General features: G+C 43.7%; 1 protein-coding gene across 1 annotated transcript; it reads left to right on the top strand.

Moving 5' to 3' along the window:
- The first annotated feature begins 39,116 nt into the window (after positions 1–39,116).
- Positions 39,117–119,287, top strand: nup160 (nucleoporin 160). The gene is made up of 36 exons (XM_073049116.1): positions 39,117–39,247; positions 41,971–42,076; positions 43,855–44,065; positions 45,611–45,833; positions 46,319–46,397; positions 46,644–46,758; positions 47,671–47,826; positions 53,720–53,800; positions 56,476–56,573; positions 59,893–59,977; positions 62,471–62,539; positions 66,897–66,980; positions 67,402–67,572; positions 69,165–69,264; positions 71,826–71,991; positions 73,379–73,491; positions 74,527–74,687; positions 78,555–78,691; positions 80,018–80,088; positions 81,307–81,466; positions 91,888–91,957; positions 93,043–93,141; positions 94,813–94,932; positions 95,953–96,048; positions 96,475–96,569; positions 98,239–98,335; positions 98,675–98,780; positions 101,044–101,204; positions 105,333–105,393; positions 107,602–107,718; positions 109,506–109,629; positions 110,830–110,931; positions 113,355–113,496; positions 114,495–114,620; positions 117,795–117,899; positions 118,558–119,287. The coding sequence occupies exons 1-36, from the start codon at positions 39,118–39,120 to the stop codon at positions 118,648–118,650; spliced, it is 4,230 nt and encodes a 1,409-aa protein (XP_072905217.1). The 5' UTR covers position 39,117; the 3' UTR covers positions 118,651–119,287.
- The last annotated feature ends 24,892 nt before the right edge of the window (positions 119,288–144,179 follow it).

The raw sequence follows: 144,179 nt of genomic DNA, 5'->3' as shown, positions 1-144,179 counted from the left end.
GTGAGGGCTGAGGGGATAGGCTGGGGCAGTTTTTCCTGGAGTGAAGGCTGAGGGGATAGGTCAGGGCAGTTTTTCCTGGAGTGAAGGCTGAGGGGATAGGCTGGGGCAGTTTTTCCTGGAGTGAGGGAGGCTGAGGGGATAGGCTGGGGCAGTTTTTCCTGGAGTGAAGGCTGAGGGGATAGGCTGGGGCAGTTTTTCCTGGAGTGAAGGCTGAGGGGATAGGCAAGGGCAGGTTTTCCTGGAGTGGGGGAGGCTGAGGGGATAGGTCAGGGCAGTTTTTCCTGGAGTGGGGGAGGCTGAGGGGATAGGTCAGGGCAGTTTTTCCTGGAGTGAAGGCTGAGGGGATAGGCTGGGGCAGTTTTTCCTGGAGTGAGGGAGGCTGAGGGGATAGGCTGGGGCAGTTTTTCCTGGAGTGAGGGCTGAGGGGATAGGCTGGGGCAGTTTTTCCTGGAGTGAGGGAGGCTGAGGGGATAGGCTGGGGCAGTTTTTCCTGGAGTGAAGGCTGAGGGGATAGGCTGGGGCAGTTTTTCCTGGAGTGAGGGAGGCTGAGGGGATAGGCTGGGGCAGTTTTTCCTGGAGTGAAGGCTGAGGGGATAGGCTGGGGCAGTTTTTCCTGGAGTGAAGGCTGAGGGGATAGGCAAGGGCAGGTTTTCCTGGAGTGGGGGAGGCTGAGGGGATAGGTCAGGGCAGTTTTTCCTGGAGTGGGGGAGGCTGAGGGGATAGGTCAGGGCAGTTTTTCCTGGAGTGGGGGAGGCTGAGGGGATAGGCCAGGGCAGTTTTTCCTGGAGTGAGGGAGGATGAGGGGATAGGCTGGGGCAGTTTTTCCTGGAGTGAGGGAGGATGAGGGGATAGGCCAGGGCAGTTTTTCCTGGAGTGAAGGCTGAGGGGATAGGCTGGGGCAGTTTTTCCTGGAGTGAAGGCTGAGGGGATAGGCTGGGGCAGTTTTTCCTGGAGTGAGGGCTGAGGGGATAGGCTGGGGCAGTTTTTCCTGGAGTGAAGGCTGAGGGGATAGGTCAGGGCAGTTTTTCCTGGAGTGAAGGCTGAGGGGATAGGCTGGGGCAGTTTTTCCTGGAGTGAGGGAGGCTGAGGGGATAGGCTGGGGCAGTTTTTCCTGGAGTGAAGGCTGAGGGGATAGGCTGGGGCAGTTTTTCCTGGAGTGAAGGCTGAGGGGATAGGCAAGGGCAGGTTTTCCTGGAGTGGGGGAGGCTGAGGGGATAGGTCAGGGCAGTTTTTCCTGGAGTGGGGGAGGCTGAGGGGATAGGCCAGGGCAGTTTTTCCTGGAGTGAGGGAGGATGAGGGGATAGGCTGGGGCAGTTTTTCCTGGAGTGAGGGAGGATGAGGGGATAGGCCAGGGCAGTTTTTCCTGGAGTGAAGGCTGAGGGGATAGGCTGGGGCAGTTTTTCCTGGAGTGAAGGCTGAGGGGATAGGCTGGGGCAGTTTTTCCTGGAGTGAGGGCTGAGGGGATAGGCTGGGGCAGTTTTTCCTGGAGTGAAGGCTGAGGGGATAGGCTGGGGCAGTTTTTCCTGGAGTGAAGGCTGAGGGGATAGGCTGGGGCAGTTTTTCCTGGAGTGAAGGCTGAGGGGATAGGTCAGGGCAGTTTTTCCTGGAGTGAAGGCTGAGGGGATAGGCTGGGGCAGTTTTTCCTGGAGTGAGGGAGGCTGAGGGGATAGGCTGGGGCAGTTTTTCCTGGAGTGAAGGCTGAGGGGATAGGCTGGGGCAGTTTTTCCTGGAGTGAAGGCTGAGGGGATAGGCTGGGGCAGTTTTTCCTGGAGTGAAGGCTGAGGGGATAGGCTGGGGCAGTTTTTCCTGGAGTGAGGGCTGAGGGGATAGGCTGGGGCAGTTTTTCCTGGAGTGAAGGCTGAGGGGATAGGTCAGGGCAGTTTTTCCTGGAGTGAAGGCTGAGGGGATAGGCTGGGGCAGTTTTTCCTGGAGTGAGGGAGGCTGAGGGGATAGGCTGGGGCAGTTTTTCCTGGAGTGAAGGCTGAGGGGATAGGCTGGGGCAGTTTTTCCTGGAGTGAAGGCTGAGGGGATAGGCAAGGGCAGGTTTTCCTGGAGTGGGGGAGGCTGAGGGGATAGGTCAGGGCAGTTTTTCCTGGAGTGGGGGAGGCTGAGGGGATAGGTCAGGGCAGTTTTTCCTGGAGTGAAGGCTGAGGGGATAGGCTGGGGCAGTTTTTCCTGGAGTGAGGGAGGCTGAGGGGATAGGCTGGGGCAGTTTTTCCTGGAGTGAAGGCTGAGGGGATAGGCTGGGGCAGTTTTTCCTGGAGTGAAGGCTGAGGGGATAGGCAAGGGCAGGTTTTCCTGGAGTGGGGGAGGCTGAGGGGATAGGTCAGGGCAGTTTTTCCTGGAGTGGGGGAGGCTGAGGGGATAGGTCAAGGCAGTTTTTCCTGGAGTGGGGGAGGCTGAGGGGATAGGCCAGGGCAGTTTTTCCTGGAGTGAGGGAGGATGAGGGGATAGGTCAGGGCTGTTTTTCCTGGAGTGAGGGAGGCTGAGGGGATAGGTCAGGGCTGTTTTTCCTGGAGTGGGGGAGGCTGAGGGGATAGGCCAGGGCAGTTTTTCCTGGAGTGAGGGAGGATGAGGGGATAGGTCAGGGCTGTTTTTCCTGGAGTGAGGGAGGCTGAGGGGATAGGCTGGGGCAGTTTTTCCTGGAGTGAAGGCTGAGGGGATAGGCAAGGGCAGGTTTTCCTGGAGTGGGGGAGGCTGAGGGGATAGGTCAGGGCAGTTTTTCCTGGAGTGGGGGAGGCTGAGGGGATAGGTCAGGGCAGTTTTTCCTGGAGTGGGGGAGGCTGAGGGGATAGGCCAGGGCAATTTTTCCTGTATGAAGTTGTGAGGGGCATAGATAGTGTCGATAATCATGGTTGTTTTCCCAGGGTAGGAGATCCAAAAACTAGAGGTTGCAGGTTTAAGGTGAGAGGGTAGGGATTTAAAGGGGATTTTTCCACAAAGAGGGTGGTGGGTATTTGGAATGAGCTGCCAGAGGAAGTGTACAGTGAGGTACAATTATAACACTTTAAAAAAACACTTGGACAGGAACATAAAAACAACATTAACAGTAGTGAATCACAGTGACATGTTGTGAACAGCTTACAAATTGTCTAAGTATACTTATTCTGAATTACTCTCAGCCTCCTTTCAGTAACGTCCTTCTGAACTATCTTAATGAAGTAGTGACTTCACGATCTTCTGAAGGAGCCGGCAGACTTAGCTATTAAGCATCCAAGTACAACACCTTCAAGTTGGTGAAGGTTCGTCACCACGGCCGGATGAGAGAGAGGAGGGGACGGGTCCAAGCCAAACTGAAGCACAGAGCAATGAAACTCCCCCTGCCCAGTTAACAAATATAGTAACTGGTTCCTGGAGACCTGTGTCGGAGGAGAATGAAGAATTGCTGCACTCTGTGTTTTGAAGAGACATGGCTCACTCCAGACACACCGGATACATTGGTAAGACCTGAAGGCTTCTTGACACTCCAGGTGGCTGCACTGCAGGTTCGGAAAATGCTAACGGTGTGGATCTGTGTTTCACGATAAACTCCGAATGGTGGTTAGATACAACAGTCTTGGCGCACTCTTGTTTCCCAGAGCTGGAACATCCAAAGATTAAGTTCTAGCCTTTCTACTTACCAAGAGAATTCTTCTCCATGATCCTAACCACAGTTTACATACCGCCAAAGGTCAACATCAAGAAGGACCTCGATGAATTGAGTGGCACCATCAGCAAACAAGATTCAGCACCTTTGAAATCATTATCAGGGACTTCAGTCAAGCTTGTACAAAGAAATCTCTGCTGATTTCTCATCAACGTATCACCTGCAACACCAGGGCTCCCAACACTGTTATTAGCAATACCTACCATTCCATGTCTAGTCCGCATTTTGGGAGATCTGATCATCTAGCTGTCCTTCCCCTACCTGCAAACAGGCAGAGGCTAAAAAGGATGGTACCAGAGGGAAGGACAACAAAGAGGTGGTTGCAGGAGGCTGAGGAGCAGCTACAGGATTGCTTCAACTCGGTGCACTGGGCCTGTTCAAGGGCTCATTAGAAGATCTCTATGAATACAACCCAGTTGTCATGGGCTTCAGAAAAACAGTCATAGACGAGTGCATCCCCACAAAATCATTCCGAGTCTTCCCCAACCAGAAGCCCTGGATGAACTGTGAGATCCACAATCCAATGGGGGCCAGATCAGGGGCATGCTAACCAAGTAAAATAGAAGTCCAGTTGCAATCTCCGGAAAGCCTTCTCACATGCTAAGTGGCAATCCTGAACTAAACTTGAATCACTGAAGGATGCTCGACATTGTGGCAGGGACGGAGTGTTATCACCTCCTACAAAGTGAAACCAAGTGGCATAGGTGACAACGAGGCACTCCCAGATGAACTCAATGCCTTTTATGCCCACTTTGACCATCAGAACATGAAGGAGCCTTCACAAACTCCGACAGCCCCTGATGATTCTGTGATCTCAGTCTCTGAGCTGACGTGAGACCATCCTTCGGGAGGGTGAGGCCACAGAAAGCATCCAGCCCAGGCGGGGGGCCTGTAAAGACCTGTGCTGACCAGCTGGCTGCAGGGTTCACCGACATCAATAATCCTTTGCTTCGGCAGTCTGAGATACCCTCTACGTACTGCAAGCAGTGCTCTGGTGTCCATGAAGAACATGGTAATCCGCCTCAATGACCATCATCATCCGCTCTTCACCCAGCCCAGCAACATCTGGACAGCAAACATTAAAGTTCAAAGCAAATTTATTATCAAAGTACATACAGTACAGTACTGTGCAAAAGTCTTAGACTGTGTGTGTGTGAGTGTGTGTGTGTGTATGTCTGTGTGAGTGTGTGTTTGTATATGTATGTGTGTGTGTGTGTGTGTGTGTATGTCTGTGTGAGTGTGTGTTTGTATATGTATGTGTGTATGTGTGTGTGTGTGAGTGTGTGTGTGAGTGTGAGTGTGTGTTTGTATATGTATGTGTGTATGTGTGTGTGTGTGTGTGTGTGTGAGTGTGTGTTTGTATATGTATGTGTGTATGTGTGTGTGTGTGAGTGTGTGTGCATGTGTGTGTGAGTCTGTGTGTGTGTGTGGGTATATGTCTGTGTGTGTGTCTGTGTGCGTGTATTTGTGTGTGTGTACTTAGGACTTTAGCACAGTGCTGTGTATGGTGATATATGTACTTTCCTCAATCTTTTTATTATTGTTATTAATATCAACAAAATAAAATTGATACATAGATAATGGGATTACAAACATACACATTTCGACTGAACATGAAAGAATACATAAGCAATGATTACAGTATAAATGAGTATTCCCAAATCACGGACGATACAATATACAAATAAACAAGGCAAACCTAGATATATCATAGTATATATTAAAAAAAACAGAAAAAAGAAAAAGAAAAAAAATTAATTATGCAAAAGAAAACTAATCTAATAATCTAATAACTAATAAAGAAAAAAGAAACAAAAAAAGAAAAAAGAAAAAGAAAAAATGGAAAAAAAGGGCTGTTTATAATATCTCACAAAAATACAAAATCATCAGTGTCGTCAACTCCGATCCTCTCAACATATATAAAATCGAAACTGGAAAAACAAATAGGCTTGGAACAGGGTCATATTACATCATATGAAAATATTGAATAAATGGTCTCCATATATTTTCAAATTTAATACAAGTATCAAATACAACACTTCTAATTTTTTCTAAATTTAGACATAACATAGTTTGGGAAAGCCAATGAAATATGGTAGGAGGATTAATTTCTTTCCAATTCAACAAAATAGATCTTCTAGCCATTAATGTAAGAAATGCAATCATTCAACAAGGGGAAGAGGATAAATAGAGTGAGTCCATCATTGGTAAGCCAAAAATTGCAGTAATAGGATGTGGTTGTAAATCAATGTTCAATACCGCAGAAATAATATCAAAAATATCTTTCCAATATTTTTTCAAAAGCGGACACGACCAGAAAATATGAGTTAAAGACGCTATCTCAGAATGACATCTGTCACAAATAGGATTTATATAGGAATAAAAATGAGCCAATTTATCCTTGGACATATGAGCCCTGTGCACAACTTTAAACTGTATTAATGAATGTTTAGCACATATAGATGATGTATTAACTAATTGAAGAATTTTATCCCAATTCTCAATAGGGATAGTAAGGTTAAGTTCTCTTTCCCAATCATTTTTAGTCTTATAAAAGGGCTCTGAACATATCTTCATAATTATATTGTAAAGTTTTGATATTAGCCCCTTCTGAAAAGGATTTAGTTCAAACAAATTCTCCAAAATGCCTGAAGACACAAAATTTGGAAAAGTAGGAAGTACAGTATTTAAGAAATTCCTAATCTGTAAATATCTAAAAAAAAATGAAATCTAGGCAAATTATATTTATTAGATAATTGCTCAAAAGACATAAAACAATTATCCAAAAATAAATCTGAAAATTGTAGTAATCCTTTAGTCTTCCAAGCTGAATAAGCTTGGTCTATAATAGAAGGATAAAAAAAGCAATTGGATACAATAGGAATATTTAAAACAAACTGAGTCAACCCAAAAAATTTCTGAAATTGAAACCATATACGTAAAGTATGTTTAACTTTCGGGGTTGTCAGTTCGTTTCGGCAATTTAGAAAGAGCAAAGGGAAGAGAAGTCCCTAAAATAGAACCCAATGCAAATCCTTGTACAGATTTAATTTCCAGGTTCACCCAATGAGGGCTAAAAGATACATCCCAATCCTTTAACCAACATATCAAATATCGGATATTTATTGCCCAATAATAAAATCTAAAATTAGGCAATGCCAATCCACCTTCCTTCCTTGCCTTCTGTAAATAAATTTTACCTAACCTAGGATTTTTATTCTGCCATATATATGAGGAAATTTTTGAATCAACATCAGCAAAAAAAGATTTCGGAATAAAAATAGGTACCATTTGAACTATATATAAAAACTTGGGTAAAATAACCATCTTAATAGCATTAATCCGACCTATCAGAGATAAAGATAGTGGTGACCACTTAGTAAACAAACATTTAATCTGATCGATAAGGGTAAAAAATTAACCTTAAATAAGTCTTTATAGTTTTTTGTGATTTTAATCCCTAAATAAATAAAAGAGTCATTAACTAATTTAAAAGGTAAATTTCCATAAATTGGAACCTGTCTATTTAAAGGAAACAATTCACTCTTATTAAGATTTAATTTATACCCGGAAAAATCACTAAATTGAGCCAACAATGATAAATCTGCAGGAATGGATTTCTCAGGATCAGAAATAAATAATAATAAATCATCTGCATATAATGATAACTTATGTATATCTGTCCCACGATTAATGCCAAAAATGTTCTGTGATTCTCTGATAGCAATTGCCAAGGGTTCTAAAGCAATATCAAATAATAATGGACTAAGAGGACAGCCTTGTCTAGTACCCCGAAATAAACGAAAAAAGGGAGATCTTTGATTGTTAGTAAGCACCGAGGCGACTGGAGTATGATATATCAGTTTAATCCAAGAAATGAATGTCGGACTAAAATTAAACTTCTCAAGCACATTAAATTAGTATGGCCATTCAACTCTATCAAATGCTTTCTCCGCATCTAATGAAATGACACATTCTGAGGTGCTATGTGAAGGAGTATAAACAATATTCAATAATCTCCTAACATTGAAAAAAGAATAACGATTTTTAATAAAACCGGTTTGTTCTTCCAAAATAATCTGGGGTAATACCTTCTCCAGCCTGGATGCCAGTAACTTGGAAAAGATCTTGAAATCTACATTCAATAAAGATATTGGTCTATAGGATGCACAGTCAGTAGGGTCTTTATCTTTCTTCAATATTAAAGAAATGGAAGCTCTATAAAAAGATTGTGGCAAATTGCCCAATCTAATTGCTTCTTCAAAAACCTTGCATAACCAAGGAGAAAGAGTAGCAGAAAAACATTTTAAAAATTCTACTGTATACCCAGCTGGACCTGGTGCTTTCCCAGAATTCATAGAGGAAATAAACCCTTTAATTTCTGAATCCATAATAGGAGTTTCTAATATTGAAAGATCATCTGATGATAATTTTGAAAATTCAATTTCCCAAGAAAATCACGCATGGTATTACGATCATGGGGGAATTCGGAATGATACAGGGAGGTATAAAAATCTTGAAATGATTTATTTATCTCATCATGGTTAACTGTCAGATCCCCATTCTGCTGACGGATCTTAGTAATTTGACGTTTAACCAAAGCATTCTTCAATTGACTAGCTAACAGTTTACCCGATTTATCACTATGTATATAAAAATCAGATCTGGTTTTCATTAATTGATTTTCAATCAAAGATGTAAGTAATAAACTATGTTCCGTTTGAAGTTCAACCCTTTGTTTGTAAAGCTCCTTACTAGGAGTAATCGAATATTTCTTGTCAATCTCTTTAATTTTATCAACCAATAAAAGAGTTTCCTTCTTGATGCGTTTTCTCAGACCAACAGAGTAGGAGATAATCTGCCCACGTATATACGCTTTAAAAGTGTCCCAAAGTGTTCCGCAAGAAATATCATCCATGGAATTAGTTGAAAAGAAGAAATTGATCTGTTCCTTCATAAATTTAATAAAATCCAGATCTTGCAGTAAGGTAGAATCAAATCGCCATTGTTCAGTACTAGAAGCTGTATCCGTAAATTTAATAGAAAGTTTTAATGGAGCATGGTCAGAGATGGCTATAATATCATAATTACAACCGATTACTGATGGAATAAAACAAGAGTCAATAAAAAAATAATCAATTCTCGATTAGGAATGATAAACATGTGAGAAAAATGAAATATCAAAAATTCCATTATCAGTCAAAAAAGAGTTAATACAAGTGGCCGACTTATTAGGTAAAGTCTGAGTAGATAAAGATTTGTCCATCAAAGGATTTAAACAACAATTAAAGTCACCACACATTATTAACATATTCATTTAGATTAGGTAGAGAAGTAAATAAGGACTTTAAAAAATCGGGACAATCCACATTTGGAGCATAAACATTAACCATAGCAACCTTTTTGTTAAAAAGTAAGCCAATAATTAACATAAATCTACCATTCGAATCCAAAAAGATATCATGTTGGACAAATGTAATAGAGGAGTCAATAAAAACTGAAACTCCCTTTACTTTAGCATTCGAATTTGAATGGTACTGTTGATCCCTCCAAAACCTAAAAAAGCGATAATTGCCCTCTTTCCTCACATGAGTTTCTTGTACAAAAATAATATGAGCATTAAGTCTTTGGAATACTTTGAAAATCTTTTTCCGTTTAATCAGATGGTTTAAGCCATTAGTATTCCAAGAGACAAAATTAATGGTCTGAGCCATATTTCTGAAATCAACCCTTTGGTATATAAAGGGTTAACCAAATTATGAACTCCTGCACCCAGAAGAGGAACAAAAATAAGGGGCGGACCTAGAAGTGACGACATCGCGGACATTTTTGTAGTTTAAAATCAGCCCAAATGAAAAAACTTTAAAAAACTGATAAAAGAAACATAAGATTTAGAAAAAGACCTCCCACCCCCCACCCAAGAGAAAAAAAAAAGACCACCCCAGCCAGGGATAGGCTGGGAAAAAGAAAAGATGAAACTAAATCTACCCCCATATCAGCAGAAGACAACTCCGTATATAAAGGATAAAAAAAAGATCCACCCAAACTCTAAAGAAATAATAATCACTATACTAAAACCAAACTACTTAATATAATTGGTAGTAAAAAAAACAAAAAGAGTATAATCACTAGTAACTTATAAATCAGGTTAAAACCCAAACAAATCAAAAAGAATTTAAACTGTGATAAGAGATGCATTATAGGAAGAAGACGAGAGAAAATAAAATGGCGAAATCAAAAAAAAAGCCAAAAAAATTTCAAAGAAACCGCCATCTTAGTAAAAATAAATTCACCTTCGAAGGATTAATAATAATGACCAAAGATAAAGTACAGTGGTTGAAGTAAGTAAAATAAAAAGATTAGCATGTCGAGAAAAAAAAACTTAAACTAGAGTATAAAATATAGAGTAAACCTACACCAATAGCCAGAAACAAAATCTGGTTTTGGAAATAAAAACCATCTTGCATGATCAAAATCACTCATTTATTTGAAATGAGTGTCCGTAGCAGTAGGGAAGTTCTCATTCAGAAAACTTCTCACTTCAGATGTAGAAAGGAAAACACGCCTTGGTGCATTCGGAGGCGATATTCTGAACTTCGCTGGGTATAAGAGCGCAGGTTTTAGATTTTTCTCATAGCATTCAGACATCAGAGGTTTAAAAAGAAGCCTTGCCTTTATTACTTCTGGACTAAAATCTTCTACTAAACGAAAATTGTGATCTTGAAATTTGACCATCCCTACACGCCGAGCCACACAAATAAGTTGCTCTTTAACATGCACATAGTGAAATCGGACAATTACAACCGGGGGTTTAGCTGAAGCACTTGGTGATCGACGCATAATTCTGTGAGCGCGATCGAGTAACAGAGGATTGTCTGGGAATACAGAAGGGAACGCATCCTTTAAAAGTTGAGCAAAGTACTTCGAGGGGTCCCCTTGTTCAATACCTTCTGGGAGACCAAGTATGTGTAGGTTCTGTCTTCTGGACCGATTCTCAAAGTCGACACTCTTGGCTTTAAGTGTTTCCACCTGTTTAATTGTCGAAAGTAAGTTCTGCTCCAATTTTTCAATTATCAAATCTCACTTCCGAGCGTCTTCTTGCAGAGTTGCGATTAGAACTTGCTGCTGGTTAACTACTGAATCCGTCTTATCCATATAATCTCGAAAAGCCTTTATATCTTGTTTAAAAATTTGTCGTTGTTCTTCAAGTTTTTGATTTAAAACCTCCAATAACATTTCATAAGTCAATTCAGTGCCCTTAGGATCAGTAGTCTTCTTCTTCCCGTTCCCGTTAGGATCCTTCCCGAGTTCTCGCCCTTTAGATCTAAGAGCCATTTCTGTATTCCTTTCTTCAAAAATTCACAATAAACTCTTAAAGATAAGTCCAAAAAAGTAACAAGAATCTTTTGGTGTAGGTAAAAATAAGTTAAATAAGGGTGATCATAGGTTAAAAAAAGTAAAGGTTATGGAGCGAATCTGAAACAGTGCTCACTCCATGAGCGTCTCCTGCTGACCTCGATATATGTACTTTGATAATAAATTTACTTTGAAATTTGAAATAGAAGGATATGGGCAAATGTACACAAATGGGACCAGTGTAGATAGGCATCCTAATTGGCATGGACAAGTGTACACTGTACAACTCTATCAATCTATTTTCTTTTGCTTCATTGCTACTTTTGTTGCCACTAACTAATGTTCTTTAGCATGTTTAATTTATGACCCTCCAGGATAAAAACTGTTCCTGCAACATGATGAATCTGTATTTGTAAACCTCCCACTGATTTCCTTCCCATTAACAGTACACTGTGGATGATATCTGAACTGGAGGATGAATTCTGTGTCTCCTCCACTCGATTCTCTCTTATCATTGAACTAATTCCTTAATCAACGGAGCTTATTGGTGGAAACAGCAACAGATTGATTAAGCTACTTGCAAACTGATTACCTGAGGTTGAAAGTTCAAAGTACATTTATTATCAAATTATGTATAAATTATCCAACTTTGAGATTTATTTGTTTGTTTACGGGCAGTCACAAAACAAGAGACCTGAAAGAACCCAATTTAAGAGAGAGAGAGAGAGAGAGAGGGGGGAGAGGAAGAGAGAGAGAGGGAGAGAGGAAGAGGGAGAGGGGGGAGAGAGAGAGATTTCTTTGTTTTGTGGCTGTCTGTTAGGAGATGAAGCTCAAGGTGAGTCTGACCTCAGTGGTTGGGAAGATGTTGGAGTCGAGTATCAAGGAGAATCCGTTGGTTGTATACTTGGAATTTCAGAAGGCCTTTGACAAGGTGCCACATATGGGGCTGCTTAGCAAGCTATGAGCCTATGCTATTACAGGGAAGATTCTAGCATGGATAAAGCAGTGGCTGATTGGCAGGAGACAGAGAGTGGGAATAAAGGGAGCCTTTTCTGGCTGGCTGCTGGTGGCTAGTGGTGTTCCACAGGGGGCTGTGTTGGGACCGATTCTTTTTACATCAATGATTTGGATGATGGAATTGATGGCTTTGTTGCAAAGTTTGTAGACAATATGAAGATAGGAGGGGCATGTAGTTTTGAGGAAATTGGGAAGCTACAGAAGGATTTAGACAGATTGGGAGAATGGACAATGAAGAGACAGATGGAATACAGTGTTGGTAAGTGTATGGTCATGCACTTTGGTAGGAGAATTGAAAGGATTGACTATTTTTTTAAATGGAGAGAATATACAAAATCTGAGGTGCAGAGGGACTTGAGAGTCGTTGTGCAGGATTCCCTAAAAGTTAATTTGCAGGTTGAGTTGGTGGTGAGGAAGGCAAATGCAATGTTGGCATTCATTTCAAGAGGATTAGAATATAAAAGGAAGGATGTAATGTTGAGACTTTATAAAGCACTGGTGAGGCCTCACTTGGAGTATTGTGAGCAGCTCTAGGCTCCCTTTTCTTGGAAAGGCTGTACTGAAACTGGAGATGGTTCAGGAAAATGATTCCAGGATTGAATGGCTTGTCATATGAAGAACATTTGTTGGTTCTGAGCCTGTATTCACTAGAACTTAGAGGAATGAGGGGTGACCTTATTGAAACCTATCGAATGGTGAAAGGCCTTGATAGAGTGGATGTGGAGAGGATGTTTCCCATGGTGGGAGAGTCTAAGACCATAGGACACAGCCTCAAAGTAGAGGGGTACCCTATAAGAACAGAGTTGAGGAGGATTTTTTTAATCCATAGAGTGGTCAATCTATAGAAACTGTTGCCACAGGCAGCTGTGGAGGCCAAGTCTTGATGTATATTTAAGGCAGAGTTTGATAGATTCTTGATTGGTCAGGGCACGAAGGGATATGGTGGGGGTGGAGGTCAGGCAGAGGATTGGGGCTGAGAGGAAAAATGGATCAGCCATGATGAAGTGGTAGAGCATACTCGATGGGCCAAATGGCCTAATTCTTGCCCAAGCCCAAGCTTGTTCAACCTGTCTTCATAAGGAATGTCCTCTCGTCGAGATAACAACTTGATAAATCTCCTTTGCAACTTCTCTGAACTTTCTATATCTTTCCTACAATGAGGAGACCAGAATTGAACACAATATTCTAAGTGTGGTCTAACCAGGGGTTTATAGAGCTGCAACATTACCTCGTGGCTCTTGAGTTCAAGTCCCTGACTAACAAAATCCAATACACCATACGCCTTCTTAACAACCCTATCATCTTGCATGTCAACTTTAAGGGATCTTCAGACCTGGACCCCAAGATCTATCTGTTCCTCCACAATGCCAAGCTCTGTATTTGCTCTTCAAATTTGACCTTCCAAACTGAATCACCACATTTTTCCAGGTTGAATTCCATCTGCCACTTCTGAGCACAGCTCTGCATCCTGTTAGTTATATCTGAATTTACTTAAATATTTTTGTATTATCAAGTAGTTTGTACTTTAGCTTTATGGAATATTTTTATTAATGACAAAAGCTGCCTGGCATTTTGAATCTTCCTCCCCCCATTCTCATTACATGGATCACTGGATACAACAGATTGCCGTATACACCAGAGCACAATAAAATTCCTTGCACAAGAGATTCTGCAGATGCTGGAAATCATGAGCAACACATACAAAATGCTGGAGGATATCAGCAGATCAGAGAGCATCAATGGAGGGGAATAAGCACTCGGTGTTTCAAGTGAAGACCTTTCATCAGGACTGGAAAGGAAGGGGGCAGAAGAAAGAATAAGAAGGGGGGTGTGAGGAGGAGGAGGAGGTTCACAGAGTAATCAATATACATGGTACATATGGTAATCATGAATCTAACAACACAGTGACAAGTGTAAAACAACAGAACGGTACAAAGATTGTAGTGCAATCTGAAGTATGCCAAAGTCACAATAACGAAAAGGGGGAGTTGCATCTGGGAACCTGGTAGGACCACCGTAAGGGGATGGGTCAGAGATCCGACAGCAGTGGGAGGAAGCTGTTCTTGCGTCTAGATGTCTGGGCTTTCAAGCTCTGGGTTAAATTTATTGTTGCCATATGCGTACATAAACGGGATAAATCCAAGGAAAATCAGCTTTCTGCAGCAGCAGCAGCACAGTACATTACAAACATAACACACATAAGAACATAAATTATACATAACCTACATTTATGCAAAAATAAATGATGAAGTAAACACAATAACCCTAGTGGATGATTCAGAGAGAGAAACAAATATGGTCCGAAGTAGTATCAGGGTTTTCAGGTCGGATCGAGAACCCGATGGAAGTGGGGAGGAAGCTGTTGTTGAACGTTTGGGCACCTGCATGGTGGGGGTACCTGGGCACTAGTGTCACCCTCCTGAGATGTCACCCCTTGTAGATGTCCTTGATGGGGGGTGGGGGTTGGGGAGAGCTGTATCCAAGATGAAGCTGTCTGAGTCCAACAATGTAGCCTCTTATGTTCCTGTAAATTGGAGCTTCTGTCCCAGCCTGTGATGCCAGTCAGAATGCTCCCACCATATATCTGTCTCAATCTGTGATGCCAGTCAGAATGCTCCCACCATATATCTGTCTCAATCTGTGATGCCAGTCAGAATGTTCCCACCATATATCTGTCTCAATCTGTGATGCCAGTCAGAATGTTCCCCACCATACATCTGAACCAGTCTATTCAATGTATCTTCTGTACATAGCTTCTTGTAAAAAAAAGTAGGAAAGGGACAGCCGGGGGTTAGGAATCCTTAACATTACTTTTTGCCTTCTGAATGCAACAAACTATGCATCAGAGTGGAAGTAAATGATGAGCTTGTGATGGACCAGTTAGTGTTTACTATAGCAAAAGCTATGATCATCAGCAGTTTCCTGACGTATTCCAATACACCCACAACACTGATTCAATGATGTGGAACATTACCCGGGTACCTTTGCTCCACGAAAAGCAGTAGCAAGCTAACCTGAATACTTCTGGACTTCACTCATTAGGCGATGAAAGGTGGCATTGGATAACAAGGCCATCAAGCAACATTTTGCAATAACCAGTTGCCAATGATCAGATTGATTCTGGCTCCAAACTTCATCACAGCCTGGTCTAAGGATGGTCAGGAGTTACTGCCACTCTGTCAGTGATAAGGTGAGAATGCTACCCTTTGCATCAAGAAGTCTTGTTGAACCTGTCCACCTTGAGATTAGATGGAAACTAAACTCTTGGTGGAAACAGAACCCAGAAGAGTGCTTATGGTTGTGGGGAAGTCTCAGGATGTTAGTCATGACAGAGTCCTTTCCCCAGCCATCGCTGGCTGCTTCACCCACCACTCCTGTGGGCAGATTTCCGACCCCACCACTCATTCATCTTCCCAGCAGCAGGTACAGCCACAGACCGTGGAGGCGTGCAGTCCCCCTTGTGTGGAACTCTGCGCAGTACATCCCATCAGAAGCTATGCAATCCATCTTTATACAGGAAAAATGAGAAATTCTTCAGATGCTGGAGATCCAAAACAACACACACAAAATGCTGGAGGAACACAGCAGGTTAGGCAGCATCTACGGGAATGAATAAACAGCTAAGTCCCTTCTTCAGGACTGTAAAGGAAGGGGGAAGATGCGCCAATGATAAATAAATTATTATTTTCTACTGACAACGCAAGAGTCAATTGCAATATTAAAGTATCTTCACATTAAAAATTGCAAAAAGATGTATCATTTCTCATCAATAATGTATTAAATTAAACAAAAATTATCATTAAAGTCTAGGAGGTTAATCTTTTGCACAGCGCTGCATATTGGTTAAAATAGGAAGGTGGTAGGGAAACAGAAATAAGAGTGCTCAGTAATATGAAGCGTTATTTGGTAACTGGAAAGGCGTAATATAGAGTTCTGTGCAAAAATCTTGAGCACACTGTCTGTAAATATGTGCCTAAGACTTTTGCACAGTCCTGTACATAATTGACTAGCAGTTATGAATATTGACATTTAGTGAATTGTATGTTTGAATTCCTTGATCAATCACCATTCACAATAAATGCGTTAAAAGTCAATAGAAACTACAAGCTGGCAACCGCTGATACTTTGGAAAATAATTGTCCCATAGTTGGTGTGTGTGTGTTTCAAATCCTTTCTTTATATTCTCGTCTCTCATCTCCCATGAGTGAAAATGGCTCCGGGAATCTACTCCGGAAAGGGAATCTATGCTCTTCAAAGGCCTTTCTTGCCCGGCCTTTCTTCATCTGTTTGCAATCTATCCTTGCTGGCTATTGTGCATTACCACAACTTTCACATACCCTCTAATCTAGGCAGCATCCTGGTAAACCTCTTCTGCATCCTCTCCTGAACCTCCATCTCGGCCGTTGCTCATTTTTGATACACAGAATAAGGTAGATGAACTTGTAGCACAGTTAGAGATTGGCGAGTATGACATTGTGGGCATCACTGGATCATGGCTGAAAGAAGATTATAGCGGGGAGCTTAATGTCCAAGAATACATTGTATCAAAGAACAGGCAGGTAGGCAGAGGGGTGGCTCTGTTGGTAAAAATTTAAATCAAATCATTAGAAAGAGGTGACATAGGACAGAAGGTATAGAATCCTTGTGGATAGAGCTAAGAAACTGCAAGGGTAAAAAGACCCTGATGGGAGTTTACATACAGACCTCTGAATAGTAGCAAAGATGTGGTCTACAAATTGCAATGGGAGATAGAAAATGCATATCAAAAGGGCAGTGTAACAACCGTCACGGGGGATTTCAATATCCAGGTAGATGTGGAAAGTCAGGTTGGTGCTGGGTTCCAAGAGGGGGGATTTGTAGAATTTGGAGCAGCTCGTCATTGAGCTCACTAGGGGATCAGCTATTCTGGATTCAGTGCTGTACAATGAATTGGAATTGATTAGAGAGCTTAAGATAAAAGAACCCTTAGGGACAAGTGATCATAATATGATAGAATTCACCCTGCAATTTGAGAAGGGGAAGCTAAAGTCAGATGTATCAGTATTACAGTGGAGTAATGAGAATTACAGAGGCATGAGAGAGGAGCCGGCCAAAATTGATTGGAATGGAACACTAGCAGGGACGATGGCAGAGCAGCAATGGCTGGAGTTTCTGGGAGAAATTCCAAAGGTGCAAGATAGATACATCACAAAGACAAAGTAGAATTCTAATGGCAGGATGATTCAACCAGGGCTATCAAGAGAAGTCAACATAAAAACCAAAGAGAGGGCATATAACAGGGCAAAAATTTGTGGGAAGTTAGAGGATTTGGAAACTTTTAAAAGCCAACAGGAGGCCTCTAAAACAGGAAAAGATGGAATATGAGGGTAAGCTAGCCAATAATATTAAAGAGGATACCAAATGTTTCTTCAGATATACAAAGTGTAAAAGAGAGGCAAGGTTGGACATTAGACCACCGTAAAATGATGCAAGAGCGGTAGAAATGGGGGATGAACTGAATAAGTGTTTTGCATCAGTATTCACTGTGGAAGACGCTAGTATTCAGGAAGTTGTCAGGGGACAGAAGTGAATGTAGTTGCCATTAGTAGGGAGAAGGCTCTTGGAAAAACTCAAAGGTCTGAAGGTAGATAAGTCACCTGGACAGAATGGGTTACACCCCAGGTGTAAGGAGAGTCCTTGATGAGGATGGTTTGGACCCAAATGCTGGAGTATCCGAGGCTGGGATTGAAACACAGAATAAAACTGGATCGAGAACTGAGCACAAAACAAAACACTGGACGATATCTCTGGTTGGGCTTATGATTGAGTACTGAGACTCCATTCAACTGCTCTTTAAATACTCAGTTCTTGATGTCCAAAACATGACTGCCAATTAGCGGGACAGTCCTGAACCCTTAAAGGGACCGCACCAGCTGTCCATACTCCAGAGAGTCAGAGTATCTAAACCCCAGAAGCTGGCACAGTTAGTTCGGTGCATCTCGTAACACCAGGGCTCTGAAGGAGGTGGCTGAAGAGATGGTGGAGGCATTAGTAATGATCTTTCATGAATCAATGGATCCTGGCATGGTTCCTGAGGATTGGGAAAATTCAAACTGTCACTCTGTCTCTTCAAACTGTCAAACTGTCTCTTCAAGAAGGAAGAGAGGCAGAAGAAAGAAAATTGTAGGCCAGTTAGTCTGACCTCAGTGGTTGGGAAGGAGTTGGAGTCGATCGTTAAAGGTGTGGCTTTGGAGTACTTGGAGGCACGCAATAAAATAGATCATAGTCAGCTTGGTTTCCTGAAGTGAAAATCTTGTCTGACAAATCTGTTGGAATTCTTTGAAGAAATAACTATCTGGATAGAGAAAGGAGATTGGTGGATGTTGTGTACTTGGATTTTCAGAAGGCCTTGGCCAAGGTGCCACACTGAGGTTGCTTAACAAGTTAAGAGACTATGGTATTATGGGAAAGATATTGGCATGGATAGTGCATTAGCTGATTGGCAGGAGGCAAAGAGTGGGAATAAAGGGAGCCTTTTCTGGTTGGCCGCTGGTGACTAGCGGTGTTCCACGGGAATCTTTGTTGGGACCGCTTCTTTTTATGTTATATGTCAATGATTTGCGTGACAGAATTGATGGCTTTGTGGCCAAGTTTGTGGATGATACAAAGATAGGTGAAGGGGCAGGTAGTGTTGAGGAAGCAGAAGGACTTAAACATTTTAGGAAAATGGTCATGCACTTGGTAGACGAGATAGAAGTACAGATCATTTTCTAAAAGCTGAGAAAATTATGAAATCTGAGGTGCAAAACTACTTGGGTGTTCTCATGTAGGATTCACTAAAGATTCATATGCAGGTTGAGTTTGTGGTGAGGAAGGCGAATGTGATGTTAGCATTCATTTCAAGAGGACTAGAATATAAAAGCAAGGATGTAATGTTGAGTATTTAAAAATGCTCTGTGAGGCCTCACTTGAAGTATTGTGAACAGTTTTTGGCCCCTTACCTCAGAAAGGATGTGCTGACATTGGAGAGAGTTCAAAGGAGGCTCAGAAAAATGATTCCAGGATTGAAGAGTGAGGAGTGAGGAGTTGGCTTGTGCTCACTGGAATTCAGAAGAGCAAGGGGGGAAATATCATTGAAACCCATCAAATGTTGAAAGGCCTTGATAGAATGGATGTGGAGAGGATGTTTCCAATGGTCTTAGACCAGAGGAGACAGCCTCAGAATAGAGCAACATTCATTTAGAACAGAGATGAGGAGGAATTTCTTTAGCCAGAGGGTGATGAATCTGTGAAATTCGTTGTCACGGGCAGCTGTGGGTATATTTAAAGCAGAGGTTGATAGATTCTTGATTCATCAGGGATAAGGGAACTGGGGCTAAGAGGGAAATGGATCAGCCAGGATGAAATGGTGGAGCAGACTCGATGAGCCAAATGGCCTAATTCTGCCCCTATATCTTATGGTCTTTGTTATCATGGCATCCACCTAGTGACAAGTTGCAAGATAGAAGTGCTTATTCCAAATGGGGCCTTGGCAGAGTCTGGACAGGCTGGGGCTGTTTTCTCTCCAACAAAGAAGGCTAAATGGTGACCTTATAAAGGTTTATAAGACCATGAAAGAGATGGATAGTGTCTTTTTTTCCCAGGGGAAGGGAGTCTAGATTTAAGGTGAGAGGGGAAGGTATTAAAGGGGATCTAAGTGACAAGTTTTTCAGATGAAGGGTGGTGGGTGTACGAAACAGTGGAAGTAGTAGAGGTGGAGACAATTACATTTAAGAGACGCTAGTGAATATTCATGAACAGGACACAGATGGAGGTCTGTTGATCAAACATAGGCAAATGAAAGTAGGCACCTTGGGTGGCTTCAACACGTTGGGCTGAAGGACCAGTTTCTGAGCTGTAGAGCTCGAGGGCTCTGTACTGAAGCTGTTTTCCAATCACTGACAGGCAACATTGGAACTTTACATAACCTGCTGTTTTTACTCCTTTTAGATGCCATTAAAGTGTTTAATCTCTGCTCACTCCCACACAGTCTGTGGAAAAGCCGGGCTCAGCGTGATTAATAAGTGGATGGCAGAGAGGCAAGAATCCACATATCAGTGAAAAACCGTGGCAATGTTTGTGTTAATCTTGTGTGGGTGATGGTGGAGGACCGGGTATCGAGGCTCAATCGTGATCTCCCCCCAACCACCTTGCTGTCTCTGTGGGGTCTGCATGTTCTCTGTGGACCATGTGCAATTCCTATAGGTACTCTGGCTTCCTTTCAGGGTAATTGGCTGCTGCAGATTGCCCCAGGTGGGCAGGTGAGTGGTCAGATCTGAAGAAAACTGATAGCAAAATGGGGAGAACGGGGTCTCAGGGGGCCGAAGGAATTCCTACAGGCTGGTATGTCTCTGTTCTTCTGTGGCCTATAAGGCCCAAATGACAAGCATGGCCTAACACTCTCCACTTGCCGGCTTGAACACAGTTCCTACAACTTTCCTAAAGTTTAAGGTCAGAATCAGCATCGGAATCCAGTGTATTGTCACTGTCTTATATAACATGAAACTTGTTGTTTACCGGAAGCAGAACAGTGCAAAGATGTAAAATTACACAATGCAAGATAAGGAATAATGAGGTATTGTTCATGGACTGTTCAGAAATCTGATGGTGAGCAGAAGAAGCTGTATTTGAATTGCCGATTGTGGGTCTTCAAGCTCTTGTACCATCTCCCTGATGGTAGTAACCAGAAGGAGGCATGTACTGGATGTTGAGGGTTCTTAATTATGGATGATTTCCATGGTGGGGGAGGAGGGTTGTGCCTGTGATGGATCTGACTGAACTTACTCCCTTATACAGCATCTTCTGGTCCTGTGTAATAGAACGTACAAACCAGACTGCTTTCCGACATACATCTGTAGAAACCTGCAAGTCTTCAGTGACGTACCAAATCTCCTCATACTCCTAACAAAATGGAGCTGCTGGTGTGGCTTCTTCATGGTTGTGTCGATGTGTTCTGTCTAGGATGGATCCTGCGAGGTATTCACACCCACGTTCCCAGTACTGTCGGTCAGGGGTTTGTACGCTGTCCCTGTGACCGCGTGGTTTCTCTGGGTGCTCCGCTTTTCTCCCACATTCCGAAGGCGTATGGGTTAGTTGTTCATTGGTCACATGGGGGTGATGGGACAGCGTGGGCTCATTGGGTCAGAGGAACCTGCCACTGCGCTGTATCTCCAAACAAAAATAAAATGAAGCTGCTCACTCTTCAATGAGGACTGGTACGTGTTCTTCCTCAGGCCCTCAGTAGTTTCCTTGGTCTTGCTGTTGATGAGTGCAAGGCTGTTGTGACACTACTCAACAAGCCAATCTATCTGACCAGCCATGACGGACTTAAAATACGGAAAACAATGTCGAACTCGAATGGGTCAAGGGCAGTATGAGTAGACCAAGAAATTTTCTTTGTTCTTACCATGTGATTGAAGGAGATGGAGATGTTTATTCTGTGAGACTGTCCTTGCAGTTCTATTCCCCACCGCCCCCGTTCTGTGGACTCTGAACTGATTCTTGCTCTGGGATAATCTAATCAGAGCAGTTGAACGTGGACACAAGTAATGACCTGCTAGACCTGAGAGCATCCTCAGTCGCGTAGCCACTTATCATGCAAGGTGGAAATCCTACCGGAGAAGCAGTCTGTCATCTCATTAGACTGGGTGTCTGGCTCACCTAGTTTCACTGGTTTCAACCAGTCAGAGTTGAAAGAAACAAAGGCACGAGACCGGGGGACAGAAACCACGGAACAATGTTAGTTGTGGCCCTGGACCAGAGCCAATGAAAAAGTGGTAAGGTCAGTCAGGTGACGTATATCCAAAGGCACTGGAATGCTACATTTGAATTGGGAAGGTGAAAGTGGACCTTCGAGTACACTATCAGTGATGACTTTGGAGAATCACCGTCGTGAGGAAGAACCCCCGCTCCAGGGGCTGGTCAAAGAAAGGATCGATCATCTGACCAGCGGAGATCCCCTATTTCAGTGATATAAATGGGAAAAGTGGTCTGAGTGAGTGTCGGTACAGAGGGAATTCATGTCTAAGCTGTTGGCCCATGGTCAACATAGTTAAGTTATTCTGTGTGCAGAGACAACAAAGCGTGAGCTTTGATTAATTTAAAAGTTGCTTAGTGAGTTTCCTAACCTAGTTCCATTGGTAAACAATCAACAACTCATGTGTGCCTCCTAGGATACTGCTAACAGCAAGCGGTATCATTGGTGAATTATAGATGTTGTTTGAGCTGAGCTTGGCACCATCATTACAATACGGTAAGCACACATCCTTGAGGTTCACCTGTGCTGATTGTCAGCGAGGAGGAGATGTCATGATCAATTCACACTGACTTTGGTCCCTCAATCAGGAAGTCAAAGATGCAGTTGCAGAAGGAGGTACAGTGGCTCAGGTTTGGGAGTTCAGATTTATTCTGAAGGGACGATGAGTGTAATTGATAAACAACGGTCTGACAAAGGTATTGCTGTTCTCCACATGGCCCAAGGCTGAGTGCCAGTGAGATTGTGCCCCCTGTAGACCTACAGTGACAGTAGGCAAATTACTGTGGGTTCAGGTCCTTGCTCAGAGAAGTGTTAATTCTAGCCATAACAAACCTCTTCATCACAGTAGATGTGAGTGCTACCAGGTGATAGTCATTGAAGAAGCTCACCCTGCTCCTCTGGTATGATTGTTGCCAGTGAGAGATTGAAAACATCCTCAAACACTCCAGCCAGTTGGTTAGCACGGGTTTTTAGGACCCTGTCAGGCACACCATCGGGGCTTGGTGCCTTGTGAGAGTTCAACCTCTTGGCGGATGTTTTGATGAGATGGAGATGAAAGATTTTCCGGCCTCCCCGATGACACACGAGTCTCCTGCCGTAACACTGACCCTCGATCTGCCCATCTCCAGAGCCCCGAGACATTAGGCTTCCAAATACGAGCCGGACTCTCAGGCCGAGTCCTTGGCATGCCAAACAACAATGGCCGGCCTGAAACCCCGAGAACAGATCCCATTCCTGCAAAGAACCGAAGTCTGCATGTAACTCCAGGTCAGGGTCTTCAAAAGAACCTTGAAAGGCTGATGAACCAATGGTAGACCCTAATCACTACAGTATGACAACTTTGATCACTTTACACTAAAATTTACTGTTTTTGTTCTAATAGTTTTCTTGTAGAGGTGTTGTTTCCTATACATGTAATATTGTATCCGTAGTGGTGTTCTCTCCCATACATGCTATGTATTTCTATTTATGTTTATTGTGTGAAAGTTGATGCCACGTGCCTGTGACAGGCAGCAAGTAAAGTAAGTTTTTAATGGCACCATGCACACATGTAACAATAAACTTGACTTTGACTTAACTTCGGGAGCCACGGAGTTTAAAATCAGAGATGTAGGTTTAAAGTGAGTGGGCAAAGTTTTGACAGAGCAGGTATATGGAACGAGCTGCCACAGAACATCATAAACATAGGTACTATTACTACTACAACAGTTAAAGGACATTTGTACAGTTATTGTAGTTTACAAACATTAGAATAATCTGGGCCAAATGGACACAAGTGGGATTAGCATCTTGGTCTACAAGGAAGAGTTGGACCCAAGGGCCTATCTCAGATTCAGATTCAGATTCAGGTTCAGTTTATTGTCATTTATAAACCACAAATACAATGCAGTTAAAAAATGAGACAACATTCTCCGGAATGATATCATGAAAAAGCACAAAACAGACCACACAAGACAAACCACATAACGTTTGGTAATCTCCAATCCAGATTCCGGAGAGGCTGCTGCGTATCAATATCGCACTACCGTCTTAGCACGTTCCCCGGAAAGGAACTACAAACCCATCAGACAAAACTAAAGCTACAAGACCTACACAAAACCATATAGATTACATATAGTTATAGTTAACATATAGTTTCAACAGTGCAGACAATACCATAATTGATAAAAGACTAACTGACAAAGACCACATAATTATAACACATAGTTTCAACAGTGCAAAGCAATACCGTAATCTGATAAAGAGCAGTCCATGGCATGGTTTAAAAGAAAGTTCAAAGTCCTGACAGCCCATCATTTCACACAGCCGGTAGAAGGAAGAAAAACTCTTCCTGCCATGAACCTCCAGTGCCGCAGCTTGCCGATGCAGCACTTTGGGAGCCCCGACCACAGCCAACTTCGAGCCTCCGATCAGCCCTCCGACACCGAGCACCGAGCACCATCTCTGCCGAGCGCTTCGACCCCGGCACCAGCCGCCAAGCAACAGGCAAAGCTGAGGATTCGGGGCCTTCCTCCCGGAGATTTTTCCGATCACACAGTAGCAGTGGCAGTGAAACAGGCATTTCAAAATTTTCACCAGATGTTCCTCCGTGCTTCACACGTCCATCTCCATCAAATCAGGACTGTACACGGCATCCTACATGACAGATTACAGATATTCATGTGGTTTATAACTCTAAGAACGTATGACATCACTGTAGGGTCTGAAGCTGCTTCACTTAAACACACATGGCCTGTGACATGCTCCAGGAAAAGCCCTGTGTGAGGCATTCATTCATCAATTCATTCTTAACAGTGCCACCCACACAACACCTGGTAATATCCTCTCTAGCCCAGAAAGTGTCATTTTGTAGAGTTGTGGAGTTTTTGAGTAACACAGCACAGAACCAGGCTCTACAGCCCACCAACTCCGGTCCTTTTTAGTAAAGTACCCTTTCACCTTAAACCAATACCCTATAGTTTTTGAGTGTCTGGGAGAGACTGTGTGCATTTACCCTACATATATCCCTAAAGATTTTGTGTGCTTCCATAATGTCAGTCTCCTGTACTCAAAGGAATAAAGTGCTAATCTGCACAACTGTAAAGTCCCAGTCACCCCACAACCCAGGCCCTCACAACCTGGCAATGTTCTTCTTCATGGTCTTTCCAGCTTAGTAACACTTTTCCTATAACAGGTATATAAGGTACATATATAATCTCATTGTTATATTACTAAGTTTTGTAGATCTAGCAAAAATACTTTTTGACTCCTTTTCTTTCAAGAGTAGGGATCTAACAGAGACCTCCGAACATGAAGACTGATTGTGATGAAATCCTCTGAGATGCAGTAATGAGATCAAAGAGGCTGTCATGAATTACCAGTTCAATGTGCAATTGTGCCTTTATGTTCTTATTGGTAGAGGAATGATATAGAAGAATGGGCAAATCACTCAATTCCATAAAGGATGAAATACTTTCAGATAAGTTATGCAAAACCTTATCGGTAAGATGGTGGCTCGCTCAGGCTCAGCAGCCTCTTTGCGCCCGATCTAAGGTGTATTGGTTCACTCGAGATGTCTCTTGTATAATTGCAAGTCATTGCTGGATACTAAGACATCAAGTACTGCAAGAATATCCCATCAGCACATTGTTCAATGGCAATGAAGCTGGACTTATTGCACATCGTTTCTGTGTTGTTGCCTAGACTTGTTGCGTACCATTGTGCCAAGAAGGTGCACGGTCCAAAAAAAGGTGTAAGTAATTGTCTTAGACATTTTTATTGTGATTGCAAGACCTTGTTGGACATTGGTAACATTCACTGGTTCACTGGAAAGACCAAAGACGGAGGAGTTGTGTTGCCTCGGTTGCTGCACAGACAAACCCTTCATATCTCAGAGTCACCTTTTGTGGTTGCTGGTGTAACTGGCTGTGTGTTGTTGGATTCATACTAGGTTGGGGGTTGGCCCCTCCTGACAGTGCTGCTCTCCAGAGTTTGCTCCGTACTGCCCTTCAATGCTCTCTCATTACTGCTCTCCAGTGTTCACTCAGTGAAACAACAAAGCTGGACCAGGACAACTCAGGGTATTGGGTTATATTACTTTTTTGCTCTTTGTGTCTGTATGTTTTTCTGAAATCGTACCCATATGTGCTTTGTGCAGTGTGCTGTTAGTAATGCCTTTTTTCACCCTGGTCCTGGAGGAATGTTGTTTTGCTTGGCTATATTCATGTATGGTTGATTGATAATTAAACTTGAAATTTAGTCACTGGGTTGGATGACACTCAATTCTGACGTTAGCCCAAGGCCACCTGATGGGACTCCACTTGCTGCTTGTAACAGGAGAAGGTTGGGGTATAATGGTGCAGAACATCAGCCATCTTGTCTGCCTGTATAAATGTCTGTATTGGAAACACACATAAATTGCTGGAGGAACTCAGTAGGTCAGGCAGCTTCTATGCAGAGAGATAAACAGTTGACATTTTGGGCCAAAACCCTTCATCACTATTTTGGTCCAAATCATCGGCCGGTCATTTCCCTCCATAGATGATGCTGACCTGCTGAGTTCTTCCAGCACCTTGTGTGTGTCTTGCTCAATATTTACAGCGTTTGCAGAATCTGTTTGTATTGGAAGCTTCTTCAGGCAGCTTCCACTCTCACGGACGAGGAAGGAGAGTTATAATTGGGAGCAGGACTGGGAAACCTCTTGCATAGAGCAATGTTCCAGCTGGAATCATGTTTTGCTTTTAATGTAGAAACGACTACAGCCACTGGTTCAGCCTGATCTCGAGCTTCCATGGTAACAGAACAACAACAGCTTGCATTTTACGTTTAACAGAAGAGTTCACTTCAAAACATGCCGGCTAATGATACAGGGCCTCTAATATGCAAGCTCTTCCTCAAAATCATTGTAGGATCAATTAACAGAATTCAGCAAAGGGCCCCTCTCCCATTCTCTTTATTTTCACTCCTTTTATATCCCCATCCTACCCTTCCTTCACCTCTCCTCCTTTCTCCTTCTCCACCTATTCGCTCTCCCCTCTCTCCTAATCCCTTCCTCATGCCATCCCACTGCTCTCCACTTCCCATGCATTCCTCCTCTCTCCTACCTTCTCATCCTCACTTCTGTTCCCTGTTTCCTCCAAATCCCTCCCCCAGCCTCCCTCACACTCACCTTTCCTCAGGGTTAAGTGAAGCATAGAGAGGTGACAGATAATCTAACAGCATCACATAATGAGAACATGCATTCAGCGGCTTCAAATACTGAACTAAGATGAGTAATAATAATTCCCTTACAAACATAACATATGGTTCGACAATCCCATGTTTATAGTTACATATTTTCACTGTTAATAAATTTATTATACCACGCATCATTATTCTCAAAGAACAGCTACCTCCCTTTAACCATTCTGTCCTTGAACCAACTTGCTCAACCCTAATCATTACCTCAGTAGAGCACCACTTTGCACTGCAATAGACTTGGTTCAATTGTGTTCTTTCTTTCACAGTTTTGCATAATTTGTTTATATTTTTCCTATAAATGGTGTGTCTCTAATGTGCCTGTGACACTGCTGAAAATGTTTTTCATGTAGCTGTAAGTAGATGTCACTTGTCCGTATGGCGATAAGCTTGACGTTGACCTTGAAAGAGCCAGCAGATTTGTTTAGCAGAAAGGGCATTTCTAAACACAGTCATCCTCCAAAGCTCATTTCTCAGCAGAGAAGAGAGGCAAGGGACCAGATGCCAACAAAATAAAGCAGCTGGCCATTGACTTGAGGAAGCAGATGGAGCCAAGTCTGTATCAATCTTGTCTGTATCAGTGATGCTGAGGTGGAGATGGTTGAGAGCTTCAAATTCCTTGGTGTAAATATCATCAACAATTTGCCAACAGCCAAGAAAGCTGCCTGGGAATGCTGAGGATGTTAGCATGTCCCTGATGGCCTCACCAGCTTTTAGAGCTACACCATTATAGCCATCCGGATACATCACAACTGGGTCTAGCAATTGCTTTGCCAAAGTCCGCAAGAAATTACAAAGAGTTGTGAACGTATAAACCAACCTTCCCTCCGTTGACTCAATCGAGACTTCCCGCTGCCTCAGGGAAGAGCCAACATAATCTAGGCCACTTCTCACCCCTGTCCTTCCATCTTCTCCCCTCTCCTGTCAAGCAGAAGATATAAAAGCTTGAAATTATGTATCACAAGACTCAAGGACAGCTTCTATCCCATTCTCAATCGCCAATTTTGTTGTGTCTGTGCAATTGCATATCGATTAAATAAAAGCCCTCACATGGGCAATGATTTTAACGGCTGTATTTGCTTTATTCACATTGCAGAGAGAGAGAGAGGGAGAGAGAGATGGGGGTGGGAGGGAGGGAGGGAAGGGGAGAGAGAGAGGTGGGGTGGGCGGGAGGGAGGGAAGGGGAGAGAGAGAGGTGGGGTGGATGGGAGGGAGGGAAGGGGAGAGAGAGAGAGAGGTGGGGTGGGAGGGAGGGAGGGAAGGGGAGAGAGAGAGAGGGGGAGAGAGAGACGGGGTGGGAGGGAGGGAGGGAAGGGGAGAGAGAGAGACAGAGAGAGAGAAAGGGAGAGAGAGGGGGGTGGGAGAGAGGGAGGGGAGAGAGAGAGAGAGAGAGAGACAGCGAGGGTGGGAGGGAGGGAGGGAAGGGGAGAGACAGAGAGAGAGAGGGAGGGAGGGAGGGAAGGGGAGAGAGAGAGGGGGATGGGAGGGAGGGAAGGGGGAGAGAGAGAGAGAAGGAGTGGGAGGGAGGGAAGGGGAGAGAGCAAGAGAGATGGGGGTGGGAGGGAGGGAAGGGGAGAGAGAGAGAGAGAGAGAGATCAATGTGCATGCGTAGACGACTGATCAATGTGCATATGTAAGTTATCAGTCTACACATAGGCTAAGGGGAGTCATTGCTCTAAAAGAAATGGATCCATACATTGCACATCCTTCCCCTTTAGACTGATGTAACACGAAGTTGTTCAAATAATTTCAAATCAACATACTTTCACAATAATGGTCCATAACTAACTTCACTATACTAAAGATGCATTCTTTTGAGTGGTGCTCACTCCTTGCGGAATAACGCCTCTGGACCTGTGGAGTGGCATCAGGTTTGACAGGCATCTTTTCAAAATCAACGTTCTCGGTTTCCAGTGTCACATTGCTGTCGGACATGATCATCACTGAGAGGTAAGTCCGGTGGCTGTAATGTGTCCATCTTGTTGGATACAGTCGACTCAGGTGTGTTCTTTGGCTGAGTGTCCAGTGTCTCCATGTCTAAGTACATTTAGGTTAAAGGTTTGCTTCAAAGTTTGACTCCATGTATGATCTCCAACATCCACTGTATATATCAGTGGTCCAGTTCTTGTAACATTCCTACAGGGTGTCCGCTTGTCTTTTCAGTAATCATTCACGAGGACTTCCTGTCCAATCTTCAAACTCCTTGTTGATTCACTTGGCAACTGGCTGAACTGTTTATTCTGCACTTCCTTCAGTAGATTTGTTTCAGGAGTTCTATGTGAGATCTCAGATTCTTGTTCATAAACAGCATTGCAGGCGTTTGATTTGTTGTCACATGGAGAGGGTTCAGACACACAAAAAGGAATTTGTCCACCTTGTGCTGTAGAGAAATGTTCTCCTTGTCTATCACTTTATTTCATTGTTACGAGTGTCATTCCCTCAGGAGTTACCTGTTCTCCAGCATCAGAAACACTGTTCCAGCTCATTTTATGGACGGACAGAAACAGCTGAACCAATGTCCAATTCTATTTTAATTCATCTGCCATTCGCTTCTGACACAAGCCATATTGCTGTCTGTTGCTAATTTTCACATTGTAAATCTCAATCCTGTGTCAATCTTATCATTATCAGATTTTGCATCAACAGCATGCAGATTAATGCTCTTTTAGAAACTACAATTTGAAATATGAGCATTTTCTCTTCCCTGTGCAGTCCATTTATTTTTGTCTGCCGGATATGCGCTTTGTTGCATTTTCTGCAAGTTTTGCTTTTAACTTGCATTTATTTGGTGTTTGTGAGCCCCTGCCACAACAGTAACTCAGCTTGTTCAGTGAGGCCTGTTTCTGTTGAGATGATGCAACTTTGTTCACATTTACTTTCATTCCTGACTTCAACCGAAATGCACTCAGCAAAATTGGCACTTGCTTCTTGTTGACTATTTCATCTACTTCAATATACTGTTCCAACAGCTCAGTATACATGAGCCAATTATCTGTTGTGTTATCAAGCTCGTCAATCTTTCCAATGCAGCCAACCATTTCTGATTTTTTTCTTAATGATTAGTATCACCTGGTACCCACTCTACAAACCCCGAATTCTTCCATTAAAACACTCGGTCATGTCCTCCCCTCCAAAGAACTTAAGCTGCTGCTTTTGTTTTGAGTTTGACCTTCTCTGCACATGCTGGCTGCCCTTTTCATTCGCCGATGCTCCCACTGCGTTTTATTTTATTTCAAACGTCTCACTGCGCTTAATGGGTCAGTAGCCATCTCAGGTTTGTTTTATAATACCTCATCGCCAATGTTAAGTTGTGTAACTTCCAAAGCATTAAACTAATTCTAAGAAACTCACAGGTGTCGTTCGAATTCACATGGTAGAGTGATGATGTATAAAATTAACGTATATTTACATATAACAAATGTAAACAAATACCTTACATATTTAAACAAACCTGAATACTTAATCAACATATATATATAAAGATTGCTAAATCTTACTGTAATATTAGATACACAACAGTCTGCCTGGGGATTGTTACTCCAACAGACTAGTTTGCTGCCTTCACAATGAATGGCAGGAGGGACGTCCCACCACCCTCCCCCACTCTTACCCCGTTCCCTCCACAGTCTCCCAGACGTCCCACCACCCTCCCCCACTCTTACCCTGTTCCCTCCACAGTCTCCCAGACGTCCCACCACCCTCCCCCACTCTTACCCCGTTCCCTCCACAGTCTCCCAGACGTCCCACCACCCTCCCCCACACTTACCCTGTTCCCTCCACAGTCTCCCAGACGTCCCACCACCCTCCCCCACTCTTACCCCGTTCCCTCCACAGTCTCCCAGACGTCCCACCACCCTCCCCCACTCTTACCCCGTTCCCTCCACAGTCTCCCAGACGTCCCACCACCCTCCCCCACTCTTACCCCGTTCCCTCCACAGTCTCCCAGACGTCCCACCACCCTCCCCCACTCTTACCCCGTTCCCTCCACAGTCTCCCAGACGTCCCACCACCCTCCCCCACTCTTACCCCGTTCCCTCCACAGTCTCCCAGACGTCCCACCACCCTCCCCCACTCTTACCCTGTTCCCTCCACAGTCTCCCACAGCCTCACACTGCCTATCAGAACCTACCCCTCTCTCATCCCACATTACTTTAGGTCTCCCAGTTCCCCATGGCTGCAGCTAATCCCTTCCAGACATCAGGGCCACGGGCTCTATTACAGATGCGTAGGATACAAGAGTAAGGCAGTCTTGTATTTCAATCATTGGTTGAATAGATAGAGAAAACCGTAGGTGGTGGAATGGTTCAGAAGGTAGAGCCACTACATTGGAGTGCCAAAGACCTGGGTTCAATCCTGATCTCGGGTGTTGTCTGTATGGAGTTTGCACGTTTTGCCTGTGATCACACGGTCTCTTCCAGGAGCTCCAGTTCCCTTGCACATTCTGAGGAGGTGTGCGTTAATTGACTGCTGTAAATTATATGTAATGTGTGGGTGAGAGTTAGAATCTGGGGGAGTTGATAGGAATATGGGGAGAATAAAATGGAATCAGTATAAATGATCAGCACAGATTTGATGGGCTGAAAGGCCTGTTTCTGTCCTGTATCTCTCACTCTGATTACACCTGCTCTTACCTGGAGGCAATCTGGACATGGCAAACTGAATTGTCTACCACCGTACTGTAACCATTCAGTAATTCTGTAATGAAACCTAGGCCCACACCGGGGAGACTGCCACTACAATAGTGTCCATCAGCCACCAGCTCCAGTCAGACCGGCTACCCAGTGCACTGACTGCATATGTGAACTCTGATCTTTCAACTTAGCCCGCCATAGCCTTGCACGTTAAGGATCATACAGTGATACAGCATGAACAGGCCTTTCAGCCCAACTGAATCATGCTAGCTGTGTTGCCCGTGAGATAGTCCCATCTGCCTGCATTTGGTCTATTGTTCTCTAAACTTCTCCAACTGCGGATTTTAAATGTTGCTGATGTGCCCCCCCCCCCCCCCACCCTGACCACGACTTGGGCAGCTCATCCAAATGAATACCACCCTTTACGTGAAGAAGCTGCCCTCGATGTCCTTTTTAAATCCCTCACCTCTGATCTTAAACCTTGACCTCTTGTCTACCTGTGCTGTACTTTCTCTGTAACCATAACGGTATATTCTCATGATTTGCTTTCCCTTTGAACTGGCAAGGTTATTATTGTTATGGAATAATCTGTCCGATTCATGAACAACTGTCTGTTTTTAACAACTGTAGAGAGTTGAGGGTGCAGCTCAGCGCATACAGAAACCAGCCTCTCATCCATGGACTTTGTCTCTTCTCTCCGCTGCCGCAATAGCATCCATTCTCTCTTCTCCCTCCCAAAGGGCAGGAGATGCAGAAGTCTGAAAGCATATACCAGCAGGCTCAAAGACAGCTTCTAACACCCTATTATAAGGCTGTTGTTCCTGAAGACAATAAGATAGAGTCTTGACCACATCACCTACTTCATTCTGCTCTTGTCCACCTGAACTACACTTTCTCTGTAGCTGTTACACTTTACTCTGCGTTGTTATTGTTTTACCCTGTTCTACCTCAGTGCACTGGGTAATGATTTGATCTGCAAGACACGTTTTTCACTGTGCCTGGGTACAAGTGACAATAATCAAGCAATTACTGATTGCCATTGAGCATACCACTAACAGGAAAAGGAGTGAGATTAGAGGGATGAAGCTGGGAGGAAGTCCATGTTAAATACAGACATACAGACAAGGAGCAGAGGGATGGTACCGTACATTTCTTTTCTATTGTATCTGCTTGGTGTCTAAGACAACAGCTGGGTTCGAGAGGTTAAGTGTGATGTTGCCATATGACAGCTCATGGGAAACGTGGAGAGGCATAGTGATCTCAGAGACACAAGGGATTCTACAGATGCTGGAAATCTGGAGCGACACCCACAAAATGCTGGAGGATCTCGGCAAGTCAGGCAGCGTCTATGGAGGAAAAGGAAAGGTGGATGCTTCAGACTGAGACCCTGATGGCCCGCAGCAACAAAGCTCTGAAGGATAGAGGAACCTGGGACCTGTGTGTGCCTTAAAGCTTGGAAGTGACACGACATGCTGGGAGGTTGGTGAGTGGTTTGTGGGCGACCTGAATGGAGGCCTAGAGTACATTAGCAAGTGAGCATTGTTAATCCCCGTACAGCACTGAGTCATAGCCAGAGTGTCCGTTCCAGTCCTGGTCACCACACTTCAGGAAGGATGTGACCATTCCAGGGGTAACACAATAAGTAGGAGCAGAAGGCCATTTGGCCCCTTGCACCTGGTCTATTTCTTTGTTTGTCTCAGCTCCACTCCCCTGCACTAACTCTGGGTGTACAAGTGATCTATGAGAATGGCTTCAAGAACCAGGGGTTTCCTCTACAAGGTGAGAGAACCAGGGATTGTCTGTACTCAGTAAAGTAGCCAGCATAATCAAAGACCTCACCCCTCCCCCGGACATTCTCTATGCTCACCCCTTCCTCTTCCATCGGGTAGCAGATATAAAACTCTGAAAGCATGTACCACCAGGTTCTAGAACAGTTCAAAGGTCCAATTAATTGTCAGAGAAATGTATACAATATACATCCTGAAATGCTTTTTCTTAGCAACCATCCATGAAAACAGAGGAGTGCCCCAAAGGATGAATGACAGTTAAATGTTAGCACCCCGAAGTCCCCCCCAGCTCCCCCCTCCCCTCACCGGCAAAAAGAAGCATCGGCACCAGCCACCAAGGACTCAAGCGTGAGCAAAGACACAGACTAGCAGTTACCCTAAAGACTTCGCGTCTCGCCCGGTATATGACATACCACATACCACAGGCTCGCTCTCTCTCTCCCCCAACAGGGGAGAAAGAGATTTCTCCATTTTCCCAGCGAGCAGGGAGACATAACAGACAACTCGCTGGTTTATGATGTTAAAATTCTGTTATGCTGCTTTTTCTGAGCTCTATGCCCAGAGATCGCAAAGATCTCGGTTCTCCGGGCACACAGCCATGGATATTTCGACTCCGCCAACGACACACGGGTCTCCTGCTGTGACACCGACCCTTGACCCGCCCGTCTCCACAGCCACGAAATCTTAGGCCTCCAAATCCGAGCCGGACTCTTAGGCCGAGTCTTTGGTGTGCTGATCAATGGCCAGTTACAAAACCCTGAGAGCAGGTCCCATTCCCACAAAGAACTGAAGTCAGCGTATAACTCCAGCTCAGGGTCTTCAAAAGAACCCTGAAAGGGAAAGGGAAAGAAATTAAATGGAAATAGAGCTGTTTCCAAAGATGCAAGCAAAGGAGTCACCGCTTAGTGCCATCATTACTCCATTCCACCTGCGCCTTCCTACCCCATTGGAATAAGACTAAAAAGTGATTCACTAATAAGGTGTAAGATCATTACACGGTAGATTGTGAGGTAAATAGACCATCATATTGTACTAGGGAACCATTCTGGTGGAATTGGGAGGAGGGATCAAATGGAATATAGATCCAATGAGTTATACAACTCATCCATACCAACCTTAGCTGGTCCCATTTGAAATATATCCTTCTGAACCAATTGAATATAGATCCAATGGAATGTAGGTGCAACGGAATGTAGAACCAATGGAATGTAGGTCCAATGGAATGTACATCCAATGGAATGTAGGTCCAATGGAATATAGGTCCAATGGAATGTACATCCAATGGAATATAGGTCCAATGGAATGTAGGTCCAATGGAATGTACATCCAATGGAATATAGGTCCAATGGAATGTAGAACCAATGGAATGTACATCCAATGGAATGTACATCCAATGGAATGTAGGTCCAATGGAATATAGGTCCAATGGAATGTACATCCAATGGAATGTAGGTCCAATGGAATATAGGTCCAATGGAATGTACATCCAATGGAATGTAGGTCCAATGGAATGTACATCCAATGGAATATAGGTCCAATGGAATGTACATCCAATGGAATGTACATCCAATGGAATATAGGTCCAATGGAATGTAGGTCCAATGGAATGTACATCCAATGGAATATAGGTCCAATGGAATGTACATCCAATGGAATGTACATCCAATGGAATATAGGTCCAATGGAATGTAGGTCCAATGGAATGTACATCCAATGGAATATAGGTCCAATGGAATGTAGGTGCAACAGAATGTACATCCAATGGAATATAGGTCCAATGGAATGTACATCCAATGGAATGTAGGTCCAATGGAATGTAGGTCCAATGGAATGTACATCCAATGGAATGTACATCCAATGGAATATAGGTCCAATGGAATGTACATCCAATGGAATATAGGTCCAATGGAATGTACATCCAATGGAATATAGGTCCAATGGAATGTAGGTGCAACGGAATGTACATCCAATGGAATATAGGTCCAATGGAATGTACATCCAATGGAATGTAGGTCCAATGGAATATAGGTAATACAGAGTCTGAGGTCACAAACCAGGCACGCCCAGGATCCTCTTCAGTTTGCCTATAAGGAGAAGGTGGGAGTGGAGGATGCTATCACGTATTTGCTGCACAAATCACTCTCTCACCTAGAGGGGGTCAGTTGTGCTGTGAGGATTACATTCCTTGACTTCTCTAGTGCCTTTAACACCATCCAGCCCAAGATCTTAAGGCACAAACTAACGGAGATGGGAGTAGACTCTCACATGGTGGATTGGATAGTGGACTACTTGACAGATAGACCTCAGTATGTGCGGTTGGGAGACTGTAGGTCTGACACGGTGGTCAGCAGCACAGGGGCGCCGCAGGGAACCGTACTCTCTCCGGTCCTGTTCACCCTGTACACATCAGACTTCCAATATAACTCGGAGTCCTGCCATGTGCAGAAGTTCGCTGATGACACGGCCATAGTGGGATGTGTCAGGAATGGACAGGAGGAGGAGTATAGGAAACTGATACAGGACTTTGTGATATGGTGCAACTCAAACTACCTGTGTCTCAATATCACCAAGACCAAGTAGATGGTGGTGGACTTTAGGAGATCTAGGCCTCATATGGAGCCAGTGATCATTAATGGAGAATGTGTGGAGCAGGTTAAGACCTACAAGTATCTGGGAGTACAGTTAGACGAGAAGCTAGACTGGACTGCCAACACAGATGCCTTGTGCAGGAAGGCACAGAGTCGACTGTACTTCCTAAGAAGGTTGGCGTCATTCAATGTCTGTAGTGAGATGCTGAAGATGTTCTATAGGTCAGTTGTGGAGAGCGCCCTCTTCTTTGTGGTGGCGTGTTGGGGAGGAAGCATTAAGAAGAGGGACGCCTCACGTCTTAATAAGCTGGTAAGGAAGGCGGGCTCTGTCGTGGGCAAAGTACTCGAGAGTTTAACATCGGTAGCTGAGCGAAGGGCGCTGAGTAGGCTACGGTCAATTATGGATAACTCTGAACATCCTCTACATAGCACCATCCAGAGACAGAGAAGCAGTTTCAGCGACAGGTTACTATCGATGCAATGCTCCTCAGACAGGATGAAGAGGTCAATACTCCCCAATGCCATTAGGCTTTACAATTCTACCGCCAGGACTTAAGAACTTTTTATAAGCTATTATTAATGCTTTTTGAGATAGTGATTTAGATGCATATCATATTTTTTACTGAGTTAAGTATTGTATGTAATTAGTTTTGCTACAACAAGTGTATGGGACATTGGAAAAAAAGTTGAATTTCCCCATGGGGATGAATAAAGTATCTATCTATCTATCTATCTATCTATCTATCTAGGTCCAATGGAATGTACATCCAATGGAATATAGGTCCAATGGAATGTACATCCAATGGAATATAGGTCCAATGGAATGTAGGTCCAATGGAATGTACATCCAATGGAATATAGGTCCAATGGAATGTAGGTGCAACGGAATGTAGAACCAATGGAATGTAGGTCCAATGGAATGTACATCCAATGGAATGTAGGTCCAATGGAATATAGGTCCAATGGAATGTACATCCAATGGAATATAGGTCCAATGGAATGTAGGTCCAATGGAATGTACATCCAATGGAATGTAGGTCCAATGGAATATAGGTCCAATGGAATGTAGGTCCAATGGAATATAGGTCCAATGGAATGTACATCCAATGGAATATAGGTCCAATGGAATGTACATCCAATGGAATGTAGGTCCAATGGAATGTACATCCAATGGAATGTAGGTCCAATGGAATATAGGTCCAGTAGAATATAGGTCCAATGGAATGTACATCCAATGGAATGTAGGTCCAATGGAATGTAGATGCAATTGAATGTACATCCAATGGAATGTACATCCATTGGAATGTAGGTCCAATGGAATGTACATCCAATGGAATATAGGTCCAATGGAATGTACATCCAATGAAATATAGGTCCAATGGAATGTAGATCTAATGGAATTTAGGTCCAATGGAATGTAGATCTAATAGAATTTAGGTCCAATGGAATGTAGGTCCAATGGAATGTAGATCCAATGGAATGTAAATCCAATGGAATATAGATCCCGTAGAATGTAGATCGAATGGAATGTAGGTCCAATGAAATATAGGTCCAATGGAATGTAGGTCCAATGGAATGTAGATCCAATGGAATGTAGATGCAATTGAATGTAGATCCAATGAGTTGTATGACTCATCCATACCAACCTAAGCAGGTCCCATTTATCCTTCTGAACCAATTGAATATAGATCCCATGGAATGTAGATCCAATGGAATATAGATCCATTGAGTTGTACGACTCATCCCTACCAACCTAAGCAGGTCCCAATTGTCTGCATTTGACACATATCCTTCTGAACCTTTTCTACCCATGTACTTGCCCAAGTGCTTTTTAAATATTGTGACTATACCACCTCTGCTACTTCCTCTGGAGCTTGTTCCATATACTCACCACCTCCTGTCTAAAACAGTTGCCCCTCAAGTCCTTTTCAATCCTCCCCTCTCACCTCAAACACATGTTCTCCCATTTTAGATAGCACTGACAATTCATCTTACCTAGGGAAAACAGTCCCATCTGATCCAGTCCCTCCTGATAACTAAAGCTATCCCAGGAACTAGTAAAACCTTTATGAATCTTTTCAACACATCTTTCTACTCGGGTGGTGACCAGAAATCATGCAGTATTCCAAATGCAGCCTAACCAAAGGTTTGTACAAATGGAACATGGCTTCCCATCTTTGGTACTCGTAGTCTGAATCTAATTCACCTTGGGCAAAGATTGAAGTCAAGTGTAGTTTTACTCTCAATCAATTTCTACATAACAGGCCAGATTGTATTAACAATAAACAATATTTTCACTTACATATCCATTTACAAGATATGGGTCCATATATATTGTCCGTTCTAAACCTCTGGTGGGTGTCAATATGATACAGAAAGAGGAGTACAACGAAGGGATACAAAATGGGATTTATAAAGAGAAAGATGTCAAAGAAAATATTTCACAAATAAGTCTGGTATTCATCAAGAATTCATCATTGTCTCACTTTGCAGATGAAACAGGATTATTCATACTTTTTTGCTGGTAAGTTCAGTATATATTTTACAGGAAATCTCTTGCAGATTCACAGAGTCTGTGCATGCTTGTTTTTTTTTATGGATATGGGAATGCTGGAAGAAATAGTGCTGGGGTCAAAGATCAGCCACCATCTTGTTGCATGGTCCAGTTAGCACAAAGTTGAAGTTGAGTTTATTGTCAATGCAAAAGGACAAGTTTGCATAGATGCAATGAGAAACCTACTTGTAGCAGCATCACGGGCACCTAGCATCCTATAAGCAGCATTCACAAGACAAACATAAATTAAGCAAAATGATACAAGAGACAAATGTTCTGCTCCTGCTCCGCACGTAATTTTCTCACACGTTTGGATGCAGAATCTCCAGATAGTGAAGATCAACAGGTAGTGCAAATTATTGGATCTCAAGAGCAACTGAAGCAGGGTCGTTAGAACTCACAACCAAACACTCTCAAACTGCTATAGACTGTGTTTTTCAAATCGAGGGGACAATATTATTTCCACCGTTATCGCTTTAAGAGCATTATAGTTGTGCAGTAGTAAATCGGCGGGCGGGTGCCCCTTTAAGAATTCGAAACAGGCGGGAGATGGCGGCGCTCTTTCCTAGAGTGCATTGCGGCGACATGGCGGCGGCGGCGGTGTGGGAGCGGAGCCTTTTAGAGATCGGCGGCGCCGAGCGGGACTTCCCGGCCTGGCGTGAAGTGAGGGCCGACCTGGGTGAGCACGGAGCAGGCACCGGGGCTGTGGGGCGGTGGGGTCGTCCGGAGCCCAGGCCCGCGGTCCATGTGGTTCGCGCTATTAACCGCCGCACGGTCCCGCGTCCCGTCAAATCAAACCGCGAGGCCTCGGTATTCTCCTCTGTGTGTTTCTCCCGTCAAAATTAACCTCCGACTGGAGGCCTCGGTATTCTCCTCTCCCCCCGCTGTGTTCCTCTCGTCAAAACACCCCCACCCCCGTCTGGAGGCCTCGGTATTCGCCTCTCTCCCCCTCCCCACACCGCCGTCTTCCTCCAGTCACCGGCCCGCGAGGCCTCGGTATTCTTTCTTCCATCTCCTCAGCTCCACGGCTGGTTACCTTCCGTCAAACACCCCCCCCCCCCCCGTCTGTGAGGCCCCCCCCACCTCCACTGTTCCTCCCGTTCATCCTCCCGCCTTCTGTCATTCCGCCCCCATACAACTGTGTTCCTCCCGTTCATCCATCCCGCCTTCTGTCCTCTTTCCAACACCCCCCACCACCACCACTGTTCCTCCCGTTCATCCTCCCGCCTTCTGTCATTCCGCCCCCCTACAACTGTGTTCCTCCCGTTCATCCATCCCGCCTTCTGTCCTCTTTCCAACACCCCCCACCACCACCACTGTTCCTCCCGTTCATCCTCCCGCCTTCTGTCATTCCGCCCCCCTACAACTGTGTTCCTCCCGTTCATCCATCCCGCCTTCTGTCCTCTTTCCAACACCCCCCACCACCACCACTGTTCCGCCCGTTCATCCTCCCGCCTTCTGTCCTCTTAACAACACCCCCCCCACCACCACTGTTCCTCCCGTTCATCCTCCCGCCTTCTGTCATTCCGCCCCCATACAACTGTGTTCCTCCCGTTCATCCATCCCGCCTTCTGTCCTCTTTCCAACACCCCCCACCACCACCACTGTTCCTCCCGTTCATCCTCCCGCCTTCTGTCATTCCGCCCCCATACAACTGTGTTCCTCCCGTTCATCCATCCCGCCTTCTGTCCTCTTTCCAACACCCCCCACCACCACCACTGTTCCGCCCGTTCATCCTCCCGCCTTCTGTCCTCTTAACAACACCCCCCCCCACCACCACTGTTCCTCCCGTTCATCCTCCCGCCTTCTGTCATTCCGCCCCCCTACAACTGTGTTCCTCCCGTTCATCCATCCCGCCTTCTGTCCTCTTTCCAACACCCCCCCCCCACCACCACTGTTCCTCCCGTTCATCCTCCCGCCTTCTGTCATTCCGCCCCCCTACAACTGTGTTCCTCCCGTTCATCCATCCCGCCTTCTGTCCTCTTTCCAACACCCCCCCCCCCACCACCACTGTTCCTCCCGTTCATCCTCCCGCCTTCTGTCATTCCGCCCCCATACAACTGTGTTCCTCCCGTTCATCCATCCCGCCTTCTGTCCTCTTTCCAACACCCCCCCCCCCACCACCACTGTTCCTCCCGTTCATCCTCCCGCCTTCTGTCATTCCGCCCCCCTACAACTGTGTTCCTCCCGTTCATCCATCCCGCCTTCTGTCCTCTTAACAACACCCCCCACCACCACCACTGTTCCGCCCGTTCATCCTCCCGCCTTCTGTCATTCCGCCCCCCTACAACTGTGTTCCTCCCGTTCATCCATCCCGCCTTCTGTCCTCTTTCCAACACCCCCCCCCACCACCACTGTTCCTCCCGTTCATCCTCCCGCCTTCTGTCGTTCCGCCCCCATACAACTGTGTTCCTCCCGTTCATCCATCCCGCCTTCTGTCCTCTTTCCAACACCCCCCACCACCACCACTGTTCCTCCCGTTCATCCTCCCGCCCTCTGTCATTCCGCCTGTGTTCCTCCCGTTCATCCTCCCGCCCTCTGTCATTCCGCCCCCCTACAACTGTGTTCCTCCCGTTCATCCATCCCGCCTTCTGTCCTCTTTCCAACACCCCCCACCACCACCACTGTTCCTCCCGTTCATCCTCCCGCCCTGTCATTCCGCCTGTGTTCCTCCCGTTCATCCATCCCGCCTTCTGTCCTCTTTCCAACACCCCCACCAACACTCTGTTCCTCCCGTTTAACCATCCCCGTCCCCCCCCCAACTGCAGACATTCATTCCCCTTTTCATTTATTTAATTGAAGAGGTGACTGACGAGGAGAACTTTAACATGCGTCCTTTATTGCTCTTGAAAATTATGTGGTGCGTTGAATCGAGCTACCGCAGTTATTGTGAAGGCAATTATTGTGCACTGTTTAGTAATAAATTCTGTAATTTTGAATTAATGGTGGTGTGTAAGCTTTGGAGATGGGAGCAGCTGTTAGTGTTGAATATCTGTGTTGTCATAATCTCAGGATGAAGGTCAAAAGATCGTTCGGAAAAGACTCGGAATATTATGTATTTCCTTACAACATAATATTTCAACCCATTGAGTCTGTGCTGGGTCACAGCGATCCCTATCCCATTCTTCCACATTTCCAACTTGTTGCAAATTTATGCCTGGTGGAATATAATACATTCTTTGTTGGAAAAGTTTGTAACAGTCACTCAATATCTCTCTCAAATGCTTCTTCTCCGTAACTAACTGCTTCACCAAGTGGCCTTTATGAATCACAGCATTTTTTCTCTCCATACAGTTGATCTACTTCATAGTCCTTGTTTAGGACTATGCATGTCCTACTTCAGACTTCATAAAGTCTGTGTGTGAGCCAATGAATGGCTGATGACTTGTGTCTCTTCTGCAGGTGTGAATGCAATCCCGGGAGTGAAGTATTCTGATAGTGCCGGCGGATTTTTCTATGAAGAAAGCGGGAAACTCCAGTCTGTCACCAGAAATCGGTTCATACACTGGTAGGCATTTCTTGCAGAGGGAATCCCTGTAGATTGTCTGTAGCTGTTGGGGACTGGTGGTGAGTAGTTTGACAACAGAGGCACAGCTACATTTATCATCACTCCTAGTAGGAACAGCAGTATATATCAAAGTTTTGGGTGCTGATTCCTTGGCTGCTTAGTGATACACAATTGAAGTACAATTTGCTGTAGGCCAGTGCTGTTTGGCGCTGAACTTGGTGTTTTACTTACAAGGGAGGGATTGCCTTAATGGATCAGGACAAATTTTGTTGCCATGTTACTGAAACATTGAACTGAATTTAAAGAAAATCTCCAAAATGCTTTTATAGCTGGTCATCCACCGGATTGGAATACACTGTGTAGTGCTTTGCACTTCTCTCCAGCTACTTTGAACCTTGGTGTATTCCAGAGCTCCTGTATGCAGGACATCTATGGTGCCATGAATGCTAAATGACTCTACATGTAGCTGCTCTAGATTTTGCCTTAATGCGGCAAAGTCAGCCGAGCTTATTGTCATGTGCATAAGTACATGTATGCTCATGCTCAGGTGCATTTAAAAAACACTGGCAGCAGCGTCATGGGCACACACTGTAGCGTCAGAAATGCAACATTTGCAAGAAAAGGTATAGACCATTGTTACAGGAAAGAACGCTTTAAAATAAAATGAAGTCCATTTATTGCAAAGTGAACAAAGTGGTCGCACTGTTGCTATACTGAGGTAACAATTAGGGTTGTGCTTGTGGTTCAGGAACTGAATAGTTGTAGCTGTACTTGAACCTAATCAATACTTGCTGTCTAGTGGTTGCTGTGAGATGACGGCGTGGCCTGAATGGTAGGGATCTTTGATGGATGTTGCCTTCTTGAAGCAGCTCTTCCTTGTAGGTTCTATCTGGCATAGTCAACTGTCAACCTTGGCCTAATGACCCATCATCCTTTCTGTATCTGATTATTCACTTTCAGTTAGTACACGTGTGCGGGTCTTCCTTGGACAAGAAAGTTAAGTTGAGAAAACTAAATTAAAAAACCATACTGAGTCTTCTAGAGAAAACTGCTGACAAAATGGCTCAACCAGTTTAAAATCGGGGCAATTTAATGTTAATCAGGGTGCTTTGGAAAGATTACAATATCGTGTGGATAGTCAGAGGCTCTTATTCAAGACTGAAATGGCTAGCACGAGAGGGCACAGTTCTAAGGTGCTTGGAAGTAGGTAAAGAGGAAATGTCAGGGTTAAGTTTTTACGTAGATAGTGCGTGGAATGGGCTGCCAGCGATGGTGATGGAGGCAGATCCGATAGGGACTTTTAAGAGATTCCTGGATAGTTACATGGAGCTTAGAAAAATAGGGGGCTAAGGGTAAGCCTAGGTAATTTCTAAGGTTAGGACATGTTTGGCACAGCTTTGTGGGCCGAAGGCCCTGTATTGTGCTGTAGGTTTTCTATGTTTCTAATAGGCAGCAATCACTCTTTGTAAGAGGCTGTGGGCGCTCTAGATTTGTACTGTTTTAATGGAAGGGAGATGCTGATTGATTCAGAACACTTTCTTCCCCTCGGCCATCTGATTTCTGAATGGACATTGAATCCATGAACGCTTCTTGTCTACTTTTTTAGTTATATTTTTGCACAATTTATTTAACTGTTTTATATATATTTACTGTAATTCATGTTTTTTCTAATATGTTTCTCAATGTGCTGCTGCAAAGACAAATTTCACGATATATGCCGATGATAGCAAATCTGATTCTGGTTTCAAGTACTAATGCCCCATGTCTGATATCCTCAGGACAAGTTCTGGTGACACCCTGCAGATGATAGAACAGTCTTTGGATACAAACCTCCTCAACAATACAGTATGCCTTAAGTTTGTGAACTGTCATGTACTGCCGGGTGGTGTTCATGTGCACGAGACTCACGACCGTGTGACATTACTCATTGCCACCAACCAGACTGTGCACCGGATTGTACTTCCCCACCCCTCCCGCATGTACCGAAGTGTAAGTAGTCCTTTTGTACGACTTTTGGGATCAGGTCAGCATATCATTCACAGGCTGGGGATTGTTAGCTGGACCTTGGGTCGTCTGTAAGTTCTGGCACTGTAGAGATGTTATAATATGGTGTCCTCACGACCAAAGTGACTAAGCATAAGCGTGAGACTTTAAATACCTGGGGTTGTCATTTTTATTTGGCATTACTGGCTCTCTTAAAATTTAATTTTGTGCACTTCCATGCAGAGTATTCTGTACACTGAGCTGGTCTCCAAAATCAGGTTTTGTTTTCATTCAGTTCTTTCGGAACACTGTAACTTGTTTTGAAGTTTATTCTCCTTGCAGGGTGTGTTTCTTTGTGGGTGAGTATATTCAGTGCTACGGTACTGAGTAGCATGACTAGAATGATGAAACATGGTTTGTTTGGTCATCTCCAGTGATGTCTTGGGGGGGGGGGGCGGGGGAAAGAATCAGAATGTCAAATGGCTGATTGTACTTGTCGGGTGTTTGCAGTCAACTAGGTGCAAATTACTCTTGATTTGGAGGAACTACAGTTGTCACAGGTTAAGGCAGGAGGGATAGCTGAAGCAAGTGAGGAAACTCCCTTCCTAACCACTTCATTGGAAAGGTAGTGCCAGCATTAAAATTGCAGTCGAGCTCTGCAGTAGGGTGTGAACTCGCAGACAGATTGAATGACTGTAGATAACTGCTTTACCTTCAGCTGCATTACAGGTTTTTTTGTAGGACATGATTCAGGAGTTCTAGGCACTGGTCATATTTTTGTTTATTAGTGAGGACAATCATCCAAGGGAAAAGCATTGAACTTGAGTACAGAATGGTTTCCAATCTCCATCTTCATCACATGAAGGAGAATGGAGCATATAAAGGGAGCTTGTGAGAATGCACTGAGCAATTTGGAAAGGAATAAAATTAATTTATCAAAACTTTAAAGATTTGTAAAGGACCAGGTTGGGGTTACATTGCCCAAATTAATAGCAGAATAAGAGGGAGTCAAGCTTCTGGTCAGAAATGATGAGTGAGGAGAACAATCTTATATAATGCACCCTAGTCAGGTGCTTTGTGGTTGCACCACGGTAAATGTTTTGACAATATTCTTGGCTCTAATCCCTAACACTCTGCTTTTCCTTCATCTGTTGTTGACTGATGTGAGATTTTTTTTTTATTGCTTAAAAAAGTATAAGCTGAATTAAGTTTTGCGATGTTCTTCAAGTCAGAATCTGACTGAACTCATTCAATATTCAGATTTATTTATCACGAGTACATTGAGACATACAGTGAAATGAGTAGTTTGTGTTAACAACCAACACACCCAGGCATCTGCTAGGAACAGCCTTTAAGTGTCGTCCAGTGCCAGCATAGCATGCCTGCAATGCTCGGCAAAACATCCTCATTCACTCACTCACTCACTCACAGTCCTCTTCTGTCATCTTCAGTCACTATTACACTGAAACCAAATTTATAACTGATGGTTGCCTGCTTTATTGGTTTCCCAGACTGTGTTGATGTGCCTCAGTCCTGTCACTCTCTCTGCAGGAGCTGATCAGTGAAGGTCATATCCAGTCCGTTTTTACTGACATTGGGAAGCTGAACCTGCGTGATCCAGTGCATAGTTTTTTGATTCCTGGTGTCCATGGCCAAGCTATTAACTCAACAGCATCAGCGACCTGGCTAAATAGTGATGGAGCAGCACTGTTTGCACTGGCTTCTGCAACTGGTGGGATTCTGATAATCCAACTTCCTGAGCATCATACCGGAGGTAATGTAGGTTTTATCATCAGGTAGAGTAACAACTGATTGTCTAATGCTGGTTTGTGTGAGCTCTGTGATCTATTTACATCATTGACTATTATATAATACACTCCTTTATCAGAGTACGTCTCATGGGCCAAGCTAGCTGAGACTGAGTTTAATAAAGCAGCAGAATCTGTTCTTATGGATGAAGGCAGGAAGAAACTGAAAAGAGCAAAATTACAGTTCAAAGCATCCTAGTGCATCTGTTTATTAAAGCGCTAGTGGGTTTGGATTTATGGCATTTAAGGTCCTTTAACTTGATTTCAGCCTGTGACTAATGTCTTCGAATCTATTCTGTACATAGACAACTCAAACCCTCTCTAATGTGAGTTTCATCCTTGAAATCACTCTTGTGTATCTGTTCATTGTGCTTTCCCAACCAAGATTCAATAAAATAATGTTTTGCTGGAGAATTGAGCATTGAATGCAGTGGATGTTTTGTTGTCACAGGCTCTGTATCTGTACTGGAATTGAAGCAAAGCTCTGTCATGCAAAGGCTGCTCACAGGATGGATGTCAACTGCTATCAGGTCAGTGTGAGCAAACCCTTTTTCCTTTGGTTGCTGTGAGAGCAGCTTATCCGTTTGTACTTGGAGTAGTGAGGCTGGGGCAGCAGTTGTGTCGTTTATTCTACTGTAAATTAAAAAGGTAAGGGGAGTTAGTTGCCTTCCCGTTCTGCGTAATAGAAATGAATGGCAGAGGGGTTTGAGTACTTGTGGCTAAAGAAGCTGAGTAGTACTGATAAAAGATAACCAGAAGTTTTCTGTGCTCTGCAGAGGTGAGCAAGGTCCCTCAGATCTACCTGTCAGCCTTGCGGTTCAGCTCTTGGAACATGATGCATTTATCTTTGCTCTGTGTCAGGACCATAAACTGCGACTCTGGTCATATAAGGTATGTATCGTGGGTTTTGGTAGCTTAAACTGTTATAGGGAAAGCATTGAACATTTCTGCAACAACTTTATATCTGCAGTTGGCAGTGGCTAGGTCATTAGGTAAGAGTTGTGCTTTTTTTAAAACATTTAAATTACATGGACAATATTGTGTGTGGAGAATAATTCACAGAATGTGAATACACAAGGTGGTATTGAGTGTCTGATTATCATGGCGGATAATAGATTTAATATCATGTAAAATCTTTCTCTGGGTGCTCTCTTCACGAAGATAAACATACCTCACTGTGTGAAGTGTTGTGCCTCAGCTGTGATTGCAGCAATTGTTCCCGTCAGGGACCCAGGTTTTCATGTATCTGGGATCTAATATGTCCCTATAATTGTTGTAATGGTTGATATGAGACCATCTGTAAATATCACCTAGTCCCGGGCTACAGTCCCAAATCTTTCAATGCATACTGTATATGATGATTTATTAATATTTACTAAAATAAATAACATTGCATCAAACGGTTTGTGAATGTCAGAGGTTGGGAAGAGAAAGAAATAAGACGTACAAGCTTATTGTGTCCTTCAGTAAGATCATTGTGGATTCTCTTGATTAACAATGGAACAGCGTGTATTTCCTGATGCAACTTGAAGCCATGAAGTGCCAGATCTAACTTGTGTGGTACTTTTAATTAGCATCTAATGTCCTAACTTCATCAAACCCCTGGAAGCGGGTTTGAAAGAACAGTGCAAATTGGTGAGCAAAGTGGTGCCTTGTGATTTATGATTTTTTTTCTTTTTCAAAGCTGAAGGTTGTGGGATGATTTTTGCATTAATAATATTGACCACATTGAAATCCATGATAGCTGGCTGCGGTAGTCTTTTAGCTAGCTTGCCAGCACTAACTCCTGTGTATTTTGTTCAGGATCAGATATGCCTGATGGTTGCGGATATGCTGGCATTCATACCTGCCAGTAAGGAGCTGAGACACACCGGTAGTCTGGGTCACAAGCTGCGTCTGGCATACTCCTCTTCCGGCTTCTTCCTAGGGGTCTACCTACACTGCCCCAAACGTGGACAGGTACTGCAAGATGAGCATTCAACATTTCTAGCTGTATTCACTTCCATAAAATGTTTCAATATTGACTTGCCCCACCTCATTATCACTAAAATTTAGTATTTTCTGCTCCTGTATGACATGGGTGTTTCCAGACTTTAATATCCATCTAGAATTCAATTGAAGATTATCAATTAGTAGCAATCCTTGTCGTAACTTTTCCACATTCTGTTAGCCACAGAGTTCCAGCTTGGTGATGAACAAAGGTAATGCATTTCCAAGTCAAGGCATTGTCTGATTTGGATGGGATCTTGTGCTTGAAATGTCACCACTGTCATTCTTGCAGTTCAAAGGTTTTGGAGATGCTGTTGATGTTGGCTGTAGTGTATTTTGTAGATCATTGGCGCTGCAGAGTATAAGCTTTGAAGGAGGGAACAAATGTTTTGACTGCTAAATTGTCTCAGTCAAGTAGGCTACACTTTTTTGCTCTGGTATGTTCTGATTTTTATTGTGTTGTGACATGTTGAGGCTATAATCTTCACTGTTGGATGAACTGAATTGGCTGAAGACTTGTTTCCATCATGCTGGGACTTGACAGCCTTGGAAGGTTGAGCTGGATGAGCACAGTTGCCCTTTGCTGGGGTTCTCTAGTGTTGAAGAACCATCGAACACTACGGCACAGTACAGGCCCTTCAGCCCTCCATGTTGTGCCGACCCATATAATCCTTAAAAAAAGTACTAAACCCACACTACTCCATAACCCTCCATTTTTCTTTCATCCATGTGCCTGTCCAAGAGGCTCTTAAATACCCCTAATGTTTTGGCCTCCACCACCACCCCTGGCAAGTCATTCCAGGCACTCACAACCAAACAACAAACAAACCAAAAAAAACCACTTGCCCCTGATGTCTCCCCTAAACTTCCCTCCCTTAATTTTGTACATATGCCCTCTGGTGTTTGCTATTGGTGCCCTGGGAAACAGGTACTGGCTATCCACCCTATCTATGCCTCTCATAATCTTGTAGATTGTAGATCTGTCAAGTCCCCTCTCATTGAAGAATGTACATGTACATGGAGCTGTCCTTCATGTTTTAATTGTCCTCCGGGGTTACAGAAGTGCTGCAAAGTTTGATCTGTTGGTGAGATCGCGTTCCTCTATCTAGCATGACGTGTAGTAATACATGAGGGGTGATTGATAAGTTCATGGCCTAAGGTAGAAGGAGTCAATTTTTGAAAACCTAGCACATTTATTTTTCAACATAGTCCCCTCCTATATGTGCACACTTTGTCCAGCGGTCGTGGAGCATACGGATCCCTTCTTTGTAGGAGTGGTCCACAGCAGGGGTGATTGATAAGTTTTGTGGCAGAAGGAGATGAGTTATTAACTTCAAACTTTCTGCATAATCACTCAAAGAGTTGAACTGCACGTGCATGTAACGAGAGTGTCTTGGACCTCCAGGTTGTCCACAGCAGGGGTGATTAATAGGTTCATGGCCTAAGGTAGAAGGAGATAAGTTATACAGCTCTTGTTACATGTTCAACTCTTTGAGTGAAAATGCAGAAAGTTTGAAGTTAATAACTCATCTCCTTCTGCCTTAGGCCACAAACTTATCAATCACCCCTGCTGTGGACCATTTCTGGAGGTCCAAGTCACTGATTTCTGCAAAGAAGTGATCCGTATGCTCCACAACCACTGGACTAAGTGTGCAAATGTAGGAAAAATAAATGTGCTGGGTTTTCTAAAACTGACTTCTTCTACCTTAGGCCACGTACTTATCAATCACCCCTCGTATAGCAGGTTAGCCTGGTTGTCACCTCATTTTTATGTTGAATCTACCCTCCTCTTTGAGCCAATGTTATTCTTCAGGCTTGCTGACAATGATAAAGTGAAGGATATCAGATGACTTCAGGTTTCAGTTTACGGGTTATCGTGCACTGCAGCTTTGCTGATGGATTGATGCATCTCCAAGATGCCTAGATCGAGCAGATTTATTGTGAATATATTGCATTTAACATGGTTATAGTGCTACATATTAAAGAAAATTCTTAGAGGTTCTTGAAGAACAGTAATTGATATTGTGGTAGACCTGTTGCAGAAAGATTGGTTCGAATGGGGTCAAGTAGGATCATAGGGTTTTAGTCAGACAGCTTGGAAACTGATCCATGCTGACCAAGATGCTGTCCAAGCTAGTTTGGCCCATAACCTTTTAAACCTTTCCAATACATGTTCCAACTGTCTTTTAAATGTTGTAACTGCTTCAGCTGTTTTCTCATTTCACATAGCTTTAAAATAAAGTTCCCTCTTAAGTTCCTATTAAATCATTCTCACATTGCACCTATGGCATATAGTTCCTGATTCCCCAATGATGGGGGAAAGAGACTAAGCATGCTCACCATATCTATGCCTATCATGATTTTATACACCTCTGCAAAATAACTTTTCAGTCTCCTGTTCCTTGTCAGTTGTAGTCTGACAAACCTCTTGCTAAAACTCAATCCTTCACGTTCTGGCTGTATCTTTAGAAATATTTTCAATGGTTCAATTTAATATCAGAGAATGTGTACAGTTTAAAACCAGAGAAATCCTTACTCTTCGCAGACATCCAAGAAACAGAATAATATACCCCAAAGAAAGAATGACAGAAAACGTTAGAACCCCAAAGTCCCCCTCACCTCACTTGCTCCAGCAAAAGCATTGGACCCCCCACTGGCCATGCAAGCAATAGCAAACATGATCTAGTCCATCAAAAACTACTGCCCACCCCAACACTTCGACATCACAGGCTCTCTGTCTTACTAACAAGGGAGAAGGAGATATTGTTCCTGCCACATCGAGAACAATCTGCCACGTTGTTTGTCCGAGCCCCCTGTTCAAAGACCACCAGACTCTCACCATCGAGAGAGAGAGATCACTTGAGTGCAGAGGCTTTCCAAAAGCTGCGCACGTCACCCGCTGCATCAATGTTTCAATCCCCTGTGATGCTTCAGTTGGCAGTATCGACGAGGAATCCACAGTGTCATACCCCGAAGGTGCACGTCTTCCAGGCCACACAGGGATATCGAAACACCACGAGTTCTGAGAGCGAGAACCCACGGCCTGTGAAGAACTGTAGTTTCAGCTGCAGTTGTAGATCATGGACTCCGACAGAACCCTAGCCGCGTTAAAATAGAAAAGAGACACAAGAAGAGAAGAATTAAACAGTTTCACGAAGAACTGGAAGAAGTCGCCCAGGTCTGCAAAAACCTCGGGCGCCATTTTTAGCTCCTTCCGTTCCCGCATTCTTTCCGGCTTATTGATATCTTTCCTTTCACGGTGACAAAATCTGAACACAGTACTCCAAGTGCAGCCTGACCAGCACACTCTGCAACTGCACCGTGCCCTCCAATTTTATACTCATGCCCCGAATTATGAAAGCTACTGTGCCAAAAGTTTTTCACCACTCTATTTACTGAGTTCACTTTCAGTGAATGATGTTCTTGAACCCCAAAAGTCCCTCTGTTCTACAGCACACCTTAGGCCCCTGCCATTCACTGCAGTCCTACCTGGATTTGACTTTCCAAAATACAACACCTCACATTTATCCAAATGCCATTTACTTGCCATTCCTTGGCCCACTTACTCAACTGATCAAGATCCCCTGTAACTTTTGATAACTTTCATTGCCTGTTATTATATCTATTGACCTGAAGAAGGGTCTCGGCCTGAAATGTTGACTGTTTGCTTATTTCTGTAGATGCTGCCTGACCTGAGTTGCTCCGGCATTTTGTGTGTGTTGCACTTATTCCATTGTAATGTTATCTACGTACTTACTAACCATGCCTGTACATTCTTATCAAAATCACTCGGCCACTTTATTAGGTACAGGAGTGGATCCAGGTGTGGTCTTCTGCTGAAGTGGAACCATTCCAAGGTTCAGTGTGTTGTGCGTTCAGATATGCTCTTCTACACACCACTGTATAATGCAAGGTTATTTGAGTTACAGTTGCCTTTCTGTCAGCTTGAGCCAGTCTGGCCATTCTGCTATGATCTCTCTGTTAAAAAGGCATTATCCCCCACAGAACTTCTACTCACTGAATGATTACTGTTTTTTGCATCATTCTCTAAACTGTAAAGACAGTTTGTGTGTGAAAGTCTCAGGAGATCAGCAGTTTCTGAACTACTCAAACTACCCAGTCTGGCACCAGTAATCATTCCACAGTCAAAGTCACTTAGATCACATTCCTTCTCCATTCTGATGTTTGGGCGAACAGGAACTGAACCTCTTGACCATGTCTGCATGCTTTTATTTATTGAGTTGCTGCCACATGATTGGCTGATTTGGTATTTGCATTAACAAACAGAGGTACACTTATACCTAATAAAGTGGCCACTGAGTATAGTTGACAGGCAACAATGGGCTCAGCACCAACCCCAAGGCACACTACTAGTCATAGGCCTCCAGTCCGAGAAACAGCGTTCTACCTTCACCCTCTGCTTTTTGCTGTCAGACCAATTGGGTATCCAATTAGCCAATCCTCCTTGGATCCTGTGTGCTATAACCTTTCAGGTCTGTTTCCTGTGTAGATGTTAGCAAAGGCCTTATCCAAGTCCATGTATACCACTCTGCCCCTGTGAGCTTTCTTAGTCACATCATCAAAATACCTGTTTGTAAGACATGATCTCCCACACACAAAGCTGTGGTGACTACCTGTAATTGACCACTCTTTCCAGATGTATTTGTATTTTATCCTTCAGAACCCTTCCTACTAAATTACTACCTCAGATGTTAGACTTATTGGCCTAAGTTTTTCTTTAATAAAGGCGCAGCATTCACTGCCCTCCAGTGAATGCTGAACAAGTTTTAGTTGTGCCTGATATTGATTCTTTGTTGGATGCTGGGGGGGGGGGGGGGGGGTTATTTATTCAAGCAGCTGTGTTCCATGAGTTAATGTACTGACTATTTCAGAGGCCAATTAAAAGTAAGCTGGTTGATCTGAAGTTAATACAGGCTGGTTGATATTGTTAGATCTAGAGATATTGTCAAGAATGACATGTAAATTTATGGTTGTAAATATTGGTAAATAAAGGTCAGCCTGACCAGCAAACAAGGCAAGTAAAGAATCAGAATCAGGTTTATTATCACCGGCATGCTTCGTGAAATTTGTTAACTTAGCAGCAGCAGTTCAATGCAATACATAATAATATAGAAGAAGAAAAAATAAATTATAATAAATAAATAAGTAAATCAATTACAGTATACGTATATCGAATAGATTAAAAATCGTGCAAAAAACTGAAATAATATATATTTAAAAAGTGAGGTAGTGTTCGTGGGTTCAATGTCCATTTAGGAACTGGATGGTAGAGGGGAAGAAGCTGTCCTGAATCACTGAGTGTGTGCCTTCAGGCTTCTGTACCTCCTACTTGATGGTAACAGTGAGAAAGGGGCATGCCTTGGGTGCTGGAGGTCCTTAATAATGGACACTGCCTCTCTGAGACACTGCTTCAAAAAGGAACTTGACCACAGGCTCTCCCTTTATAATGTAAACCAATCCAACTTGATCAGATAAACCCTGAGCAGGTACTATCTTGAGTCACACTCAGACAATGAACTACAGAACTATAGAACTAAATAGAATGCACATTGCTGAAGGTTTATAGACAAGCGTTTAACCAAGTAAAAGGAAACCAACAACTAAAAGGGAAAACAAAAACAACAATCTAGACCCAAATCCAGTAATTTCCCTGCCTTAAGAAATCAGCCATTATTCCTGATTATTAACTGGATTTAAATTCTGATTTCCCCGGTGCTTTTTAAACTACAGCAACTAGAGCACTGATTTATTCTGTTGAGATTTTAGTCACGTATTAGAATCACTATCCTATTGCTTAAAGATCAGGAAGAGGACTTCACTCATCTTCAGTATTGTTCTCCAGTTTTGTGTCTTCCAGCTGGTGTGCTGCATGGAGAGTAACCGCTACAGTCTGGATCACATCTCAACTCTCTTCTCCACACAGGTATGTCATCTTTCCTGAGCCCATGAACAATTTTGTTGTGAAACTGTAGCTAACTGTTATCACAGTTGGGGCATCTATGGATCATTCAGTCATCAAAGAACACAAAAATTAAAACCTTCAGCCATCCAGCACCCATCTGTATTAATCCTATGTATTGGCACTTGGTCCATAATAAGACCATAAGATATAGGAACAGAATTAGGCCATTTGGCCCATCAAGTCTGCTCTGCCATTTCATTATGGCTGATCTAATTTTCCTCTGAACCCCAGTCTCCTACCTCCCCTGCCCCTTGCCTTATATCCTTTCATGCCCTGACCAATTAAGAATCGATCAACCTCTGCCTTAAATATAATAAAGACTTGACCTCCACAGTTGCCTGTGGCAAACAATTCCACAAGAGAAGACAGTCTATCCAGATTTTCCTTCTAACTGAAACATTCCGCCCCAGGCAGCATCCTGTCTGTTTACCTCTGCATCTCTCCAGTGTAGTCGCCTTCTTCCTGTAGTGTGGCAACCACAACCTGCACACAGCATTCCTGGAAGGTCTAACCAATGCTCTTATGCTGTGCTCTGTCAACCAAAGGCAGATATCTCATACATCTTTTTCAGTCATGTTATCTACTTGTACTGCCACTTTGAGGATCTTTGGATTCACAAGCCAAGGTCTCTTTGTCCTCGATATTATTTACTGCTCAACCTTCCATCTGCCACTGCCTTACCCAGCTTAGCCAATTATTATTTTGTTACCTACAGCTGTTCTGTCATTATCAACACCACCATTTTTGTATTGTTTGCAAACTTCCAAATCATACCTCCTACATTCACATCTAATTTGTAAATATATATATCACCCAGCACTGATCTCTGTGATCACAAACTTCCAATCACATAGGAACCCTCCACTATAACCCGTGTATTCTATTACATCTAGTTCCTCTAGAATTTTGTCTGTGTTGCTGCAGATTTCCAACAGGTGCAGTCTTGTATTTCCTATTACCAAATCAGTTTTTGGGCAGGTTTGCCAACTTGCCTTGGATTCTGTTGGCTCTGAACTTAGGACATGTCTTTCACTTGGGATCATGTCCTTTCTGAAGGTGAGGTAAATCACATCAACCACACTTCCCGCATCAGTATACTTACACTGGCACTATCTCCCACCAACAACTCCATGCGGACTAACTCTGATTAATCCCTGCCTTTCCAACTAATTCTGTCCCTAGTGATTTGTACACTGCTGTCGGATAAGCAGGTGTATCATTGTCTGGCTTATCCCTACTGACCCTGCTGTCATCTGGCTTTTCACCCATAGCCAGTGAACGTTTAAAATCAACATCAATGCTCCAGCAGTTTCTTGCTTGCACCTCCTTCTCCTTCCCCAACCCACTATCATAGCAACTGGAGTACAATCTCATCAGACCTCAAGGATTTAACCAGTTTTTGTGCCTACTATAGAATTTTCCTATCACAACCGGAACCTCCAACTGCAGTATCTCTCTTGGTGAATGTAGATGAGGTGTATTTATTTGAGACCTTGGCCATGTTGTGTGGCTCCAAGCACAGACTGCCTCTGGATCCTAATGGGTAACCTGCCCACCCACCCCCCCACTTTCCCTGCTTACCTTATTGTACTTATAAAATGCGTTTGGATTTTCATTAATTCTGTGGCCCATCTTTGCTCTTGTTTTATATATACTATTCCTACACTCTATGCTTATGGAGGACCTTTCCTGTATTCTTTGTATTTTATCTTCCAAATGCTTTTTTTCTCTCAATCTAACCACAATATCCAAGTTTCCCTGGACTTGCCATCCTTGCCCTTCAAGGGAGCATGTTGTCACAAGTTCTCTCTTTAAATGACTTCCACTTGGTAAGTGTGTATTTACCTAGTAGTATCTCCTTAATGGTCAACATTTGCTAAGTCCAGTCTAAAGAAATAAAAATCACTTTCAGACGCTTAATTTCCAGACAAATTCATCCTGTCCCATAACGTTGAAACTTAGTGTTATGGTCATTATCACTAAAGGGCTTGTCCACTGACACATCAGTGCCTTGGACAGGTTCATTCTCTAGGCTTGGGTATCAGTGTTCCATTCCCAGCAGGATTGTATATGTGCTGCTTAAAAACAACTTCAGGCTGCTCTGGAAACATATCACATAAAGGTGATTTCAGTTATTATTGGGGCTGTTGAAATCCCTTACTACTCAACATTATTTCTCTTGCACCTCCTCGTACTCCTTTTTTATTACTAAGCTCCAACCATACGGCCTCATCTGAAAAGCTTCTGACATTTGTTCATTATGAGAAGAAGGATACTGAGACCATCTTCAAACTCCAGTTCTCTGCCAGGGTAGTTTGCTCTGCCCACTTTAAATCTGACACAAGTTTGTAAGTGCAGCTGTGATTTGAGCTGTTGTTTATCTGTTTAGTGTAGCCTGCTGGCTGTGTTTGAATTGTATATTACTTTGTTGGACTTGGTTATTTTCTCCTTGGCTGCTCTTTCCATTATGAAACATGACAACTGCCTTTCATGGGGATAGTAATTTAAGATCTTCCACCTACAGTTTTCTTTTCAGTGGACCAAAACTAGGTAAGAGAATAGCACTGGCTAAGGTTGATGTAATGTGATTCTGGCTGGTGTGGCTGTTTTACACCTATATTCTGTTCTCTCCATAGGAAACACTGGTGGATTTTGCCCTCACTCCCACCGATATCTGGGCCTTGTGGCAGGATGAGGAGAACCAGACCAATGTTAGATATATTAACTTTGAGCAGTAAGTTCTCAGTGAAGCTGAAGTAAGTCAGCAACAAGAATTTTTAACCAATTTCTAAAATAAAATTAACTTCAAAAGTAGCATTTGGGAAACTTTCCATTGTTACTGTTGACGTTAATCCGTAAGTTGTGCCCATTAATAATAGTCCTGTAGGATTTTTTTCAGTGATGGGATGGAGATGTGTCTCTCCAAAGGAGGTCCTTCCCTCCACTAGCCTACAGTTGATCCTTGGTCAAGATGTATTTCGTGGGGATTTCCTGTGGTGGAGGTATCCAGATCTAGAAGGCACAGCCTCCAAATTGAGGGTGATCTTTTAGGACAGTGGTAAGGAGGACATTTTGTAGCTAGAGAGTAGTGAATCTGTGGAATGCTGTGCCACAGACTGCAGTGGAGTCCAAGTCCGTGGTATATTTAAGGTGGCAGTTAATTGTTTCCTGATGGGTCAGGGCATCAAGGATTTGGTGAGAAGGCAGGTGTATGGGGTTGAATGGGATTTGGGATCAGCCATGATGGAATGGTGGAGCAGACTCAATAGGCTGAGGGGTCTAATTCTGCTCCTATGTCTTGTGGTCTTGTGTAGGTCCTATTTAGCCCACCAAGCAGTGTCACATGAAGCCATGGGAACAGGTGGTGGATAGTTGTATGAGCAGCTGGTGCATATAACAAGTCCTGGTTATGCGACCACTGATGCCAGGCACACAGTCTCGGAAGGGTATTGATAATGGCTGGGGTGTTCCGTCTTGTAAAGACACTGCCCAGAAAGCAGCAATGACAAACCACTTCTGTACAAAAATTTGTCAAGAACAGTCATGGTCAAAAGATCGTGATCACCTACGTTATATGACAAGGCACATAATAATGTGGGAGTTTAGTTAAGGACTTCGTAGTTTTGTGCATCATTGGCCAATGGTTGTATACTTCTGCCTGGAATTTTGTAATGGTCCTTTGACTTGGAACAAGGGATGAATGGGAAGATGGGGTCTGTGATTCTTTGGTGTGTTACACTATAATTGCTTAGACTAGGTGTTCCCAGCCTGGGGTCCATGGACTCCAGTTAATAGTAGGGGTGCATGTCATAAAAAAGGGTGGTAACACCTGGCTTAGACAAATGAAATGATCTGGTGGGGAAATGGGGGAGGGGTGGCCTGCTGTTTCCCAAAGAGGGTAAGGAAATGTATAGAATAAAAGATTAGAATGTAATTTGCACCCACTGTGGTGTTGCACTTAGTAAGTTCTAGCTTAGTATAACCAGATTACTGTGGGTGAAGGTATCTCATCTGGCCACCTTGATGTTCTTTTAGAAGAGTTTACATTTGATTCCTCTCAGCAGCCAGTTTCCTGTTTTTGTGTTTTCATTTCCTGACCTTTCTGTGATTCTTGTTCATCCAGTTTACACCTTTGGCCTGTTATTCTCGTATCACAACTTAAAGTAACATTCAAATGTAAGGTTACGTTAGCTATACTATTTAGCTTCACTTCACTGGCCTTGTGTGATTTAATAATTCTAATAGCTTGATTGTAAATCGTAATAAATAATTAACCATTTGTAGCACCTTAAACATGAAAAGTAGTCTTTTCTAATCTGTAGTCGTCAAGCAATCGTTTTACAACTACCGTAGATTCCGTACTACAGAGCGCACCTGATTAAAAGCCGCAGGCTCTAATTTTAGAAAGAAAATCAATTTTGTACTTGTACAAGCCGCACCGGATTTTAGGCCGCAGGTGTCCCACGTTGTAATATGAGATATTTACACAGAAAGATATTACACGTGAGGATTTTTTAACTTTTAGTTAAATCCGTATGGTAACATAAACAAATACATATTGCAAATGCTTTTTTTCGAACCGTGCCTGTAACACGGCTACTTTTAAATATACATACGTATCGGTAACACACAAATTACGTTGCGTATACTTTTTTACTGAACAGTGCACGAACAACATTCCAATATCTCCTAACGACTGGTAAAAAAATATATACTGCAGCCTACCAGGAAAAGTTATTGATCGCCTTTAACTTAAAAGCAGCGTTTTCGCTCGGGTCTAATGCCGCTCGCCCCCACCTTCCCGTTTATCGCAAACCGGTATTTCCCACAAGACGCGGCGAAACCGGATGTGACGTCATAGCATCCCGGGATGTAGTACAGAAAACAAATATAGTTAAAACACTTCTAACTTTAACTAGAAAATACTAACAAATGAATTACTAAGCGAAAATATTATAAACTAAATAACTGCCATAAAGGCAGCACAATGCTTTTCTTCGAGTGTTTTCCATGTTGATGAGGGTGAGTACAAATGACTGATTTACAATAATTTAATTGTGAAAGTGCGCTTGATTTATCATACAATTTCATTGGACCTCTGTGAACTACTCATCAATTTTATTGGTCTACTGTTACGAGGCAAAATGTTTTTGGCGGCATGAAAAAAAAACATGCATTAGCCGCACCGTAGTAAAAGCCACAGTGTTCAAAGCTGTTCAAAGCGTGGGAAAAAAGTAGCGGCTTATAATCCGGCATCTACGGTAATCCCACCCATCTCACACTTCCATCAATGTCCCCCAGTTCTACTATTGACCTATTTTCTAGGGGCATTTTACAGTGGCCTGTTAATCCACTGCTTTGCACATCTTTGCAATATGGGGGGAAACTGGGACACTGGGGAAATCCATGCAGTTTCTGCAGGAATATGGAAACACTGTACATAGTGCCTGAGGTCAGGATTGAACCTGGTTCACAGCTCCACTCTTTTGTCTAACTGAAGAAAGTCTTGGATGGGTATGTGGTTTCAATGATGGTTTGTCTTCAATTCAAAATACCAATGCAGTTCTTGGCAGTATAATTTTGAATTTCAACATTGGACTGATGAGATCTCCGCTTCCTCCTTCCACCGTTGATTTAATTCAGTGGATCAGATTGTGTAGGAATGTTAGGGAAGACCCAGATCCTAGTGTGTACCAGATTAGCTGATGATTGTCAGGTGACGTGTCCAGTTTGTTCACGTTTTGCCTGAGAAGTGAAGAAATGGTCTGTATTCTCTCTCCTTCAATCTTACTCCTGGACAAAGCGGACTGCGGATGAAAGAAGAGTATGACTTACTTTGTAGCATTTATTTATCAAATACTGCATACCATAATCCTCCTCCGATGTAAGAGTGTGCTTGGGATACAGAGAGTGGCTAAGTGGCTATTGTTTGCCATGGGCTTGTATGCCTGGTCTTGTGACTGAATATGTTGGTGTTTTCAGAGGAATTGGTGAGGGAACTGGCCAAACTTTTATTCTTACGACTTGCCGTTAATAACGGTCTTTTGTTGCAGTAACCATGCTGGCCAGTGGAACCAGGTCTTCATACAGCCTGTTGCTGATGATGAATTGCGTGTGCCGGAGGATCAGGACCCCAAGGTGAGCAGCCATTACTTGTCAGTAGTTTCTTTCAGCTTGCTGCACTGTCCTCTCTTTCAGACATGTTAAAGTGTACTTGGTGTCATTTGCCCTGTTTGGCTTCAGATGGCATCTTGCAGATGGTGTACACTGCAGCTGATGTGCAGTGATATTGAGGAGATGATGTTTGAGACGTGCTAGCAGGCAGTCGATTGGGATGACGCTTCCTGTAAGGTGTTTGAGTCAGAGAAAAGTACGGCACCTCTAACAGTTTGTTTCATGCACCCACTACCCTCTGTGTGTATTAAAAAAACAACTTTCCTCCCTCCTCTTGAACACTGAGGTCACCCCTCAACCTCTGACATTCCAGTGAGAATAAATCTAGCCTATCCAATCTTTCCTTATAAGTAAAGCCCTCCATTCCAAGCAGCATCTTGGTGAATTCTGAATATTTGTCACACCATTCCTGTAGTGTGGGAACTAGAAATGCACACAATACTCTACAAGTGTGGTATAACCAATGTTTTGCACAAGTTGTAATATGACATCCCAACTAATACTCATGGCTTATGAACGTAAGTATATCAAATGCCCTTTTCATTATCCCATTCACCTGTGTCACCACCTTCAGGAAGCTATAGACTTGCAGACCAAGGAATCTCTGTACAGAGAAGGTCCCTGTTATTTATTATATATGTTACACCAGAATTTGACTTCCCAAAGTGCATTACTTGTTTGGATTAAATTCCATCTGCTACTGCAACTTCTGGTTGAATGTTGAAGCTTACCTGGGTGTGTGGAGCTTATTCCGTCACTCCTGATGTGCCTGTAGATGGTGGGAAAGCTGCGTGAAGTGGTAGAATGGTACCACAAAATATTCAGTCCCTTACTTGATTAAAGTAGGTGTTAACTGAGTTGGTCCACTATTCTGGTCAGTAATGGCTTTTCTGAGGTGTGGAGGGTATGGCCATGTATATTAAGGGGAAGTAATTAGATTCCTGTTGCTTTAAGAGAGTTATTATCCAGTAGGCATTCAGTCTGTACATTCCTTGCCACTGACCAATTCAACTCAAAGCATTGTTAAGTCCTTGCTACCTCAGGTGCGGGCTGTATCATTATCTGACAAGTTGAGAATAGAACCGATTACCATGCAATCATCAGCTAACATATCTGATTCTGATTTTTCTCTCATTGCCAGTGTTGAGTACTACTGGAACACTGACTACAGGCAGATCTCATCCTGAAGGATGAATCTTTGGAGCAAATCAGGGATGTGTTGGAACCTGTGGACTTGGACCATATGATATAGGAGCTGAGTTAGGCCATTAAGCCCATCAAATCTGCTCTGCTATTCAATCATTACTAATTTTAACCCCATTTTCCCTTTAACCCCTTTACTAGTCAAGAACTTATAAATTTCTGCCTTAAGTATATCCAATGACTTGTCCTCCACTGCAACATATTCCAAAGATTTACCATCCTCTGGCTGAAGAAATTCTCCATCATCTGAGTTTTAAAGGGACATCCTTTCATTCTGAGGCTGTGCCCTTGTATCCTAGACACTTTTAATTGAAGCATCTACTCCATGTCCACTATATCCACGCCTTTCAGTATCTAGTAGGTTTCAATAAAGTCCACCTCATCCTTCTGAAGTCAGAGTAGAGACCCAGAGCCTCAGTTGTGTATCCATGCCCAGATGATAAATGGTAAATGGTAGGACATTGAAGAATGCAGTGGAACAGAGTGATCTAGGAATAATGGTGCATAGTTCCCTGAAGGTGGAATCTCATGTGGATAGGGTGGTGAAGAAAGCTTTTGGTATGCTGGCCTTTATAAATCAGAGCATTGAGTTATAGGAGTTGGGATGTAATGTTAAAATTGTACAAGGCATTGGTAAGGCCAAATTTGGAGTATTGTGTACAGTTCTGGTCACCGAATTATAGGAAAGATGTGAACAAAATAGAGAGAGTACAGAGAAGATTTACTAGAATGTTACCTGGGTTTCAGCACCTAAGTTACAGGGAAAGGTTGAACAAGCTAGGTCTTTATTCTTTGGAGCGTAGAAGGTTGAGGGAGGACTTGATAGAGGTATTTAAAATTATGAGGGGGATAGATAGAGTTGACGTGGATAGGCTTTTTCCATTGAGCGTAGGGGAGATTCAAACAAGAGGACATGAGTTGAGAGTAACACGTTTAAGGGTAACACGAGGGGGAATTTCTTTGCTCAGAGAGTGGTAGCTGTGTGGAACGAGCTTACAGTAGAAGTGGTAGAGGCAGGTTCGGTATTGTCATTTAAAGTAAAATTGGATAGGTATATGGACTGGAAAGGAATGGAGGGTTATGGGCTGAGTGCGGGCCAGTGGGACTAGGTGAGAGTAAGCGTTCAGCACAGACTAGAAGGGCCGAGATGGCCTGTTTCCGTGCTGTAATTGTTATATGGTTGTATGATTTGTGAAGAGACTTCAAAAATGACTACGTGTTTGTTAAATAATATGTGTCCTGGTTGCTCCACAGGAAACCTATCTGGAATACCTCTTTACTCCAGGTCGTTTTACACCTCAGGCTCTGCTAAAAGCTCTGCAGGTAATTGTTGGATTTGTGCCATTCATGTAAAATAAGTTCTATTTATTCACTGCCATTCTGGCAGGACTCCCCACTCAGTGTTCAGAAGGTGACTGAGTTGATATGTCCTGTGTTAAGGCAGTTCTGATTATGGAAAGTTAGCTTTGTGGAAATCACAAATCATTATCAAGCATTTGAATTACAGAGTAAAAATGAACTTTTACGAAATCTATGTAACAAAATAATGTGGGGGAGATTACACTGTATCAAAATTCCTTCAGTAATTTAAAAAACGAATTGAAAACCTGTTAATAGAACAACAAATATTTTAAATACCAAAATACAAATATTTAATCTTGCTGGTCTGACCAGCATAGGGTGGAGAAATGAATTCCCAGTGTAGTGCTACACTATGTAATCCCAGCCAGGGGCTCTGCATGGACTCCAGCAATGGAACAAAGTGTGCAGGCATCCTTTAGATAGATAGATAGATACTTTATTCATCCCCATGGGGAAATTTACAACTAATCCCAGGCTTGAAGCAGCTCCCTATACTTTCAGGGTTTACTTATCGAAAACCTTCTGAGTGCCAATTGTTCACATGATCAGGCAGGTGCCACTGTGCAGGTTTCTAGCATCTGTGTCATCTGCTTGATAATTTTGGCAATGTAATGGACATTGTTCTTCAAAGTGACTCATGAAACTAGAATCATTGATAGAAGTGATAAGGTGCCACATAAATGTAAATCTTTATGTTAAGCTCAAAAAGGAATGATCATACATGAGCAGCTATCAGCAACATCCCGATTGGTTGGGTGTTGAACCCATACTCCAATGTTAGAAGTATTGCAAGATATTCTGTACTGAGTTTTCTTGGATCAAAATGATAGTAGTGATAGCACGGTTTAGGAATGCACCTACATTTATAATATGGGATTCATGGCCGGGTTGGGGGTGCGCATAGGGAAAGAAATAGTTTGTTGTGGGAAAATTGTGATATGGGAGCAGGGTTATAGTGTAATATGCCAAAATGTGGAGGGAGAAGCTGCAGTTTTCTAAGGGGGCTGTTCCTTCTGCTATAGAAACACAAGTGTGTAAAGCACAGTCCTTATGTTTCAACAGCAGTCGTCACTAGAGGTCAGCATTTAGATCCCTCGGTAATGGCGTTGTAATGTCTTAAGCAACACACGCAATGCTATAGGAACTCAGCAGGTCAGGCAGCATCTATGGAATTGAGTAAACAGTCGTTGTTGAGACCCTTCATCAGTACTAGAGAGCAAGGGCAGAAATCAGACTAAGAAGGTGGTGTGATGGGGGGAAGAAGTACAAGCTGGCAGGTGATATGTGAAACCAGGAGAGCGGGAGGAGCTGAAGTAAAGAGCTGGGAAATTGATTGGTAATAGAGATAGAGGACTGGAAAAAAGAGAACCTGATAGCAGAGGACAGAAAATCAGGAAGAAAAGGAAAGTGGAGGAGCTCCTGAGGGAGGTGATGGGCTGGTAAGGAAATGAAGTGAGAGAGGGAAACTGGGATGAGGAATGGTGAAGGAATTTGGGGGTGTGTGACAATTACAGAAAATTCAAGAAATCGATGTTCATGCCATCAGGTAGGAGGCTACCCAGATGGAATATAAGGTGTTGCTCCTCCAACCCAAGTGTGACCTCAGCATGGTAGTAGAGGAGGGAATGGGAAGTAGAATTGAAATGGGTGGCTCGGGAAAATCCTGTTCTTTTGTGGCAGATGGAGCAAAAATGCTCAATGAAGCAGTCTCCCAATCTATGTTAGGTCTCACCAATGTACAGGAAGCCACAGGAATGGTAGTAACACAACCTTCACTTGCATCTCCTCCATTTCGTGCACATCTGCCCTCGTCCTGTCCTTCCACAGCCACACCAAGGATAGGGTTCCTCTTGTTCTCATCTACCACCCCACCAGCCTCTGCATTCAGCACATAATTCTCCATAACTTCCGCCTGCCATCTCAAGTGGGATCCCACCACCAAGCACATCTCTTCCTTCCACCCCTCCCCTTCCACTTTTTGCAGGGATCGCTCCCTTGTCCACTCATCCCTCACCACTGATCTCCCTCCTGGTACTTATCTTTGCAAGAGGAAGAAGTGCCACACTTGCCCGTACATCACCATCCTCACTAACATTCAGGGCCCCAAATAGTCCTTCCAGGTAGGCAAAACTTCACCTGAGAGTCTGAGGGCTGCTTCTCTATCAGTGAAACCAGATGTAGATTGGGAGACTACTTCGTCAAGCACCTTCGCTCCATACGCCACAAAAAGCGGATCTCCCAGTGGCCACCCATTTCAATTCTTTTTCCCATTCCTACATGTCAGTCCATGGATGGCCTCATGCACTGCCACATTGAGGCCACTGTCAGGTTGGGGGAGCAACAACCTCCAACCTGATTGTAGGATCATCGATTTCTCAAACTTATGGTAATTGCCTGCTCCTCCCCATTTTCCTTCACCATTCCCCATATCTGTTTCCCTCTCTCACTTATCTCCTTACCTGCCCATCACCTCCCTCTGGTGCTCCTCACGCTTCCCTTATAACCATGGTGTTCTGTCCTCTCCTATCAGATTCTCCTTCTCCAGCCCTTTATCTCTCACCTACCAGCTTCCCAGCTCTTTACTTCAACCCCTCCCCCAGTTTCACCAATCACCTGACACCTTCCTCCCCTCCCGCCACCTTCTTATGCTGACATTCTCCCTGTCCTTTCCAATCCTGATGAAGGGTCACAGCACAAAATGTCAGCTGTTTACTTTTTTGTAAATGCTGAACGATCGGCTGAGTTCCTCTAGTGATTTGCGTGTGTTGCTTTGGATTTCCAGCATCTGCAGATTTTCTCTGTTGTAATGTCTTAAAGCTGTTGGACGAATGATTTAATAACTTGGGCACCAGAGGGAGCTCACACTGCTCTTTAGAAATATGTTAATCTGAGAGCACAAATGTCTTTTTCCAAGTGCCTGGAGGATTTGCCTTGATTCTGTTACTGCATCCCAGGAACAATGAATCTCCTAGTTACTTATCCCAGCTCCCTCCCTGCTTAAACTTCTGAACCAATCTTCTCTTTGTGAGCCTGTGAAAACTCTTCACTGTCCATTCTGTTCTCCACTGAATTGCTCCTTATTTCATTTCTTTCACAGTACCCGGTGTGCAAGTGGAAGAGGCTAGTTTCACTGCTTGTGGAAGTTGCAGGGTTGTACACATTAAGGATATTGAGGTCACTTCAGTGAGTTAGTCTCAAAGTTATAGCAGGCCCGGCTAGAAGCTTGCTAGTGTAAAATTCACGAGAATGTGAACAACTTGCAGTCTTTTTAACTGGGTCCAGGTTTGAGCCAACTAAGCTAGTGCTAATGCCTAGAAACTGCTAGTTGTGGTTGTTCATTTCTGAGAATGATTACCCAAACCTTCAAACTAAAAACATGACTTTCATGCCGATTTTGTTTTGGATATGTCAATAATACTCCATGCCAAAAGTCATTTGAGCTGTCTATCTTATTTACATATTTGAGACGTTTGTGTTACTGGTGAGATGAGCAGATCTTGTGTCACCCATGTGCTGCCGTTTTACTTGCTCCATATCTAAGCGAACAGTGTAAGGAGGCTTCACATTATGGAAATCTGTTTATAGTCTCTGTCAGACTATAAACTATGCATTAATTTCCATCCAGTGAATAAATGAGCAACATTCATTTTTAAAACCCTGGGAGAAGTATGTCCTGTCATTCCCTCATATCAAAAATTTTTCAGAGTTATTGGCCATGTGGTGAAATTATGACTTGTGCACTGAACTGGTAGAGGTGGCCTGACTATCGGTCATAGGGGTCTGGAAAATCACACAGGCTGCATTCCCATCTCCTACTACTCTGGCCATTGGTTTGGTTTCCTCTCAGATTAATCAGGATGTCATATTGCTAACTGAATAAAATGGTCAGATTTATGGAATTATTCAAATGTACTAAAACAATATTCTTTCTCATTATTATGTTAAATTCTGCTGTCTGATCCCTAATACCAACAGCACATCTGTGTAGGAAAAGGATCTAGTGCTTTCCTGGTGTATATGGCAAATAAACTTTCTTCAGGCTTCCAACTGGGTGCAGGTATCCCTGATGAAGATGGCAGAGTTTGTCATCGAAATGCTGGTTACTATCGATAACTGCACCCAACTGGAAGCCTGGGAAGAATTTATACATTTCTGTAAGCTCTCATTTTCCTTCTGTGCAGTGTCTTTGTACCTTGATGCTGTTGTCAGTAGAAGCTGGTATAAACCCTGTTTGTGTGCCATGAGCTAAAACAAATGTGACGAGCTTGCATCAGTTTGTGACTGAGGTTTTGACTTCCGTTGTTAATCTTTAATTCAGATATACTGCCGAGGGGCAGACAGAATCCTGGACCCGTCAATGGAGGGACTGAAGAAAGAAGTGACATTAGCTGTGGAAAATGCGGTAATGTTAGAAATGGTGGGGGGGCATGTCAGGGTAATATCAGAATGAATTGCTCCTTTCGTAGTTTCAGATCAGTCTGCAGGAGCTTAATTTGTAATAACTGGGGTGTGGCTATGTCACACAGTCAGTTCCCCTTCTTATTGCTGCATTCCTCCACCTTCCTGTAAAACAAAGCTGTCTTTCTCTAACTTAAACAGTTTAGTGACTCCTAGCTAATCAATAGAGTTTCCTTGAACTAGGAACAAGTTAACCTTGCATGTTCATGTCATTGTGCATTCAGAGAAATGCAGAGAGTTTTCCATGCATGGGGATGGGATTATTTCCTTTGAAGCATCTAGGTACATCAACTTGAGATTGGTTCTCTTTTGACTTCAAGGTCCAAGTGGGTTGTTTTATTCTAAATTGTTCTTGTTGTGTTCAGATTCAGAACAGTGTGACGGAGTACGAGTTCTCACAGGAGGTGTACCGTCAACTGCAAGTGGAGTTCTGGTCCAAGTTCTACGCCTGCTGCTTGCAGTACCAAGAGGCCTTAGCACGTCCCTTAGCATTGCTTGTCAACGATCGTACAAATATGGTGTGTCTGCTTAAAAAGGTGAGGGCTTGGTGATGGCTAGGAGCTGATTGGGTTCATAAACTTCTGTCCCAACCTCCACCATTAACAAGAGTCCATGGTTTAGTAGAGGCACTTAAAGGGTAATTAATTTTAAATCATATTGTGTGTTGTTACTATTAAGTAGTAATGTATCCAGTCAAAAAGTTGTAATGTTTCAACATCAAGCTTATTGTATGTACAAGTATGCACATGCACAGGTACAGTGGGAAAACTCGCAATAATATCAGCGTTCACAAGAAAAATATAAAATAAATATAAGTTACACACAATTTGCAGAACAAAGAGCACAATTTGGAAAAATAAACTAAGTCCATCTTTGTGCAATGATCAAAATGGTCAATGTGTTGCTAAACTGCAGTGTTTATGGGTTGTGCTGATTCATTCAAGAACCAAATGGTTGGAGGGAAATAGCTGTACTTGAATCTGGTGATGTGGGACTTGAGGTTTCTGAATCTGCTGCCAAATGGTAGTTGTGAGAAGATGGAGTCGAGTCCTATTCCAGTAACTTGAGCAGAAATGTGGTATTGTATTAATGTGGCTTTTGCACTAATACCTCATTTGACTCCTCAGCTAAATAAGTAAAGATTTCATAGCAATATTCTGAAGAAACGCAGGACATTTTCATTGAGCCGTTTTTTTTAATCCTTCAGCATAAACCATCAAATCGGCTGATCTGGTTATTAATTTGCTGTTTATGGAGCTTGAATATGCAAATTGAATGTTGTAATGTGACACTTCAAAAATATTTAAACTAATCATCAAGCATACATAAAATAAGGTTCTTTATACCTATTAACTGTATTAATGAAGTGTGTGAATTTTGGCAAAGAAAAAAGCAATTCTGCTTTCTCCAATTAACCAAAGTATAGCTAGCCCTTGATCAGTGAGTCCTCTTGAGGCAATTTCTGCTTTGGAAAACTATGGATGGCTGTGGCACTAGTTCTGAAGTCAGTGAGTGCTGGCATCTGCCTCAGAAGTCAATCACAGGGCCTGGGTGTTGAGGGTACTCCTCACAGTTTAAAACTTTACAGTATTTTTTCCACTCGGACCACACATCTTGACGATATAAATCACTTATGAGTAATTATGGACATTGCAATTAATGGGAATTCAGGCATCAGTTGATCACATTTGATGCATCTGAGGTCATTGCGCATGTTTTTAGTGGATGAATGTAACAGTCCCAATAACAGTTTCTTCCATTAAAAGCTTTGGTTGCCAGGTTTTGGTTTTTAAAGCTTCAACATAAAAAAAGCCTTCAAAAACAATAATAAATGGGGCTTAAATGTGGAGCCATACTTGTACCCCAGCTGAGAAGTGTAAATGTTGATGAGAATGGTCTGAATCTTATAGGCAGTAATTGTGACTGTTACTGATAAACTGTAGACCAGTAATTGAAGATGTTACTAAGGTTGATTCCTTGACCTGTAATCATCACTTCGGGCGAGCATGAGCTGAATAGTCTGGGCCAATACTAGTAGGCATTGATGAGGATGCCATTGGTGCTCTAGACCAGTAAATGAGAGTGCTGGAGCATGGTATTGAAGATCTGACTGTTCCTTCTTTTGCAGGGGTTTATGTCTTTCATGTTCCCCTGCCTCGCTATAGATCACCTCTACATGTCTTCTGATGAGGGACTTTTTCTAGAAGATGAGTGCTCCCTCACTGATGGTGAGTAGTAACACTGATGGTAGCCAGTTTTATTGACAATTCAAATAGTCCTTTAGATGCCACCCATCCATTCCCCTGTATGTTTACTTGCTCTGTGACTCTGGCTGCAGTCTACTCAATCCTGAAGGTTTTCTTCAAGTCTTTGCATTTCGCTGCATTTTCATCTATCATGAGATATCTAGCAAGCTTATGCCAATGCCTCCACCTTCCAGTTTCCCTCTCTCACACCATCCTAACTTGAAAATAAGTTGCTAATCCTTCAGCATTGGACACAATTCCTAAAGCTCCCTATACATAACACTTCCACTGCTTCCTTCCTTCCTGCTTAACACACAAATGGCTCATTTTAGACTGACAACCTTTTTCTGTGCTAAGTTGTGTATGGTCACTCCTTCCTGTACCTTTTTTTGAATCTGCAAAGCTGTTCTTCTATGAGGGTCAATTTAAGTTGATTTATTTGATTTAAAACTTAATCTCTCTGATTTAAAAAGATCAAGCCAGCTATAAACTGCTCCAAAGAGGGACTTTGTACAATGCTGAATAATTGGCAGTAATTACTACAAGTGGGTGAAGATGTGAGTAATGCAATCTAGGCAGCAAAGTGGTTACTTTAGTATGAAATAAAGATTGTAGTTACCATTGATAACCCAGTGTCATTTAACACTGTAATGGACACCCTACCATATTAAAGAGCTAGTCAGATGCCTTTTTAGTCTACTCTTTGGTAATCCAGAGATGCTGGTTCAAATTGCACCATGTCTAGAGTGAAATTTAAGTATAGTTCATTAAGAAAAACCAGAATTAAATAACGAAAGCAGTCTGATTCATAGTGATGGCCTTCAGATTTGTGCTTCAAATTCGGCTGCATTTCTCACCAAGCTGTTCCAGTATGGTTACCACTGACAGCATGGGCTTTTTGCCCAGAACAGAGTGAATAGGACACATCCAATCCTCAATCTTCAAGCAAGTGTCATCAGTAGAGATATCAGGCTGTACCTGTTCACAGGCACCTGAGGACCACTCAGTCCCAGAGCTCATTGCAACCTTTCATTGGATTGCCAGATAAATAATTTTTTTTAAAACTATGGATTTCAGGAATCTGAAGTATAAACAAATGCTAGAAACACTTGTCAGGATTCCAGAAGGGAGGTGAGTGAGACTGGCCCTGATAGTAAGACAGCACTTGACCAAGTATGGCTTAAAGAGGCCCTGGTAATCTGGTCATTGAGCATCAAGAGGAAAGTATTCCAGTGATTGGTGATGCGCACCATTAAAAGCAGGTGTTTGTTAGGTCAATTGTCCAAGCCCAGAGAGTTCCTCAGTGACTGAGACCCAGCTATCTTTGGCTACTTCTCAATGACCTTCCATTCATTCGGTCCGAAGAAAGGATTGCTGCTGATGATTGCATTCTTTCTTTCCATTCACCTCTAGTGAACTGTAGAGTGAGACATCATTTGGATCTGGGCTGATGAGTGACAAATAATATGTGTGCCACACATATCAGTCAATAACCATATCCAGCAAGAAAGTCATCTGTGCCTTTCAGTTGTCAATTCTCCATCATCAACATTAAGTATTACCATTGGCCAGGAATTTAGCTGCCTTTACGAGCAGGTCAGAGGCTGAGGATTCTGAGATGAGTGATTTTTTGTTTAACCTGCTGATGCCAAAAGCCAGTGTTGCACCTGAAGCTACAAGCCAGTGTGTGATAGAATATCATCTTCTTGTTCAAGTGAGAGTTGCTGTAGCTGCACTCGAGCTGGTCGTGGTCGAAGATGCAGCAGTTTGGTTGGCACCCAGTCTAAATGTTGATTCCCTTGCTATCGGTGCATAGGGTACCTGCAGTGGGTACAAGTTGGTTACTTGCCTGCATGACTCCGTCAGCACTTGCCAGATCTGCGACCCCTACCTCCTAGAAGGGCAAGGGCAGCAGGCACATGTGACCACCACTTCTACGAGCTCCCCCTCTGAGTGGATCTTGGGTGGGAGGTAGAAAGGAGCAGTGTGAAGTAAGGGAGACATGAATTTAGTAACAGTGGATGGGAGTTCTCAGAGTTGATAAGGTCACTGATGGTTTGGAGACAGTTTCCATGTCAGGCAGCTCACCACTACCTCCAAGGAGGTTAATGATAATCAATGTTTGCCTAATGATGTTGTGGTTCTGTAACTGTCATGAATCAACTTGGATAATTGCAGGTAACTGGATGGAATTGTGACCTGCTGAATAACTGACTCACTAGGCGTTTAAGTAAAGGTGCCAGTGGCTTTCATAACAACACTGTCCTTGGAGTGAGTTGGTATCCAGCTCAAGTAAACTGGCTTGGAGATTAACAAGAATGTTATCTTGGGCCTTGGGCCTGGAAATGAAAGCACAGTTTATCCGTGTTTATCCCAGTGTTTTGTGCAGTTCATATCTGAGAATTCTAAACAGTAACTGGTGTTTCACCTCTGTTGGTTTTAAGGTCTATGTTTCACTTCCATGTGTGTCTAGGCCTTTTGTACACCTTAATGAGGTTAAAGTAAGGGCTGCTATCTGCAATACTTAAAAATTGTTCCCTTAGATCCAGATGTAGCACGGGACCTGCTTCAATTAGTGCAGTGCCTTCGACTGGTTGGAGACTCTATCACTATGGAAATGGCCTCTTTAATGGACACGGCAGTGAGCCACCTACAGCCCCCTGAGAAAGCAGCAGAGCAGATTCTGGAGCACCTTCTGGCCAGAGACACGTAAGTAAGACCGGATGTCAGCATTGTACGGAATTCAGTAATACCCTTCAGAGGAAAAAGGTAAATTCTTGGAGAAAAGCTTTGTGGAATGTAGGGAACAGGTGAGTGGTGAGGGTAAGATTGCTCTTCAAAATGGCCATCTCTATAATTTAATATTGAATTGTCTGATGAAAGGTTGAAACTCGTTCTTTGATGGTAAAAAGGTGCTGATTGTAGTCTGGTTAGGGATTTGTGAGGGACAGGTTGTAAATCATGAGCCTGATTGAATTCTTTACAGAAGTAACGAAGCAAGTAGATGAAGGTAGAGTAGTGGATATGATGCATATGGATTTTAGTAATGTGTTTGACAAGGTTTCCCATGTTGGCTCACTCAAATTCAGAAGCTGTGGGGTCCATGAAAATCTGGCTACATGGATTCAGAACTGGTTTTTCCACAGAAGGCAGAAGGTAAGTTCAGATGGAACGTATTCTGCCTGGAGGACCTGTGGTGTTCTGCAGGTAAGTGTTCTGGAAGCTTGCTTTTTGTGATTAGTAAGTTTGCATATGACCATGAAGGTTGGTGTTGGTGTATAAGGTTGTCATAGGTCACAGTGGGATAAAGAGCTAGGCTGAAAAGTGGCGAGTGGTGTTCAAAATGGAGAAGTGTGTACCACTTCTCTTTGGAAGGTCAAATTGAAGGCAGTACACAAGATTAATGGCTGCATTCTTAACAGTATGGAGGAACAGTGATATCAGGATGCATAGATTCCTCAAAGTTGCCATCCAAGTTGATAGGATCATTAAGAAGGCATGGAGTGTTGACCTTCACTAGTTGGAGGATTGAATTCAAGAGCCACATGGTAATGGTGCAGCTCTGGTTAGACCATGCTTGGAGTGTTGTGTTCAGTTCCAGACACCTCATTAAAATAATGTGGAAGCTTTAGAGAGGGTGCGGAGGAATTTGCCTGGATGCTGTCTGAATCATAGAACATGTTTTATGAGGAAAGGTTGAAAGGGCTAGGGAGGATGAGAGGTGACGATGGAAGTACACAAGGTGATAAGAGGCATGGATAGAGTGGGCAATCAGCACCTTTTTCCCCAGGACAGCAGTGGCATATCGAGAAGGTGTAATTCTAAGATGATTGGAGGAAACTGTAGGGGGCATGTCAGAGGTAAGTTCTTTACACAGAGTGCTGGGTGCATGGAGCTTCCTGCCAGAGGTGGTGGTAGCATAGTCGTTAGTGACACTTCAGAGGTTCTTATGTAAGCACATGGATGAAAGAAAAATGGAGGATAATATGGGAGCAGGGTTAGATTGATCTTGGAGTAGGTTAAAAGGTTGGCACCACGTGGGTCGAAGGGCCTGTACTATTCTATATTCTAATCGTATTTCTCTCATTTTTCGTAGAGAGACACATCTGGAGCTGCAAAGTAAGCTGCAGGATATCCATAACCCAGGGAACATAATCCAGCTGCTGCTGCGGGAAATGGACCTAGAGGGCGATCTGGAGCCAAGCACTGGTAGGGTGAAATTCAGAAGATCAGTGGATTCTGATCTGTGCCTGGCCATCTAGCAGTGCCTTTTCAGCCGGCATTTTTGGGGATGCTTTTGGCATTGTGTGTGCTGTCCACTGGCTGACCAAAATTCGGCTTTGGGATTGGACAATCTCTTTATTTAAACTATATATAAACCAGTACACGTCCTTTCTGGGTTACAAATGATTGATTATTGGAGACTGGCAGAATGGATGGGGTGGATTTGCCAGTAACTGCAGATTGCAGACCTCTTTTTCTGAGTGGAAGTAGGCAATTTCTGCATACTTTTCCCCTCCAATTCCCCCATCTCCCCATCTCACTCCAACCAACTCATTGGGCCTTGGGCCACTGCCCATGCCTGCTCCCCCCCCATCACTGCTGTTTCTGTGACCTCTCCTACACACTGTGCTCATTTCTGGGTTACAACAGTTCTCAAAAATGCAATCCTATCATAATCACAGGACTGCCTATGAAAGTGTTAATGATAGAGGTTTCCCATTGTGCTATCAAGTGTCACTGACGCTGCATGTTCAGATTTCATATTTCACTGTAAAAGACAATTTGTCTACAGTTCTCAACCTCTGAAGTTAGAGCAGGAAGTGTGAAGCCCGAGTGACTCTCCAGGTAACTGGATACTTGTTGCTTTGATCTGGCCTGGTGGTTCTGATGTTAGCTTGCTGCTGTTGTTGAAATAACTAGAAACCTCCCTTTCCCATGTGAAGATGCTGCTTGTATATTTGTTTCATGTCCTGGGCCAAGCTACTGTTTTATTCCTTTCCCTCAAAGGAACTTGAATAGTTTACCATTTGACTGCTGTGAGTCAGCTAAGGAATGTGTGTGTACTAGCTAGTCTATTTGGTATGTCTTTTATTTGCACAGTGCTGATTTTTAACTGGGGTCCTTTTATGCAGACTTCTGTAGTCCTTGACACTGTTGAATTACATTAACTTGTGCTACTTACCCATTGTGCTCTGTCTTAGAACTGAAACGTTTCTGATTTTGTTTGTTCTGATCTTCCAGACCAGTCCTTACGGATCCGAATGAACGTGGCCCAGTTTTATGGCAGCAATGTTGCCATTAATGTCATGTGCCAGTCTGCATACCACATATCCTTGACCCGTTTCCTTATCTGTCGTGACCTGCTGATTCTGCAGCAGCTAATGCTGCACCTTGGAGACAGTGTAAGTGTTCTTCCAGCTGCAGAATATAAATCGAGCCTTTCAGACAGCTCTGTTTAAACCTTGAAATGATTCTTCCTTCGGTTTTTAATGTTCAGATACGAAAGTTCTGCTGCAGTTGTATTTCAGAATCAGAAACCAACATCAGCTTTATTATCACTGACATGTTGTGAAATTAGCTGAAAGTAAATTTATTATCAAAGTACATATATGTCACCATATGCAATCCTGAGATTCATGTTCTTGCAGGCATTCATAGTAAATACCAGAAGCACAATAGAATGAATGAAAGATCATACCCAATAGGATAAGACAAGCAACCAATGTGCAAAAGACAAAAAGAACAAAATAAATGAGCAATAGGTATCAAGAATGAGATAAGAAACCTTGAAAGTGAGTCCATAGGTTGTGGGAACAGTGCGAGGGGGGAGAAATGAATGAAGTTATTCCCTCTGGTTCAAGAGCCTGGTGGTTGAGGGGAGGGGTTGTTCTTGAACCTGGTGGTGGATCCTGAGGTTCCTCTACTACCTTCCTGATTACAGCAGTGAAAAGAGAGCATGGCCTGGATGGTCAGGGTCCTCTGATGGATGTTGCTTTCCTAGAAAGCACTCCATGTAAATGTGCTCAGTGTTGAGGAGGGCTTTACCCATGATGGATTGGGCTGTTTGCTTTTGTAGGCTTTTCTATTCAAAGGCATTGGTGTTTCAATAGATAATAGGTGCAGGAGTAGGCCATTCGGTCCTTTGAGCCAGCGCTGCCAGTCAATATACTCTCCATTATGCATCTATAGAAGTTTGTCGAAGTTTTAAATGACGTGCAGAATCGTCACAAACCTGTAAGTAGGTAGCAGCGCAGCTGTGCTTTCTTCATCATGGCACTTGCGTGCTGGACTCAATACAGATCCTCTGAGTTGGTAACATCACTCTCCACTTCTGATCACCAGAAGAAAACTGGCTCATGGACATTTGGTTTCCTCTAGAAATCAATAATCACCTCCTTGGTCTTGCTGGCATTGAGTCGGAGGTTGTTGTGGCACCACTCTGCCAGATTTACAGCCTCCCTCCTATATGCTGATGCATTACCACCTTTGATTCTGCCAATGACAGTAATGTTGTCAGTAAACTTAAATGTGGCATTAGAGCCATGGTTAGCCTCATCCTCCTGCTCTTCCGCTTTTCACTAAGCGCACAGCCTTGTGGTGCACCTGTACTGATGGAGATTGTGGAGGAGATACTATTGCCAATCTGGATGGGGTCTGTAAGTGAGGCAATTGAGGATCCAGTTATCAAGGCCTGGGTCTTAAACCTTATTGATTGTTGACAGGATGATGATAGTATTGAATGCCGAGCTGTAGCTAAAAGAGCATCCTGATGCCTGCTTTGCTCTCCAGGTGTTTCACGGTTGAGTGAAGAGCCAGTGAAATGACATCTACTGTGAACCTGTTGTACTGGTAGGCAAAGTGGAATGGATGGAAGATGGTGTTGATATGTTTCATCACCAAACTCTCAAAAGTACTTTGTCACAGTAGATGTCAGTGATACTGGGTGATATTCATTGAGGCAAGTTACCATGTTCTTCTTGGACACTGGTATAATTAAAGCCTACTTGTAGCAGGTGGGTACTTAGACTGCCGAAGTGAGAGGTTAAAGATCTCAGTGAATGTTCCGGCCAGTTGGTCAGCACAGGTCTTCAGTAGTCAGCCAGGTACCCCATCTGGGCCATTGCATTCTGGTGGGTTCACCCTCCTGAAGGATGCTCTCACATCAATGTTTCAATAGTTCTATTTAATATCAGAAAACAGATACAATATACAACCTGAAATTCTTGTTCTTTGTAGACATCCACAAAAACATGTTGCCCCAAAGAATGAATAACACTAAAAATGTTCAACTCCCAAATTCCCCACTCCTGCGCAGAAGCAGCAGCAAATCATCAAACCTCCCCTACCCCCACTGACTTCTGCAAAAAGCATCAGCACCCTCCACCCACCAAGCAAGCAAGAGCCAAGCCATGATATGCAGTACAACAAAAACTAATTATTCACCCAACCATTTGACATACCACATGCTCTTTCTCTCCTTAATAAAGTAGAAGAGAGGTCACTTCTCTCTAGACTAACATGATAATCAGCTAGATGTTTTTTCTTTAAATCTGCACCATCACTTTTTTTTCCTGGGTTCTCTGACTCATGAATCAGCAACAAACTCTCCCCCACCATTGAGAGAGAGCAGTCAGAGCACAGAGGCCTCCAACAGCTGATCCGCTGTTCCATTTTCTCCTACGATACTTCAATCCGTGACACCATCCAAGAACCGGCTCACCTCTGGGGCCACAGAGCCTCAGCACCCTGAGGGCATGCTTGTCTTCCAGGCTCTGCCCTTGGGATATTGAAAAATGGGTGGTTGGTGAGCTCTGGGAGCGGGAATTCGCTGTAAAGAATGAAGTTTGAGTACGGCTCTAGGTCAAGGACTTAAGCAGGACCCCATCCACCTTAAAAATGAAAAGGACGTTAAAGGTAGAAATCAAGCTGTTTCCCAGATGAGCTCAAAGAAGCCGCTCTCTAGCACCATTGTAGCTCTGCTTCAGAGACTGAAATTACAGGGTCATCGAGTTCATGAAACTCCCACAGCCCTTGTCATGAAAGTGTCTCCATGTTTTGATGGTCAGAGTGAGCCACCTATGCCATCTGGTTTTACTTTGTAGAAGGTGATGGTATTCAAACCCTGCCACAGATGTCAAGCATCCTTCAGTGATTCAGGTTTGGTCTGGAATTGCCACTTCACATGTGAGATAGCTTTCCAGAGATTGTACCTGGACCTCTTGCATTTTACTTAGTCGTCAGACCTGAACACAACTGATGTGACTCTCAGCAGAGTCCAGATCTCATGGTTCATGCAGGGCTTGTGGTTGGGGAAGACTCCTATTTTGTGGGTACACATTCATCTCCAACAGTTTTTATAAAGTAATCTGTGGTGTATTTGTTTAGATCCACTGAGCCTTTGAACACAGTCCAGGCCACCCAACTGAAAGCAATCCCGTAGCTGGTCCTCCGCCTGTATGCAGATAGGAGGACAGCCAAAAGAACAGATCTCCTAAAACATAGTCTAGGGATCGAATGGTAGGCATTTTTTGCGGTAGTGTAGCAATTGTCGAGTGCATTGTGACCCCTGGTACTGCAGGTGATATGTTGATAATTGAGCAGAGACTTCTTCAAACAAGCCTGATTGAAGTCCCCAACAATGATTTAAAAGGCATTGGTGTAGGCTGTTAAATGTTTGCTGATGGCAACACCCAGTACCTTGAGTGTCTGCTTAACATTGGCCTTTGGCAGTACATAAACTGCAGTCAGGATCACGGAGGAGAACACTCTGCTTTAAATCAGTTACCTTTTGGAAGCAGTGCAGTGCAAGAACTAAGTTACAACAACAAAAATAGTTCAGATGAGGAACAACAAGGTAGTGTTCATGGACTATTCAGAAATCTCATGAAGAAGAGAAGCTGTTTCAAAACATTGAGATTGAGTCTTCAGCCTCCTAAACTTCCTCCGCAATGGTAGTAATGAGAAGAGGGCATGTCCTCATGATATCTCCAAAGTGACTGACTTTTCAAAGTATTTACTTGTTGTTTTCTGGGTTTGCATACTAGGCTCTTTGGATTTTTATCTGTTGTTTGCATTTATCCAGGATTTTTAAAAATGGGATTAAAGTTGGAGGAAATTCCTTTCCAAAGATGCTCCAACCTCAATGACTAAATTAGAGCAATATTACTGTAGTTTGGTAACTCTGGGAGTTTGTAACTTTAGAATTTGTGTCTATAGTGAACCTGCAGAGAACATTTCATTGACAGCTCTTCTTGTGTGCTGCTCTACAGGTGAGTTTGGGAGCTGGTGGATACCTCTTGCAGCTCCAACAGGAACTTATTCCTCGGACATCACTCCTCGTGTGCTCCTACTTTGTAATGAGATGGGCTTGTCAGTCCTTGGCATCAGCAGTGCCTGGTGACACTTTGTAAGTAATCTAAGATCTGAGGAAAGAAATATTTTGATATAACATCTAGTTCCTCTAGTGAAATACAACCATAAAAGGTACTTAAGTTTAACTTGATATTAAGACAGAAAAAAAGCTGGAGAAACTCGATGGTTGGGCGGTATGTATGGAGGGAATTAGACAGATAATATTTCAGATTGAGACCCTTCACCTTGCAGTCCTGGTGAATGGTCTTGACCCAAAATATGAACTATTTCCCTCCGTAGATGCTGACAGGCCCGCTGGATTTTTCCAGCTTTTTGTCTGTTGCCCCATATTTCAGTGTCTGCAGACTCTTGTATCTCTGTCTTACTATAAATGCTATTGTTTACCAATAGCCAAGCATCAAAAGGGGGAATAGTTCAAATATGGTAGTGCAAAAACAGGGGAAAGTTTGTAAGGAAGTGTTCATGGATTCACTGTCTATTCAGAAATTTGATGGTGAAGGGGAAGAAGCTGTTCAAAATGTGTGTATGTCTTCAGGCTCCTGTAGCCCTTCCTTACTGGTAGTAGTGAGAAAAGGGCATGTCCTGGGTGATGGGGTCCTTTATAATGGATGCTGCCTTTTCGAGGCACCGTGTTTGAAGGTGCTCTGGATGCTGGATAGTGCCCATGATGTAGCTGGCTGAGTTTACAACTTTATGCAGTTTTTTCCGATCCTCTGCCCCTCCATACCAGATGGTGATGCAGCCAGTTAGATTGCTCTCCATGGAAACTTGCAAGTGCCTTTGGTGACCTACCAATTCTTCTCAAACTCCTAATGAAATACAGCCGCTGTTGTGCCATTTTGTAATTGCATCAAAATAATGAGGCAAGGATAGATTTTTCAGAGATGCTGACACCCATGAGCTTTAACCTGCTCACTCTTTCCACTTCTGATTCCTTGATGAGGACTGGTGTGTGTCCCCTGGACTTGCCCTTCCTGAAGTCCCGCTGTCTGATTGGTGTTGAACACTGAACTGTAGTGAATAAACAGTCACCTGTCCAGGTGATCAAAGGCCGAGTGGACATCCACAGCAGGTCTAGGTCCTTGCTTAAGCAGGAGTTGATCCTAGCCATGACTAACTTCTCAAAGCACTTCATTGCAGTAGACATGGATGCCCCTGGGTGATCATTGTTGAGGCAGCTCACCCTGTTCTTGGGCACTGTAATGATTGCCACCCATTTGAAGCAGGTAGGAACGCCTGACTGCAGCATTGACAGATTGATGATGGTAGTGGTTAAGGAGCGTCTGAACCTGGAGTTCTATAAGAGACATAACAAGGTGAATAATTAGAAAAGCAGCTTACGATTTTTTTCTGGTTTCAGGGAATCGAACCTGCGACAGTTGTCAGTGTTAGAGCTGTCAGATTCCAATGCCCTAACGTCACAGCGTGCAGGTAGGTACATTTGTCAGATCTCTGACCATGGGGTAGGTTGGGCAAGGGATTGGTGTACGGCAAAATGAAAAGATCTCTTGACAGCCCATGTTGACAGGTATTTGAAACCCAAAGTTGAAGGTCTGTGAAATTATAGATCAATGTTCATAGGATGAAGGTAGAATCAAAATCAGATTTATTATCACTGTCTTATGATGTGAAATTTATTTTGCTGTAGTAGTAAAATGCAAAGACTTAAAATTACTATAAATTACAAAATAAATGGTGCAAAGAAAAGGGAATGACGAGATTGGCTTCATTTTCTGTTCAAGTAGCTGTTTCTGAGTTGTCGAAAGAGAGTCTTCAGGCTCCTCTACCTCCTCCTCAATGGCTGTAATAAGAAGAGGGTATGTCCTAGAGAATCCTGCCATTCCTTTTCATTCTTTACATTCGTAGTCAATGCTCTCAGTATTTTCTTATTACATTCCTATGCATCAATAGCACTACTGCCACTCGTGGCCACTAACGCCCTTATAAAGCCTCAGTAGTGCATCCTTGCTTTTACATTTTAGTCCTCTCACAATGAATGCTAACATTGCATCTGCCTTTCCTACTACCAATTTAACCTGCAAGTTAATCTTACGGGAATCTTGAATTAGGGCTCCTAAGCCCCTCCCATTTCTGAATTCTCTTCCCATGCAGAAAATTGTGCATTTATTCTTCCTTCAACATGCATAGTCAAGTGTCCCCTGTATTATAAGCATGAGAAAGACTGCAGGTGCTAGAAATCCAAAGCAACACACACAAAATGCCGGAGGAACTCCCAACTCAGGCAACATTTATGGAAATGAATGAACAGTTGATGTTTCGGGCTGAGACTCTTCTTCAGGACTGTAAAGGAAGGAAGGAAGATGTCAAAATGGAGGTGGCAGAGGAGAAGGAGAATAGTTAGGTGATGGATGAAGCCAAGTGGAAAGATAAAGGGCTGGAGAAGAAGGAATCTATCATTTTATCAATATGTTTTTCCATTCTTAGCTTGGTATCTCATTGTATGTTCCCTTGTTTGGACTGTTAATACATTGAGATGAACTTTTTACAATGGCTGGTACCATTTCTGATTCTGTCTTTCAGTTGCTAGCTAACTGTTGGCAGATATGAATGGATGCAATTCTTTATCTTTGTGTTCAAGGCATTCGTTTCTAATCCTGATTAAGGTAACACTGACAAATTATTTTCTAGCCAGCAGTCAACGTACGGTGGTAGAGCTATTCTACCAGCAGGTGGCCAGAAAACAAATCCTTTCCCGGTTGTTATCCCAAGAAAATAGCCCTTTAAATCAGTCGACAATCAACTGGGGACAAACTGGCATTGCCATTACAAACTACCTCCTCCAATATTTGTATCCTTTACAATGGTGCTTCATATAGCAAAATAATTATCTCTTTGTAACTTGCATGATCTACATAGATCATCAGAGACAGACAGAAGCTAAGGGAATAGCTGAGAGACAGGATGTTGAGATTGTGAGCAGGTAAATTGATAATGTTTTTTACCAATACTTACAGGTCACTTGAAGAAACTAGATGTTTCAGGATAGTAAGCTGTCATTAGAATTTTGACCCATGTAATCTGTTAAATACACATTATACTATGAGTTCAGCTGTGGGTGTTAAAGGCCACTCACTGCCATTTGATAAATTGAGTTAATAATTTAAAAGTAAAACGTGGTTTGGAAATGATCACAAGGCCACTGGATTGTCATCCATCTGGTTCACCAATACACCTTGGAGTTGAAGTCTGTTTTTTCCCATTCTTGCCAAATTATGACTCCATATCCATGGTAACAAGTTTATCACTAACTCTGATGTGAACTTGGCAGTTCTTAAACATTGTTAAACCAAGGAATAAAGAAACTGACCACCTGGCACCAGGACAGGCTCTGAGATTGGACTGCAGAGTTGCTTCCAAACATAATCCATCTCCTCACGAGTACTTGGGAGCTTTCCCACAACCCATTCAAGCAACAACCTTGCGTACTTCTCCTGTTGACAGTATTCTTGGTTGCTCCATTTGTGCCAAACCAGCTAAAAAGTAAATCAACCCCCCTCCCCGAATTAATCCCCCCTACCTACAGTATGTCCATATCCCTCCATCTTCCTCACATTCATGTGCCTATCTAAACAGCTATTAAAAGCCTCTAATCTATTTGTATCTATCACCATACAAGACAGCTCTATCCAGGCATCCACCATTCTGAATTAATAAAAACTTACCTCTCACATCCCCTTTGATCTTATCCCCCTCACCTTCAATGCATGCCCTCTGATATTAGACATTTCAACCCTGGGGTAAAGACACTCTCTGTCCACTCTGTCTATGCCTCTCATAATCTTAAAAACCTCTTAACAACTCTCCTCTCAGCTTCTGCTGTTCATGAGAAAACAATCCAAGTTTGTCCAGCCTCTCATGATAGCACGTGCCCTCTAAACCAGGCAGCATCCTGGAAAACCTCCTCTGCACCCTCTTCAAAGCCTCAACATTCTTCCTATAGTGGGGGCGACCAGAACTGTATGCAATACTTCAAATGTGGCCTAATCAGAGTTCTATAAAGTTGCAACATTACCTCTTAACTTTTGAACTCAGTGCCTCACCTAAAACAGCAAGCATTCCATAAGCCTTCTTAATCACCCGATCAACCTGTGTAGCCACTTTCAAGGAGCTGTGAACTTGGATCCCAAGATTTCTCTGCTCAGCAACACTGTTAAGCATCTTCCCCTTAACAATGTACTGTCTTTTTGCATTTGCCGTACTAAGGTGCAACACCTCTCATTTATCTTGATTAAACTCCATTGTCATTTCTGTGCGCCCATATTTGCAACGGATCTATATCATGCTTTTTTTTTGCTAGTCTTATACACTATCTATGACTCCACCAATCTTGGTATCATCTGCAAACTTACTCACCCACCCATCTACATTTTCATCCAGGTCATTTATATACATCCCAAACAGCAGAGGTCCTAGCACAGATCCCTGTGGAACACCACTAATTACAGAACTCCAGCTCAAATAAGTCCCCTTGACCACTACCCTCTGTCAAACCAGTTTTGAATCCAAACTGCCAATTCACCATGGACTCCTTCAATCTTAATCTTCTGGATTAGCCTCCCATAAGGAACTTAGTCAGATGCCTTACTAAACTCCATGTAGACACATCCACTGTCCTTCCTTCATCAGTCTCTCTCTCGTCACCCTGTCAAAAAACTCAATTGGTAAGACACAACGTGCCAAGCACAAGGCCATGCAATGCAAACATAATGCTGACATAATGCAAACTCAGCAGGCCAGGCAGTATCTATGGAAAAGAGTAAACAGGCTACTTTTCGGGCTGAGACCTTTTTGTCAGGACTGTCAGAGTAAGGAAGTGGGAGAGGGGAGGAAGTAGTAGAACAAGATGGTGGGTGATCAGTGCAACAGGGAGAGGGAGGAGGGGTGAAGAGCTGGGAAGTTGATTGATGAGAGACATAAAGGGCTGGAGAGCGGGGTATCTGATAGTGCAGAAGACCATGGAAGAAAGGGAAGGGGAGGAGCACCAGAGGTGAGTGAGGGAAATGGGAATGGTAAAAGGGGTTGCAATTAGTGGAAGTTAAAGAAATCGGTATTCATTATCAGGTTGGAGGCTGCCCAGGCAGAATATAAGGTGTTGCTCCTCCAATGTGAATGTGGCCTCATTGCGAGAGTAGAGGAGGCCATGGACTGATGTGTCGGAATGGGAAGTAGAATTGAGAACCAGCGTGGCTCTCCCGAATTAAGCCATGGGTCTCCAAATGCTTGTATACCCTCTCTAAGACTCTTCCCCAGTATTTTTCCTCCTTAAATAGAAGGACAACATTAGCCGCTCGGCAGTCTTCTGGGACCCTGCCTGTGCCTAGAGAGGACACGAAGATACTTATCAAGGTCCAGCAATCTCATCTCTTGCCTCCTTCTATAACCTGAGCTAAATCCCATCAGGCCCTGGGGTCTTATCCACGTTAATACTCATTAAGAGGCCCAACAGTCTCCTCCTTGAACTCTAAAAGCCCAAACACATTTATACACTCAGCAATGATCTTCTGTTCCTCCGTATCCTCTTCCTTGGTAATTACTGAAGCAAAGTATTCTAAGTACTTCACTCACATTTCCCACATCCAGGCAAATGTTTCTATCTCCCCACCACTCATCCCTTGAATGGTCCCACCCTCTCCCTAGTTATCCTCTACTCTTAGTGTATGCATAAAATGCCTTGGGATTTACCTTAATCCTACCATGGCCCCTCCTGGCTTTCCTAATTCCCTTCTTGAGGTTTTTTTCTGACTTATTTAAACTCCTTGTGTCCTTTGTATGGTCCTAACTTCTGAAGTTTTACCTACTTTTCCTTCTTGACTAAAATCATCACCTCTCTGGGCATCCAAGGTTCTCTTACCTTTTAATCTCCATCCGTCCTTCGAACAGGAATGTACCTTTCCTGTACTTTGCGCAACTGATCTTTAAACATCCTCCACTGTCTAATATGGACTTGCTAGAGAAAAGGGATTCCCAGTTAACACTTAATTCCTGCCTAATGCCCTCATAATTTGCCCTATTTCAAATTAAGACTCTACTGCAAGGACCATACCCATCCTTATCTATAGCTATTCTGAGCGTTAAAGGAGTTGTGCTCACTGTTCCCCCACCGGAAAGTCAGTCACCTGGCCAGGCTCATTACCCAACACCAGATCTAGTATGTCCCCTCTCCACATTGGACCAACCCCATATATGCTTAAGAAACCTTCCTGGATACACTTGACAAATTCTGCCCCATCTAAACCCCTTGCACTAAGAAGGTCCTTGTTTATATTGGGGAAGTTGAAATCCCCTTATGACAACAGCCATATTAGTTTTACATGTTTCCCTAATCTGATTACATATCTGTTCCTCAGTATCCTGGTGGCTATTGAGGTGGGGGGGGGGGGGTTCTTCCTATTCCTGAGTTTTACCCAAATGGACTCGGGGTCTGGCCCCTGAGTGCAGCTGTGATATTATCCCTGATTAGTAGTGCAACCCCCTCCCCCTTTACCACCTCCTCTATCTTTTCTAAAACTTTGAAAACCTGGTGTATTAATCATTCCTGCCACTCTCAACCAAGTTTCAGTAATGGCCACATCATATTCCACGTACTGATCCATGCTCTTAAGTTCATCACCTTTACCCATAATACTTAGACCATAAGACAAAGGAGCAGAAGTCGGCCATTTGGCCCATCGAGTCTGCTCTGCCATTTTATCATGAGAATCATTTTATCATTCTCCCATTTAGTCCCACTCCCCCGCCTTTTCACCATAACCTTTGATGCCCTGACTACTCAGATACCTATCAATCTCTGCCTTAAATACACCCAATGACTTGGCCTCCACTGCCGCCCGTGGCAACAAATTCCACAGATTCACCACCCTCTGGCTAAAAAAATTTCATCACATCTCTGTTCTGAATGGGCGCCCTTCAATCCTTAAGTCATGTCATCTCGTACTAGACTCCCCCACCATGGGAAACAACTGCCACATCCACTCTGTCCATGCCTTTCAACATTCAAAATGTTTCTGAGGTCCCCCCTCATTCTTCTAAACTCCAAGGAGTTTAGTCCAAGAGCAGTCAAACGTTCCTCATATGTTAACCCCCTCATTCCTGGAATCATTCCAGTGAATCTTCTCTGAACCCTCTCCAATGTCAGCACATCCTTTCTAAATAAGGAGCCCAAAACTGCACACAGTACTCCAAGTGAGGTCTTACCAGTGCTTTATAGAGCCTCATCATCACATCCCTGCTCCTATACTCTATTCCTCTAGAAATGAATGCCAACATTGCATTCGCCTTTTTCACCACCGACTCAACCTGGAGGTTAACCTTAAGGGTATCCTGCGCAAGGACTCCCAAGTCCCGTTGCATCTCAGAACTTTGAATTTTCTCCCTATTTAAATAATAGTCTGCCCATTTATTTCTTCTACCAAAGTGCATGACCATACACTTTCCAACATTGTATTTCATTTGCCACTTCTTTGCCCATTCTCCCAATCTATCCAAGTCTCTCTGCAGACTGTTTCCTCAGCACTACCAGCCCTTCCACCTATTTTTGTATCTTCAGCAAACTTAGCCACAAAGCTATCTATTTCATAATCTAAATCGTTGATATACAACGTGTAAAGAAGCGGCCCTAAGACGGACCCCTGTGGAACACCACTGGTAACCGGCAGCCAACCAGAATGGGATCCCTTTATTCCCACTTTCTGTTTCCTGCTGATCAGCCAACACTTTATCCACGTAAAAAACTTTCCCATAATTCCATGGGCTCTTACCTTGTTTAGCAGCCTCATGTGCGGCACCTTGTCAAAGGCCTTCTGAAAATCCAAATACACAACATCCACTGCATCTCCCTTGTCTAGCCTACTTGTAATTTCCTCAAAAAATTGCAATAGGTTTGTCAGGCAGGGTTCTCCTTTAAGGAAACCATGCTGAGTTCTCCCTATCTTGTCATATGCCTCCAGGTACTCCGTAACCTCATCCTTGACAATCGACTCCCAACAACTTCCCAACCACCGATGTCAAGCTAACAAGTCTATAATTTCCTTTTTGCTTCCTTGCCCCCTTCTTAAATAACGGAGTGACATTTGCAATCTTCCAAACCTCCGGAACTATGCCAGAATCTATTGCCTTTAAATCATTGCTAATGCTTCCGCAATCTCCACAGCTACTTCCTCTGTTGTAATTGTGACTGCGCACACTTCTCTTCCCTGACACCCTTCGGTATACTGCTGATGTCTTCCTCAGTGAAGACTGATGCAAAATACTTATTCAGTTCCTCCGCCATCTTATCTCCAGCATCAATTTCTATCGGTCCTATATCTACTCTCACCTGTCTTTTACTCTTTATATACTTGAAAAAGCTTTTAGTATCCTCTTTGATATTATTTGCTAGCTTCCTTTCATAGTTCATCTTTTCCCTCTTAGTGACCTTCTTAAGTTTCCTTTCATAAGCTTTTAAAAACTTCCCAATCCTCTGTCTTCCCACTAATTTTTGCTTCCTTGTATACCCTCTGCTTTTACTTTGGCTTTGACTTCTCTTGTTAGCCACGGTTGCATCCCTTTTCCATTTGAAAATTTCTTCTTTTTTGGAATATATCTATCTTGCACCTTCCTCACTTCTCGCATAAACTCCAGCCACTGCTGCTCTGCCGTCCTTCCCGCTAGTGTCCCTTTCCAGTCAACTTTGGCTAGTTCCTCTCTCATGCCACTGTAATTTCCTTTACTCCACTGAAATACCGACACATCGGATTTGGGCTTCTCTTTCTCAAATTTCACAGTGAACTCACCATGTTATGATCGCTGCCTCCTAAGGGTTCCTTCACCTCAATCTCTCTAATCACCTCTGGTTCATTACACAATACCCAATCCAGTACAGCCGATTCCCTAGTTGGCTCAAAAACAAGCTGTTCTAAAAAGCCATCTCGCAGACTTTCAACAAATCCTCTCTCTTGAGATCCAGTGCCGACCTGATTTTCCCAATCCTCTCGCATGTTAAAATCCCCTACAATTACCATAACACTGCCCTTCTGGCAAGCCTTTTCTATTTCCTGTTTTAATTTGTAGTCCACATCACTGCAACTGTTAGGAAGCCTGTATATAACTGCCATCAGGGTCCTTTTACCTCTGCTATTTCTTAGCTCAACCCATAAAGATTCAACACCTTCCGATCCTATGTCACCTCTTTCTAATGATTTAATATCATTTCTTACCAGTAAAGCCACGCCACCCCCTCTGCCTACCTACCTATCCTTCTGACACACCGTGTATCCTTGGATGTTCAGCTCCCAGAGACATGCATCCCTAATATGGTCTCTGAGGAGCTGCATCTCGGTGCACCTGACGCAGATGTGGCCATCAGGGAGGCTGGAGGTCTCCCAGGATTCCCACATCTGACACCCTGAACAAAGCAATAACCCTGCAGACATGCTACCTAATTCTACAGGAATGAAACAAGGAAAAATGTCTACTCACCCACTTACCTCACCAAACACACAAATTTTTTAAACCGTTAGCTCATATGGTTAGCTGTGTGAGCCCTGCTGTTCCTCTGTCTGACCGAGTTGGTGCCTCACTCTCACCTCTTCCCGTTACTGTCTAAGCCCGTTGAGCCAAAGCCCTACACCCTGCTGCCACTTACTCCACTGCCCGCTGTATAGGGTGGTCTTCTTTTTAAACTCTCCGCGCTGTCCTGTCTACGTCACGCACCTGTGCAGTCTCGCCCTTCTTGTACTCGAAGTTTTTTTAAAAGTTGCCTTCCTTCAGAATTTAGCTCTCATGCCGCCCTTCTTGTCCCGATCCAAAAAACAACTGTTGGAAGTCCCCTTCCTTTTTAAACTCTCTGCCTTTTAGCATTAAAGTACACACACTTCAAACTATCTGACCCATCATACCTATTACTTTGATTTTTGCCTTTCAATACTTTCCCTAAAATCTACCTTCTGGTCCGATCCTTCCCTTACTGACTTCGGGCTCCTGTTCCCAGCACCCTGCAAAACTAGTTTAAACTCCAAAGTAGTATCAACAAATCTCCTGGCCAGGATATTGGTTTTCCTCCCGTTCAGGTGCCACCTGTCCCTCTTGTACTGATCACCTCTCCCTCAGAAAATGATCCAAGAACTTGAAACCCTGTCCACTGCACCACCTTCTTCATCTGTACTGTCACCTCATTCCTACCTGCCCTAGCCCATGGCACAGGGAGTAATCTGGAGAAGAGGTCCTTCTCTTCAGCCTCTTTCCAACTCTTAAATACTCAGTGCATAGGACCTCTTCCCCTTCCATTGGTGCCAATATGCACCATGGCCCCTAGCAGTTCACCCTCCTCTTTGTGAATATCTAGCACCTGGGAGGCAACGCACCATCCTGGTGTCTCTTGTGGCCATATAATCTCCTTTCTGAAGTGCTAACTATAGAATCCCCTGTAACTACTGCGCTGCCTGGCTTTACCCTTCCCTGTCGAGCCTCAGAGCCAGCCACAGTACCGCTAGCCTGGCTGCTGCTGTTGTGATCTGATGGGTCATCCCCTCCCAGCAGTATCCATAGGGGTATACTTGTTGCTGAGGGAAATGGCCACAGGGTAACCTTGCACTGACTTCTTAATCCCCTTACCTCTCTAGGTGGTCACCCGTCTACTGTCCAAAGCCTGTACTCTGGGTGTGACCACCTCTTCAAAAGTCTCGTCTATAATATTTTCAGCCTCTCAAATGATCCTAAGTACAACTCCTTGACCCGGTCTGTCAGTTCCCGCAGATGATGTCATCAGGGAAACCATCAGGTATCCCAACTTTTCTGATAAGAGGAGCGTTTCATCCTGACTATGTACTAAGGGGGGGAAAAAAGGCCTGTCACTTCTAAACTGTACCCCTGCCTGTTGAGCCAAAGCCTTCATATTCAGTCACTGGCACACTCAAACAATGACCACTCTGTTTGACCCCACCTACCTTTTATTTGCAGCTGAGTTTAGGCCTCTGACATAAACGTTTACTGTGTCTTACCGGCTCCTGCACAGACCGGCCTTGCCCAAATCTGCTCCTCTCTCTTCCAACTCTAACACTGACACTCTCACTCCCCATGCCTGTGCCACCAGAAAGGATCAGATTTCATCACGTCTGCTTTTTTGTATATACACACTCACACTCCAAACTTGGGTAGGGCTGATAATATGTTGTGAATATTTTTGTTAAAGCAGCAGTACGGTGCAAGGCGTAAAATTACCATAAGCTACAAAAATAAATCATTCAAAAGATAAATAATGAGGCAATGTTCATGGACCGTTCATAAATCTGATGCATACATTGTTGTTGTCATCTATTTCAACTATCTGGATGATCATATGGTTAACTGAATAAGCAAATTTGCAAAACACACTAAGGTTGGGGGTGTAGCGGACAGGGAAGAAGTCTGTCAGAGCTTGCAGCGAGATCTGGACCACCTAGGGAAAAAGGCTGGAAAAATGGCAGGTGGAATTTAATATAGAAAGGTGTGAGGTGTTGGGCTTCGGTAAGGAATGCTGTAGAATAAAAGGATACTGGTTCATAATTTACTGAAAGCCGTGTCACAGGTAGAGAAGATCATAAAGAAAGCTTTTGGCACATTGATCTTCATAGATGAAGTATTAAGCACAGGAGTTGGGATGTTGTGTTGAAGTTGTATAAGATGTTAGTGAGGCCTTATTTAGAGTATTGATGCAGTTTTGGTCAGGTGTAAATAAGGTTGAAGAGTACAGAGAAAATTTACAAGGGCGTTAAAAGGAAAGATTGAATGAGTTGGGACTTTATTCCTTGGAAACTAAAAGATTGCAGAGAGATTTGATGGAGGTATACAAAATTGAGGGGTATAGGTAAGGTAAATGTAATCATCTTTTTCCACAGTTGGGTAAGACTACAACCAGAGGTCATGGGTTAAGATTGAAAGGTGAAATGTTTAAGAGGAACTTGAAGTGAAACTTCACTCGGGGTTGTAAAGAGTGGAATGAGCTGCCAGTGCAAATGTCACATGCGAGCTTGATTTCAACATTTAAGAGAAGTTTGGGTAAGTACATAGATGGGAGAGAGGGGTATGTAAGGCTATGGTCCAGTTACAGATTGATGGGACTAAGCAGTTTAAATGGTTTGGCGTGGAGTAGACTGACTGAAAGGCCTGTTACTGTGCTGTACTTTTTTATGACTCTATGGAGGAAGAGTTGTTGTTCCTGGATCATTGAGTGTGTGTCTTCAGTGTGCTGTAGCTCCTCCCTGATGATAGTAAGGCAATGCAGGCATATCCCAGATGGTAAAGGTCTTTACTGATGAAAATCGCCTTCTTGAGAGTGCATCTCTTAAAGATGTCCTTGATGGCCAGGAGGGTTGTGCCCGTGATGGAGTTGGCTGAATCTCAACACTTTGCGGCCTTTTGCATTTCCGTGCATTAGAGGCACCATACCAAGCCATGATGTAACCAGTCAGAATACTTTCCACTGTTTATCTGTAGAAATCTGCAAGAGTCACCTCAAACTCTTGATGAAGTACACCACTGGTGTTTTTTTTGTGATTGCATTCATTTGTTGGGCCCAGGATATGCAAATCCTCAGAGGCTGACCAGGAGCTTAAAGATGCTCACCGTTTCCACCAATGTGTGTCCTCCAAACTTCCCCTTCCTGAAGTCCACAATCAATTCCTTGGTCTCACTAACACTGCGTGATACTATTGTTGTGATACCACTCACCCTCACTCCTGTTGTCTCACTCATCTATGCCCCTTGTTGCCATCTGAAATTCGGCCAACAAAAGCTGTTGTTGGTTAATTTGTATATGGCATTTGAGCTGTGCCTAGCCACATAGACATATAAGTGTAAAGAGAGCAGAGCAGGAGCCTACGTATGCATCCTTCAGGTGCATCTGTGTTGCTTGTCTGAGGAAGAAAATCATTGGCTGTAATTATTGCATTCTCTGAATATGGTAATAAATCAACTTTTTGTCTTCATACCGATTTGTCCTTTCCCTTTCTAAGTTCTACCTCACTGGTCTTGTTTGCTCCCCTGGAAGCTTCAAGGACGTACGTGTGCTGGTTTGTTCACCTGATAGAGAAACCATTGGGAAGAGGAGCTGACAAGGTCAAACACCTCACCTGCTCCATTGAACCGTCTTTCTGTGACTGCACGTTTTGTCCCTAGTGTGTAGCTCATGTCAGTTGTCTTTTGACCCTCTTCAGTGGTCTTGGGCATCCCTGTTCTTCCTTAACTCTGATTCAGATGGCCAAATAACACCAGTTTCCTGTTTCCTGAGTTTCTCATGGGACACTGTCAGTATGTACAGCTTCAGGTACGTGGTTTAACTTTTCTATTCATTACCTCTTAAAGTAATGAAACTTGAAATCTCAGTCTGAAGGTGTGATCTGTTGGTATTGTGAGCAGCTTGATTTTGCTGCTATGAGGGAGACATGGAACATAGAATAGTACAGCACCTCTGAATATTTCTGGCATTCCCCACTAGATTCCCATGCATTTTGATTACTTGTATGCAGCTGCTCGTAACTGTCTCCCACCCAACTTAAAGAATAAAAACGCCAGTGTGGGGGTGGGAGATGGTTGTGAACCAGGTTTCCCTATTATTTGGCTAAAAAAACAATAAAAGGACTAAAATCCAGGGCTAGGAGTGATTTTCCTTGACACGGCAACATCTGAACAAGTGCAGCATCCAACAGCCCAATAAAATTGCCATTGTTGGTGCTGGTGCCATACCTAGAGCAGAGCAAGGTGAATGTTTGGATGTCGGTTGTCTTCAATTATGTGTTTGATCTTTCTGAGAAGAACCCAGGAGAGGATCTTTGCACTGTATTTTACTGTGTTTACAGCTCACCTAATGGAGTCCCAATTGCAGGATGTGGATCACGGGAATGTGGATACATTTGTGGGGTGGAGGGGCAGCAGAGGCCAGATTAGTTTTGATGGGTCATATTTTTTTCCTCTGCAATCATTTGCAGATGATTGCATTCACTTTCCTTGTCGTGTCTTCATAGCATTTCCCCGCTGGCAGCAGCCTACTATTACAAAGTAACTTGTTTAAATGTGTATAATGCGCTGCCCACATGTAACAGTACAGAAATTTTTTCTTCTCCCTCCTTGCATCATTCTATGTTTCATGGGCAAACTAAGTCTTGTTTACTGTGAAATAATCTGAACTTGTTAACACAATTTTGATAAACTGTGACTGAATTGAATTAATGTTACGTGCTGGGCTTGTGTAGCTGTACCCCTGTTTCTGCCAGCTAATGAGAAAAGCTGAGGGAAGGCTGCATGTAAGAACATGTCTGTATTGTGATTGTGTGCTCTAAGCTGTGAATTCTCACTGTTGAGATACTTCGTTGTGTTTAGTAAATGCCACTAACCATTTACATGTTTTTAAAGGAATATGTGCGTCTATTACAACCCTGGTGTGAAGTTAATGTTGGCTCACGGCGGTTTGTCCTGGGGCAGTGTTACCTGGCCACAGGTGAAGGGTACAAGGTAAGACTCTGGTGAGAGTGAAGGATAAAGAATGTTGGTGAGGGAATTTGTGTTGTTGCTTTCAGCACTAGCAATAGACATGGGTGAAAATTATACATTACTTCCCTTCACAAATGAGAAAATCTGCAGATGCTGTAAATCCAAGCTATGCACACAAAAGGCTGGAGGAACTCAGCAGACTAGATAGCACCTATGTCGACATTTTGGGCCAAGTACTGTCAAAGGGTCTCAGCCCGAAACATCGACTGTACTCTTTTCCACAGATGTTGCCTGGCTTGCTGAGTTCCTCTAGCATTTTGTGTGGACATTACTTCCTTTACTCATGTTTGATTTTCAAAGCAAATTCCTTGTTTAACGGAGTCCAAAAACAGATGAACAGCTCTCAATAATGATGTTGTAATTTCAGCTTATTAGCTTGATGAGTGAGTAGGTAGATAGTGGGTGAGAGCCTGTTCTGAATCTGGGAGTAGGTTGTGGAATGGAGATTAATTCAAATCTCATTCCAATACAATGCAGCACTGCTTATTTTACTGCCTCAGTACAGAAGTATTTATGAGCTAATTGACTAACTACATCCTATGTGATCCAGTTAGATCTGAGGGTACTTGTGACAAGGGATAGCCAATAAAAAGGTTCCTCTTTCCATGCGAGTTTAGTTATTCCTGCTGTCTGACAGTAATCTAGTCCATACTTCCATTTTCTCATCTACATAATACCCCTTGGCAGTAATACGAAGACCACGTCAATTTCTAGCTGAATGCTGTAGTGTCCAGATGGAGTTTGCTGTCTCCTTTCCCAGTCCTTGCCTCCCCCATTCATTCTACATTGAATATGTGCACTGCTTGAACAAATAAATTCCTCCCAGTCTCATGGAGGGAGACCATGGCCTTTTCCTGTCACAATCTGTGTTCCTAGCTCGTGCCTTCATTCCTATTCCTTTACAGCTATTTAAATCTAGGCTGCATTTGACCTCACTGCAGATTTCTACATCATTAGCCTGTGCCTGAAGCCCTAATTCACTCCTTTTGTTTCCGCTGGATAAAACTACTCAGATGAACTTCTGGCCGGGTTTCCTATTTAAAGCTGCTGTACTCCGTCCCATTCACACATCATCCCCACCCCCTCTCCTCACTGGCCTGCACTGACTTCATCTTAAACAATATCTCTATTACACATCCTGCACTTCAAACTCCTTTATGGTTGTGGTGGTCATTTGTCATCTTCCCCATCTCTATAACCCTTCAAGTTGTCTCTACTCCAAATTTATCTTTTCTGAGGTTACCCTTTCCAGCGTCATCAATCTTTCCTTTGACTGCCAAAATTAAGTTCTAGCATCCTTTCCTGAAGCCTCTTAATGCCTCCCCCCCCCCCCCACCCCAGTCTCTTGACCATGCCTTTACCATGATTGGTATAGCATTATTTGTTTGATGCATCTTCTGTGCAGCACCATGATACTTCTAGTGAAGTAGTGGTACATCTAGAATTTGCCACTGTCCACTTGAGGAGAGGCCAATGAACAGACGCATGAGATCACGATCTGTCCTGTTTTTCCTCTTCAGCCCATTCCGGTAGGTACAAGGTGATGAGAACTGGTTCAGATCTCTGTCCTCCCAGTCAGGTGTTGTATATTCCTTGGATTTGCAACCTGAGAGTGCCACTATTTCCTTCCAGGCTCTGGAGTGTTTCTGTGATGGTGCTGCAGCAGTGGGGAGGGAAGAGTTCCTGGACAGACTGATCCGCGTGGAGGATGAGGAAGCTGCCTCTAATCCCAGGGTGCAGTATTACAACAAGGTGTGTATTGAACTGTACTTTGGGTTCTCTTGAGTCTTGCACCAGTGGCAGGGTTGCTTGGGTACTGAGGATAAGTGGGCTGGAGTCTGACTTTAAGCACAGGATAGATGTGAGCCTTTGTTTATCAATGGGATGACTTGAGATTTTCAGTTGCTTTTGATCAGCAGTCATTATTTTCTGTCTCCATTTTGATTTTACATTTCTTGCTCCCTCCTCCTATAATTTCAATACCACTCTTTCCCATGTGGTTTTGTGGTGCATCTGATGGGCCTAGTGTACCAAGAGTTACTGAAAGCAGAATGGAAGATTGCTTTCTCTTACTAGTTCCTTTGGGACTCTAACTGGGAATCCTCCATCCTCTGCTATCGTGTCCCTCTTCACCAGCAGCCTGCTTCAGCAGAATGTCAGCTGATTTTTATTTCTCTTCGAGTTTTTCAGGGAACTGGTAAGAGCAGTTTCTGTTGAGTGAAGAAATAAAAATGTTGCTGAATATCATGGGAAGGCTGAAATGTAGAAAGCACCTTTCATGAATGATTGGATAAAGCACAGATCTAATTGAGCTGTGACCATGTAAAATCAATTGAATAGGTCAATGAAAACAAAATTCAAATTCCATCTAGCGCACCTTTAGTCTTGCTGATCTTTTGGTTTAGTTTTCAAAATAAAAACATTGCAATAGTAAATATAATCCTCCAACTCCCATCAAGGTCCCATTTTTAGGTGCAAATGTTAGTCTTTAATGAAAATACAAAATCTTTGCCTCTAAACTGGGCTTGTGCAGGATCTGAGGTACCACTCTGCTTAGACTTGGTACCCTCTCCTCCAATGGTTATGTTTCGCAAACTGCAAGCACTTGTTCCTAAATATTAACCACTCATTTCAGATGGCATCTTCACAAACTGTTTCCTTCTGTTGCCATGAGTGCTGCGGTAGTGAACCATACTGCTGCATTCAGTTGGATATGTATTCAATTAACCACATTTAACTTTGAGCCCAATCTTGTATGCTGCTTATTCTTAGGTGCTGCGTTTACTGGAAGACATGGGGTTACCAGAGCTTGTTCTGCAGCTAGCGACAATTGCAGTGACTGAAGCCAGGGATGACTGGAAGATACTGGTGTGTGACTTTTTTGTTTCATTTCTAATTTGTTTGAAAGTATTGCACTACTATTTCAACATGTGGTGGGATACAGCTCCAGCAAGGATTTATTTCTGAGTCTCTGGTGTTTCACGTTCCCCCTGCCAGGGTAGAAATGTAGAAATGTCAAGAACTAGTGAACATGTAAAGTGAGGGGGAAGATCAGAGGAGATGGTGTGGGGCAGGTTATTTTATACAGAAATGGTAGGTGCCAGGGGCTAGGAGCAGGTAAATGGTGTTTAAGAAGGGCATAAAATGAATATGCATAAAATGGAGGGATATGGACCATGTACAGGCAGAAGAGGTGCAGTTTAATTCAGCATCGTGTTCAGCACAGACATTGTGGGCAGAAGGACCTTTTCTTGTGCTGCATTCTATTTCTGTATGTTCTATTTTTCCACACAGGCCATGCTGTGGACAAAGATTTTCAAGCATCATTTGGACCTAGGTCACAATCATCAGGCTTATGAGTCACTAACTCAGAATCCGGATAACAGCAGGTGAGAGATTGTGCCATGAGATGTCACCATTGTTCTGCCCCTCTGGCCCCCATCCCCTTCAGAGTGGCAAACTGGCACGCTGTGGTGTGATGTTGAGTTCAGTGTTGTGCGCATTGTTAGAGGGGGTGATTAGCAGGCTGGCCCATGAGCTCACCCTGGATCCGTTCCAGCACAGCTGTGTTGTACTGGGTGGTGCCCTGTGTTGGCATGCACGGCCAGAAATTAGAACAGGAATGACAGATGTGGTAGCTGCAGAGTCTTCGCAGGGAGGAATAGCCTCTTGTTCCTATGCTGTTCAGATGGGGTGAGGGGGAGTGGTTTAAAGTGCTGGTGACCTCATCTTTTGTTACAGTGGGGCTCTTTTTTCCTGTGTTCCCACTGGTCAATCCCCTAACTAATGTGAGCTTGTCCTGTGCATGGTACGTCGCTGCATTTAGGTCTGTGCAGTGTTTTCCAAGGTTCAGAACTATAGCACCCTGTGCAATGAGTTTTTTAAATAACCCAGACCACTGCTGCTTTGTAGCAGAACAGGCAGCTGACAATGTTCACATTTCCTTTGAAAGTTCTTGTATTTCCCCCTTGGGTATATCTTTGCCTCCAGCAGCTTTACAGGATACAGGAGTTCATTTGGAAAAATTCTGCTAATCTCTTCCACTTGTAGTGATGATGTTGTGTGCCACTTGATCTGGTTAGAATGGAGTCGATTTATTTAGTGTCCGAACGCCCATTTAAATTATCTGTTTGAATATTTTTGTCCCACATTTAAGAAACAGGCTAAAATAGTTGGATAAAATACTTATCAGTCCAGGCTGGACCTTGACCTGTCACCTAATATGCCGACAATGTCAAATTTATCACTAAACGCCTGTCTCTCTTGTCTTTCCCTGTTTATGTCAGTCTCTCATTTGAGTCTCACTTGTCCAGTTTATTTTGAAAGGTGCAGTGCCCATGGGCTGAACCTACCAAACTGATGTCTGAAGCAGAAGTTCCTGGACTTTTCTGCATTGTACTTCAGAGATTTGTTTCTTTGCCAGCCCCTCTGCCATTCTCTTTCAGTGCCTTGGCCCCTGTTCAAACCCAGGCCTTTTAAAGAGAATGGCCCAGTTACTTGCAGCCATAGGCTTCACACTGATGATTAATGTTGATAAAAGGAACTGCAGAGGCGGGAATCCGGAGGAACAGCAATCTGCTGGAAGAACTCAGTGGGCCAAACAATGTCTGTGGAGATTCAAGGAATTATTAACATTTTGAGTTGAAACCATGCATCAGGACAACATTGATATTTTTAATCTCATCTGCACCCCCCACTCTCACACTTCCCCAACAGATGCTGCTTGGCCTTTTGAGTTCCTCCAGCAAATCGTTTGTTGATCATTAATGATATAACCCCATCTTCCTAGTTAGAAAATTAGCAGAGGAAAATTTCAATATATCCAAGTGTCTTGTAAGTTTATGTTGCAATGACTTAATTTAGAAAATACTAATGGTATTATGAACACATTGGTAACTGGAAAACGTTAAGTGTATGGAGGATGTAACTGCAGCACGGAAAAGTTTAGGAAGGGGACTGAATTGTTATTATAACATTGTGATTGCGTGTGTAATGCCTCTCTCATTTTCTCTTTTGTTCTTACTCCCTCTCTTCCCCCCCCTCTCCCCCGCCCCCCAGACAGCTTGACTGCCTGCGCCAGTTGGTGGTGGTTCTGTGTGAGCGCTCTGAACTTCAGGATCTGGTGGAATTTCCTTACATCAACCTTCACGATGAGGTATGTAACACCCATGGAGGGTGGGGAGGAATTCTGCACGTGGCAAATTACTCCACACTCATCCCGATCGTTCAGTCACTGCACTGAAAAATCCATGTGAAGGTAGTCATCTTAGTGTTGGTACATGTTAGTTTTGTATGCAGAGGTTACTTGGTTAAAAACATTTGATTTGATGGGACCAATGCTACATGCATCCAATATTCAGAGGGTTCAATAGATGAACTCTTTTGGCCTGAAGTATGAATGGGAGGGTGGCTCGAGGATTGAAAGTAACCACTTTTGTACTCCAGCTGTGGCTTTGGTTCCAGATTTCATGCTGCCTCTGCTCCTGTGTTTCAGGTGGTTGGAATCATCGAATCTCGTGCCCGAGCTGTGGACCTTATGACCCACAACTATTATGAGCTATTGTACGCATTCCATGTCCAGCGGCACAATTTCAGGAAAGGTAAAGTCTGGGCCTGCTTTCTCGGTTCCTGATTCCACAGCACCAGAGTACCAGATGTTACTGGCAATGCTATCAATCTGAGGGATTAGCATTGGTGGGTCATTACACTACAATGCGCTTGTAGCGCCCAGTCAATCATTACACTCTAATACACATAGGTGTAGTTTGTCAATTGTAGAACAAATGTTTGCCCATTCCTCTACTTGATGTCATAGTGCAATAGGATACACCATGTGCTCTCAACTGTATACTTTGGTATTGCTATAGGCTTTTGAGTCTTGTTCCAAAGGTTTGCAGATGTTGATAGCTACCCCGGCATGCCTGTTCTTTTGTATAATCCTGCTACAGCTGGTCTCTGTGTCGTTCTCTTCCCAGCAGCTCGGACATCAGACCAGTTCATGCCTTCCCATCCCTGTCAGCTGACGAGCAACCCGAGATCTTTCCTTGCCTTTGTCGTGTTGTGTAGCTGATTGGTCACGTCCTCATTCAGTCTGGATTCACCCAAGGCTGCTTTCCCTAACATCGATTCTGTCCCTCACTGTCTACTCTCTCTGGGCTTTGGCATCCTACTTAAAGTTGGCTGGTCATCCACCCCAAATCCTTTCTCCCTGTTCCCACTCACCATCTTGCTCCCCCAAAATACTGCTTGCTTCAGTCTCAGCAATAGGGTCCTATATCCTGCATTATTCAAAGTTGAGCTTTTTGTCATATGAACAAGTGGTCCCTGCCATCTGTCCAACAGTCTCTTTGACCCTGTACCGTAAGGCAAGAGGTACCATAGTATTAGGACAAGGACTGTTAGGATGGGAAACGGCTTCTGACCCCAGGCCGTGAGACTACTGAACTTCCTGCCACCACCCAGGTATCACCACATATGAAGCTCCTGTAGTATTATACTGTTAACTTATGGCATTAGTGCACCTTTTGTTTGTGATGATATTACTCTGTGACACACAGACTCCCACTGATTTTGCACCATTCATTGGTTCTCTAGTTTGAAGTAATAGCAGCCATGAGCTTACACATTGCGACAGAACACAGCACCTCGTGGTTCTGCATTTTATTCCTTCTAACATGCTGATGGTGATAGTGCAATGAAGCATGTCCACATTGTGAAAAAGAACTTCACTTCCACAAGTACTGCATGTTTTTGTTCCTGTCAGTACAGTTGAGGCTTTCTGTGTCATGTTTAAGATTATTTCTTCACCTTTCCTTAACGGACCAGCAGCCAAATTGGTCACATTACCTAAGCCAGTCTTGTCAATGAACATTGAAGTTTTCCAACCAGACTGTTTTGTTTGCTCGTGATATTTCTTCCAATTTGTTTGGCATGAAGTAGAACTTGCTCATCAGCTTTGGTGCTGGCCTGTTTCTCTGTCTTACCTGTGACTGATGCCATGTGGTGGGTGATTCAGGTATGTCGAGTGAAAGGGTACAACACACAGGCTGTAAATTGACCAGTCTGCGGTGTGACTCCCCATTATGACAGAGGGATCTTCCAACTATAGAAATGGTGAATTTTGAAGAATTGATTGTACTTGGTGTGCCTTTGTCTAGTCTGAGTCAATGTAAGTTGGATGTTTTTGAAACTTTGATTAGCCCTGGCTTGCTAGAGTTATTTTCAAATCCATGGTAGTGTGGCAGTTAGTGCAACTCTAGCAGCTTTGGGTGTTGGAGTTTGGAGTTCAATTCTGGCATCTTCTATGAGGAGACTTTGTACAGTATATCTTCCCCACAAAATGCGTGAGTTCCCAGGTGTTCTAGTTTCCTTCTACAGTTCAGAGTTATTGGGTAGGTTAATTGGTCATTGTAAATTGTCCCATGATTAGGCTAAGGTTAATCAGGGGTGCTGGGGCAGCACAAAATGGCCTATACCATTTTGTATTTCTAAACAAATAAGTCATTTTAAAGTAACAAGATTGTCCTCTGTGGAATACTGCCTCTTTACCCAGGCAGAATGATTGGTGCACAGTCTGGGTTTGAATAACAGAATTCCAGAACATTAGAGATGCCCTCTCCTTCAAAGAACTAAGTTTCCCTCCTCTCTTATGTCCATTCAAGGCCCCAAAGTCCTTCCAGGTGAGGCAACACTTCACTTGCAAATCTGTTGGGGTGATCTACTGTATCCAGTGCTCCTAATGTCTAACATGGTAATTTTCCCCCATCCCCTTCCCTCTTCTTCCTTTGCCCACTGTGGGTCCTCTCTTACCGCTCTGACCTTGTCAGGCAATTGGTGATAATTATTTTTCTTCTTATCTCCCAGCTGGGACAGTGATGTTCGAATATGGAATGCGTCTTGGCCGAGAAGTCCGCTCTCTCCAAGGTCTTCAGAAGCAAGTGCACTGTTACTTGGTGGGGATAAACTGTTTGCGGCAAATCCAACCAGAGTACGCCTGGATTGTGCGGCCAGCTTCTGGAGCCATGGTATAAGAATGTTCTTCCAACATGCTACTTATAATTGGGGCTCTGTCCAGTGCCCCTCAATCAGCTATTGAGAACGTGACTTCACTCATCATCTGGAAGTGCTGACAGCTGGAATACTTGTGCCAGGTGAATTGAGCAGATATGCCTGCTCCCTGGAGTTGAGATAAAATGAGTGGCCCATTGAGACATAGATCCATACTTGATGGATGATCTTAAAAATTCTGGGCTTTGTTAGAGGCATGAGCTATAAAGTGAGGAAATTCATAGTGAACTTTGTAAACAAAGTGCTGGATACTCCTTGGCTGAGAGGCTATAGGGTTGGTATGCTTGATCTGCTGAACCTTGTGCTATCTTTAAGACTGCACTTAATCTCTTGTGGCTCCATGAGTCCATATGTCCTTCAAGCACCTCTCCCTCAGCTGCCTACAAACCATAAATAAGCTTTGGGTAGGAGGTTCTCTGGTCCTCATCCTGGCAGGCTTTTGACAGCTCCCTGCCATCACTGATCTGCTTTTAAATGCCTCTGAAGAATGGATGTCACAACCTTGCTCTGTGGCATGCTCAAAGGTTAAGTGGAGGTTGCATGTCTTCCAAGGTGTTCCTAATGTACAGGCTCCAATCTGGGACTGCATTTTAGTGAAGTGCTCACTCCCTGCTTGCAGTCGTCTACAGAACCACCAGCAACATATTGGTGCATCTCAGCCCATTGCTTACAACTCAGCAATGTTCAGGATCAGAATAAGAGTCGAGTTTAATATCTCTGGCATATGTCTTGAAATTTGTTCTTGCATGACAGTAGTACATTGTAATCCATTATACAAATTGTAAATTACAATAAGAAATATATTAAAAATTAAATAGGAGATACAAAAAGAGCAAAAAAGTAAAATATTGAGGCAATGTACATGGGTTCATTGTCCATTCAGGAATCTGATGGTGGAGGGGAAATAAGGACATTTTTAAATGACAAATTTATACTAAGGACATCAATTTTAGAATGAGATTTATGTGCTTGGTATGAATTTATCACTTAAAAATGTCTATTTCTTAGCTACAATCAAATTTGAGCTGTCAGGTATGTTATCCCTTTTTGTTCTTGCACTGTGACCAGTTCTGCTACACTGTCAGAATAAAACAAATTCACAGAGTCATGGCTGAAAGAAAATCAAAGCTCAGACTTTAAGGTCTGAGGATACACATCCTATTAAAAGGACAGGCAGGTGGGCAGAGGGGTGGGGTAGCTTAGTTCACTTAAAAAAAATTCTTAAAAAGAAGTGATGTACTGTTGGATCAGAAGATGTAGAATTGTGATTAGACTTAAGAAACTGCAAGGTAAATACATTTCTGATTGGAGTTCCATACAGGCCTCTGAACAGTAGCCAGGATGTGGGATACAAATTATTATGAGAGATAGAAATGGCATGTAAAAAGGGCAATGTTACGATGGTCATGGGGGATTTCAATGTGGATGTTGATTAGGGAAAATCAGGTTGATGCTGAATCCCAAGAAAAGGAATTTACAGAATGCCTACAAGATGGTTTTTTAGAGCAGGTTGTGTTGAATGCAGTAAGAAAAAGGTATTTCCAGACCTGTGTTGGGTAATGAGTCTGATTTGATTAGGGATCTTAAGGTAAAGAACCTTCAGGAGACAGTGGTCATAATGTGATGGAATTTACCCAGCAGTTTGAGAGGAAGCTAAAATCAGTTGTATCAGTATTACAGTGGAGTAAAGGGAACTACAGAGGCATGAAGGATGAACTGTTCAAAATTGATTGGAAGGGGACATGAGCAAGGATGATAGTAGAGCAACAATGGCTTGAGTTTTTGGAGAGTACAAGAACAGTTTGTACCAAATCTAAAGAGGGGGAATGAGGCAACTGTGGCTGACAAGGGAAGTCAAGACAGCGTAAAAGCAGAAGAGAATTAATTATAAATTTATATTTTGCTATATAAATTATAGCAAAAATTAGTGGGAAGCTGGAAGACTGGAAAGCTTTTATATTTAAAAAAATTCAATAGGCAATTAAGGAGAGCAAATATGAAACATGAAGGTGGGCTAGATGATAATATTAAAGAGAATACCAATAGTTTGTTTCAGGTACATAGAGTAAAAGAGGCAAGAATGAACATTGGAAAGTGCAGCTGGAAAGGTAGTAATTGGGCACCGGAAACGGAAGAGGATCTCTAAATATTTTGTGTCAGGCTTCACTGTGGAATACATGAGTAATATGCCAGAAATTGAAGAGTGTCAGGGACAGAAGTGAGCGTAATTGCTATTACTAAGAAGATGCTTGGGAAGCTGAACGATCTGAAGGGAGATAAGTCACCCAGTCCAGATTATCTGCTCCACAGCATTCTGAAAGTGGTAGTTGAAGAGATTGTGGAGGCATTCGTGATTTTTGAAAGATCATTGCTAGACTCTGGAATGGTTCCGGAGGGCTGGAAAATTGCAAATGCCACTCCACTCTTTAAGAAGGGAGGGAAGCAGAGGAAGGAAAATTATGCGCCTTTAGAGGCTGGGCAAATGTTGGAGCCCGTTGTTAAGGATTTGCAAATATGTGGCAGATGGAATATAGTGTCGGGAAATGTGTAATCATGCATTTTGATAGAAGGAATAATTGAACAGGAACAAATTCAGAAATCGAAGGGCAAAGGCAGTCCTTGTGAGAGATTCTGTAAAGGCTAATTTGCAGATTGAGTTAGTGCTAAGGAAGGCAGGTGCATGTTAGCATTCAATTTTGAGAGCAAATTTGAAATATTGTGATTATTTTGGGCCCTTAACTAAGAGAGGATGTTTGGCAATGGAGAGGATCTAGAGGAGGTTCACAAGAATAATCCCAAGTATGAAAGGGTTTGTATATGAAGAGCATTTGATGACTCTGGGCCTGTACTCTCCTGTTTAGAAAAATGAGGGGTGGGGATCTCATTGAAATCTGTTGAATATTGAAAGGCTGGGATAGAGAGGATGGTTCCTACAGTGGGGTAGTAAATCAGTGATCGAATGACGAAGCAGACTCAGGTGAATGGCCTAATTCTGCTCCTGTGTCTTATGGTCAGACTAATCTGTTGACAGTAATTCCATAAGAACTCGCCGCTAAGTAGTGTGTCAGCTTGTCTGTGCCTCCTGATGTACAGTTTACAATGCAGAATGAGAACAGGCTGCACTTGCCACTAAGAATGGAATGCAAATGTGCAGGTTGAGAGGCCAGATGCATATTTTATCTGATCTCACAGCTTTAAACTGGCTTTTGTGCTTGCTGACCAGTATGGCAAAATTTTTTATCTTGATGTTTTCAATTAACTTCTAACACTCAAGTATATTTTAGTGCATTTAGTAATCAACAATGTTCTCCTCTGTTTAAATAATTTTAAAATCCTCAAGACATTTTAAAGGATATGCAAAATGCCAGGAACCTGTTAAAATTGTTGTTACTTAGTGGTTGCGATCATCAGCTGAACGCTGGACCCCTGAGATTCCAAAGTTTTAAATGTGGTTGTGCAAGCTGTATTGAGCCCCCCTCATTTGTGGTGTTTAATATATTGCCACTTCATCCTCATCCCATGTGTTGAAAGAGCATCAGACTCCTTTAAATAGATTTAAGAACATGAACAATCCCATTTTGGTTCACCCCAGACTTGTAATTTTAAAAGAATATGCTAATACTATTATCTTCAATCCAGTTAATCTTGCTGGTATTAAATGTTGGTTTGCCCTTCTCTCAATACTCTATCCAAACATTCCTAAAAGGATTTGCTTCTCAGGTTGGCTTCCAGTATAATGTTAGTAGTCAACCCAGTCGCTCTGTTTTATTGATGAAAAGGGGCACTTCATTGAGAGCTAAATTAAAATAGATCTTTGATTATACCTTCTGCACGCTCTTCGTGACATTAATCTCTGTAGTATCGGGGCAGTGGGCAAAATGTTTCAACCAACTTGGTGGATCACATTCCCTGTCATAAAATGCATTTAAATGTGAATTGTGGTAGGCTGTTTGTTAATTGCACTGGTAATCTGGGATTGGGCTAGATGACATTGTGGTCAACACACTGCATTCCTTGGGGACAGGGTAACTGTGAAGCATTTTGGAGCTAAGGCCTTCAGTTTAAAATTTTCTTCTTACCAACAGTACGAGCGTCCTGGGGCATCGCCAAAGAGGAGCCATGATGGAGAATACACTGCCACACAAGGTGAGTCATGCTACGTTCTTGTTTTCTTTTCACTGCTGTTAATGATAAAAAGCTGCTAGAACTCATTAAGATTTACTTTTTGAATATTTCTAAGTGCAAGTGTTTCAGCTTTTGAACATTGATGTGGTAGATGGCTGCTTCATGTGCAATGAATGTGTTTGGCCATTCTGTATAATATCTGCAATATATTGATTGCTATGTTATTGAAATATTGAGGTTCTAACACTGGTTATTGAGTTCTAATTGAGGTTCTAATTTACTGGTTCTAATATTGAGGTTCTAATTTACCTCTAATATTCTAATATTAGAGGTTCTAATTTACCTCTAATATTCTAATATTAGAGGTTCTAATTTACCTCTAATATTCTAATATTGAGGTTCTAATTTACTGGTGGTCCAGTAAATTGTTCTCCCTGGAACTAATGGGAGGGTTATCTACTGCATTGATTTGGTCCTTTTTCTTCGTGTTTGACAAAGTTGAGCAGAGTTTTGGTTTATTGCAGGCTTCCTTCCTGGAGGCCTTGGAGAACTGCGTCAGCACAGAATTATACATCTTTCATCTTCTAGGCCTTTGCAATCCATCTACCTGTCCAGCTCTCTGTTGTAATGGCCTCAACCACTTCCACATAGCTATCATCCTTCATGTGAAACAAAAAGTTGTCTGCCAAGTTTTTATTAGATCAGTGCTTCAATTACTGCCACTTTAAAACCTTGGGATGCAGGTTACCAGGTGCTGAGAAATTTTATTTCATATTGGTCCCATAAGTTTCTCAAAACTTTTTTTTGTAATGAGTGCTAATTATATCCATTCACTCCAGGCCTGCCATTCTCTACTGGGATGATCTAGTGTGTTTTTCTTGTCCTCTCTAATTTCCAAATCTTCCCCTGCAGCAATCTGAGAGCCCAGATGCATTCTTGTCACTGGAGCCCTGTGTGATATCAGGGCTGATTAGGCCAGTGTGCAGTTGGTGACTTGTAGTCACTCATGTGAATCTTTCTGCCTCCACACTTCCAATTCCCACAGGATTCCAAGGACGCTTCAGCCATTGGTTTGCTAGTGAGGTGCTCTTTCCCATGGCAAATTCAGATATGCAAATAACATGGAAACTGAGTGGCACAGTCAGAGCTGCCAGGAGCCACATCCTGAATGAGAGAGATTCCATGGCCCCAACACCCATAATCTCTAATTGTGGCAAAGTGATGTACAGTGAAGGGTTGATCTTCGGCTAAAAGCACATTTGAGTCATACAGCATGGAAACAAGCCTGTAGCCTTGACAACCTTTCCTCTCTGAGGAAATTATTGAGGGAAGTACATTTTTAAAAGTAGTTATTACAGTGCCTTGTAAAAGTACTGTAGCCCTTTGTTCACATAATGAGTACTACAAGAAGGATTGTGATACATTTAACTGAGAATTTTAATTGTGAATCACATGCTCTCTCTTTTCCACAGTAGAGGCCAAAAAAAGGGGAAATTGAAAAGCATGAAAAACTAAAAATTCAAAAACTGAAATGCCAGCAGTTCAAAAGTATTCAACCCCCAATTACTCAGTACTTAGTTGAACCTCCTCTCACAGCTATTACAGCCAGTAGTTCTTTTGAATAAGTCTTTATTAACTTTGTACAATGATGGACCATTCCTCCTTGCAAAATTGCTCAAGCTGTGCGAGGTTGGTTGGGGAGTAGCAACCTTGAGTTCTTGCCAGAGATGTTTGATAGGGTTAAGATCAAGACTGTGACTGAGCCAACTTCATCTGGCAGTGTGCTTTGGGTCGTTGTCCTGCTGAAAGATTCCTTACCATTTTAAGCTTTCTGGCAGAGGCTAATAGATATTTATCTTCCCTGTGGCTGTGGTTTCATATTTTCACAACTTCTCTCTATAATTCATTCTCTCGAGTCCTGGCAAAATTAAATCTTTTGTGCTGTCTTTCTAGTTTAGTAACATCTTTCCCATAGCAAAACTGGACACAATCCTCCAAGTGCAGCCCCTTTGCCTACACTGTTGTGTGCTGTGTTTGCAGCTGAGGAAATTGGTTCATAAGTACTGAGTGGGCATGTTCTGTTCTGTGTACTGAAGGATATTTACATAGATGTGGACTGTGTACATGGTGAGACGGAGGAACAGTGGGGGATGGGTACTGTGTATACTGAAGTGACAGCGTGCATGGAGTTGCCTGTGACATTGTTTAACAGACAGATCTGACCTGTAGTTGCAGTGTGCCGTCAGATTGACATTGTGGAGTTGAAGGACTTGGAAAAAGAGTACATGTTGGCCCGTACTCGACTGGACCTCGTGAAGCATGACCCGTCATCTGCAGCAGTAGCTGGTAAGACCAGGCACCCTGCCCAGTAGCTTCATATGATTTCTGCTGTGCAATACACTTTGTATTTTGGGACGGCAATAATTTTTAACTAATTCTGCAAATAAGTCGGTTTATTATTGTCACGTACTGAAGTCAAGTGAAAAACTTGTGTGCCATCCATATTGACATGGTACAAGGGAAAACAATAACAGACTGTAGAATAAAATTAGTTACAGTGTGCAGTATAGACAGACAAAACCATAATGAGGACAAGAGCTTATGTTATTGTATTATAGTCTCATAACTGGAATGGAAGCTGTCCTTGAGCCTGGTGGTAGGTGCTTTTAGGCTATTGTATCTTTGTCCTGATCGGGGGTTGGGGGGGGGGGTGTGGTTGGAGGAGAAACAGTGTCTGTGCTGAGTGGGTCTTTGACTATGTTACCTGTCACATGCAGCAGATAAACAGTTTGATATTTTAGTTGTTCTATTATGCAGAATTGTTCTTTAATATTCAAGTCTGTCAGTAACAAAACAATGAATTGTTTTTTTTAAGATATTTCTGAGTGTGATGAATCCGATCATTCAACAGGAGTGTGATCTTGTCATTTCTTTGCCCAATCCCCATTTTCCATTTATTTTGTTAACACCTAGAATCATACTGATCTGATGCAGCATTTCAATGAAATGTGAACAATTCTTTTCCCCACAGAAGAGGTGACCTGCTGGGTCCTCCAGATTGTGTTTTGCTCCAGATTCCATCATCTGTATTAGATAGAATGAAGATGGTGTTTAAGACTAAAAAGCCACACAACTTTGTATCCCACCCAGGCATCCATGAATGTGAATTAAAACTTCCTTAAAATTTTAAAGCAGTGAAGGTAACTATTATGTTACTGAATTGGTGCTATCAGGAAAGAAACCTGACATCCTCACCCCAATTTACCCTGTAAGTGATTCCAAAACCACCTACACTGTCGGACTCTAAGTGTGCTCACTAGTGACCAAACAAGGAAGACGAGTACACACCAGTCAAGAGGTGGGCCAGTCAGTGCCACCTTTCCAGCGATGCGCACGGAGTCTGGCCATTGTCAATATTGTGATAGAACACGGCTAAATGACGCTCCACCCGTGCTAAGTTCACAGCCTCAACCAGAGCAGCATTCAGATGGTTAAGACACCTCTGTTGCTTTGGCAAAAGGGGAAGGAAACTGCACTGAAACATGATGATGCAAGGGCTGATCTTTGACTTTATCAGAATAAGCTTTAAATGAGCTCATTGCTATTGGGAAGGCAGTCATGATTCGACTGGTACATTAGCTTTCATTGATGAGGATCTAAATACAAGGGTAAAGATGTCTTCCTACAATTATATAGAGCCTTACTGAGAGTAACTCCATGTTAAGATGGACATACTTGTTGTCCAGCACTAGCTCCAGTGCCTACTAGATTGGAAGCTATTCTCTAGAATTCAGTCAAACAAAAATTAACTTCATTGTGCCCTACTATATTTTAGAGGTCTCCACAGGGTAGATACAGACAGCATGATGTCCCGGTTGAAGAGTCTCAAAACAAGGTATTACCATTTAACACAGATGAGAAGAAACCTCTTCACCCAGAGAGTGGCAAATCTTACCCAGGGAGCAGTGGAGGTTCAATCATTGACTACGTTTGAAACAGAGATCAATAGGTGTCACGAGAATAAGATTCCTCTGCAGCCTGTGTAATGTTACTCAAATCCACAAATTGTAAATCAATCTATGTAGTTTCTTGCTTGATGGATCCTCACTCTTTAACCCTTTGTTTTACCACAGGGAATGCCTCAGCAGAGGAAATTGTGGCTTTGCTTGTCCAAGTGGGGCTCTTTGATACAGCAATCTCCCTGTGTCAAACATTCAAACTCTCACTCACCCCCATCTTCGAAGCACTTGCCTTCAAGTAAGTGTGAAAATAATTGATCGCCAATCTGTGCAGACTCTTCCTCTCGGTGCCTCATGTTGACCGGTGGCAATAGGTTTTCTAGAGCAATGATGTGAGCAATGCTACTCAGAGCATAGAAACCTGGTGGGTGCAGTCTTTTCTACATGTTAATGGGTTCTCATCAGTCAAAGGTTAGTTGAGGAGAACTGCTCCCTCTCCGACTCGAGGGCTGGTTCTTCCGATGGCTGACTTTAGTTAGTATGTTCAGTGAAAGGTCCCCATCGCACTTGCAGCTTTCTTTTTACAAAAGGTGCCATTCATTGAATCACTGAGTTTATGCATTTAGCATATTCAAAGTATAGTCCAAGAAACGATACAGTGAGGCATCAATTACTGCTGCAAGACAGGCAGCATCTACGGAAAAGAGTAAACAGTCAACGTTTTGGGTGGAGACCCTTCATCAGACCAGTTACTGCCGCTGCCTCACAGCTAGAGTAAACCAAGTACAATCCTGACTTTGGTGCTGTCTTTATGAAGCTTGTACGTAGCCCTCATGAGGGTGGATTTCCACCAGGAGCTTTGGTTCTTATCCACAGCTCAAAACTGTGCAGGTAGGTAACTGTTGGCAGTAGGTTACTGCTTTGTATGAGCAAGTGACAAAGGTGTTGGGAGAGTTGATGGACATGTGAGGGGAAAAACTGGAGCTGCAGAGAAATGAGAAGGGGGGGAATAGGGCTGATGGGGCACTCTGTGAGAGCTGTCATAGATCTGACAGGCCAAATGGCCTGGCGTAATAAGTAAATATGGTTGTGAGTATGGGGCTGTGTATGGCAGAATCTCTATTACAGGTAGGAGACTGTGCAAGCTGAAAATGGTGGTTGTGGAGATGCATATAACATGATGTATGCAGCGAGATCTGATTTATTGCGGGAAAGTGGAACTGAACTGGCGATTCCATCAGTACAGTGCAGGGGACAGCCTGAATAAGGTACTGTCCTGATCTGTTATTGTATTGAGCTTCTCATGTCATTATTTATATATACAATCTGGGTCAGCTGTAGGCTGTTGATTGTTTAAAGTGTTTGTGGCTGAATGAATTGATGTCATTTGAGAAAGCCTTATCTGATTACCATTGCATGTCTCGAGACAACAGTGGGAATTATTTTTGGCATTTCCACGTGTAAATCTGTTTGTTGTACCATGTGCATTCTCTTTCAGATGTATTAAACTGCAGTTCAGCGGCGAAGCAGCACAGTCTGCTGCCTGGGACTGGCTGAAGACAAACCAAATGCCTTCTGTGATTGCAACAAAGGAATCCAGGTATAATAGAAGGGATGAAGTTCATCTCTGGGGAAGGGAGTTGCTACTGGTGGCATGCCATTTGAGTGAAGTTCTCAATGAGTCAGTGCTCCTGATATCAGAATCGGGTTTATTTATCGTGAAATTTGTTAACTTAGCAGCAGTTCAAAGCAATACATAATATAGAAGAAGAAAAAATAAATAAACTGCAGTATACATATATTAAATAGATTAAAATCATGCAAAAACAAAAAGATATATATTTAAATATGAGTGCATTTATGGCATTTAGAATAGCTGGCAAGATGAATTATTACTGATTGTCTCTAATAGCCATGACAGTAGGCTGTAATATCTGTACAGTGAGATGTACCAATGGTGTGTTTCTAATTGCAAAGGACATGAAAGTCAACTACATTCCTGTGGATCTGAAGTCAATCAGCTGGATTGGGTAATCTGCAAAGGAAAATTAAATAAAAATGAAAATCAACAAACTAAAGTGCATAAAATGTTGGAAATACTGATTGGATCAGTCTACATCTATGGGGGGGGAAATAGTTAAAGTTCCAGGTCAGAGACTGTTCATCAGAACTGAAGCATTGACTCTGCCTCTCTTCCCTGGCCTGCTGAGTGTTCCCACCATTTTTGCTTTCACCAACTCTAACTTTCCCATTGAAGATAATTCCATGCACAAAGATGTCTGCATTGAATGTCTTTAGGTGATTCATCCCTGAATGTATCGTCAAGACTGAATAGTTAAGATCAGGTTCTAAAGGAAAATCCCACGAAATCTGCCACTAGCTCAGTGATGTGTTTTTTTTTTGGAATAATTGTAATTAAAAATGGTCAAAGTCAGGTGTACTGTCATTGTCATACTTGCACAGGTCCATTGAAAAACATACTTGTAGAAACATAGGCATAATGTTCACAAGAAAAACATAAATCATACAAAATTTACAGCAAAGAGCACAGGTAGAACTAAAAATAATCCACTGTTGTGTTAAGTCCTCAGGATACAGCAGTGTCCAGTGCATGGGTCAACATGTAAATGGCAGGTGTTTTAGAGAACCCTGTGACCCATGTCTCTGCTTGAACTAGTGGGGTGCAAACCATCATTAGTTGTTTTCCAATTCTATTCCCAAGCTGCTGTTCACACACTCGCTGGCATCTGTCTGAATATGAAATGGAGTGTAAAGGCCCCCTGATACCTTGGAGCATATGGACATCTTCATCCATGTCTGCTCCATGTAGACTTCATTATTCTGACACAGGAATGCCTGGCCTGTTCCATTAGCTTGAAGTCGTTTAATACATATCTGGATCTTAACTCCTACAATGTCCCAATCTCTCAATGCCCCTGTGCTGTTTTGACTGGCACCATCTCCTCACTAATGATGATCTTTAATGTAAAGGTTTTCATTGGCACCAACAATGTTAGCTGCCTAAGCTCTGGAATTCCATTTCTTAATCCACCTGCCCAGTTTCAAACCTACCTCCTTTGCCTATCTTTTTGTCATTTGTGCTACTGTTTCCCAATGTGGCACATAGTGTCAGATTCCAGTGATGTACTTTGGAATATATTGATGCATGATAAAGGTCCAATAAACGGTTGAATGGACTTCTTCAGTGCATCCACCTCCCTAGGTTTGAGGTCTATGTGAATTTCCGGATAAAACTACAGCCACATCTAACATTTGGATTTTCAAAAGGCCTTTGACAGGATGGAGGATTGGCTGACTGGCAGAAGGCAGAGGGTACCAATAAAGCGGGCATTTAAAAATGAGATGAGAAGGACTTTCTTTAGCTAGAGTGGAGTGAATCTGTGGGATTTATTGCAACAGGTGGCTGTGGAGGCCAAGTCATTTGGTATATTTAAAGCAGAGGTTGATCAAAGGTTCTTGGTTAGTAAGGGTGTCAAAGTTTACAAGGAGAAGGGGGAGAATGGGGTTGTGTGAGTAAATAAATCATGATCGAATGGCGTAGCGGACTCGATGGGCCAAATGGCATTATTCTGCTCCTTTGTTTTTTTTCTGGTTGGCTACCGGTGACCGATGAAACAGAAGAGTGCAGTTGGAAACACTGAACAGGCTAGGCAATGTCTGTGGAGAAAAAACCAGAATTAACAAGTCCAGCACCCTTTGTCTGACCGGAATCCATTAACCCAGTATCTCTCACCACAGTTGCTGCCTGACCTGCTAATTATGATAACCATCTTGTAGCAAAAGCATTATTAGTTGGAGAGGGTTATTGCCTAAGACACTGGAAGAAATCTATTCTCTGGGATCTTTCAAGTTGCTTGATTAATGTAGCCCTGGTTTTGTTGTTTGCGGTAATTGAGTTCAATCATGTGTTGATCTCTGGGAGGGAAACCTGTGGCAAAGTTGATTCCTCTCTTTAACAAGGCATTTTCCTGATAAAACTCCACCTGTTTTGTCTCCATTCAGTGCCACAAATGAAGCCTGGAGGTTGCTGTCCTCTTACCTTGACCGCTTCCAGTCTAGCAGTTCACAGTACCATCGCTGTGTAATTAATAAACTACTGTCGCATGGAGTGCCACTTCCAAACTGGCTTATTAACAGCTACAAGGTAAAATTGCTGCTCACTTCTCACTTTGTCTCAGGTGACTTAATGAGAGTTACTTCCTTGCTGGAAGGTAGAGGATGGATTGTGAGACTCTGGTCATTTCTAATATCTGTATATCAATGGAAAAGGTTCAAATGTAATGTTTAAGAGAAATTTGCATAGATACATGAACGAGAGGGGTATAGGACTATGTTCCAGGTGCAGGTAGATGGAACTAGGCCGAAGACTGGGTCAGCATGGCTAGATGGACCAAAGGGTTTGTTTCTATCTTGTTGTGCTCTGTGACTCTTAAGATTTCCCTTTACAGCTGATTAATCTGTATCTATCTTGTATTTGTAAATTTAAGATAATGGCATGATATAATTGTAGGGAATGGGATTTATAATCTCTAAAATAATGTACTTGTGGATGCAAGAAAGTAGAAATGGGAGTAGGTCATTCAGCCCTCATGTCTGCCCAGTGCTAGCCTCAGCTCCTCTTTGCTATTTCTCTATACTTCTCTGTTCATCAATCTGTCTGCACCTTAAATGCTTCTAATGGTTCTGTTTCTACTGTATACCAGTGCAAAAAATTCCAGAGATTTACCATACTCAGCTAGAAGAAATTTGGACATACCAGTTCTAAATCTTTTAATCATGTCCCTTGTTATTGAAAACATTCCAACATTACCCTGCAAAACTTTGCATTATTTTTGTTTGAATAAAGTTATCCCTCATTCTTCTAAGCTCCATAGAACACAAGTCGAAACTATTTGATTTCTTGTAATAGGACAACTCTCACCCTAGGAATTACCTTGGTAATTCACAATCACAATTCAAAAGATTTTCCTTGGCTGGGAAGACTTTGGGCGGTCATGAGAAGTACCGTTGAACTCCATATCTGTTTTAATTCTAATGTTCAGCATGTAGTAGATTAACTACAGACAGAGTTATCTGTACTTTAGGTGCTTGTGATCAAGTGTAAACAAATGTACCAATTTAAAGGAGTTTTTTTTAAACCAGAAAGAGGATATGGCTGGACTCCTGCGTCTATACCTGAACTACGACCTATTGGAGGAAGCAGTGGACCTGGTGCTGGAGTACATCGATGCATTAATGGGGAAGGGGCACCAGTACTTTGGCATTGAGGTGAGAGTGGCGTATGCCCATGGGGTTGTCTGTGTGGCAACTCTGGGGAATTTCCTTTGGGTGCCAAGATTGCATGTAGCAGATAAATCCAAGCTGATCACCCTCTCTGTAAATGAGTAATCTCGTCTCTGGATTTACTGCTAGTCCCCTGCCCATTATTAACCCAACATTGCTAGGGATTACTGCATTCATAATAGCAGGCTCACTGTGTAGGTCTTTAGAAAGTTGTTGCTGACAACCTTTCAGACAACTCATTCCCAATGAGAGCAGCTGTTCCCTGTTGACCAGTGTTTAAACTGCCACCAGTGAGTCAGGCAGTTCTTCCATCTACTTTCCATTTCACCTCTTCCATTTAGGATTCTCTTTACCATTGCCTTGAGGCAACAGCCAGTTTGAGCTGACAGTTCTTTTTCAGTTGCTATTCTACTGTTTTAGGTATAATTTGATATAATCAGGTATAAAACTGAGATAGCTACACTGACACACATGTTTTGGTCTTGTTCTATACTGGAACAGTTCTGGAAGTCAGTTTTTTTCTACAGTTTCTAAAGCACTTAAAATTAATTTACAACCTAACAAATTAACTGCTTTTTGGAATAATTCCTCAAAATATCCACGGTATTTCTTTGTCTGACCAACATGTTATTGCGTTTGTTACATTGATAGCTAGGAGAGCCATTCTGTTGAAGTGGAAGGATATGTCGGCTCCCATTCTGTCACAGTGGTTCTCTCAAGTGATGCTATGTCTTAGTTTGGAGAAAATTAGAAGTCAAACCTTTGAACCTAAGTTTGATTTTGAGAAAAGATGGGGTTCATTTGCTCGTTACTACCATTTGAGTTAATTGATAGATTTCCTCCACGATCTAATTGTAAATTTTGAGGTTTTTTTGCTGGCGGTTTGATGTTTATCTTTAGATGCTTTTCATCTGACACATGGCTCCGGGTTGAACACCTAATGGGGTTTTTTTCTCACTTTGCTTTAGTAGGGTTTTTTTTCCTTTTTTTTGTCACCAAAATTTTTCAGTCTTTAAAACAATGTTTTTTTCCCTTGAGACAGTGTGTTACCTACTTTGATGTATTCTTGTTAATTTTGGATAATAATAATAAAAAGATTTGAAGAAGAAAATATATAATTTGGGCCATAAAATGTCATTGTCCTCTCTTCTCTTCCTCCACCCTCACAACCTGCCCATCACTTCCCTTAGGGTCCCCCCTTCTTTCCTTTATTCCATGGTCCTCTATCCTCTCCTATTAATTTCCTTTTTCTTCAACTCTTTACCTCTTCCATTTATCACCCCCACCAACGTCTTGCTTCACCCCCCCCGCCCCAATCACCTGGTTTCATTTAACACATGCCGGCTTGTACTCTTTCCACCCCCCACCCACCCCCAACCACCTTATTCTGGCTTCTGTCCCCTTCCTGTCCATTTCTCATGAAGGATCTCAGTCCAAAACATCAACTGTTTATTTCCCTCCATGGATGCTTCCTGATCTGCTGCATTCCTCCAGCATTTTGTGTGTGTTGCTCAATCCACAGAATCACTTGGTCTCATAGTCAATCTAACTCTGACTCTACAGTGTGCCAAACATAACCAGTTTCATCCGATGCCAACCCCCCCTTAGATTGTATGTTTCAGCATGTTCCTTTAGTTGAGTGAAAGTACTCAGTTGACCAGATATTGTAAAAGCCCTTTTTAATTTCCCCTCCCCACGGCATCTTCCATCGCACTGATTGGGGCCATGATACTGGAGATGGAGCATGTACTGATAACTCAATGTCTTGAGGCATCTGATGCGCTCCAAACCGCAGTCATCCACAGCAGAGAATAGGCGGACAGATCAGAGCACAGGAGCCATCCACAATCTCACTACTCAAACCTGGAGCACATCCACCGGGCCTGTGGTCTTAGCTGAAGCTAGTAGTTAACTTAGAGCTTTGGCCATTTGGTTTACGTGCAGGAGCAGTTCGTCTAATGTGTCATGCACATCCTCTCCCTTTCCCCCCAGTTTCACAGTACTGTGGGTTTTGGACAGAGGTGGAAGAGAAAGCTACTTCAGTGGCTTGTCAGAAATGGAAGTCTCAAGTAAGTAGGGTGTTATTAATGAACATTCTGAACGAAGGGTCTTGAACACAGCTGACTGTGTTTCCCTCCAGATTCCAGCATCTGTGATCCCTTTTGTCGTCATTTCAATTAGTCTGATAGTGTGCTGAGAATATAAAGCAGACACCCAGGTGTCAAAGACTCACTGGAGATTCCGGAGCCGCCCTTGTGCAATACTTTCCACGCACATTATGGTTTCAAGAACTACAACCCACCCTTCATTGATTGAAACTTGCACTTTCACGTAAATTAAAATCGGGTCGCAAGACAGCAAGATTGTATAATAGTCAGGACATTAGCAGTAACTGCATGGAGCACATGGTTTGATCCACTCAGTTTCTGAATGGAGGCAGATTATTTTTAGCACATGAAGCTAATGGTTGCTGTGGATGTAATATTCATTGGTTTCTACAGGATATCACTGCTGCACTCTGCTTTATTTCAATACTGGTTTGTCAGATTGCACCAGTGTTGTGTGCAATTGTTCTTTTCTGTGGAGCAGCAGAGGCTGAGGAGTTTATAAAATTGAGAACCATAAATGGGGTTCACAAAATCTTCTTCCCAGATTTCCCAGTACTGTCAAGGACATGGATTTAAGGTATATATTATGGCTTTTAGATGGGCACAGGATATGCAGGGAATGGAAGGATATGGATCACATGCAGGCAGAAGAGATTTAGTTTAATTTGGCATTGTGTTTGTCACAGACCTCTTGGGCCAGAGGGCCTTTTCCAGTGCTGTACTGCTGTATGTCCTAAGTAACCCTCCTTCGGCTGGCACCATTTTCCTTCACCAAGTCCTCTTCCTTCATCCCATGAACTTTATCAGTGTACTGTCTCTTTTACTCTGAATACTGACTGCTTATTGCTATTTTTCCCACCATAATGATACTTTTATCGATGGAGCATGAGGAATAGAAACCATTTAGGCCCCACAGTCCCTTCCCCAAACGATGAGCAAGACTAACTATCACTGATGTTCAGAAGCAAACATTCTGTTCCCCTAACACCAGTTTGCACTGGAAATGACTTGGATTTTGAGTAAGGATTAATGAACTGAACTGTGTTTGCAGAGACCACTATCGGCAACAGCCCCACTCATCTGGCTCCCTTACACTGCCATCGACCAGCTGCTACAAGCACTCGGAGAGAACACAGGCAACCTGAGCAACATGAGGGTGAGTGTGAATCAGACCGCCTACTGGAATTGACCAGTGGTGTGATCAGTAGAGCTGGTCAGGGAAATGGCAACCCAGGCATTCTCCTGGATTTACCAGCCTTGCTCTCGGCCGTAGACAAGGGGAAGTATTGTCATACGCAACAAGATTCAGTGAAGGCCTTTGTTTTGCCTGCCCTCCATACATCACAACATTGAGGTAGTACAAAAGGGAGAAACAGTAACAGATTACAGAATATAGTATTAACAGAAAAAAGTACATGTGCAGGTAGATAATAAGGTGAAGGAGCAAAACTTCATCTTTATTGTACAAGTGGTCCTTTTATAACAGTGGGATTGAAGTTGTCCTTGAGCCTGGTAGTATGTATTATCAAGCTTTTCTATCTTCAGTCTGATGGAAGAGAGAATCTCTGGGGTTTGGAGGGGTCCTTAATTATGTTGGTTGCTTTCCTGAGGCAGGGTCCATGAAGGGGAGGCTAGTTTCTATGATGGGAAACGTGTGCACAGCTCTGCAATTTTTTTGTGGCCATCTAAGTAAAGATGCCATGCTGTTAAAGTCCATGAGTGAATGTGTCCAGTATTTACCCTAGCACATTAATGATATGCTGAGCCACACTAATATCGGGCAGTGTAACAGGCCTTTCCCTTTGTTTCCTCAGTTGTGTGAAAAGCTACAGATTAAGCTGGAGGATTACCATCAGAAAGTGGACCAGGCGACCCGCGACATGAACACCTACCGCAGGCAGCAGTAGCTGTGAGGGACAGGCATCCCCTGAGTGATCGCCAAGGCTGCATGATGAGCGATGGCAATGGGTACCTCGGGATGCTCCCCTGTGCAGAATCTCAATCAACAGAAGTGTCTCACCCTGCCATTACGCCATAAATCGCTGCTTTTAAAATGTCCTGATGGCCAGCCTGTGTTTTCTGACCACCTGACGGGAGGGGAGTATTCACACAGAAGGGCTCCTCGAGACAGTGTAACTGCAGCTTGGACTCTAACTCAGCTTAGAGCTTTGGATTCCCTAGAGCTGTCTGGGTGGCCTGACCAGTAGAAGGCGAGTGTCCAGAAGTCCCTTCTCTATGACGTAGGGAAGGCAGTTTTCAAGAGAACACTAGGGGTGGAGGGGTTAGATGGGAATTGGGAGGGTTTCCAGGTCACACATGCCCTCTGAATATCTCTGAACCAGAAGTGCTCTGGGTAACAGGAGCTGCTCTCCTGTTTCTTTTTTTGTACCGAGGATGGGAGGTTAGCACAGAGTTGGTCTCCAGTGCTCTCTCGATAGGGAGTGACTTTTTCTACTGTACATGATGGCTAAAGATTTGCCTTTTTGAGGTTTTTATTTATTGGATTTTTTCCAATCACATTTAATAAAATAACATTCTAATTTGTTTCTCATTATTTGTCGCATGGAAAAACAGCTGACTAAACCACAGTGTACAGCACAAACAGGCCCTTTGGCCCATCTACTCCATGCTGAGCCATTTAAACTGACTACTCCCATCAATCTGCAATGGGACCTTAGCCCTCCACATACCAATCCATACTTAAACATTGAAAGCAAACTCATACGCACTATTCCACACTCTCATGACCCTCTGAATGAAGAAGTTCCCCTCACTTTTCACCCTTAACCCATGACTTTGACTGTATTCTCACCCAACTTCAATGGAAAAATCTTGATTGCATTTACCCCATCTACACCCCTCACAATTATACCTCTATCAAATCTCCTCTCATAAAGTCCTAACCTACTTATTCAATCTTTCCTTATGACCCAGGTCCTCCCGTCCCAGCAACATACTTGCAAATTTTCTCTGTACTCTTTCAACCTTATTTATATCTTTCCTGTAGGTAGGTGACCAAAACTGCACACAATACTCCAAAATAGGCCTCACCAATGTCTTACAACTTCAACTCAACATCCATCTCCTGTACTCAATACTTTGCTCTATGAAGGTCAATGCGTCAAAAGCTTCTTATGATCCTATCAACCTGTGGCATCACTTTCAATGAATTGTGGACCTTTATTCCCAAATCCTTTTGTTCCGCAGTACCCTGCCATTCGCTATGTTAGACCTACCCTGATGGTCCTACCGAGGTGCAACACACCTTGCACTTGTCTGTATTAAATTCCATCTGCCAATTTTCCAGCTGGTCCAGATCCCACTGCAAGCTTTGATAATCTTCCTTGCTGTCAACAACAATGGACCCTGCGGCACTCTACTAGACACAGGCCTCCAGCCAGAGAGGCAGCCATCTGCTACCACTCTGGCTTCTCCCACAAAGCCAATGACTAAGTCAATTTAACCATCTCATCTTGAATGTCAAGCAATTCAACCTTCTTGACCAACCTTGTCAAATGCCTTCAAGTCCATGCAGACAACATGCACTGCCTTGCTTTCATCAACTTTTCTTGTAATTTCTTCAAAAAAAAAACTCAGTAAGATTGGTTAGTAATGACCAATCACAGAGTCATGCTGACTATCCCTAATCCATATCCTTATCTATCCAAATACTTGTATATCCAGTCCCTTAGAATACCTTCCAATAACATTCCCACTACTTGGGTCAGGCTCATGGGTCTATAATTTATTTTTAGTCTGTCTCAAACAACATTAGCTATCCTCCAGTACCTCACCTGTTGCTATGGATGATTTAAACACCAGCTTGGGCTCCTGTAATTTCTGCACTTGCCTCCCACAGGGTCTGATGATTTATCAACCCTGATTTGTCTCAAGCCAGCGAACGCCACCTCCTCTAATCTGTATCGGGTCCATAAAGTTGATGCCGCTTTGCCTCACTTATATTGACTGTCCACCTCCTGAGAGATGAAAAAAAATCAAGATCTCCCCATCTTTTTGACTCCACAAATGAATACCATTCTGGTCTTCCAAAGAACCAATTTTGCCCCTTTCAATCCTTTTGTTCTTAACATAACTCTAGAATCCTTTGGGATTCTCCTTCACCTTGTCTGCTAGGGCAACCTTGTGCCTTCTTTTAACCCTCCTGTTTTCTTAAGTGTTCTCGTGCATTTCATATACTTCATAAGCACCTCATTTGTTCCTACCTGCCGATACTTGCTATGCACCTCCTATTTTTTTCTTAACCAGGGTCTCAATATAGAAAACTAAGGTTCCCTGAAACTGTTATCTTTACCTTTTATTCTCACAGTTACATACAAGCTTTCTACTCGTAAATTTCACTTTTGAAGGCCTCCCACTTACCAAGTGCATCTTTGCCAGAAAACAACTTGTTCCAATCCACACTTGCCAGATCCTTTCTAATACCATCTAACTTTCTCCAAGTTAGAATCTCAACCTGTGGACCAGACCTATCTTTTTCCATATTTACTTTCAAACTAATGGCATTATGATCATTAGATATGAAGTGTTTCTCTGCACAAATTTTTGTCACTTGCCCTGTCTCATTCCCTAGTTGCAGATCAAGTATCACACACTCTCCTTGTACTGATTAAAGAAACTTACTAAACACATTTGATTAACTCTATCCCATCTAGACCTTTTAAAGTACTGGAGTCCCAGTCAATATGAGGAAAGTTAAAATCACCTACTATAACAACCATATGTATCTTGTAACCATCTTTGATTACCGTGAGCTCATCTGCCTTTTCTCTGAAACTTCTTGCATTGAAATACACAGCTCAGGACATTAGCTGCACCATGCTCAACGTTTTGATTCCTGACTTTGTCTGAGGGCTTAACATTTCTCCACAACCTCTTCCCAGACTGTTAATGGCATTCTGGTTCCCATCCCCAGCAATTCTAGGCACGTTTCTCTAGACTGGGATCTGTGGAGGAAGGAATTAAGTGCTAGAAGATACTCCACCAACGTTGCTCCAGGGTTTAAGGGGGCTTGTGTGGTGAGGAGTTTTGCCAGAACCTATGATGGACCAGATATTTGCAGGGACAACTGTTGAAAATGCTAATTCCCTTGGATCCTTTTTAATTCTTTCCCTTCTCACTATAAATCTCTGCCTTCTAGTTGTAATCTCCCCACCGCAGGGAAGTGTGTGAACGTTTACCTTACCTAAACCCATCATGATTTTATAAACCTATCAGGTCACCCGACAACCTTCTGCACTCCAGGAAACAAAGTACCAGCCTCTCATAATTCCAGTCCCAGTAACAACCTTGTGAATCTTTTTTGCACTTTTCCTACCTTAATGGCATCCTTCCTATAGCTGGGTGACCAGAACTATGCACAATAGTCCAAGTACTGTCTCCCAATGTCTTATACAGTTGCAACATGACACCCAAGCCTATACTTGATGTCCTGACTGATGAGGGCAAGATACCATATACCATCTACACCCAGTCAGTGTGAGGAGGTAAAAATGTAAGAGCTGAGCCTTGGGCTTGAAGATTATTAGATGTACTGGAGAGACAGGATATTGCTTATCTATGAGAAGTCTAATGATCAACTTTGCTGAATTTGCTTTTATCTGTTTGAGATCAGAATTCCAAAAACATGTCCAGGTCGTATTAGTAACAGACACCTCTATTGTGGTCTATAGCATTCTACGTAACATAGAAAACCTACAGCACAATACAGGCCCTTTGGGCCACAAAGCTGTGCCAAACATGTCTTTTGCTTAGAACTTCCAAGGCTTACCCATAGCCCTCTATTTTTCTCATCTCCATGTACCTATCCAGGAGTCTCTTAAAAGACCCTATCTGATATTTATTTAGTTTGAGTTTCGGTTTTATCCCTTCAATATCACCTAGTAAAAATAATATTGGATTATGAGGAAGTTGTATTCCCGTAATTTGTTCCAGTAAAAGTCTTAAATTTGTCCAAAAAGGTTGAATTTTAGAACAAGACCATGTAGAATGTAAAAATGTACCAGTTTCTTGGTTACATCGGAAACACTGATCAGATAAACTTGGATTTAATTTACTCAAACTAAATAAATATCAGAAAGAATTCATAAAAATTGCACTGGCAGTAGCCAAAAAGGCTATTGCAGTTACTTGGAAATCAGATACATATTTAAGTATAGATTGTTGGAAGAAAGAAATCTATGGCTGTATTCCATTAGAAAAAATTACTTATAATTTAAGAGATAAATATGAAGCATTTTTGAAAATTTGGTGCCCTTATTTACAAAAGACAGGATTAAATATATAGGTGCTCTGAAGATGAAACAATTGGTTACTTGGGGAAAGAAATAAATATATATACTAAAGTTATTAAGAACTCCATGGAGCATGTGGAGACCTTCCAACAACCAGGCACTCTCTTTCTTTTTTTTTCTTAATTTCTTTTTTTATATAGGGAAGCTAGGGGGGAGGGGGGAGGGGGGAAGGGACATATACTTTTTTTTCCACACTTGTAATTACTTAAAAATGCAATTAAATAAAAAAAAATTTTTTTAAAGACCCTATCGTTTCCACCTCCACCACCATCGCAGGCAGCCCATACCACGCACTCACTACTCTCTGCATAACAAATTCACCCCGACATCTCTGTACCTACTACCAAACACCTTAAAACTGCCCTCTCATGCTAGCCATTTCAGCTGTGGGAAAAAGCCTCTGACTATCCACATGATCAATGCCTCTCATTATCTTGTACACCTCCATCAGGTCACCTCTCATCCTCCATCACTCCAAGGAGAAAAGGCCGAGTTCACTCAACCTATTCTCATAAGGCATGCTCCCCAATCCAAGCAACATCCTTGTAAATCTCCTCTGCACCCTTTCTGTAGTTTCCACATCCTTCCTATAGTGAGGCGACCAGAATTAATCACAGTACTCCAAGTGGGGTCTGACCGGGACCCTATACAGCAGTTACATTACCTCTCAACTCTTAAACTCAGTCCCACAGTTGGTGAAGGCCAAGGCACTGTATGCCTTCTTAACCACAGAGTCAACCTATATAGCAGCTTTGAGTGCCCTATGGACTCGGACCCCAAGATTCCTCTGATCCTCCACTCTGCCAAGAGTCTTACCATTAATACTATATTCTGCCATCATATTTGACCTACCAAAATTAATCACCTCACACTTATCTGGGTTGAACTCCATCTGCCACTTCTCGGCCCAGTTTTGCATCCTATCAATGTCCCACTGTAATCTCTGATCGCTGGCCTCCATGCAGAATATGACCCATCTACAACCACTCTTTGCCTTCTGTGGGCAAGCCAATTCTGGATCCACGAAGCAATATCCCCTTGGATCCCATGTCTCCTTACTTTCTCAATAAGCCTTGCATGGGGTACCTTGTCAAATGCCTTGCTGAAATCCATATACACTACATCTACTGCTCTTCCTTCATCAATGTGTTTAGTCACATCCTCAAAAACTTCATTCAAGCTCATAAGGCACGACCTGCCCTTGACAAAGCCATGTTGACTATTCCTAATCATATTCTGCTTCCCCAAATGTTCATAAATCCTGCCTCTCATGACCTTTTCCATCAACTTACCAACCAATGAAGTAAGACTCACTGGTCTATAATTTCCTGGGTTATCTCTTTCTTGAATAAGGGAACAACATCTCCAGTCCTCTGAAACCTCCCCCATCCCCGTTGATGGTGCAAAGATCATTGCCAGAGTCTCAGTAATCTCCTCACTTGCCTCCCACAATGGCCTGAAGTACATCTCATCCAGTTCCAGAGACTTGTCCAACTTGATGCTTTCCAAAATCTCCAGCACATCCTCTCAATGTGTATATGCTCAAGCTTTTCAGTCCACTGTAAATCATCCCTACAATTGCCAAGATCCTTTTCTGTAGTGAATACTGAAGCAAAGTATTCATTAAGTACCTTTGCCATCTCCTCTGGTTCCATACACACTATCACACTTGATTGGTCCTATTCTCTTACATCTTATCCTCTTGCTCTTCATGTACTTGAAGAATGCCTTGGGGTATTCCTTAATCCTGCCCGCCAAGGCCTTCTCATGGCCCCTTCTGGCTCTCCTAATTTCATTCTTAGCTCCTTCCTGCTGGCCTTATAATCTTCTAGATCTCTATCATTACCTAATTTTTTTAACCTTTCGTAAACTTTTCTTCTTGACTAGATTTACAACAGCCTTTGTAACCATGGTTCCTGTACCCTACCATCCTTTCCCTGTCTCACTGGAACGTACCTATGCAGAACGCCACGCAAATATCCCCTAAACATTTGCCACATTTCTTCCGTACATTTCCCTGAGAACATCTGTTCCCAAGTTATGTTTCCAAGTTCCTGCCTGATAGCCTCATATTTCCCCTTACTCCAATTAAACATTTCCCTGACTTGTCTGTTCCTATCTCTTTCCAATGCTATGGTAAAGGAGATAGAAGTGTGATCACTATCTCCAAAATTCTCTCCCACTGAGAGACCTGACACCTGACCAGGTTCATTTCCCAATACCAGATCAAGTACAGCCTCTCCTCTTGTAGGCTTATCTACATATTGTGTCTGGAAACCTTTCTGAACACACCTAACAAACTCCACCCCATCTAAACCCCTTGCTCTAGGAAGATGCCAATCGATATTTGGGAAATTAAAATTTCCCACCACAACAACCTGTTATTGCTCCTTTCCAGAATCTGTCTCCCTATCTGCTCCTCGATGTCCCTGTTACTATTGGGTGGTCTATAAAAAACACGCAGTAGAGTTATTGACCCCTTCATGTTCCTAACTTCCACCCACAGAGACCCCGTAGACAATCCCTCCATGTCTTCCTCCTTTTCTGCAGCCATGTTATTACTGATGTATGTCATGAAATTTGTTGTTTTCTGGCAGCAGTACATTGCAAGATATAAAAAATACAGTTACAATTGGAGTAAGGGGAAATATAAGGCTATAAGGCAGGACTTGGAAGCATAAATTGGAAACAGATGTTCTCAGGAAAACGTACAGAAGAAATGTGGCAAATGTTCAGGGGATATTTACGTGGGGTTCTGCGTAGGTACGTTCCAATGAAACAGGGAAAGGATGGTAGGGTACAGGAACCATGGTGTACAAAGGCTGTTGTAAATCTAGTCAAGAAGAAAAGAGCTTATGAAAGTTTCAAAAAACTAGGTAATAATAGAGATCTAGAAGATTATAAGGCTAGCAGGAAAGAGCTTAAGAATGAAATTAGGAGAGCCAGAAGGGGCCATGAGAAGGCCTTGGTGAACAGGATTAAGGAAAACCCCAACGCATTCTACAAATATGGCTTGGGATAAGACATGAGAGAATAAGACCAATCAAGTGTGACAGTGGAAAAGTGTGTATGGAATCAGAGGAGATAGCAGAGGTACTTAATGAATTCTTTGCTTCAGTATTCACTATGGAAAAGGATCTTGGCCATTGTAGGGATGACTTGCAGCGGACTGAAAAGGTTGAACATGTAGATATTAAGGAAGAGGATGTGCTGGAGCTTTTGGAAAGCTGAAGGGCCTGTATTGTGCTGTAGGTTTTCTATGTTTCTAATAAATAAACAAGTAAATAGCACTAAGGATGAATAACGAGAAAATCTTCCTGGACCATTCAGATGTCTGCTGGCAGAGGGGAAGAAGCTCGTTCTAAGTCATTGAGTGTGGCTCTTTAGGCTTCCATATCTCCTCCCTAATAGGGGTAATGAGATGCTGAGGGTCATCAGCGATCACGCTGCCTTCTTGAGGATGTCCTCAGTGGGGGGAGCATTGTGCACGTGATAGAACTGACTTGAGTCTACAAACCTCTCCAGCCTCTTGCCATCCTGTGTCAAGCAGTCAGAATGTCTCCACCGTACATCTCCCCAGGAATCGCCCCTGGCACTGCGTCAATGTGTGAAATAAGTGGAGAAGTAACCTCCTGTGTTGCAAGAAGCAAAATAGTTGCTTCCCATTTTCTCGGTCACAACATCAAAGCGGAGGTAAAGGAGCCTGAAGATCTCACACCTGCTTCATTCAGGCAGCAATCATATCAGTGTCCGTGAAGAGCAGCGTGAGTTGTCTCAATGAATACCACCCACTAGCACTCACATCTATTGTAATTCAGTGCCTTAAGACTGGGTCACCAACCTTATTGCACCGTGGACCGGTTTAATATTGACAATATTCTTGCAGACCAGCTGACGGGGGGTGGGGTGTTAATCATGACCGGAATATAGGTGTTAAGTCAAGTCACTTATAAGTGGCTAATACACTCAATTTTGTTTCTAAAAGGGTTTATCTAACAAATTTAATATTAAACACAGAGCATATTTTCCTCACATGAACATAGTGATAATTCAATTATAACTCACTTGTAAGTCAATAGCATCATAACATTTTAAGTAACGTTTGGATATTAAACACACAGCGCATATTTTCCTCACATGAACGTATAAGATCATTGCAACACACCAGTGAGAGGACAAGGTAAGGACCGGAGGTCCCCGTACTAAGGCCGTGGCGGTCGCAGTCTGGAGAGAGCGACCGACTGAGCGAGGAGTGCAACGGCGCGTGCCTGCCCCTCTGTATCTACCGGCCGATAAAAGTTTGGCTCAAGGGATGACTTTCAGTAGATTGCAACAAGGTAGCTGCTCTGCTACTTATGAAACCCTGAGCCCGAATTAGGTCGTCTGCGAATATTTTAGCACCGGGTTCTCCACGAACATTCAGTGTGCTAAACAGGTTGAGAGGCGGCGCCCATCTGTCCGTGCTCCAGGCCAGTACCAACGGTACTTCTCGCCGGCCACACAAGGCTGCCGGTTACCTGAGGCCAACCAGTGATCCCTGGCACTAGGGTGTCACTGCGTTTAGGCGACTGATGACCTCGCGTGCGTAATGACCTCACGTGCTTCAAGTTCAACAGTGGGCATGACAGGGAATGAGGAAAGGTGCAGCTGACTCATATCGTTTCATATCGTCAAATCATTATCGTTTCCTTGTGGTCCGGTGGTTGGGGACCACTGCCTTAAGAAGTTAGTCATGGCTAGAACCAACTGCTGCCCAAGCAAGGGCAAGGACACTTTTGCCTACTGTGGCAATAGGCCTATAGTGGCTGTAACCTCACTGGCTCTCCACTGGGCTTTGGGGTACCTAGTCAACAGCAAAACATTTGTCAGCTACAGCTTGGCACTCAACAACATCATGTCCTCAGTACTAATCTACATGCTTCAAAACCTGTGCTCTGTAACTCACTCTGCAAATGGATCCTTGACTTCATCATTGGAAGACCACAGTCAGCACGGATCAGCAATAATGCTTCCATCTCGCTGACAATCAACACCGTTGTGCCTGAAGGATGTGTGCTTCGCTCTCTGCTCTGCTGTCTCTACACCCACAAGGCTGTGGCTAAGCACAGTTCCAATGCCATCTGTCAATCAGCAGGTGACAACACTGTTGGTAAGATCTCAGATCAGACAAGGGAAGAGATAAATCGTCTGGTTCAGCGGTGTTGCAATTACACCCTCGCAGTCAGCATCAGCAAGACCAGGAAATTGCTCATGGACTTTGGGAGAACATACACCAGCTCTCACTAAGGGGCAGTGGTGGAAAGGGTTTTACAGCTTGGGGCATTGGAGTTTGGCGTTCAATCTTGGTGACCCTGCAAGGAATCTTTGTACAACCTCCCCGTGGAATTTGTGGGGTTTCTCAGGAGCCTCCAGTTTCCAACGAAGAACCAGGTAGGTTAATTGGTCATTGAGAATTGTCCTGTGAGTAGGTTAGGATTAAATCTGGGTTGTCGTGGGTGCCAGGCGGTGCAACTCAAAGGGCCGAAGGGGCTTGTCCCATTCTGTATCTAAATAAAATCAAATAGAACATTTCAAATGATCTAAACTGGGCCCAATTCAGTGATACAGTCATCAAGAAGGCTCCATTTGACTCCAAGTCATCAATGCTAGGACGTGTATGTTGTGGTTTGTAACTTCAAACGAACGTACAGAGTCAGTAACTTCCAGTTTATTCGAGGTGTGCACGTTATCACATGATAGTGTGATGATATATACCAGGGGTGTCAACTCATTTTAGGTCACGGGCCAGATTGAGCAAAATGCAGCTTCATGCGGGCCGGATCAGTCAGACGCGTGCGAACGCAGCTTTCGTTGCCTCCGTTTTTTCAGCCTGCTCTCATGTGTCTCAGTCTCTGCTATAACTACAAAGTGTTTCACTTTACAAATTCCGTTTCTTATGAAGAAGACTGCCGAATAAACACTAAAAACCCTGAAAACCTGGTACCTGAATAAACTCAGCATTAGCCATATCATACGCCATAGGCGCTTCGATTACTGGGGCCAGCTTTAATAGTAATTAGATATTATCTCGCGGGCCAAAGATAATTCCACCGCGGGCTGGATTTGGCCCGCGGGCCTTAAGTTTGACATATATGATATATACAATTCATGTATTTATACATATAACCTGTAATTAATTATTTAAACAAACAAGAATGCTTAATCAAACAATATATATTCAAGATCACTCAAATCTTACTGAAATATTAAATACACAACACTCCTCCCTGCTTAGCCATAAACTCCAACTCAACAGAGAATGCATCTCATCTCTATACACAGTATATTATATAACACAACTAGTATATACAGACACAAAATGCTGGTGGAACACAGCAGGCCAGGCAGCATCTATACGGAGAAGCACTGTCGACGTTTCGGGCCGAGACCCTTCGTCAAAACTAACTGTGAGCGGCAGATTAACTAAAATAGAATTGGACACTGACTTGGCTGTTTCAGTCGACCACAATATGAGTTTGAAAGGCATTTCAAAGAAACTGAACAGAAACCTGCAAATATCCAATGAAGAACTTATACTGGAGAAACGATAACTCCTTTATGACAGTGAAATACTATAACCACCAAACCACAGAGAGCTCGTATGTGGTAAAAACAGGAGAACCAGCATTGTGGGGACACGATTGGCTGAGACAACTACAACTTGATTGGAGATCCATCCATCATTTGCATGCCACATCCCCTGCAATACAGTCAACTGAAAGTGGCTACTGATGATGCCACAGCTGTCTGCATGCCGAATATCTGCTCAACAGACAGGTGTTGGGGCCACCCTCTGTGCCTCTGGTTGCAAAGCATTTTGGACCAAGGAAGGACCATGCTGCTCAGAGGGATTGTGAAAGTGATGAAAGCAGTGGTCCCATCTTGTAGGTGGCCCATGTCGGCTCAGCACACTTCCAGCAATGGGGGAGTGCAAGTGCAGGGGATAGACGTGATGTGTTCCAGGCAGAGGCACAGAACCGTGAGGACTAAAGGCGGGTATTGAAGGCAGTGGAGCTGGGGTCACAGGGTGCTTGGATGAAATGGGATCCTCCCATGTACAAGATCACTTGGGCAAAGCTTTGGAGACTGCAGTCCTTCTGCATTTCTTTCCTCCTGCACTCTGTGTACGACACTCTCCCTACATCGTCACTGCTGCACCCATGGGGGGCTGAGAGAGGACCCTAACTGCAAGCTTTGTGCTCAGCAGGGTTCACTGGCACACACACTGTCAGGATGCAAAACAGCTTTAACACAAGGATGGGATAGGTGGCACCATGACAAGATCCTGCTGTCCCTTGCTGACACACTGGAGCAGGACACAATGAGACCAGCTGGCAGGGAGGCAAACGGCAGTCATTTTCATCAAGGAGAGGGCCACACCAGTCATTTCAAAGAGCCCTAAATCCAATCCACTGCAAACTGCCAAATCATGGGAGATGAGGGTTGATGTGGGGAGGAAGCTGCAGTTCCCGGAGTTGGTGCAAACCACACTTTGACCAGACATCGTACTGTGGTCCTCCGAAGACAAGAAAATCATCCTGGTGGAGCCTACAATGCAAAAATCTATCCAACCTTGTCTTAAATATATTTACTGAGGTAGCCTACACTGCTTCATTGGGCAGAGAGTTCCACAGATTCACCACTCTCTGGGAAAAACAGTTCCTCCTCATCTCCATCCTAAATTTACTTCCCCAAATGCTGAGGCTATGTCCCCTAGTTCTAGTCTCACCTACCAGTGGAAGCAACCTTCCTGTCTCTATCTTATCTATTCCTTTCATAATTTTATATGTTTCTATAAGATCACCTCTCATTGGTCTGAATTCCAGTGAGTACAGTCCCAGGTGATTCAATCTCTCTTCATAGTCTAAACTCCTCATCTCCAAAATCAACCTGGTGAACCTCCTCTGCACCGTCTCCACAGCCAGTATATCCTTCCCCAAGTAAGGAGACCAGAACTGCACACAGTACTCCAGGTGCAGCCTCACCAGTACCCTGTACAGTTGCAGCATAACCTCCCTGCTCTTAAATTAATCCCTCTAGCAATGAAGGCCAACATTCCATTGCCTTCTTCTTGGCCAGCTGCACCTACAAATGAACCTTCTGTGATTCATGCACAATCACTCCCAAAACCCTCTGCACAGCAGCATGCTGCAATCTTTTACCATTTAAATAATTTTATCTTCCATTTTTCCTTCCAAAGTGGATGACCTCACATTTACCAACATCATACTCCATCTGCTAAACCCTTACCCACTCACTTAACCTATCTATATCTCTCTGCAGACTCTCCATATTCTCTGCACAATTTGCTTTTCCACTCAACTTAGTATAATCAGCAAACTTATATAAACTACACTCGGTCCCCTCTTCCAGATTGTAAATGTACATCATGAACTGTTGTGGGCCCAGCACACACCCCTGAGGCATGCCACTCACCACTGATTACCAACCAGAGTAACACACGTATCCCACTCTCTTAGTTAACCAATCCTCTATCCATGCTCTATACATCACACCCAACTCTATGCATCCTTATCTTAAGGATAAGTCTCTTATATGGCACCTTATCAAACATCTTCTGGAAATCCAAGTAAACAATGTCCATCTGTTCCCCTCTATCCACTGCGCTCGACTCCTCTTACTCAGCTGCTGGAGATGAACTGGAACAAGGACCCTTGCGTCCTTCCCCACACCCTCTTAGCAAATCCAGTCTACAAAGAGGTGACTTCCCTACCACAGCCATCCTGAAGGCAACTTGCATTGGGGATACATCTTCCGGAGAGAAAGAATCTGACAATAAGGACCCTTTTCACTGCCAGCCAAGCGAGGTCTTGGTTTTTGTTGGTGGGATCTTGTGATGAGGAATTCTGCCACATGCTGTGGACCATTTGCTCAGGGAACAAACCCAGAGTCCGTAGTGTCCCTGTGTCCCACAGTGTTTGCAGGATATTCTGCACTGACCACTGCCTGATGGACTTGTGGTCCAAAGAGTTTAATTGGAAAAACGTTTTCACAAAGTTTAGCAACGACCCACTGACTGGGGAGCTGCAATCAGTAGAGGGGCTAGGCCTATCTTCTACAACACCAGGAACGGGTAGAAAATAAGCACATAGCTGTACTTGGTGCCCATCTACTTTGGGCCAAACACCACTTGTACAGCTAGCTGCACACGGAAGTGGTCATCAGGATGAGGGCAATGTTGGGTACACTTCACCCCAGTTCTCTGGGAAATTGCGTATCATGACCTGTCGGGCTCAGTCCATCAAGTCTGGAGCTTACCATCAGCTTCCTGATGCTGGCCCAGTATGCCAGTGGACTGTCCCTCAGAGCTTTCTGAGGCATGATGTGTTGAAATCCTTCACTGAGAGCACTTGGGCCTGTAACTCCTCCATTTACCACTTCCAGTAAGACGGCGGTGTTTGATTGCAGCAGCTTCGACAGGGCTAACCAAAGTAGAAGCTGAAAGCGCTGGACTTGGTGTAGATCGCGGTACTGCCTGTGTCGGAGGAGTCAGTAATCGTCTTACTCACTTTTCCTGCGATCGCAACACCATTGGACAATGCTGCAAGTCCCATTCATTGATTTATTGTCCGACAGCAGGGAGCGTGGCTTCGGTCACAGTGAGGACTAGGCACAGCCACAGCCACACAGGAGATGGGCATTGGAGGGGTTGTGCTGGAGTCTGTGCTGACTCCTCCTCCAGTGTTTGGTCAGAAGAAGATAAGCTGTGTTGTGTTTGACTGCTGAATCATTCACAGGACCTGTGGTCTTGGACTATATTCCTTTTGTGTGACTGTATTTTACTGATCTTGCATGAGCTGTGTGTGACTGTAGGTTCTGTGTTTTTTATCTTGGCCTAGGAGCAATGCTGCTTGATTGTATTCACATATGGTTGAATGACAATTGAGCTTGAGCCAGATGTGACATGGATGGCTTGGTTAGTGGAGAGGGTCATTAGTTAGTCTGGCTACACCTTTTCACAGCTGCTGCCATCTAACAATGTTCAGAATCTAAGATTCTTTTGTCTCCTTGATTTTTTTTAAAAATTCTGCTATTGGGGAGCACTGTTGCTTTGTGGCAGCATACAATGCAAAGACACAAAATTACAGAAGAAAGAAATAATGCATAAATAATTCTTCGTGGACCATTCAGAAATGGACTATTGGGAGGATCTGGCCTGGGCCCAGCACAGGTGCATTCATAAAGAAGGCATGATAGCAGCTCTCTTTCATTACGAGTTTGAAGAGATTTGGTGTGTCACTAAAGACTCTTGTAATGATGCATTCTGAACTGATGCATCACACTGGTACACAGGATGGCAGGAGGGTTGTAGACTCAGCTACTTCCATCAAGCAAACATTGCTTCAAGAGGCTGTTGCTCTAAGGTAATGGCATCCATTACCTCACCAGGAAGTACAGGATACTGAACATCAAGGTTTGAGGAATAGCTTCTTTCCCTCCATCAGATTTCTGAAAGGTCCATAAACACTTTTATTTTTCCACTATTTATTTTATGGTAATTTTACTTCTTTGAAAGATACTGCAGCTGCAAAACTCATTGTGTGTTATACAAGACAGTGATAATAAACTGGATTCTGATTCAAAAGGGTGCCCGGGACACAGACATGCTCAAGGCTTGCTCATTGAGCATGCCATATGCCTTCTACACCACTGCCTACTTCTGTCACCACTTCCAAGGAGCAATTTGACCCACAATGTTGCACCCATCTAAAATCAATCTAACCCTCACATCACCTACACTCTCATCCAAACCATTCACATACACGATAACTATGACTGGTGTGAGGCATCTGCTCACACCGTTAGGTTATGGGGGAGTACAAGTTTACTGACGGTGGCTCACAGCCCAGTTTTGAGCTGTCCCATCCAGTGCTGTGTCATCAAGAGATTTTTCAATGCCCCAGCAAGGGACAGGATAAAAAGGATTCTCCTTCATCTTCTGCAAGCCAACAATGCGACTACTGCAGTCTTGTCTCTATTATTCTGAAAACGCCTTTGGTTACCATAACCACACAGAAAATCCTGCTTTCCCCAAAAGGCTTTTATTTGTCATCAATATTGCAAAATACAAAGTACAAAAGCATCAGCCAAGTGTTTCTTACAAAGTACAAATAATTTTTACCCCACATCATTGTAAACTAATAAGCAACCAAGCTATGATTAGCTGCTGTTTATACTTCTGGGTTAGGCAGAATGAAGACAGATTCAGTCTGTCCATTCCAGTTACTAGTTAAGTCAGCCTTGGGATTACAAGCGAGAGGGGGTAGTAAAATAAACCACAATGGGATGGTTAGATATCATTAGCACAAGCCTGGTCTGGGCCACATGACAAAAGCCATTCACACTCCCAAACGATATGGAGTTAGATGCTGTCCAGTGCAGGGAAGCAGGCTGTGTTGGTTTACTGGCAGCAAGCACATGACCCCGATCTTCCAGATAGGGGCAGTGCTGGCTCTTTTCAGCAGCAGGCCAGATGAGAAAATGAGGACAAACACAATGCTGCTACACAGAGACCACATACGTTTACTGGCTTATTTGTAACTCAGCACAGGACAATTCTTCCTTCCTTCATTGTGAATTGGAAAATGTGATTACAGGAGGGGATGGGGCGTTTTCAGCTTCTGAAGCAGAACAGATGCAGACTGGCAAAAGTCGAGAGCAGCCCCAGCAAGGAATGTACAGGGGCTCCGGAGGCGACACCACTCTTGGAGTTGCAGAGGTCCCAGCTGCAGCAGGATAAACTCAGACCCGATTCGATATTAAACTCCGACTGGACATCTTTGATGTTGCACTTACTCTTGTACCAGCAGCGACGGAAAAACTGGTTGGCTTTATGGAAATAAGAACAGATGAACAAGCTTGATTACCGACAGGGCAGTGAAACTGGCCTAGGGCCCAATAAGTTTCTGAACACGTACCAACTCAACACGATGGACCACTTATACTTCAAAACATACTTTAGCCATGAAAAACAATCCAAAGTGATGAACCTACTGATCAAGAAGTGTAGCAGGCTGATGAAAGCATGGCAGGAACCACTCTCCGGCTGAAAGTGAATGATGTGAGGATGGGGTGGCAGGAAGTCTAACATGAGGTGGGAGAAACTTTCTGGCCCAGTTACATCTAAATGAGGGCATTGGTTAATTCTGATCCACAGAGACCAAGTTAGCAACACTATGGAAATCTGTAGGAAGACACCTGGCTCAATATTGCAAACAGAAAGGGAATTCCACTGACATCTCTTACCTTGCTCACTGATCTGCGGCATTATAAAAAACATTTCCTCTACTAATTTGCAACTTACTGGGAGCTGAATTCTCCTGATGTATACAAGGAATCAACTTCCCCAAAGTCCACTGATATTTGCAAGGTAATTGAGGTAATTATACAAATGACACAACACCCAATGATTTGAGAGTCCCTTATTATCAAATTTATGCCTCACGATGATTACCTGACTGACAGTGATCTTTGACATTTCATTGTCCTTTCAGAAAACCTTAATGAAAACTTCCACTTTTCCAGCACATTTGAGTGATTATGATCCTCAGCTGAATCTCCTCCACCCCATCTGATGCCTCACAGGCGGTAGCAAGCAGTGCTGAATTAGTTCTAACAGTAAGAGATCAATATTGCAGCATTGGAAAGAATCCAAAGCATTACAAAGCAGAATCCGCAGATTTCTTTCACACTTGACGGAATGTCTGCAGAGTTGGCAGATCCCGAAATACTTACTGTGAAAGGTGACGTTGAGGCAGGCATTCTGGCCAGTGATACATGTCTGTGTTTTGCACAGAGCGTCTTCCTCAGTTTCACACACGTAGCACTGCAGGGCAGACCCTGTTGACAAAAGAGGGAATCTGATTTACCGTAGATTCCGGATTTTAAGCCGCTACTTTTTTCCCACATTTTGAACAGCTTTGAACTTTGCGGCCTTTAATCCGGAGCGGCTAATACATGATTTTTTTCATGCCGCCTCGTAAACATTTTGCCTCATAACAGTAGACCAATAAAATTGATGAGTAGTTCACAGAGGTCCAATGAAATTGTACGATAAATCAAGCGCACTTTCACAATTAAATTATTGTAAATCAGTCATTTGTACTCACCCTCATCAACATGGAAAACACTCGAAGCATTGTGCTGCCTTATGGCAGTTACTTAGTTTATAATATTTTCGCTTAGTAATTCATTTTCTAGTTAAAGTTAGAAGAGTTTTAACTATATTTGTTTTCTGTACTACATCGCGGGATGCTATGACGTCACACCCGGTTTCGCGGTGTCTTGTGGGAAAATGCCGGTTTGCGATGAAACGGGACGGAGGGAGGGAGCGCATTACGCGAGCGGCTTTGGATCTGAGCGAACGCTGCTTTTAAGTTAAAGGTGATCAATAACTTTTCCTGGTAGGCTGCAGTATATATATTTCTTACCAGTCGTTAGGAGATATTGGAATGTTGTTCAGTAAAGAAGTATACGCAACGTATATTTAAAAGTAGCCGCGTTACGGGCACGGTTCGAAAAAAAGCATTTGCAATATGTATTTGTTTTTGTTACCATATGGATTTAATTAAAAGTTAAAAAAATCCTCACGTGTAATATCTTTCTGTGTAAATATCTCATATTACAACGTGGGACACCTGCGGCCGAAAATCCGGTGCGGCCTTTACAATTAAAAAATTGATTTTATTTCTAAAATTAGAGCCAGCGGCTTTTAATCAGGTGCGCTCTGTAGTCCGGAATCTACGGTACTGAAGCAGTGTACGTGTGTGTGTAAACACACACACACAGAGGAATATCCAGCATAACCCACAAAGAGTCTGCACTCTCTAGGTATACACTGCCTGGTGTGGAGGCTATGGTCCCACTAACAGGGTTTATACTGTCAGAATATATAGGTATCCATTGCAGGTGCACAGCTTCTGCATAAACACCCACAGGAAGTGTTCTCTGTAGATACAATGGCCTCCCAGAAAGCCTATACTATGTAAGTTTACAACCCCCAGTCACAGATGGGTACACAACCCCGCTCACACTAGAGACAAATACCTAGCTCCAATGCCCACATTGTGTATGTATGCACTCATTCCAGTGACCAAACTGCTAAAGGATCCCTACTCTTTAGATATGCGATGAGTACATGGGTCTACAGACAATCTGTGCTCTTTGGATACATGGCCCCATGCAGCACAGGTACAGGCTCCTTGGGCCACGCCAAACAGCCTCAAGTCCAATGCAACTTACCAAAGGCTGAGCAGAGCGAGACGAGGAGCAGAAACTTCAGAAAGCTGTGTTCCATGGTTCTTGAGCACCTAAACAAAAGATGTCATCCATTGGTACAAGACCATATGATATAGAAGCAGAATTAGGCCATTTGGTTCCTTTACCATAAACGAATTCCAGTTCATTGCACAAAACCCAATCCAGAATAGCCGATCCCCTAGTAGACTCAACCACGAACTGCTTTAAAAAGCCATCTTGTAGACTTTCTACAAACTCCCCCTCTTGGAATCCAAAATCAGCACCAATCGGATTTTCCCAATCTACCTGCATATTGAGATCCCCCATGTCTATCGTAATATTGCCCTTTTGACATGCACTTTCTACCTCCCGTTGTTATCTGGAGCCTACATCCTGGCTACTGTTCAGAGCCCTGTATACAACCCCATTGTGGTCTTTTTACTCTTGCAGTTTCTTAGCTCAACCCACAATGATTCTACACCTTCCAATCCTATGTCACCTCTTTCTAATGATTTGATTTCATTTTTAACCAAAAGAGCCCTTTGGCCTAACTACCTGCATGGCCTTTCAATACAACGTGTATCCTTGAATGTTAACTTCCCAGCTACAGTCATCTTTCAGCCATGATTCAGTGATGCCCAGTCATACATGCCAGTCTGTAACTGTATTACAAGTTCAACTACCTGATTCTGTATACTGTGTGTACTCAAATATCACACTGTCAGTACTCCATTCATCACCCTTTTCCATTTTGTCCCCCTTTTACATTGCAACCCATCCTGTTGACTGCAATTTTGCCCTATCAAAAGCCTCTCCTTGCTAGCAGTCTCACTACACACTGCTTCTGTTTGTAAACCAATTGCCCCACCCTCAGCCCTATCAGTCCGGTTCTCATCCCCCAGCCAAATTAGTTTCAACATCCTGAACAGCTCTAGCAAACCTGCCTGCACGGATATTGGTTCCCCTCGGGTTCAGATGTAACCTGTCCCTTTTTGTACAGGTCATTCCTTCCCCCAGAACAGATCCCAATGATCCAGAAATCTGAACCCCTGCCCCCTGCGCCAGTTCCTCAGCCATACATTCATCTGCCAGATCGTCCTGTTCGTACCCTCACTGGCATGTGGCACAGACAACAGAGATTACTACCCTGGAGGTCCTGATTTTCATCTTTCTTCCTAATTCCCTAAAATCTCTCTTCAGGGCATGCTCACCTTTCCTACCTATGTCATTGGTGCCAATTTGTACCAAGACTTCTGGCTGCACACATTGTGGACCTGATCCAAGACATTCCTGACCCTGGCAAGTGGGACAACAGAATCTCATCCCTATTCCCTCACTACAGAATCTCCTCCCTCTACTGCAGTCCTCTTCACCTCTCTGTGACCTGCCTCCTGCAACCTCGGGGTGACTACCTCCCTGTAGCTCCTATCAATCACATCCTGAGTCTCTCATATGAGCCGAAGGTCATCAAGCTACAGTTCCAGTTCCTTAACATGTTCTCTGTGGAGCTGCAGCTCGGTGTACCTGGTGCAGATGTGGTTATCCGGGTGGCTGGAGGTCTCCCAGCCACGGGAGCCAATCTCACTACTTTAACTATGCCCTAACAGGCAAGGAATATAGAATAAAATTAGGAACTTACGTCTCCCAAGCCTGATGAGGCAAAGTGACCAACACCAGCCAGCTCATACAATGGCAGCACTGCTTGCCCGTCATTGTTATTTGCCCTTTTTAATGAATCCGTCTCACTGGCTGGATGCAGTCCCACTCTGAAAACGGTCAGTTCTGTACATACTCCCTTGTAATACTGCACACACTTGCCACCTCAGAGCACAGCTAACGAGCAGCAGCCTTCCAGTGAGCACTGCACCCTCCCCCTGTTCCTGTTCGGTGATCTTACAGGAGAATCTGTCCAAGCCAGGTCTTTTAATTCCACCCTCCTCAGTGAATGGGGAGGAAATGGGCATGGGAGGAATGGCGATAGGGTGCTTGATGCTGGGGTATCGCCAGCACAAGAGGTGAGTAGGGGCAGTGGCAGGGGCAGGGTTGCTGGCACACTGAGGCCAAATTTGCAGTAAGGACATGTTTTGTTCCAGATGTACCAACATGAACTGCTGACTGGTGGTGTAGAGGCACTGGCTCCGCACTTCAAAGCGAATGGTCCTGAATTCAAATCCAGTCAGCTCCTAACACACTTTCCATCGTGCTAGCGCTCGGCCTCATAAAAAAAAGTCAGATGCTACAGAAACGGCAAAAATGCTGCCTGATGTGCGAGAAAGGAATAATATACCAACATGAAGTTCAGGCGCTACAGTTAAAGGTCACTGAGCTATCCTGGGTGCCATGGTAGCAGTGCAGTTAGCATGATGCTGTTACAGCTCGGGAGGTCGGACCTCAATTCTGGCACCACTCCATAAGGTGTCTCTGTACGTCCTCCCCGTTGAATGCACGGGGTTTCCTCTCACTGTCCAAAAACGTACCGGGATTGGTCATTGTAAATTGTCCCGTGAAGATTTGTCAGAGGTTGCTCAAAGAGCCAGAATAACCTACTCACACTGTTTCCAATGTGGAGAGAAACTGTGTTTGAGAACGAACTTTCAAAACAAACTGCAAATATATGACAGGGATTCATACCAAGAACAAGATTAACTCAAGGCCACAACATGTACTTCTCTCCCCCCACCAGAGCCTCTGCATATCGACATACAAGGAGTTAAGTGGTTAGATTTTTATACAGTGCTGATATCTCTCCTATCAAAGCAACTGAAAATTGTCTACTAAATTTGCAAGTTTCCTGGTCATTAAAATAACTGATCATATAACCAAAAGGATTGGATCACATTACTCAATATATAAGATTTTTAAGTATGTACAGTGGACTTGATTCCATGTTATATAGTCCCCCATGTGAATGTACAGTGGAAATGACAAAATCTCCAAGTACTCAACATTCTGGGATAATCGAGCTGTAGTACATGGCACACTGGATTTACAAGGGATCGGCTCCAGTTTACAAGCCCCACAATGACTGCATGGAGAAATATGGGAACGCCTGGGGAAGGGCTCGTGGTTCCAAACCTGCTCTCAGCAAACAGTGCAGCTTGTTATCACTCTCTAATCTATCGTTTTCAAGCTGATTGCTGATGTTTCAGCAAGTAGCACTGATTTACTTCATGTGTTCCCCAGAAAACCTGCGACACTGCAGACGCAACCGTGTCCCAACGGCCAGGCAAGAGATTTGCTGAAATCCAGTGCAGCATCTAACCAAGTGTGGTTTCCTGGGTAAACTGGTCAACGGGCAGTAAAGGCTATGGGTGGCTCTGTACCTGCCAGTCATCCCAAAATGTTCTCAAGCCAGCCACCTTCTGCTGCTTCGTCAATAATCTTCTGCAAGGTGAGAAGTGAGGACGTTTGATGATGAGTACAAGATTCCTCAACAGAGGAGGCAACCCATGACACACACAACCATACCTGAACAACTTGGGCTGATAACGGGACAAGAAAGTAGGTGCGTTTACAGATGGCACCAAAATTAGTGTAGTGAGCAGTAAAGGTCATCCAGGTTACCACAGGATCTACAGCAATTGGTAAAGAGAGCAAAGGAGGGGTAGATAGATTTAAACTCAGGCAAGTACATAGTAATGTGTTTTCACAAGTTAAACCAGGGCAGGATTTGTACAGTAAATGACTGGGACTGAGGAAGTGTCGTAGGACAGATTTGGAGGGGGGGGGGGTGGGAGGGAGTGTGAGGGGGTACAATCATTGAGTTCCCTGAAAGTAGCCCACATGGTAGTGATAAAGATTGCCAGCAGATGCTAAAAATCCAGAGGGACAAATGGAAAATACTGGAGGAACTCAAGAGGTCAGGCAGCATCCATGGAGAGGAATAAACAATCACCATTGCAGGCTGAACCGTTTGTTCACATGGTAGTGAAGTGCCTCATCGCGATTTTCAAGGTGAGAGGGGAAACATTAACAAAGGCAAGTTTTTCCAGAGGTGACAAGGAGCCAGAGGAAATGGCAGAGGAGGGTACAATGACAACAGTTAAGACAACATTTGGACAGCTCCAAGGTTTAGAGGGGTACAGGCCAAATGGATGAAAGCCACCTTAGTCAGCATGGACAAGTTGAGCCCAAGGGCCACCTGTAAACCGTTCAATGATAAGCAGCCCGCTCTTAACCAGCTCCAACAAAAGTCTAATCTACCCCTTCCTGCCATCAACTGCATGGTCACTGCCCAGTCGTCCACGGTCAAGAACGGGGGTGGGGGGGGGGGGGGTCATCACTGACCAGAAGTACTAACGAGGGCAAATCAGAAACTCGAAATCCTGCAGTAACTCAGTCCGAACTCCCCACAGCCTGACCGTCATCCCTGGGGTTAAGTCAGAAGTGCGAGGGACACTCTGCATTCGCTTGCACGCAGCTTCAGCAAGCCCAAGACACTGCACAGAGTACAGAGCCACCGCCAAGTCTACCAGATGAACCCGCCATCACCACCACCATCGCTCACCTACATGGAGGGGCACCTGTCACCCCACAAGAGCGGGGCGTGAGGACGGGGCTTTCCCTCCGACCCCACTGCATTGCCATCGAGCGAGGCGGTCAGCACAGCACAGCCCAGCCGAGACCCTGTCACCCAGCCGAGACCCCCGTCACCCAGCCGGGACCCCCGTCACCCAGCCGGGACCCCCGTCACCCAGCCGGGACCCCCGTCACCCAGCCGGGACCCCGTCACCCAGCCGGGACCCCCGTCACTCAGCCGAGACCCCCGTCACCCACCCGAGACCCCCGTCACCCACCCGAGACCCCGTCACCCAGCCGAGACCCCCGTCACCCAGCACAGCCCAGCCGAGACCCTGTCACCCAGCCGAGACCCCCGTCACCCAGCCGAGACCCCCGTCACCCAGCACAGCCCAGCCGAGACCCCCGTCACCCAGCCGAGACCCCGTCACCCAGCCGAGACCCCCGTCACCCAGCCGAGACCCCCGTCACCCAGCCGGGACCCCCCGTCACCCAGCCGGGACCCCCGTCACTCAGCCGAGACCCCCGTCACCCAGCCGAGACCCCCGTCACCCAGCCGAGACCCCGTCACCCACCCGAGACCCCCGTCACCCAGCCGAGACCCCCGTCACCCAGCCGAGACCCCCGTCACCCACCCGAGACCCCCGTCACCCAGCCGAGACCCCCGTCACCCAGCACAGCCCAGCCGAGACCCTGTCACCCAGCCGAGACCCCCGTCACCCAGCCGAGACCCCGTCACCCAGCCGAGACCCCGTCACCCAGCCGAGACCCCGTCACCCAGCCGGGACCCCCGTCACCCAGCCGAGACCCCGTCACCCAGCCGAGACCCCCGTCACCCAGCCGAGACCCCGTCACCCACCCGAGACCCCCGTCACCCAGCCGAGACCCCCGTCACCCAGCACAGCCCAGCCGAGACCCCGTCACCCACCCGAGACCCCCGTCACCCAGCCGAGACCCCGTCACCCACCCGAGACCCCGTCACCCAGCCGAGACCCCCGTCACCCAGCCGAGACCCCCGTCACCCACCCGAGACCCCGTCACCCACCCGAGACCCCCGTCACCCACCCGAGACCCCGTCACCCACCCGAGACCCCGTCACCCAGCCGAGACCCCCGTCACCCAGCCGAGACCCTGTCACCCAGCCGAGACCCCCGTCACCCAGCCGAGACCCCCGTCACCCAGCACAGCCCAGCCGAGACCCTGTCACCCAGCCGAGACCCCCGTCACCCAGCCGAGACCCCGTCACCCAACCGAGACCCCGTCACCCAGCACCGCACAGCCACACCGACCTCCGGGATCCCGTGACCCTGCCCCACACCGGCTCACAAAGGAAAGCACCCCCCGTGACACGGCCGCCTGCACCCGCCCCAGGCCGCTGTCCGGAGCGCCGCGCCCTCGCTACCACTCACCGACCTCCGTCCCTCAGCCGCCACGATGATGTGCGGACACTGTCCCGCGCGACAAGTGAAGCGGGCAACTGGACCCTCCGGCCGGCGCAGTTACCCCAGACGTCACAGCTACATGTCACGTGCCCTAACCACGCCCTCTTCTGCGGCATCCATCTCGCCGTCGGCTGATGATCTCAGCCCGCCTTCTTCCCTCCCACAGCGCCACCATCCGCCCGAGCGACCTCTCTCCCACAGCGCCACCATCCGCCCGAGCGACCGCCCTGTGCAGCGCCACTATCCGCCCGAGCGACCGCCCTGTGCAGCGCCACTATCCGCCCGAGCGACCGCCCTGTGCAGCGCCACTATCCGCCCGAGCGACCTCCCTGTACAGCGCCACCACCCCCCCGAGCGACCTCCCTGTACAGCGCCACCATCTGCCCGAGCGACCTCCCTGTACAGCGCCACCATCCGCCCGAGCGACCTCCCTGTACAGCGCCGCCATCCGCCCGAGCGACCTCCCTGTACAGCGCCACCATCCGCCCGAGCGACCTCCCTCTCACAGATCCACCATCCGCCCGAGCAACCTCTCCGTACAGGTCCCCAAACACCAACGAACAGCGAACACCTTTCTTCCCGCAATCACAGCGCAGCTGGTCATTGTGTTTGCTAAATTAATTTATTATTGCAAAGATTTTATTTTGCATGCCATCTATACCAGATGCTTTCATCACTTCAGTGCGTTGAGGCAGTGGAAAGGAAAACAACATGCAGAATAAAGTGTTAAACTTTAATAGTGCACGCATGGTAAAAGGTCAACACGTCACCTTATTGTACCAGGATGTTCAATAGTCGTAGAAGCTATACCTGAGGCTGGTGGTACCTGCGTTGGTATCTCCAATCCGACTGAAGTCGCAGATGTAT

This window comes from Hemitrygon akajei, chromosome 6 (genome assembly GCF_048418815.1).
Source record: "Hemitrygon akajei chromosome 6, sHemAka1.3, whole genome shotgun sequence".
Taxonomy (NCBI): Eukaryota; Metazoa; Chordata; class Chondrichthyes; order Myliobatiformes; family Dasyatidae; genus Hemitrygon; species Hemitrygon akajei.
The sequence above is the reverse complement of the archived record's forward strand: the minus strand, read 5'-3'. Positions and strand labels throughout refer to the sequence as shown.

Excerpts from the sequence above, each read along its gene's own strand:
- nup160 (XM_073049116.1), top strand. The coding sequence starts at position 39,118 with ATGGCGGCGCTCTTTCCTAGAGTGCATTGCGGCGACATGGCGGCGGCG. Across the intron at positions 96,570-98,238 it reads CAGAATCCGGATAACAGCAG|ACAGCTTGACTGCCTGCGCC; the intron begins GTGAGAGATTGT and ends CCCGCCCCCCAG. Across the intron at positions 107,719-109,505 it reads GTCATCTGCAGCAGTAGCTG|GGAATGCCTCAGCAGAGGAA; the intron begins GTAAGACCAGGC and ends GTTTTACCACAG.